Source organism: Perissodus microlepis, chromosome 9 (genome assembly GCF_051167445.1).
Source record: "Perissodus microlepis isolate ML-2025 ecotype Zambia chromosome 9, ASM5116744v1, whole genome shotgun sequence".
Lineage (NCBI taxonomy): Eukaryota > Metazoa > Chordata > Actinopteri > Cichliformes > Cichlidae > Perissodus > Perissodus microlepis.
In genome coordinates this window covers 27,376,745-27,520,923 of record NC_140469.1, presented here as the reverse complement: position 1 = coordinate 27,520,923, position 144,179 = coordinate 27,376,745, and the positions used below count along the sequence as shown (strand labels likewise).

At 39.5% G+C, this 144,179-nt stretch overlaps 5 protein-coding genes and 1 pseudogene across 7 annotated transcripts; 1 reads left to right on the top strand and 5 right to left on the bottom strand.

The window, feature by feature from the left end:
* Nucleotides 1-29,191: 29,191 nt before the first annotated feature.
* On the bottom strand, nt 29,192-30,504 carry LOC146380651 (uncharacterized). The gene is made up of 4 exons (XM_084940201.1): nt 30,391-30,504; nt 29,823-29,964; nt 29,604-29,676; nt 29,192-29,423 (listed from the first exon to the last, which is right to left on the bottom strand). The coding sequence occupies exons 1-4, from the start codon at nt 30,467-30,469 to the stop codon at nt 29,382-29,384; spliced, it is 336 nt and encodes a 111-aa protein (XP_084796327.1). The 5' UTR covers nt 30,470-30,504; the 3' UTR covers nt 29,192-29,381.
* Nucleotides 30,505-53,474: 22,970 nt separating this feature from the next.
* On the bottom strand, nt 53,475-64,112 carry LOC146380650 (uncharacterized; annotated as a pseudogene). Its single transcript, XR_014801356.1, has 5 exons — nt 63,718-64,112; nt 62,463-62,775; nt 57,026-62,332; nt 54,470-55,066; nt 53,475-54,144 (listed from the first exon to the last, which is right to left on the bottom strand). The product of XR_014801356.1 is annotated as an uncharacterized LOC146380650 (transcript).
* A 10-nt stretch (nt 64,113-64,122) lies between these two features.
* On the top strand, nt 64,123-73,733 carry LOC146380649 (uncharacterized). 2 transcript variants are annotated; one of them, XM_084940126.1, is made up of 4 exons: nt 64,123-64,412; nt 69,529-69,634; nt 71,675-72,271; nt 72,600-73,733. In XM_084940126.1, exons 2-4 carry the CDS (start codon nt 69,617-69,619, stop codon nt 73,287-73,289), a joined length of 1,305 nt encoding a protein of 434 aa, XP_084796252.1. In that variant the 5' UTR covers nt 64,123-64,412; nt 69,529-69,616; the 3' UTR covers nt 73,290-73,733. The 2 variants fall into 2 exon arrangements, with proteins under 2 accessions (XP_084796252.1, XP_084796251.1); XM_084940125.1 differs by having other exon boundaries at nt 64,124-64,412; nt 72,597-73,733.
* A 9,398-nt stretch (nt 73,734-83,131) lies between these two features.
* On the bottom strand, nt 83,132-86,059 carry LOC146380648 (uncharacterized). Its single transcript, XM_084939951.1, has 3 exons — nt 85,954-86,059; nt 84,594-85,246; nt 83,132-84,268 (listed from the first exon to the last, which is right to left on the bottom strand). The coding sequence occupies exons 1-3, from the start codon at nt 86,057-86,059 to the stop codon at nt 83,708-83,710; spliced, it is 1,320 nt and encodes a 439-aa protein (XP_084796077.1). The 3' UTR covers nt 83,132-83,707.
* A 14,439-nt stretch (nt 86,060-100,498) lies between these two features.
* LOC146380647 (uncharacterized) lies at nt 100,499-109,914 on the bottom strand. The gene is made up of 4 exons (XM_084940144.1): nt 109,746-109,914; nt 108,880-108,985; nt 101,501-102,097; nt 100,499-101,175 (listed from the first exon to the last, which is right to left on the bottom strand). Exons 2-4 carry the CDS (start codon nt 108,895-108,897, stop codon nt 100,597-100,599), a joined length of 1,194 nt encoding a protein of 397 aa, XP_084796270.1. The 5' UTR covers nt 108,898-108,985; nt 109,746-109,914; the 3' UTR covers nt 100,499-100,596.
* Nucleotides 109,915-110,540: 626 nt separating this feature from the next.
* LOC146380646 (uncharacterized) lies at nt 110,541-143,093 on the bottom strand. The gene is made up of 6 exons (XM_084940215.1): nt 142,991-143,093; nt 135,587-135,692; nt 131,201-132,145; nt 130,969-131,109; nt 115,812-116,324; nt 110,541-115,486 (listed from the first exon to the last, which is right to left on the bottom strand). Exons 2-6 carry the CDS (start codon nt 135,602-135,604, stop codon nt 114,794-114,796), a joined length of 2,310 nt encoding a protein of 769 aa, XP_084796341.1. The 5' UTR covers nt 135,605-135,692; nt 142,991-143,093; the 3' UTR covers nt 110,541-114,793.
* Between the last annotated feature and the right edge of the window lie 1,086 nt (nt 143,094-144,179).

Below are 144,179 nucleotides of genomic sequence, written 5' to 3'. Positions count from 1 at the left end.
ACACAGTGGCTCTCTGCAATTAGAAATTCTAAGTTACCAAGCTGGAAAGTTTTCCCGTTCAAAGCCATAAAACCAGCAAAGTTTGGCAGTAATATTTATTATTTATAAAATAAACCACTGTGCGTAGGGGGTGTCAGAGAAAACTGACATATAATAATCTAATCAGACCAATGTGCAACCAAATATAGCACATGCGGGTGTTGCACCAAGCCCATTAGTTGGTGGCAGTGGCTCAGAAGTTCGAGTAGGTTATCTGCTCCAAATGTTGGTGTTTCGATTTCTGCATGCCGGTGTCCTTGAGCAAGATACTGAAGCCTGAATTTCTCCAGGTGCTTTCATTAGAATGTGAATGTTAGCTATAAACCACTTAGACATAGAAAAATACTTGAATGAATGTGTGGGTGAATAAGACATGTCAGATAAAGAAATTTTAGAGTTGTTGAGTAGGTCCAGTCCAGTTTTCATTATGCATTTCCCATCTACATATTTACATTCTGTCTTCTTCTGGAGTATTTTAATTTAGTGCCATGTCGCAAACCTAGCATTAATATGATGTATAGCATTCACCTGTGCTTTTCCAACTGAATATTTCTATTCTTGAACAATAATCCTCTTTATTCTTTATCTTATACTGGACCTTTGTATACCCACTGTCTGAAACAAGCTTAAAATATAGAAAATGGAAAATAAAGCAGAAAATGAAAGGAAAGAATAATCGGTCTTCTTCACACTCCCGGACTCATTCATTGATAGGACCCTCCCTTCCAGCTGTATGACAAAATATCCTGCTATGGTCCATAAAATTCAAGGTATGAACTGCTGGAGTGATCTGAGACTGCGGTGCATGAACAGAGAGAGATACATTTACAGAGCTTGAGTTCTCCATCAGAGGCCTGAGAGTTTGAGGGTTGTGTACAATATCTTAGCTTCCTAGAACGGCAATCTTTTGGTCAGAGACCTCTGATGTTGTTTCTGGAATCTGCTGGAGCTGCTCTTCCAGTTTGGGAGTTACAGCTGCTAATCCTCCTATCCTCCACTTTTTACTTTCCACATCTAATACGTTCAATTTCGCAAAAGTCATATTTCACAACATCTTGGCTGGTTTGCCAGCAGCTGTCTATCTGGAACTCAAAGGACAATGCGATGTGTGCGTGTATGCGTTTTCTTGAGTAAACTAAAGAGTTTCCCACACGTAGTTTCACTTTTCAGTTTAATAACTTGAGATTAAAGAACATTTTAATTATCCCACCTTCACATAAACAGGACACATCTGCTTCACTTGTATCCTTTTTGCTGTACACTAACATACATCATTTCTTTGAACTTTTGCCACGTCTACATAACTTGCGGTTTACCACTTGTGTAAAGTTGATGCACGAAGGCCTGTGCAAACAGCTGAGAGGTGAGGACAGTGTTGTTGACACACACCTACTAAATCTTTGAAAAAGGGGGAAATCAATAGATTCTAAATGCACTGTGGAATAACTTAAAGTGGATCAGGTCATAAAGGAGGGAACTGCTCAAACTTAGTAAAGTAGAAAATTAAATCAGGCTGTATGTCTGCAAGACGTCCTGATCTTGTGAAATCTTCAGTTTTTTCATGTGAAAATGTGTCTCATTGTACATCAGTACTCCTGCTTACTGAAACCAAAGCTTTTTTAGGTTTAGAGGGGATGTGCTTTGTCCGGTTAGTGTGGCTTCTTTGTTTTTCCTATTTCTGCTTTTTGCTGATGTTCTTTTGGCTTTCTCGTGGCATTCACCTTACGCTTATTTAACACCTCCCCACGCCCTTCCAGTGTAAGACTGGTGAGGAATTGTTTTGGCCCTGCTTTGACGTTGAAACCAACAAACTGACATTCATACAGATACTGTGGAAAATGGGTGTGAAAATGCTGGTCGTACTCCAGTAAAGAAGGGACAACACTCTTTGGTACATTTCTCAGCACAGGCCGTGGGTGTTTGAAACACTCATTTGGTCTCGGTTTTTAAACCTCTAGTACTGATGTGGCAGCAGTGTGCACTTTTTTGGGCAACTGTGGTGTCTTGAAGTCAGCCTGAAACTAATCTCTCCCACTTCTCCCTTTCAGTGTGCTCATGAACTCGAGTAGTGACAGAAAGAAACAGGTGAATAAAAGTTTCTGCTTAGAAACATATTTAGGATTCTCTTTTATACCCATGAAAAGTTTCTTAATTTAGAGTTCCTGATGAATCCCATGTAAGTCTAAGGTGAAAAATATAATTTTATTTTCATGTCAAGCACAGTTTCCTTACTTTAATTGGAAAAGACCTGCAAACAGATTTGTCACAACATGCAGTAATGTGATTACACGTTTGCATTCAGTTATTATATACTGAGAGGAAACCAGAACATTCAATAGTAGGGCTGCTCAAGAATATATTTATAATTTTTTTTAATGCAATTATTAATCTTAGTTATTTAACACATTTACAGCTGTTAAACTTAAAACATTTTTTAGGGGATTTCTCTGAACTTGACACTTCACTTATATTGAGTTAGCACCCTAAAAATGTGTGTTTATAGCCATAAATTCCACCTAGCAAGGGTAGTGCCTATTCCTGGTGTTGTTGGTTATCTTTGGGTACATACGTGGGCAACAAGAGTCCCAAGCTGCACTCCGTGGCAGCCAGGGGGTGGGGGATGATGGGGGAATAAAGCCAACGATCAACCAACACTGGTTGTGTGCAAACACGAAAAAAGCACCTGCAGCCAACACATCCAATATTTTTAACTGAGATCCTCTGTAATAAGATGTTCATTTTGATACCCCAAGTAGGTTAACATTTAATACAAAAGGGGGAAACAGAAAACAGAAAGTTGTTAAACTGGACAATGTTAAGGGGATAAATAACAAGTGATACATTTTTGGATTCTTGGTTTTCAAAGAATTTCCACTGACAGTGGAAACTGTGACTTCATAGTTTCCACGTACCATGAAGGAAAGGATTTCATTTAAAGCTCTTGGTAACTTCCTGCCTTCTCTCTAATGTCTGCTATATAAAATGCAGGAAGGGGGAAGTAATTATGCCCAATAAGACAGATAACCGGAAGAACTGCTGGGTCATAAGCCACATGCTCAGACAAAGTCAGCTTTTTGTAATTCAAAGGGCTTTATTATTCACCAAGAAAGATCACACCTTTAGTCATGCTCACAAATAGCTACACAGGATATGATGAAATGATGGTCACTTTCTTGCAAACATGTTAAGGCAATCACCATGACAACCACCTGTTAAGAAACAGTCTGTGGCAGGCTGAGCTGTGAAAATAGCCACCGGATGACTCTATTAGAAGCGTCTGACACAGAGCAGGTGCACGCGCTCAATATGTTTCACACTATTGCTGGTTAATCTAATTATATTTAACAGGCCACTTCATTAGTGGTGATGAAAATGTTCCACCGATTTTGGTCTAAGTTGACACGTCAATCTCTTCTCCCATCACATCCCAAAAGTGCTCTATTGTATTGAGATCTTTTGACCGTAGAAGTCCTTTGACTAAAGTGAACTCATTGTCATGTTTAAGATACCAGTTAAGGAGAATTTGAGGTTTGTGACATGGCATATTATTCTGCAGGGAGCAGCCATCAGAAGATGGGTACACTGTGGTCATAAACTGAGGTATATGTGGTCACCAAAAATCAGACAGGTTGTGGCATTTTACTGATGTCACAAATGAGCCCAAAGTATGTCAAGAAAATATCCCCCATACACTTACACCAGCAGCAGCAATCTGAACTGTTAATATAAGGCAGGCTGGATCCATTCTTTCATTAAATTTACACCAAATTCTATGGTAAATGGACTGTTTCTTATATAGCACTTTTCTACTCTTCTGAGCACTTAAAACGCTTTATACAACTTGTGCATTCACCCATTCACACCAGCACATTGTTTTAAGTGCTTTCTAAGTAACATTCACACACATTCATAGTCCGATGGATGCATCGGAGAGCAATTTGGGGTTAATATCTTGCACGCAGACTAGGGGAAGCCAGGAATCGAACCAACAACCTTCCAATCAGTAGATGACGTGCTCTACCGCCTGAGCTACAGCCACCCCAACCCAAACGTTGCAGCAGAAATCAAGACTCATCAGACCAGGCATTTTTTTTATGTTACATTTTCCAATTTTGGTGAGTGAATTATACTCTCAGTTTCATGTCCTCATCTGACAGGAAAGGCAACCACGAGTGGTCTTTTGTTCCCATCTAAGCAGTTTCAAACAGTCTCCCCATTCTCTTCTGGTCCCTCGCATCAACAAGACATTTTTGCTAACTGTCGCTAACTGTATAGTTCCTCTTTTTCAGACCATCCTTTGTAAACCTCAAAGACAGTAGTGTGGGAAAACCCAGTAGATTAGCAGCTTTTGAAATTCTAAAACCAGCATGTCTGACAACAAGTCTATTACATCACTTTTCTTCCTCTTTCTGATGCTAACTTTAAACTTCAGCTGGTCAGCTTGAACATATCTACATGCCTAATTACATTATTTAATGACATGTGTTTGGCTGATTAGATATTTGTATGAACAATCAGTTGATCAGGTGTAGCTAATAAAATTCCTGGCGATTGTGTGGTTCTCCAAGGACGTACAAAATAATTGTAATAAAACAAAAAAACAATGTCAGGGACCATATACAGCTTTTCATATGACCTCCGAGATGTGGTTTCTATCTAGTTTATCACATTCATTATTTGTCACTGATTTGACTTGTGATCCAGCCCTGAGCTGTTTTTCAGATCAAATTTTAAATAACACAGGGGGATGGCATGAAGTTTTGATGTTCACATTTAGTGCTGCCATGTCTTTTTTACTCTAATGACAAATTAATGTTATCAATATTTGACATGAATTAAACCACTGAATCCACAGCAGGTGCCACCTAAAAAGTGATGCTGTTTTTATGATGTTACCTGCTGTTGACACAGCCTTGGAATCTGTGTACTGCTAGATTGGTTCATCTGGGCCGAGGTATGACTATATTTGGTCAAAGTGCTACGACTCATTAAAAACCAGAAAATGTCATGTAAGCCACCCAGTCTTAAATATCCACGCTAATTAAAATACAAGCATGATGGGCACCAGTTTAGCTCAGTGGGTGTGCAGGGAACCATATGCTGCCAGCATGGAGAGTAGGAGGCCTGGGTTTGAGTCTGACCTGCAGCCCTTTGTTGCCTGTCTCCCCTGCTTTCCTGTCTCTGGCCAAAAAAATATATATGGGAATGAAGTGTTTCCTTCAAGAAACAAACAACACAATCTGTTGTCCCTAAATTGCTAATGCTATGCAGTCATAAGCAAGGTATTAATGCATGTGACCTACCTGCAATGGGATGCAAACTTCAATACAAGAGCAGTAATGAGTAAAATCACAAATTAATCACCTGCTATCAGCAGTATTTACTCACTTTTCATATAAATGTATCTAAATATTTAACTCTACATACTTCTAAGTAATTTCATGCATCTGTGCTTATGGTGGATGTATTAACTGATTTGCCTTGTGAAGTGTTTTTGAGATCAAATTTTAAAGAACACAGTGGGATAACACGAAACTTTGATGTTCACATTTAGTGCTACTGTGTCTTTTTTTTTTTTTTATACTGTAAATACACATTAATGTTTCTAATATTTGATAGGAATCAGAATGAAACCACCAAAACCACACCAGGTGCCACCTCCATAGTGATGCTGTTCACATGTTGTTATCTGTTGTTTAGACAGTTTGAAATGACTCATCATTGGAAGTCATGTACTGCAGGCTAGGTTGGCTCATCAGGGCCGAAGTATGACTATATTTGACAGTTTTTCTATTTTTGTAGGAGTTGGGTGTTAGTGTGAAAAACTTTTTTGTCAGTTTGCTGAAAACTTAATAAGTTGATGCCTGGTTATATATATATATATATATATATATATATATATATAAGGAATTGCTTTATAATCAGGCATGTTGTTAGACAGGCTGCAAACTAAACTTTTTCGCATCCTTCTGCATGCACACAGAACGGTGGGGAAATCCCAGAGCAGATGCCATACTTTTGACTACAGAGATCCTGCCATCTGACAGAAACACAGTCTTATCTTTTCATTCATAAAGTCACTTAAAAAGGTGTCTTATATGGTTTAAATAAAAGTGCATCAAAGAAACTCATCTCCACACCTTGTAAAAATCTACAATTCTACAAAAGTGAAACAAAAGTATTGTACAGTGAAAATAAGGCTGATATTTTCAATAAAGATCTAACAAAAAATCCCTCACATTTTAGCATTGTGTATTCCTAATACTCCATGATAGCTTAAACTTTTCATTTAGTCAACATTACATAATATTATTGCTTTGGAGCCTATATTTAAAGTGCCCATATATAAAAACATTAGTTGAGATGAGGGAATTTCCAAACAGCAAGTTATTAAAAAAAACCTGCGTGCTGCTCTCGGTAGCTTTGTACAGAAAATAATGTAAAATCTCTGTGTTTTTAAAAACGAGGAAGGAAGTGGTCAGTTTATTTCCTGTGAAAGTTTCTAAGTGTTGTAAGGACAGCTAAGTGGACCTGTTATTAAATCCATTTGTACTTTTTGGGAAAGTCTCAAAGCTGTGCTGAAAGCAGTGATGTGTTCACTAGCACAGTATAGCTGATGAATTATGATGGTACCTGCAATTGGGAATAACTAAAGATAGGACGTGGATACAGAAGATTTACATCTATTAGTAACTTTCCCCCCTCTTTTCTAGTCTAGATGTGCTGAGGGATTTTATGACAGCCACATCATTTAGTATTTCAATATATGTAGCTTAAAGCTACATGAAAAAAGAAAAATAAAAAAAATTGGATATGTGCTTTGTGAACACTCATTTTCATTAAAACCCTGAATCCTCTATAACTTTTGACTGACTCTACAGATGGCAGAAATTATTTATACATGAAAGGTCCAAAGTTACAGCTAAGAGGTTAAACGAAAGAAAGAACGTTGTGTCATTTGTGGCAAAAGCACAAAATGATATAAAAATAGTCTCCACTTTAAAATCTGCCCCATGCAAGACATACGCGGTCAATTCAGAAATGATTAAAACATAACAATCAATTAGCATCATTACCAGAAACTCAATAAATTAAGAGGACCAATCTTAAATGAAGTCAGTTATTTATAAAATGCAGTGTTTCTACTGATGTACACCGTCCTCCAGGAGTGGATTTAAATGTAATATGGAAAACATGGAACCTGCTACCTTTACAGATTATACAGATTCATCTGTCTGGTAGCTAAAAATAACAAAGACATTCTGAGTTGTTAAAAAAAAAATAGATATTCATATGGTGGAGCAGGTTGTCTAAAAATCTCACTATTAGTGGTTAGAACCCCAAACCCTCCACATGATCTCTATTAGACCATTTTAGATTTCTTCAACTGAGATTATGAAAATAAACACGTGCTTCTCAACATGGTTTAAGTTTTCAAGGGCTTAAGGGACTGTTTTAAATATCTTCCAGCAGAAACGTACGGTGGCCCTGAGAGGCCAAACGGGCTGCGACTTAAGAAAAAACCAGCAATAAGAAAAATGCTACAAAAGCACACAAAACACAACGGAAATAGGGAAAAACAACAACAGAAATAGGAAAAAACAAAACAGAAATAGGAAAAAACAGATTTCCCAAAGCACAAGGGAAGTGTTTCTGGGGAGACAATAACCCGACGGACCAGTTGCAGGAACCCAAAACATGGTAGGTGTGTTTTATCATGATTCATATAATACTGATGACAGATTTTTATGCTATTATGCTAACACACTTACCTCTCATCTTTTCTTTCCTCACCAAACCGAGAGATCCTCCACTTCTTTTAAGTGCCTCCCAGCGCAGTTCTGAGCATATTTTGGTTCCTGCAACTGGTCCGTCGGGTTATTGTCTCCCCAGAAACACTTCCCTTGTGCTTTTGGAAATCTGTTTTTTATTTATTTCCGTTGTCGTTTTTCCTATTTCCATTGTGTTTTGTGCACTTTTGCAGCATTTTTCTTATTGCTGGTGTTTTCTTAAGTTGCAATCCATTTAGCCTCTCAGAGCTACCGTAGAACAATCTTAAGCAGTGATTGAAGTGGCAGTAAATCTGAAACTCTGCACTGAAACCATGAAGATGAAAATCTTTGAAAGTAAGACCACACAAAGACCGTCCACACAGTATACGGCATCAGTCTGAGGTAACAACACACTGCAGCAGTCATGGTAAGGTTAGTGTTCAGTGGTCAGTGTTTCTCACAGTTTTTCCGCCATCTAGTGGAGAAAAGAAAACCTTGAATCAACCAGTCGTCTTTACTGACTTTGCATACAGCACAACAATGTGGACAAAGTGGGAAACTGCACTTTTTTAATTATGAAGGATATTCTTAAACACAGGTTTAATAAATCAATAAATCAAGATCAGGTAATCTAAATTCAGAACAATGTTTGGTAAAATAATCTGCTTTGTGTTGTCTGCTGTGGACGCTGGATTTAATTTGGAGGATGGCTATAAATTGCACAAACTGGTTAGATCCTGCCATGCATGTATCTTCTGCTTCCCTGCACAACTACATGTGATATGGCAGTTTAATCCATGTCTTTTTTGTTTGTTTGTTTCTAAGATAGACAGACACAAAATATCGGACTATAGACTAATATAGATAATATATATAATCAAGGCCCTGGGACTAAATCCACCCCTTTTTAAATTTGTCCAATCTATCAGTTTTGGCTCTGAAAAACTGCAAAGTTAGGGATTTGAAGACGGATGACACAAATCAATATACCCACCTAGGGTGGCTGACATGATAAATGCCACTTTAGTTAATCAGCATGGCCCTCTGAACATGGAAAATTGAGTTCAGGCGATCATTAGACTAACAATAGTAACTTTGTAACAGAGCATTCCAAAATCTCCAAAAATTTATTCTGTTCATCTGGATGTAACGTTTTGTGGGAGAAATGTTTTGTCACTCCTCCAGGTGACTTCTTCAGTCTCAGCTGACTGCAGGTTTCCCCAATCTTATAAACAGTACATTTGCATAATGACTGAAACCAGCCCAGTGAAGGAACAAAGAGCTGGGAGGTCAGTTCCTTAATTTTAATTATGCAACATCGAGGATGTGGACAAGTGGGTGAAGAATTTGTCTGACAGACAGCTCACCCAAACAGAGAAAAACATCCTTGCTAAAGGGTTGAATTTTGCTGTCACACCGAGACAAATCCCGCTAGTGGAACTAATCACAGCCACAGACACAGCAATTCGAAACAACAATATTGCAGAAGTGGAAGCAGAGCAACTACGGAGGAAAGTTTCGGCCTGTCTCAGCAATGCAAAGCCCCCAGCATCCAACATCACCATGGAGGAGAGGAAGGCACTCACATCACTTAGTAATGACAACAACATATGATCCCTCCGGAGACAAGGGTTGGTGCACAGTTTTGTTAAACCAGAAAGACTATCATGAGAAAATTTTGTCACTGCTCAGTGATGAAAATACTTATGAGCCCCTGAAACGAGACCCAGGGAGAGGTTACAGGAAGAGGGTGATAGACTGTCTGAAGCAGTTGGAACAAGACAAGGCTATTGACCGGAACTCATACCACAGGCTATACCCAGGGGAATCTACACTAAGTCTGTATGGTTTATCGAAGATACATAAACAGGGTGCACCTGTAAGACCAATTGTCTGTATGATCAACTCGGTCACCTATAAAATTTCCAGGTTTCTGGCTTCGATCCTCAACCCGCTGGTAGGCAGCTCTGAACACCACATCCAGAGCACTTTGGATTTTGTTGAGAAGGTGAGAGATGTCATTATGGAGGCAGATGAAACCATGGTCTCGTATGACGTTACATCTCTCTTCACTTGCATCCCAGTCACGGAAGCGTTGGAGGTAGTTCGTAAGAGACTACAGGATGACCCCAACCTCAGCAACAGGACCACTCTCAGCATCGAATAAGTGTGTTTGCTTTTGGAACTGTGTCTTCATTCCACCTACTTCACATACAAGGGTCAGTTCTACAGGCAGAAACATGGGTGTGCCATGGGCTCCACAGTTTCACCCATCATAGCCAATTTATACATGGAAGAAGTGGAAAAGAGGGCTTTGCTATCCTACTCTGGAACACCACCAGATATGTGGATGACACCTGGGTGAAAATAAAATCTGAGGACGTACCACATTTCACGGATCACATTAACTCGGTGGACCGACACATCAAATTCACCAGGGAGGATATGAAAAGTGGAAGGTTAGCCTTCTTAGACCGTGAGTGGGACACCATCCCCACTGACACAGCGGCCAGGGAGGCAGAAGAACAGCACATCAAGAAGGCCCTGAGTAAATGTGGTTAACCCAGCTGGACTTTTGTCAAAGCTGGGAAAGGCACCTAAAGAAAGCTCCGGCCGATCCAGGCTGCCTAAGCGAAAACCTGTAGTGATCCCGTACGTGTCAGGAGTATCAGAGCAGTTGAGACGCATTTTTTCTAAACACCAGGTCTCTGTGGCTTTTAAACCCCAAAACACGCTGCACCAAAAATTGGTCTACCCCAAGGATCGGGTGCCTCGACACAAACAGAGTAACATAGTGTACGCTGTTAAGTGCCAGGAGGATTGCCAAGGTTTATACATCGGGGAAACCAAACAACCTCTGGCGAAGCGGATGGCACAACACAGAAGAGCTACCTCGTCAGGCCAGGACTTTGCAGTATTTACACCTACAGACAAGTGGACACTCTTTCAATGATGAGGATGTGCACATCTTGGACAGGGTTTGAGCGCAGAGTCAAGAAGGCCGTTTACGTGAAAAGGGAAAGACCATCTCTAAATCAAGGAGGGGGGCTAAGGGTACATCTTTTGCCATCTTACAATGCTGTGATTGCAGCCATTCCCCAACTCTCTGTGAATGGTACTCATGGCCAATGATCAGTGGTCTTTGATCAGTGGGTTTTGATCAGTGGTTGTTGATCAATGGTCATGAGAATTTGCATAATTAAGATTAAGGAACTGACCTCCCAGCCCTTTATTCCTTCACTGGGCTGGTTTCAGTCATTATGCAAATGTACTGTTTATAAGATTTGGGAAACCTGCAGTCAGCTGAGACTGAAGAAGTCACTTGGATGAGTGACAAAACGTTTCTCCCACAAAAACACTACGTCCAGATGAACAGAATCAACTTTTGGAGATTTACTTACCTGGTGGCGCTGTCACTTGGTGTTCGCTCGCTCTGCGGTAGAGTATCACTTCCTGTTCCTGCTCAAACACAGTGGTGTTTCTGAGTAGCTTATTTGCTTAGCAATTTAATTAACAACTTTTAAATACATTCTTCTTTCATAGTATAATCTTCACATGCTTCATCCGAAGCACACTTTCTGTGTACTCACTACCTAATTTATAGCCAAAGTATTCACTCACTGTCTCTGTACTGTTTCGCTAGCTTAGCTTAGCTCGTAGCCGACTCGTTAGCACCATGGCTACTTCACCTGTCCCTCCTGCACTTTCTTGCTCATTGTGTCAGATGTTTAGTTACTCCTCGGCCTCCTTTAGCAGTAATGATATCTGTAACAAATGTAGCATATTTGCAGCTCTGGAGGCCAGGATTACTGAATTGGAGACTCGGCTTCGCACCCTTCATTCACCCGTAGCTAGCCAGGGCCCTGTAGCTGGTGCAGCCGAAGATAGCGTAGGCCCCGCTAGCTGTTCCCCGGCAGACCCCAAGCAGCTGGGGAAAGAGGGCGGCTGGGTCACGGTGAGGAGGAAGCATAGTCCTAAACAGAAGCCCCAGGTACACCACCAACCCGTTCATGTGTCTAACCGTTTTTCCCCACTCGGTGACACACCCGCCGGGGGTCAAACTCTGGTAATTGGTGATTCTGTTCTCAGACATGTGAAGCTAGAGACACCGGCAACCATAGTCAATTGTCTTCCAGGGGCCAGAGCAGGCGACATTGAAGGAAATTTAAAACTGCTGGCTAAGGGTAAACGTAAATTCAGTAAAATCATAATTCACGTCGGCAGTAATGACACCCGGTTACGCCAATCGGAGGTCACTAAAATCAATATTGAATCGATGTGCAACTTTGCTAAAACAATGTCGGACTCTGTAGTTTTCTCTGGTCCCCTCCCCAATCAGACCAGGAGTGACATGTTTAGCCGCATGTTCTCCTTAAATTGCTGGCTGTCTGAGTGGTGTCCCAGAAACGATGTGGGCTTCATAGATAATTGGCAAACCTTCTGGAGGAAACCTGGTCTTGTTAGGAGAGACGGCATCCATCCCACTTTGGATGGAGCAGCTCTCATTTCTAGAAATATGGACAAATTTATTAAACCCCCCAAAATATGACTATCCAGAGTTGGGACCAGGAAGCAGAGTTGCAGTCTTACACGCCTCTCTGCAGCTTCTCTCCTCCTGCTACCCCCCCAAAAACCCATCTCCATAGAGACTGTGTCAGCTTCCAAAAAGACAAAAAACAAACTAAAAACCAGCAACAAACAACTTAAACATAAACAATCAAAAAGAAAGAACAATACAGTATCCACATCTGAACCAAAGAGTAAAACAGTGAAATGTGGATTATTAAATATTAGCTCTCTCTCCTCCAAGTCTCTGTTAGTACATGACTTAATAATTGATCAACAAATTGATTTACTCTGCCTTACAGAAACCTGGTTGCAGCAGGATGATTATGTTAGTTTAAATGAATCAACACCCCCGAGTCATTCTAACTACCAGAAACCTCGAAGCACAGGCCGAGGGGGCGGTGTGGCAGCAATTTTTCACACCAGCCTATTAATTAATGAAAGACCAAGACAGACTTTTAATTCATTTGAAAGCCTGATGCTTAACATTGTCCACCCCAGCTGTGAAACTCAGAAACCAGTCTTACTTGTTACCATCTATCGTCCACCTGGGCCTTACACAGAGTTTCTGTCTGATTTCTCAGACTTTATATCTAATTTAGTTCTGAGCTCAAATCAAATAATTATTGTGGGTGATTTTAACATCCATGTAGATGCTAAAAATGACAGCCTCAACATGGCATTTAGTCTGTTATTAGACTCAATTGGCTTCTCTCAAAATGTAAAAGAACCCACCCACCACTTTAATCACACTCTAGATCTTGTTTTAACATATGGCATAGAAACTGAACATTTAACAGTGTTTCCTGAAAACCCTCTCCTGTCTGATCATTTCCTGATAACATTTACATTTACAATAATTGATTACACAGCGGTGGAGAGTAGATTTTATCAAAGTAGATGTCTTTCTGAAAGCGCTGTAACTAAGTTTAAGAATATAATCGACCCACTGTTATCATCTTCAATGCCCTGTACCAACACAGAGCAGAGCAGCTATCTGAACGCTACCCCAACAGAGGTTGATTATCTTGTTAATAATTTCACCTCCTCACTACGTACGACTCTGGATACTGTAGCTCCAGTGAAAACTAAGGTCTCTAATCAGAAGTACCTGACTCCGTGGTATAATTCTCAAACACGTACCCTAAAGCAGATGACTCGTAATCTGGAGAGGAAATGGCGTGTCACAAATTTAGAGGATCATCATTTAGCCTGGAGAAATAGTTTGCTGCTTTATAAGAAAGCCCTCCGCAAAGCCAGAACATCTTACTATTCATCACTGATTGAAGAAAATAAGAACAACCCCAGGTTTCTCTTCAGCACTGTAGCCAGGCTGACAAAGAGTCAGAGCTCTGTTGAGCCAACCATCCCTTTAACATTAACTAGTAATGACTTCATGAACTTCTTCACAAATAAAATTTTTATCATTAGAGAAAAAATTACCAGTAATCATCCCACAGATGCAATATTATCTACAGCTACTCTTAGTACCATTGATGTTAAGTTAGACTCTTTTTCTCCAATTGATCTTTCTGAGTTAACTTCAATAATTACTTCCTCCAAACCATCAACGTGTCTTTTAGACCCCATTCCTACAAAACTGCTCAAAGAAGTCCTGCCATTGATTAATTCTTCGATCTTAAATATGATCAACCTATCTCTAATGGTCGGCTATGTACCACAGGCCTTCAAGCTGGCTGTGGTTAAACCTTTACTCAAAAAGCCATCTCTAGACCCAGCAGTCTTAGCTAATTATAGGCCAATCTCCAACCTTCCTTTCATATCAAAAATCCTTGAAAGAGTAGTTGTCAAACAGCTAACAGATCATCTGCAGAGGAATGGTTTATTTGAAGAGTTTCAGTCAGGTTTCAGAGCTCATCACAGCACAGAAACAGCTTTAGTGAAGGTTACAAATGATCTTCTTATGGCCTCTGACAGTGGACTCATCTCTGTGCTTGTCCTGCTAGATCTCAGTGCAGCGTTCGATACTGTTGACCATAATATCCTATTAGAGCGATTAGAACATGCTGTAGGTATTACAGGTACTGCACTGCAGTGGTTTGTATCATATCTATCTAATAGACTCCAATTTGTGCATGTAAATGGAGAGTCCTCTTCACACACTGAGGTTAATTATGGAGTTCCACAGGGTTCAGTGCTAGGACCAATTCTGTTTACATTATACATGCTTCCCTTAGGCAGCATCATTAGAAGACATAGCATACATTTTCACTGCTATGCAGATGACACCCAGCTCTATCTGTCCATGAAGCCAGATAACACACACCAATTAGTTAAACTATGTCTTAAAGACATAAAGACCTGGATGGCCGCTAACTTTCTGCTTCTTAATTCAGATAAAACTGAGGTTATTGTACTCGGCCCTGAAAATCTTAGAAATATGGTATCTAACCAGATTCTTACTCTGGATGGCATTACCTTGGCCTCCAGTAACGCTGTGAGGAACCTTGGAGTCATTTTTGACCAGGACATGTCCTTCAACGCACATATTAAACAAATATGTAAGACTGCTTTCTTCCATTTGCGCAACATCTCTAAAATTAGAAATATCCTGTCTCAGAGTGACGCTGAAAAACTAGTTCATGCATTTATTATTTCCAGGCTGGACTACTGTAATTCATTATTATTAGGATGTCCAAAAAACTCACTGAAAAGCCTTCAGCTAATCCAAAATGCTGCAGCAAGAGTACTGACAGGGACTAGAAGGAGAGAGCATATTTCTCCTGTTTTGGCTTCCCTTCATTGGCTTCCTGTTAAATCCAGAATTGAATTCAAAATCCTGCTCCTCACATACAAGGTCTTAAATAATCAGGCCCCATCTTATCTTAATGACCTTGTAGTACCATATCACCCTATTAGAGCACTTCGCTCTCGCTCTGCAGGCCTACTTGTTGTTCCTAGAGTATTTAAAAGTAGAATGGGAGGCAGAGCCTTCAGTTTTCAGGCCCCTCTTCTGTGGAACCAGCTTCCACTTTGGATTCGGGAGACAGACACTATCTCTACTTTTAAGATTAGGCTTCAAACTTTCCTTTTTGCTAAAGCATATAGTTAGGGCTGGACCAGGTGACCCTGAATCCTCCCTTAGTTATGCTGCAATAGACGTAGGCTGCCGGGGGATTCCCAAGATGCATTGAGTTTTTCCTTTCCAGTCACCTTTCTCACTCACTATGTATTAGTAGACCTCTCTGCATTGAATCATATCTGTTATTAACCTCTGTCTCTCTTCCACAGCATGTCTTTTATCCTGTCTTCCTTCTCTCACCCCAACCGGTCGCAGCAGATGGCCGCCCCTCCCTGAGCCTGGTTCTGCCGGAGGTTTCTTCCTGTTAAAAGGGAGTTTTTCCTTCCCACTGTCGCCAAAGTGCTTGCTCATAGGGGGTCATATGATTGTTGGGTTTTTCTCTGTATCTATGAAGCGCCTTGAGGCGACTTTTGTTGTGATTTGGCGCTATATAAATAAAATTGAATTGAATTGAATTGAATTGAATTGAATGATTGAGCATTCATCAAGGAGCATTCCAAAAGTTCTCTAAAAGCATCCAGTACCCCATTATGACAAATTGAAGAAAAAAAAAAGTGTACTTAAAATTATTGGAAATTTCAAGTAAACAAGGTGACAAAACAAGTGAAGAGCTTTGAATACCCTCTATGAAACCCTCTGAATGACCTCCAAGGCTGAGCCCACATTCTTCAGAGGAAGCTCCCTCCTGCTCCTTGTTTCACTCACAATCCACAATCTTACTCTTTGAGTAACTACACACAACTACTAAACCACTACTTTCCCAAAATAAATTCCATATAAGACATGAAAGACACCATGTGGGAGTGTTTGTCTGTGGTTGTGTTTCTTAGTACATCATTTCCTCAGAATAGCCTGTTTAATTTCCACATTTCCTCTTTTTGTGACAAACTACAGTATATAAGATCACACAAGCGTCAGCCTAACAAACTTGCTTAGAGCACTGATCCAGAGTCAGATTTGACACCTTTCAGCTCGTGAAGATGAGTCCCACTCTCTCCATCAGCCGCTGGATTTTTCTGTTCTGTCTGCCTGTTGTGATGCTCGTCCCTGTGGAGAAAGGTACAGCTCTTCTTTTAATGGTGTTTGCAGTGTTTAAAGTATCGAGAATGAAAAACTATCATTATTGTAGTACAGATGGTAATCCAACCAGAAAAATATTTAATATTTTATTTTATAGTGACTAAAAACATCCTCAACACAGCAATTCAATAAATAGCAATTAAATAAATCTTTTAAGATAAATAAGGAGTTGAAGGTTTTGAAACTTTGAAAAGGTTGAACTTCTCTGAGGAGAAGCCTTGCTCTTGTTTGCTCAGTTGTCTGTTTGTTTTTTTTCTTTTTGAAGATGGCTGATAGAAATTAGCGGACATATAAAGGATCTAGAGTTGATAGAGATTATTTTTCCCCATTATATTTTAGTTACAATATATATTTTTACAGACAAATTTACATTCAATTACCGCATAGGCCTAATTAGTTTGCTGTAAATTTATTCCAAGTTTTATTGTGCTGTTTAATCTCATACGTGTCCTTTTTTTTCTCTTTGTCCCAGACTATAAAGCCCATTTCTCACTTCGAAGTTTGGGTTTGCCGTGCTGCCGTACAGTGATCACCCAGGAAATAACGATAATCACAAGTTGTTTGGAACAACAACCACGTTATGGCTGCAGTCAACACGCATTCCTGTGAGCAAGATGTGATTCAAACAAAGTCAAATATTTTCCATATGTAATCATGATTAGCTCTCTTTAAAGGCTTTGTAGTGAATAGATGTACTCATAGATGATGTATTACCAGATAATCTGTAAAATAACAGATGATGCATGATTTTGATAAGAATGAGAGAGGAAAACTAAGACTTAGTGTCTCAAGGCATATATGTAAAAATGTTTAACTCTTTCACATTTCTGTTTTTAGGATAAAAGACAATAAAGATAAAACATGGTGCATTGATCCAAATTCTGAGTGGCTCAAAGACAAAATAGAGAAGGTGAGTAAAGCATGGCGTTACACAAAGTTGGTCTTCTTCAAACAAATGAAATGTATATTACTGGATCATGTTGTACTAATCTGACTAATCAGAAGTGCCATACTTTTGTACTTGCATTTGTTATTTAACATTTATTAATGGACAATACTTTCCCTCATAGTTGAGCTACTTGCTGTAGTGCCGAGTCTCCAGCTGCCTTAAATCTCAATGCAGTCATGAAAATTTCCAAAGACCCCCTCATTCTTCACTTTTAAATCATTTTATAACACGTTATAGATTGTTGAATTCTTACTGCCATCTTTACTCCTAGCTACCACTGGAACGATTAGTATTAAAAACCTTTTCAACCAAAATTCCTTCAGATAACAGACAGTCTGTTTCAGTGGAAAGACCGCCTATAATCGATCTATCTGAAAGAAACTGTACCAATAAAACATTACAAGCCCTCAAAACTTCTGTCTTGACTCTCTCTCTTTTTTCTTCTCTTGCAGGAAGAATTGAACTGTCCTCCGGTGATTAGTAAATAAAGTAACAATGAGACCAAAAAACATCAGCGTAAAGAAGCTGCAGACAACAATTATGTTTTTTTAAATAATTAATAAATTTTATATATATTTATACATATTTATTCATAATGTTTTTTCCACATTGGGCAATTGATGTTATTTTAAATTTATTGTGAATACAGTAATAAAAAGTTCTTTGTGACTATAAATAAAATCAATAGTATTGGACAATAAATAAATATGGAGCACGTTAAAATCTACTGGTTGTTGTAATTTCTTTGACATGAATGATGGGTGGCAGTGCAGCGGGGATTTTTGTTCTGATTCAGTGTCACATTTCTTTCAAATTGTAAGGATTTTAAAGCATTACAGGTAGAAATAAATAAATAAAGGAGTTAAAGTAAAAGCATTATTTATCAAAACACAGAATGCTGATAATGAAGGGAAACTTGCATGTAAGAAGAAACTAGGGATAGTTTTTTATATAGTTCATGTAACACGAGGCATAATTACATCTAATTCAGCCAATGATAATTAAAATTGCAGCACATTATGTATGAGCACATAGGAAGATGAGACCTGTATCTGATATGGGTTTATCTGATGTCCCAGTTTTTTGCCCATTGAGTCAAACTATTTTTAAATTCCAGGATAACGTATTTATACAGATCAGGGGATGTGCTATGAATGTTTGCTATAGTCCTTCTTACGCAAAAAAAACAGTGAGCAGTATCTAACCAGTTCAGGAGCTTGTTGACCCGGGATGTAGGTTAAAGATCAACTCGTGACACTTCATTCATCTTGCACCAATCCACACAGAACTGATGGACCCATCTTTCTTCACAACAAGAACTACACCATGTGCTGTGAAATTCTTCTCTCACCCTCCAGCACACCCGCCAATTCCTTTTGAGATATTTGGGTTTGTTTTTTCTTTTATGTAATGATAGAATAGAAGCAGGAACAAACCATCATGACAGGTAGTCAGGGCTAGACTGGGACAAAATAATCGAGCAGCTACTTAGAAAAAGATCCTGGTGTTATTTGTCTCACAGCAATGCAGCAGATTTATTATTTAACAACACAGGAGAGACAGTCAACTATTTACACTGATATCAACACTTATTGGCAATTTAGAATCACCAGAAACATGCACCATATATATGTCTTTGGGAGGAAGCTGGAGTACCAGGATCATGCAAACTCCACACAGAAAGACAGTCCTGGATTTGAGGCCAGGACCTTCTTGCTATAAAGCAACAGTACTAACCACCACGCCACTGCAAGACCCTTACTGACATCAAGCACTGTAGAGAAGTAGTTATTAAAAGCTGTGCACATGTCTGAAATGTTACCTCGCTTTCCAACATAGTGAAGTTCTTCTTTTACTGTTAAAAACAAGTTGTGATAGAATTAAAAATATTAAATTTCTTAGTCTGTAAGAAAAACAGACCAAGAAATAGTGCAGGCAGATAGATAACAGTGTTTGCTTGGAATAAATGAACCAAGTGCTTCAGTTTATCTAACTGCAAATTCTCCTCTCTCTCCACTTTTGCTTTCCTCTATCACTCTCTACATCACAGGGAGAACTACAGTGTCCTAAAGGCATCTCCTACAAACACAGATATGAATTCCTGGATGAAGATGAATAGCAAACTGTGACCATAGAGAAGCATCAATAAAATAAAAAATGCTGATTTTCTTCTCACAGCTTCCACAGGCTCATGTCAAAAGTTGTTACTGAGAATAAATGATCAATTTAGAAAGGTGACTCTGTTTTTCCTTTGTATTGATGATTCACTGTATTTCTATGCTTACTGTCTGCAGCAGTGACAGAAACACCGGAGTTATAAATAACTGATCAGCTAGTTCACTGACCTCAGAGACCATGTCAGCTCTGACATCAGAGGTGTGCGACTGACAGTGGTTTTACTAATACACATGTTATAAATAGAGTCATTGCAGATCTGAGCTTGTAAAGCTTTGCATGTTTCACCTCTGAAATATCTCATGACACAGCTTGAATACACACAAGACCAAATGTGTCTGAATTTCCACAAGAAATGACTTTGCACAGTCAACAATGAGCGCCATGGCAACGGTACTGGTGATGTAAAACATATGAACGAGTGGAGAAACAAATTTAATTTCTACTGCGAGTTATGGACATCACATGTTGGTGTATTTTGTCGGCAGCATAACACAGATTAAAACCATAACCTGACTGGTCAGCAAGAAAATGTAGCTTCTGTTGTGACGTCACTGTAAAATCACATATTTTCATTATTTGTTAGACTCGTTTTGGCAAGACAGGATGTTACCTCAGCTTTAGAGCCACAGACACCTCTGGTATCGTGACGCCTCCATCATTCAACATCAAACTGGATAAATCTGACAACAGGTTCAATCTGACCTCTTCAAAGTTTTTAGTTATTGACTTATTTACTTATTTTATATACAATTTAATGAAGGCATGTAAAATGAATACTTCATACGGTTTCATTTTGACTCCTGGATTTCTATGTTCAGCCTTCAGATTGTGATGAATAAACTAAATGTGGGACAAACACAGTGTTTGTGTGGGACAACAGCACATTACCAAAGCAGGGAGGCTGTCAAATATCTTATATTTTAATAATGTTTTAAATTCTCTTGCTAAGTCAATACAACAAGATGAAAAGGAAGCTAAACTTTGTTGTTATAATCTCACACAATAGGCTGTATTTTATTCAGCTGTTCTGCCTGGTAACAGTCTTTGGGTTTCAGTAATGATGTATCCATAGATCAACATGCCTTTTTTTACCCATTTCTGCCCATTTAAGCAATTTCTAGCCAAGTATGACTTACAAATAATGTCACATCACATCATATTTTCCCTCAGTTTCTCAGAGTATATTGCTGCATCATTTTCTTTGTGTTCATTTCCATCATATTTACCAAAATCTGCACACCATGTGACTTTCGTGACTTTCCCTGAGTCTCTGTGGGTATAGAATTAGACAGGCTAAACTTCATTTAAGTATAAGAAATGTTTCCATTCAGTTGCACTGACTAAAGCCAGACCTTATGAAAGTGCATGTCCTGCAGAGTCGGTCAAAATGTGGGACAGGGGGACATAAAACGTTGTGCAGCTGCGCTTAAAGAGGGACATCAGGTCACCCTATACAGATACAGGGTTCATGTTCCAGTGTCCTCATAAATGCACATAATGTACATGATCCAAAGCAACACTTTTCCTCAGTTTCCTCTTACGTAAAAGTTTTCTTTCATTATCAGCTTTTCGTTAATATTATTTGTAAGGATTAATAAAAATAATGGTTTTGCCTCAGCTCTGTTATTAACTGATTTCTACCTGTTATATTTTACATGTTAACAATTTGAAAGAAATGTGACACTGAGTCAGAACAGAAATTTCTCTGCACTGCCGCCCAGAACACGACATCATACATGTGAAAAAAATCACCAAACTGCATTAGATTTTACTTTAAACATGATCCATATTTATTTAGAGTCACAAAGAACATCTTTTATTACTGTCATCTACAACAAATTAGGAATGATGTTGATGGCTTAAAGGCTAAAATAATAACTTACATAATAAATAAATGAATACATCTGCAAAAAGAATTACAATTAAATAAGTAAAAAATGTTGTCAGCAGCTTCTTTGCTCTGATGTTTTGTGGTCTCATTGTTGCTTCATACACTTATCACCGGAGGACATTTCAGTTCTCCCTGTGGAGAAGAAAAGAGAGAAATATTTACAGTTAGAAATATTTTACAGAATATTTTATTATTACTGTCTGTTAGGCTGATCTATAGTTTTGTTTTTCTACGTTACTTCACAGTGGGAGTCTGACATTATCATCCATCAGTTTCACACCAGCAGAGGCTAATGAGTGGCTTCCCCCTCCTACATTTTTAGAGGTTTCCTTTCATCCCATGTCTCTTTATAAAACACTGACTTCCCTGGATGAGCCACAGCAGTTGTGGCCAAATCTAAAAATAGTTCATTTTTCTTAGAGAAAGAAACAGTGTGTTGGAAAGTGTGGGTGTGCAGATTTATTATGAAATGGCTGCAGCTAATGACACCCAATGATTGCTCAGCACAACAGTCACTACGTACTCTTTTACATAAGTGGAGTGCTTTTACTGACCCACAGTCAAGTGGGTAATAAAAGCTTTAAATTGAAAATATGTACTTTAATATAAAAAATCCTCTTATAAATTAACCAATAATGTTGTACACATTTTGTGACAAGACGTAACAGCAGTAATCAGCTGCCTTGTTAGTTAGTTCCTATTCCATAGTTGAACTCCACCTCCACCATCCTGAGATACAGTTGGTGACAGTCGCCAACCTCGTGTGCATAGTGACACCAGCTCTCCTGCAGGTCCTGGTTAGAGCGGCCCAAACCAGTAGCTCACAGTGGATTTCCAGAAAAGAAAGTCTGCTGTCACCAGGCACAGTTTGAGATGATGGAGCTGGAGTTCATTCAACCGCGAGATGAGAGATTTGAGGCAGCTGAAAGACGCAGTGACTAAACTAGACGGGAGGGGATTTTCCAGTGATAAATTCACTGTAGTCAACGTATCGTGCTGACTATGATGGAAGATGGACGTTTGGCAACTTAGATTAGTCAGGTGTTTCATTTAGTGGAACTCAATCCAGTAATCTTACTTGTTTGCAGAAGAGTCACTTTGAGCGATGTCACCTTTGACTCACCTTCTCTATTTTGTCTTTGAGCCACTCAGAATTTGGGTCAATGCACCATATGTTATTTTTATGCCGCTTGTTGATGATGCTAAAAGCAGAAACACAAACAAGTGAAACATGTTGTTACATCAGTGTCTCACAGCGACATGTATAATGTACTCGTTATTAACATGGAAAATTTCTGAGTTGTGTTTAAATCTAGGCTTGCTCACAGGAAGGCGTGTTGCCTGCAGCGATAGCGTGGTTTTTGTTCAAAGCAACTTTGGATTGTCTTTACTTCCTGGGTGATGACCTTGCGGCAGCACGGCAAACCCAAACTTTGAGCTGAGGAATGGGCTGCACGAAAAGAGAACAACAATAAGCTTAATCAGCATGACATGACATAAGTGTTATTGTAAGTATGAAATGAACTCATCAAATATTAGGAATACTGCTATTATTCATGATTATTAAATGTTACTGAAAGACATTGATATTTTTCTCTTAATTTTGACATTAAATGATTCCTTTCATTCAAGAGATTTTCTTAAAAGAAAGCAAACAGGCATCAGGTTTCTCTTAAGAGGATCAAAACGTGAGATTTAACCTCTAAAAGTACATTTACTGATTGAATTGCTGTATTGAGGTTGTTTGCACTCACAATAAAACTGTCAAAACAATATTAAACATCTCTCTGGTTGCATTAAAGTTTGAGATACAATAAAGATAGTGTTTTCTTCTATATAGTGAAAACACTGCAAACACCATTAAAAGAAGAGCTGTACCTTTCTGCACAGAGACGAGCATCATGACAGGCAGACAGAGCAGGAAAATCCAGCGGCTGGTGGAGAGAGTCGGACACATCTTTACGAGCTGAAAGGCGCCAAATCTGACTCTGGATCAGTGCTCTAAGCAAGTTTGTCAGGCTGACGCTTGTGTGATCTTATATACTGTAGTTTGTCACAAAAAGAGGAAATGTGGAAATTGAGCAGGCTATTCTGAGGAAATGATGTACAGCAACAAACACTCCCACTGTGTGTTCTTCATGTCTTTATATGTTCACGTTTGTTGTTTTCTTCTCCTTTCTTCAAACTGGCCACATGCTGCCATCATCACCTCTTACTAGATTGATAAATTGTGGCTGATGTGCAATCCATGCATGTACTCATTTTAGATCAACAACTAAGTGCTGGTCAAAGTGGTCCAGGCCTTAAACTTTGACCTATTTCTTCACCAAATAGGAGTTATCATCGAAGGGTTTTTCAGATCCATCGAAGGGTTTTTCAGATCCACATTTTTAGCTTTGAACAGCGTAATCCAAAGCTTGACTGTGTGGTTGTAGCAAAACCTCCAATGAAAGGGATTTTCTTACTGTCTATCCTTTTTTAGGTCTGTTCCTTTCAGTACACCACCCTACAGTTAAAGTTACACGTTCCATGGACATTTTTGTAACTTTTTGACTACAGACAGAGCTCATTTAAAAGTATACATTTACAGAGTAAATCAGGCCGTCAGTTTTCAGTTCGTGAGACAACACCAACTGCATAGAGCTCGCATGAAAACTTCTGTTTAAAATTAATTTAAACAATCTATAAAGCATGTAAGAGCACAGTGTGTCATGCCTTCTAGCCAATTAAAGCCTTAAAAACATAAAATCATTTACCAGAGTGCACACTACAAGAGAAAATGAGCAAGATAGGGAGAGAGGAAAGTGAAGTGTAGTTGGGATCCGATTGATCCAAAGGAGAGAGCGGAGTTCTATGTTCCTACCCTAACCTATGGCCACAAGTTGGGGCCATAGTATTGAGTATTGACTGAAGGAGTAAGATCAATGATTCATGGATTCAAGCAGCTGAAAAGGGTTTCTGGACTCAGACTCAGAGATCATTCAGGAGGAACTCACTCCATCTGCTCCACATCGAAATAAAATTAATCTTCTCTCTTGTCTAAAATTTGCTGAGGTCACAATATGACAACTGACAGAGAAACACAGGGCTTAAATACACATGGGAGTAACGCGGTAATCAGACCTACAAGACAAAGGAAGCAAAGCAGAATACAATAACAAAGGACAGACTGTCAAATTAAAACAGGAAGTATAACACAGAGATGCAGACTTGACACTGAGCCCGAGACACAACCAGTGTTGGGTAAGTTACTTTAAATTAGTAACTTAGTTACATTACTAGTTACTTCTATCAAAAGTAACTCAGTAACTTACTTAAAGTTACTCGTTACTTTCAAAGTAACTAGTTACTAGGGAAAGTAACTTTGGTTTTACTCAAAATTCTCTTGTTAATGTGTTGATTCCGTAACTGGAAACCCAGCAAGATTGCCAGTCTTCGAGCTTGCTTACTCGCCACAAGTGCACTGTGCCACCTACCAATTGGAAGGAAAAAATAATGTGCATAATTCCACGAGAGAAATCCCACGCCTGGACCGTCGTTGGCCGCCGCCATGATTCTAGCCTACATCACAGCGTATTGTGCGCTTTTTACATGCAACACGAAAACTGCAGTCGTGGTGCTTTCGATTGTACTCGGAAACTCGGAAATTCTGCCTTCTGAATAGGAAGATGTAGGTAACACCAGACTGCAGATGAGCTGCATACAGGGCTGGACTGGGACAAAAAATCGGCCTGGGCAATTTGACTAGAGACCGGCCCGCCATTATAGGAAAAATCATAAAGCCTTTGAATGAAAATAAACACTGTTGTGACAGTGATGTACACTGTTCTGATGGTATATATGTATCAATCTATCAATCATTTGTTGTAAGATTCAGATGATTTTTTTTTAAAAGCGAGACATTTTAAATGAGAATAAGAAAGAAAAGTATTTCTTTGTGCCCCCCTTTCCCTGTTAATGCCCTACCTGCCCCCCTGGCAACACTTTGCTAGATCCGCCCCTGCACAGTTACCAGCTGTCAGCTACTTAGAAAAGGATCCTGGTGTTATTTGTCTCTCAGAAACACTTCATAACTTCCCTTCAACTCATTCATGTCACCTAAAAGGTAAACCTGTTTCTCCATCACCTGTTCAACTCTGATGATCCAGTAAGGACATCTCCTGGTTTCATCTTCATGTTTCCCTCTCACCAGATAACCAAACCGATATCATGAGCAGCATCTTTTACAGCTGTGGCTCCAGCAAACATCAGCTGATACTAGAAATTAATATTAAATAAATTCTAACAACAGCTGATCAAGCTTAAACGTGCTGCTGTTGTTTAGTGCGACATCCACTGGTTTCGTCTTTCTGGTGCAAAGTGGGCGATAAACAAACAAGAGAGAAAAGCCGATCAGCTGATCATGGATCAGTTTCATGATTGAAGTAGAAACAGGAGAGGGAGGGGAGAGAATGAGAGAAGAAGAGGCAGCTGTGCAGCAAAGACACAGAATAACTCCAGCTTTGTGTCTTTTTTTCTATTCTAGCTGAATTACGGGACAAGACATTCACCTGGGACAAAATCAAGATTTGAAAAAATAAAGCTTTGTCTAACAGGTGTCTGGACTCATCCTCAGATCATTCAGGAGGTGTTCACAGCAAAACTGATAGTGCCCACATCTAACAGAAAGAACTGAGGTTGTTTGAGCAGCTGACTAAGACACCTCCTTGGTAAGGTGTTTCTGGCAACTTTGGAGATTATGGAATGCATTTGCATGAATAGGAAAACTCAGAATATAGCAAATCATAAACACAGAACACTACAGCAACATGAAATCACAGACCAAGAAAGGGTATTAGCAACAGTGCTCCATGTTGAAAGATGTCACAGTTCCTAACATACCTTTAATAGACTGAGAAAGTGGGAAAAGTGAGGCACTCTTGAAGTATAACTGATTTCATTCAGTGGGTATGATTCAGAAAAGGTCACTTTTAACTGGCATCACGTTAAGACAAGTTTCCAAAGTGAGGATGTCCCAGTCTGTTACATCTCCTCTGCTGCCAACTGTAGTGGGAGGGGCAAAGGTGCAAGGAGAGGAGCATAAGTTACCATGGTGATGTACGCTGATAAACAGTGAAGCACTTTGGTTGCACAGAGAACGCAGGGTTAACTAAATAAGCCTGAATCATCCTGCTTTGTACAGGCCTCTGATGTCTGTGTTTGGGTACCTCCAGGGGCGATTCTAGGATCAGAGCTTTGGGGGTGCTGAGCACCCAGAGAGCTGCTCGACCAGCTAAGATACACTTTACTCGTCACAATGAGACTTCTTCCCTGTCTCTTTCGGTCCCTGCATCCTCCCTGTCCTCATCGTCTGTTGTCTTCGTCTCCTTTATCAGTCATCTTTATTTTACCATCTCTGTGCAAGTCTGCAAATTTCTTTATTATATCATAAGATTCTTAAATTCATCAAGTCTCTCTGTGTCTGGGTCCTCGTTACAAAACATGACATCACTGTTTTGTACATTTTAACAACTTAATCCCCACATTTGTGAAAGAAAAGAAAAAACTCTTTTTTGAAAAGTCTGTAACAAAGCCATCAAATCTGATAAAGGTTATTTAAATGCTGCTAAAGAAGAATGTATTGGAATAGAAAAAATACATTTCCTAACCTTAATTACTGGGGGAGGATAATGAATGATGCTCATAGTGAGTAAAAAAGTAAACTGAGTGCATTTTTTGGACAGAGATTCACTTTTAATGCGTATGTATAATATAATACAGATACATAAAAAACACTCCCAAAACAGAATAAATTATTACAAATAAATTATTACAAAATATTAAAAAAAAAAAAAAAAAGAATATAAAAATGGAGGCAACTTTGCCTGTGGTAGAATGTATACAATGCATGAAAAAATCTTTATTGCAGATACTAATTTTGTGTTGTAAGATTTATGAGTTTCATGCTTTCATAGTGGTCCTTAGGAGAGCTTGACATTTTATCAGGTGGTCCACACTGTAAAAAGTTTGAGAAACACTGATAAGTGTATGTGTGCTTTTAGAAAACATTTAAAGCTGCAGTACAGAATCTTTGAAACAAGCTTAAAACATATTTAGAATATAAACAGAGCATCTGCTTCTCTTTACAGCTCCTCACTCCACCAGGGCTGTTTGGCTCTTTCTGATAGTGTGCAAATGTGATGTACGTACTCCAGCAGTCATACAGACAAGTGGACGGTCCAAAAGTTGGCCTACCTATTACTGGCTGAGGTTTTAGTAGAGTTGTGGCTGAAACACATAAAAATATATCATTAATTTTAATATCCCCGATCAATTATAATGTTACGTTGGAATGTTGTTAAAGAGGGTCAAAAATTTTTCAACCCAGTTTGTTTTGCAGATTCTGTATAGCAGCTTTAATATAGGGAGAACACAACTTTGATTGTGTGAGTAAAATTAGTTTTTTTTTCTTTGTCAGTTTAACAGTTTCTGTTTTGCCTGTCACTGTTCCGTCTGTTTTCTTACCTGGTTCTTCCTGACCTTGTACTTTCTCCTCACGTTCCCCTCTTTCCTCTCTCCCTCTTCGGACTGACAATCATACACAAATAGATTGTATTCAATTAGATGAAAAATTAAATTAATATAAAAAAATACTATTATGATCACTAACAAAAAGTCCTCTCTCAGTGTACTTTCAACCAAAAGGTAAATAACCAAACCACATGAACATCTAATAAAAGATGTAAACACTGAAACACTGATCCAACATTATTCTTGTTTGACGGATCATTTGATTTTACACTTTTACCTGAATGTGGCTCCTTTTTTTGAAAAAACTTCCTTATATCCATTATGAACCTGGCTGTCTCTCTGTACACACACACACACACACACACACACACACACACACACAACAGGAGTTATAAGGTTAATGGGCATCCAGTCAGTTAGCTAGTTAGTATCCATTTCAAACAGGACAGTGGTAACCAACAGCAGGCTGCGGACAATTATAAGTTTTAGATTTTAAATAGGCTGTATAAATTTCAATGGGAGCAACAGGACGGTCATATGTTGCTGATTTTACTACAGAGCAGGACGGATTGTAGGGTAGCAAACATTGTCGGAAAACACGTTTTCAACACTGCAGGTTACCTGGGTGTAATGTTTTTCAGCTAAAAAGAAACATGGTCTGACTCCTACCTAACTATATAAAGAGTAACTGAAGGTTAAATGCAGCCAACATGTTTTAAGCCAGGCACTTACACCTGCGCTCCGCTGCATCTCAGCCACCATCGCTCTGGCAGAAAGGGCGCTAGAGCCAGAGTAGGGGAGAGGTGAGCTGGAACAAACCACTTTGCGGGGGGGAGGGTTATCTATACTTTTGTTGTTAAAATGTTCCATCTCAACCAAGTACTGTATGTTTTTTATATTTTTAGTAGTGTGTCACACAAACAGCAAATATTGTCAAAAAAGTAAGAAATCTTTGGGGGTGCTTTGATTCATTTTAGCCCAAAAATGGGCTAAAATGGGCTAAAATCGCCCCTGGGTACCTCCCCACATTAACTATGACAGTTAGTGTTGTGTTGTCACTTTAAATCCTGATAGCAAATAATAAATAATCTCACACAGACTAATGAAACAAATCAGAATTTTAAATACTTTTATTAGAATTTAACATCAATCTCATCTTGAAGACAGAATAAGGTCATTTGAAACATTCATATTTACAAACATCTTAACTAAACAGTTCCATAAAATCTGATTTTTAAGCTCTACAAATAATTTACAGAAATAATAAAACATTTCTCAGCAGATGTTTCTGTAAAGGTTTGAACTGGAAAATGCTTCTGTGGCTGCTTTGCTTCAACTTTGTTTGTTCCCACATCAGCTTCTTTTAGAAATCACTGGAGGACACTGCAGAGTTTTCTGTGGTGTGGAAAGAGAGAAGGTGACATAAAAAGAAGAAACGAAGGAGCAACATTAGAAAAGTCCAGAGTCTTTGTATAACCTTTTAATTCATTTATAATCTGAATACTTCAGTTGGAAAGTTAATGTTGTTTTTTCTAGGCTTTGTGCCCACAGTTTGATTTATATTTTGTTTCTGACCTCGTTTATTTTCTTTTTCAGCCACTTCGTGTCTGGTTTGAGAAAAAATGTCTTTCCTCCTCTTGTTTTAACCCTGGAATAAGAAAAGAAAGGAATAAGTATAGACAGAGGAAGAGAGAAAGGCAAGTCAAAGGCTCACTCCTCGTATGTAGATGCAAAAATGCTAATAATTGGATACAGCCCTACATTTTATTTACATTCAAAGGAAGTTCTGCTTACAGGTAGCCAGGTGCGCAGCCCTGTTGGTCTTGTTTAAAGCAGCTGATGATGTTTTTTGTCCAGTTAGGTGCGACATGGCTGTTTTTCCTAGTTTTAGAGTACTCAGCAGCATGATAGCAGGAACTCTCCACGTGGCCAGCCCCTGCAACACACCATCATTATACTCATTATTATTCAGAGCTTTTCAGACTTTACACAGGATAAAATGAACTGTGTTCTCAGATGATTTATATAGCTTCATAATTTTTTTACTAATTATTATGTATAACAGGAAATTCAGTTGTGTAAAAACAAGTGGTTTTAATCAATCATGAAAATCTTCAAGTTGTGCTTTAAATTTGTCAAGAGTTTCTCCAAGTAGCTAAAACAAATTCCCTAATGTAGTCAGCTGCAATGTGTCAACAAACACCTGCTCTGTTACAATCTACAGTAGTTTCAGTTCCTAATGACAGTTGTTGAGTTGCATTAAGGTCAGATAGATTCATAACCACTTTGATGAACAGACTTTTAGCTGATGATACTGAACTGTCACAACAGAGCAAACTCCAGAAATACACAAAAACTCTACCTTCTGATACGATGATGAGCATCACCACACTCAGGGAGAGCAGAAGAATCGGGCGGCTGGTGGAGAGACTCGAGCACATGTTCAGACGCTGAAGGCACCAAATATGAGTCTGGATCTGAGGTTTGTTTGTTACCAGTTGATGAACTGGTCAGAGTGTGAGAGCGAGTCATCTTATATACTGAAGCTTGTCACTGAATTAGGGGCTGTTTGGTGATGTATTTACCCACAATGGAAACATGACAACCACACACTGGTGTGGTTGGTAGCTTTCTTCCTCCAGTGCTCAGGGTTGTTGTTTAGTTTGTTCCAAGCTAATATTTTCTGCAATGGGTTGAAGCCTGATAATATGCACCATAAACCGAAATATGAATAGTCATCCAACAAGCATTTACATTTTATAGCAGTAGCAGCAATATTAGCAGTTGTAGCCGAATTAAGCTGCTGTGAAGCAAGCTCTGATCTACATGATTCATGATTATTGCAATACTAAGCAGCACTAAAAGTAAGAATTAAAAGATTTATTTATTTACTGAAATTAGTGTAGAGGAAAGTTCTGCACCCTAAAGGGAATTTTACACCCTTTCGTCAACCGTATGTCAAATAAGTCCAAGTCCAGCTGCTGGATGATGTATTTAAATGTTTCGTAATATTTTTAAACACACATGATTCTTAAGTTGTCACCTCACATCTATGAAACGTTGCCTGTAGCTTACTTGTTTTCTCCTCTGTGCAGAAGTCCTGTTTTGTTTTCCCTGAGAGGCAGTAATCTGAAATAGGATCTGTGGAGGAGCTATCTGACCCACTCCTGTTAGCGTTTGAGCTCAGATCTTCACTAACTGATAAATTAAGATAAATAGTTCACTGTAAGTAAAATCACTTAAAGTGACCTTCCTGAGCCCTGTGTTTGAGTTCAGCCTGCACATTGATTATGAAAATTAGCATCTATGCAATAAATTTAATCAGCTGTTTTTCCAGCACAACACATTCATTTTTCATTCATATTTTTAATCCCTCATGTAAATATTGACACTTAACCATGTTATATGTTCAAGCATTTTAATTCACCTGGTTAATATAATATATATATATATATATATATATATATATATATATATATATATAGAGAGAGAGAGAGAGAGAGAGAGAGAGAGATGTTCCCTTGGTCTGTGGGAAGGGCTTTCCACAGACCGAGCACAGGGACTCTCTGTGACGTGATCAGTTCCGTTCATGTTAACCTGCGGGTGTTGATTTTATTAGTGGTTTGCACCTCCTACATGTAACTTTATGGGGGTTTCCTTTCAACAGCCATCTGTAATTAATGGGTGACCCAGTTTTGCGGTCAAATCTGAAAGTACTTTCCTCTATGACTTTTGTTTTTAACAGCTTTTAATGAGTGGTCACCACAAAAACCACCTCTGTTCTTTGTAATTTTCAACAAATATACACCGTAATTTACATGCTTAAGATTACTGTTTTTTTTTAGTAATCTTTAATACTCCACTGATCATGTACAAATTACATGATGATCCATTTCCAAACTTTATTAATAAGTCGTTTGAACTCAGGGGAAAATGTATGTTTAAAAAGCAGGTGGAAAGGTCATAAAGAGAGGAAGATAGAGGAAGCCATGACCATGATGTCATCCACTGGTTTTGACTTTCATTATCAAGTGTCATCATTACAGACATCACAGTGTTTCGATGTGTGAAGTTGTTAACCAGTAAGCATATCGTGGTGTCACAGTTCTGGTCATTTTGGTCAGGCATTTTCAGTTTCTTGTATTTTGGTGTTTTTTTCCGATTCTTTAGTTTTCCTGTTATTATATTCCTAAGTTTCAGTGTTATTCTGGTTACGAGTTTTGTTCTTAGGTTTACTTTAGTGTCTAGTCTGTGCCTGTCATATTTCCTGTTTTACTTTGAAGGTCCGTGTCTCGTGTTAGTGTGTCGAGTGTTACTCTCCCCCGTGTTGTCATTATGTTTCATTGGAGTCCAACTATGTCCTCACGTGTATTTAAGTCCTCAGTCTCGTGTTCAGCGTCGCTACGTCTGTGTTCATTACACGTTATGTGTCTTTCAGGATTTTGTGCTGGTCATGTTTGTAGTTCATGTACCAGCCCAAAGTTTAGTTCATAGTCGTCACAGTTATTTTCCCCATAGTCGGTTCTCATAGTCACTTCTATTATTTCCCAATTTAGGTTTTAGTTTAGCACTCGTCACCATTCTTGTAGTGTCTTTTATTTTTGCACTCTTGTAATCGCTCCAAATAAAGGCATGTCTTCAGCCTTTCACCCTGAACCATCTCCTCACCTGTGTCTGCTCCTGGGTCCACACACACCTTCGCTCGGTCTGCACTGCAGACCGTCACACGTGGATAATGGTCCTTTCTGACTCTGAGCATTTACACAGTTTACAAAAATGGATTTTTGTTCTATCAGTATAAATAGAATAAATCTAGAGTGTGCTGCCTCACTAATAAGTCTCAGATCCACTGTCCTGGACTACAGTTGGTGGCAGTCTGCAGCTGCATGAGCACAGTGGTTAGAGTGGTCCTAGGTCAAGATGATGGAGTTTGAGTCCGTTCAAGCAGGAGACGAGAGATTTGAGGCAGCTGAAGGACAACACTACAGCAAGATTAATTAGCAGGGAAGTAATTACAGTAATTACATTTTCTATTTCGTCTTTCAGTGATTCAAAATTCTGAATCACGCCTGTTTGCTATCCTAAAAGCAGAGACACAATACATTTTATCATATAAATACTAAAATATTAGGACATGGTATTTATCTTATCCTGAGATATTAAGTTTCCCCCCTTGTTGTTATCAAATAACAGCTAAGAGTCATTCACCACCTCTATGGTTTCAGATGATGTGGTAATAAATCATCTGTGAAGACATAATTCCACTGCAAAGGCCACAAAGACAGGGAGTCGCCATTACACATGGAAAATCTTTGACTTCCCTTTAAATCGTAGCTTGCTCACAGGGAGGCGTGCTGCCTGCACTCATAATGTGTTTTTTTTGTTGAATGTAGCGTCTGATTGTCTTTATTTCCTGGGTGATGACCTTATGACAGCAGGTCAAACCCAAACTATGAGTGAAGGAACAGGCTGCACAGCTGGTCACAAAGAGAGAAAAGAAGAGGTCAGCGATGAGATTACTCATCATGATTAGCTCCTCTGTTAGTCAGCAACATTATAAAAATGGAAGGAACTCAGAGAACATTAGTCAGACTTCCAATAACCATTACTAGTAAATATTTGAGATTTCTGGTGTTTTTCTATTATGTTGTTTTAATGCAGAAGTTTATTTCAAACCTGCCATAAATATGCTGTAGTTATAAAACTACATGTATAAACTACACAGAACACGACTCAAGATCATTTAAAATGGGATGTGAACAAAAATTATATTATCATGAATGTATTGAAGAAAATGTAAAGACGTACAAATATGCTTTAAGAAAATCTAAAACCTCAGTTCTGGTATCTGCATCCATCTGCGCCCTATTGGCAGTGACTCATGGCTAATAGGGAGGAGATGTGGGAGTCACACAGGTCAAAGGGACTTGTTGGTTATGCAAACAGCAGGAAACATCTGCCAAAGGAGGTGAAAGAGTAGAAACTTTGGAACAAAATGGGACAGTTAGGATGCTATTCTCAGTAGTAATCCTGGTGTGTGCCTCCATCTTTGACTATTTTCAAGTCTTTGTGAAAGCACTATGCTTTTTGAGTTTCTCTTTCTTTATAAAACATCCTTGAATATTAACTTTTTAAAAGTATATTTTCAAGAAAATCAGGCCTTCAGCTACAATTTGTGAGACGACAATAAACCGCACACAGTCGAAGGACTGCGATGATTCCTCAAAAGTAGCTGTATGTCAACTAAGAAATCTATAAGGCATGTAAGAGGACAGAATCACAGCTTCTAAAAACCAGTTTAAACCTCAAAATGCACATCACATTCCTTTGACATCACATTATTCTTTCTTACACTGACACCACTTTAAAACAAGGTTTCCATGATGTCTGTTAACGTCCTTGTAAGATGGACTTCCACACACACAATGTTTGTGCTCTTGGATATCAGTTTTTATAATTACACGCACATATAATGCCCCACAGTCTGTTCGGCACTGGTCTCAGCTCTCCATTCTCATGCCAGTCTCTCGCTTCACTATAAAGGTAAAAGAGATTGTCATCAGTTCAAACGCCACCAGCTGTGGCCCCACCAGCCTCTCCAGCACCGCCCCCTTGAGCTCACTGCACTACCTCTCCCTTGCAGCTGAGCCAGGGACCACACCTCCGAAATAGACCTGTTAAATCTTGTCTCATGCCTCGTCTTCACCTCTTCTGCTGTCATCTGTAGTGGGAGGGACTAAGATGTGAGGAATAGAGTTAATTATGTGCAATCTAACGAATGACAAAGACACATGTTTCTTAGCAGACTTGGGAACGCCTCAGTGTTTCCCTAAAGGAGCTGGAGGAGGTGGCTGAGGAGAGGGAGGTATGGGTGTCTGTGCTCAGTCTGCTGCTCCTGCAACATTAATGAAAGTATGAATAAAATATGTATTTGTGAATAACTTTTCAAGTGATTTCTGAATGTTCACTTTTACTTCTGCCATATCGGTTAAATGCTGCCTCCTGGTGTCCTGTGATCATGACGTCATCATGAAATAATCACAACAATAAGTATTTTGTTGTCAGTTATAACACTTACAGCAAATAATATTAATCACACAGACCATTAAACAATCTGATTTCAAAAGCTTTTATTGATTTATCTTTGTTCTCAGATTGAAGACAGAATAAGAAAACTTAAAATTTTCTTAATTAAATTTGTAACAATTATATACACAACTGTTTTTTAAAGCGCTATCAGTAATTAACGAGAAAAGTCAACATGTCTTAACAAATATTTCTGTAAAAGTGTGAAGTAATCAATCAGCAAAAAATACTAGGGTCTTATTTCCTACAGCTTTTGTTTCATCGTTTCCATCATCATCGTTTAGAAAACAAAGATGATAATGACATTTGTAGTATATTTGCTAATTCTCACCAATCACTAACTGCTGTATCTGCTCATTTCTCTAAATTATCATGAATTCTGCCAATCCCTACTTACAAATGCCTTTGTTTGTTTCTCTATTTTACATTCTTTAAATGACTTACTGTTCAGTGTAATAATTTTACTCTTTATTCCTTACTGTGACTGTGAAGCAATTTGGTGTACCCCCTGGTTTTAAACGTGTTAAAGTAAGTAAAATGATATTGTATTGTATATATATATGTGAACACAAGACTGTTAAAGCGCTATGAATAATTTGCAAAAAATAATTTACATTTCTTAACAAATATTTCTGTCAAAGTGTGAACTAATAAATGAGCAGAAATATTTCCAGCAGCTGCTTTACTTTAACTTTGTTTCATCGTTTTCATCATCTTTACTTAGATTAAATCTATGAAAATCACTGTGTGAATTAAGAAACCTACGAGACATGTAAGAGGACAGACAGTCACTGCTTCTAAACACTGTGGTGCAGCTGGAATATACAAACTATAGTGGGAGGACTCTTTAACCCTGGAGAACCAATGGAGTCAGATCCGACCCCATTGGTTTACTAGGGAAACCATGGGGTCAAATTGTTTCATGTTAATACAAAATAAAATCAACCATTTAGTACCTAAAACAATTAAAAGCGTTAAAGCGTCAGTACTTCCACGCTTTAAACGCTGCATGCTCATACTCTCTCCCGCACTCGATATATTATCCATTGTTGATCTGCACACAGCTGTTGTCACGAACGTCACTTGCTTACATCACTGTCATGAGACATTCTCGCAAAAAAATCACAGTTTTAGTAACGCAGTAACGCAGCGTTCCTACGGGAAAGTAACGGTAATCTAATTACCGTTTTTGCAATAGTAATTCCTTACTTTACTCGTTACTTGAAAAAAGTAATCGGATTACAAGTAACGCGTTACTGCCCATCTCTGCATGTGACACACGTTAAAAAGGAGGCAACTCACAATTAAACCCCAACTTGGCAAAAAACTTTAAAAAGGTAAATCTTCAGTGTCATCTCCCCTCAAGCTCAAAAGCGGCAATGTGTGTGGCATTGATTGGTTATTTGTGTTTTATGGTGTTTTAGTCTTAACTTTTTATTATATTTTGTTAGGTTTTAAAGGTTGCCTGTGTGTGTTTGTTCCTTTTTCTCTGTTTATCATTTACTGAGTTGTTTTGTGTTTTATGTTGCTTGATTTATAGGTTTCTTTTATTTTGCTTTAGTGAAGGCACGGCCGCTTGCTGTGGGGGCTAGGGACGTGTGGTGGAATTCCCTCTGATGCATATGAGTGTACACACTGGGAAACAAGTATAACACACAATTTAAGTTACAGAAAGACTGCACGGTAGAGTAATTGGTGGCACCCTTGGGCACTCCGATCTGTAGGTTGCCTCCCCAAGTGGCCGATCTCCACCATTTTGATTAACTATTTTATTGAGCTGCTATTTTTAACTAGGGCAGCACGTGGCAGCGAACCTTATTCTTTTAAGTAATGTTTGTGTCTTAATGAAATGTCTTAATCTAAGGTTTGGTATTGCTAATCCTGCTATTTAAGTTGTTTTCTTATCTGCGGCTCTATATTGGTGGTAGTTTCTCTAATAAGTTGTCTTCTATGAAATTGATTTGCCAAACCTCTGCTTGTTAATAACAAGCCTGTGTGCCTTTTGTTACTGTTACAACGTTTAGCCTGGCTGTTGTAATCTCTCCTGGGGTGTACTCCCTCCCCAGGTGGCACCCTTAACACTATTTAGTTACCTTTACCAGTTTTCATCCTTCACACCACTACACATACAAGAGCCCATCAAGAACTATACAAACAAAAACAACTGGGCTGACTGCAATTTCATATGAATACATTTCAGGGCTGTAGCCAAATATTTGACTACACTGATACACATTAAATTTTTTAAATTGATTTTGGTTTTTGCTTTCCTATTTTCTTTCAATCAATTTTTCAACAACGTTTTCATGTTTTTAAATTTAATTGAGGTGTATTTCCATTAACCATTTTTATGGTCACCAGAAACATGCACCGTATATATGTCTTTGGGAGGAAGCTGGAGTACCAGGATCATGCAAACTCCACACAGAAAGACAGTCCTGGATTTGAGGCCAAGACCTTCTTGCTATAAAGCAACAGTACTAACCACCACGCCACTGCAAGACCCTTACTGACATCAAGCACTGTAGAGAAGTAGTTATTAAAAGCTGTGCACATGTCTGAAATGTTACCTCGCTTTCCAACATAGTGAAGTTCTTCTTTTACTGTTAAAAACAAGTTGTGGTAGAATTAAAAATATTAAATTTCTTGGTCTGTAAGAAAAAGATAACAGGCAGATAACAGTGTTTGCTTGGAATAAATGAACCAAGTGCTTCAGTTTATCTAACTACAAATTCTCCTCTCTCTCCACTTTTGCTTTCCTCTATCACTCTCTACACCACAGGGAGAACTACAGTGTCCTAAAGGCATCTCCCACAAACACAGATATGAATTCCTGGATGAAGATGAATAGCAAACTGTGACCATAGAGAAGCATCAATAAAATAAAAAATGCTGATTTTCTTCTCACAGCTTCCACAGGCTCATGTCAAAAGTTGTTACTGAGAATAAATGATCAATTTAGAAAGGTGACTCTGTTTTTCCTTTGTATTGATGATTCACTGTATTTCTATGCTTACTGTCTGCAGCAGTGACAGAAACACCGGAGTTATAAATAACTGATCAGCTAGTTCACTGACCTCAGAGACCATGTCAGCTCTGACATCAGAGGTGTGCGACTGACAGTGGTTTTACTAATACACATGTTATAAATAGAGTCATTGCAGATCTGAGCTTGTAAAGCTTTGCATGTTTCACCTCTGAAACATCTCATGACACAGCTTGAATACACACAAGACCAAATGTGTCTGAATTTCCACAAGAAATGACTTTGCACAGTCAACAATGAGCGCCATGGCACCGGTACTGGTGATGTAAAACATATGAACGAGTGGAGAAACAAATTTAATTTCTACTGCGAGTTATGGACATCACATGTTGGTGTATTTTGTCGGCAGCATAACACAGATTAAAACCATAACCTGACTGGTCAGCAAGAAAATGTAGCTTCTGTTGTGACGTCACTGTAAAATCACATATTTTCATTATTTGTTAGACTCGTTTTGGCAAGACAGGATGTTACCTCAGCTTTAGAGCCACAGACACCTCTGGTATCGTGACGCCTCCATCATTCAACATCAAACTGGATAAATCTGACAACAGGTTCAATCTGACCTCTTCAAAGTTTTTAGTTATTGACTTATTTACTTATTTTATATACAATTTAATGAAGGCATGTAAAATGAATACTTCATACGGTTTCATTTTGACTCCTGGATTTCTATGTTCAGCCTTCAGATTATGATGAATAAACTAAATGTGGGACAAACACAGTGTTTGTGTGGGACAACAGCACATTACCAAAGCAGGGAGGCTGTCAAATATCTTATATTTTAATAATGTTTTAAATTCTCTTGCTAAGTCAATACAACAAGATGAAAAGGAAGCTAAACTTTGTTGTTATAATCTCACACAATAGGCTGTATTTTATTCAGCTGTTCTGCCTGGTAACAGTCTTTGGGTTTCAGTAATGATGTATCCATAGATCAACATGCCTTTTTTTACCCATTTCTGCCCATTTAAGCAATTTCTAGCCAAGTATGACTTACAAATAATGTCACATCACATCATATTTTCCCTCAGTTTCTCAGAGTATATTGCTGCATCATTTTCTTTGTGTTCATTTCCATCATATTTATCTGCCCAGCGTGTAACTTTCATGACTTTCCCTGAGTCTCTGTGGGTATAGAATTAGACAGGCTAAACTTCATTTAAGTATAAGAAATGTTTCCATTCAGTTGCACTGACTAAAGCCAGACCTTATGAAAGTGCATGTCCTGCAGAGTCGGTCAAAATGTGGGACAGGGGGACATAAAACGTTGTGCAGCTGCGCTTAAAGAGGGACATCAGGTCACCCTATACAGATACAGGGTTCATGTTCCAGTGTCCTCAGAAATGCACATAATGTACATGATCCAAAGCAACACTTTTCCTCAGTTTCCTCTTACGTGAAAGTTTTCTTTCATTATCAGCTTTTCGTTAATATTATTTGTAAGGATTAATAAAAATAATGGTTTTGCCTCAGCTCTGTTATTAACTGATTTCTACTTGTTATATTTTACATGTTAACAATTTGAAAGAAATGTGACACTGAGTCAGAACAGAAATTTCTCTGCACTGCCGCCCAGAACACGACATCATACATGTGAAAAAAATCACCAAACTGCATTAGATTTTACTTTAAACATGATCCATATTTATTTAGAGTCACAAAAAACATCTTTTATTACTGTCATCTACAACAAATTAGGAATGATGTTGATGGCTTAAAGGCTAAAATAATAACTTACATAATAAATAAATAAATACATCTGCAAAAAGAATTACAATTAAATAAGTAAAAAATGTTGTCAGCAGCTTCTTTGCTCTGATGTTTTGTGGTCTCATTGTTGCTTCATACACTTATCACCGGAGGACATTTCAGTTCTCCCTGTGGAGAAGAAAACAGAGAAATATTTACAGTTAGAAATATTTTACAGAATATTTTATTATTACTGTCTGTTAGGCTGATCTATAGTTTTGTTTTTCTACGTTACTTCACAGTGGGAGTCTGACATTATCATCCATCAGTTTCACACCAGCAGAGGCTAATGAGTGGCTTCCCCCTCCTACATTTTTAGAGGTTTCCTTTCATCCCATGTCTCTTTATAAAACACTGACTTCCCTGGATGAGCCACAGCAGTTGTGGCCAAATCTAAAAATAGTTCATTTTTCTTAGAGAAAGAAACAGTGTGTTGGAAAGTGTGGGTGTGCAGATTTATTATGAAATGGCTGCAGCTAATGACACCCAATGATTGCTCAGCACAACAGTCACTACGTACTCTTTTACATAAGTGGAGTGTTTTTACTGACCCACAGTCAAGTGGGTAATAAAAGCTTTAAATTGAAAATATGTACTTTAATATAAAAAATCCTCTTATAAATTAACCAATAATGTTGTACACATTTTGTGACAAGACGTAACAGCAGTAATCAGCTGCCTTGTTAGTTAGTTCCTATTCCATAGTTGAACTCCACCTCCACCATCCTGAGATACAGTTGGTGACAGTCGCCAACCTCGTGTGCATAGTGACACCAGCTCTCCTGCAGGTCCTGGTTAGAGCGGCCCAAACCAGTAGCTCACAGTGGATTTCCAGAAAAGAAAGTCTGCTGTCACCAGGCACAGTTTGAGATGATGGAGCTGGAGTTCATTCAACCGCGAGATGAGAGATTTGAGGCAGCTGAAAGACGCAGTGACTAAACTAGACGGGAGGGGATTTTCCAGTGATAAATTCACTGTAGTCAACGTATCGTGCTGACTATGATGGAAGATGGACGTTTGGCAACTTAGATTAGTCAGGTGTTTCATTTAGTGGAACTCAATCCAGTAATCTTACTTGTTTGCAGAAGAGTCACTTTGAGCGATGTCACCTTTGACTCACCTTCTCTATTTTGTCTTTGAGCCACTCAGAATTTGGGTCAATGCACCATATGTTATTTTTATGCCGCTTGTTGATGATGCTAAAAGCAGAAACACAAACAAGTGAAACATGTTGTTACATCAGTGTCTCACAGCGACATGTATAATGTACTCGTTATTAACATGGAAAATTTCTGAGTTGTGTTTAAATCTAGGCTTGCTCACAGGAAGGCGTGTTGCCTGCAGCGATAGCGTGGTTTTTGTTCAAAGCAACTTTGGATTGTCTTTACTTCCTGGGTGATGACCTTGCGGCAGCACGGCAAATCCAAACTCTGAGCTGAGGAATGGGCTGCACGAAAAGAGAACAACAATAAGCTTAATCAGCATGACATGACATAAGTGTTATTGTAAGTATGAAATGAACTCATCAAATATTAGGAATACTGCTATTATTCATGATTATTAAATGTTACTGAAAGACATTGATATTTTTCTCTTAATTTTGACATTAAATGATTCCTTTCATTCAAGAGATTTTCTTAAAAGAAAGCAAACAGGCATCAGGTTTCTCTTAAGAGGATCAAAACGTGAGATTTAACCTCTAAAAGTACATTTACTGATTGAATTGCTGTATTGAGGTTGTTTGCACTCACAATAAAACTGTCAAAACAATATTAAACATCTCTCTGGTTGCATTAAAGTTTGAGATACAATAAAGATAGTGTTTTCTTCTATATAGTGAAAACACTGCAAACACCATTAAAAGAAGAGCTGTACCTTTCTGCACAGAGACGAGCATCATGACAGGCAGACAGAGCAGGAAAATCCAGCGGCTGGTGGAGAGAGTCGGACACATCTTCACGAGCTGAAAGGCGCCAAATCTGACTCTGGATCAGTGCTCTAAGCAAGTTTGTTAGGCTGACGCTTGTGTGATCTTATATACTGTAGTTTGTCACAAAAAGAGGAAATGTGGAAATTGAGCAGGCTATTCTGAGGAAATGTTGTACAGCAACAAACACTCCCACTGTGTGTTCTTCATGTCTTTATATGTTCACGTTTGTTGTTTTCTTCTCCTTTCTTCGGACTGGCCACATGCTGCCATCATCACCTCTTACTCGTCATCACGCTCATAGCTAGATTGATAAATTGTGGCTGATGTGCAATCCATGCATGTACTCATTTTAGCTCAATGACTACGTGCTCTTCAAAGTAGGCCGGACCTTGAACTTTGACCTATTTCTTCACCAAATAGGAGTTATCATCGAAGGGTTTTTCAGATCCACATTTTTAGCTTTGAACAGCAGAATCCAAAGCTTGACTGTGTGGTTGTAGCAAAACCTCCAATGAAAGGGATTTTCTTATTGTCTATCCTTTTTTAGGTTGGTTCCTTTCAGTACACCACCCTACAGTTAAAGTTACATGTTCCATGGACATTTTTGTAACTTTTTGACTACAGACTACAGCTCATTTAAAAGTATACATTTACAGAGTAAATCAGGCCGTCAGTTTTCTGTCCGTAAGATAACACCAACTGCATAGAGCTGCCATGAAAACTGCTGTTGAAAATGAATTTTAAAAATCTATAAAGCATGTAAGAGCACAGCGTGTCATGCCTTCTAGCCAATTAAAGCCTTAAAAACATAAAATCATTTACCAGAGTGCACACTACAAGAGAAAATGAGCAAGATAGGGAGAGAGGAAAGTGAAGTGTAGTTGGGATCCGATTGATCCAAAGGAGAGAGCGGAGTTCTATGTTCCTACCCTAACCTATGGCCACAAGTTGGGGCCATAGTATTGAGTATTGACTGAAGGAGTAAGATCAATGACTCATGGATTTCATGGATCTGGGTTTTCCTGTATTCCGACAGAGGACCCATGTATCATCCCCGAACTGCTGTTTTGTGAGCGCTCGTTCTGTGCATTTGCCCGGTAAGCCCAATGGTGATTTACAAGCCGATGGTTTTGTTGTTGTTTTTGTAACGGCATAAACAATGAAAGGTAGTGGATTGGCCAGATGGTGGCCGATGTGTAAAAATTACCGAATTGTTTGGTGGTGTCTGTGGCGGAGCTTCCACAGAGGCCAGCGGGTGAATGAGGGAAAGGTGAGGCAGGAGGAGGAGAGACTCGAGGCAGGTGTCAGGTGAACTAAACTTTAGGTAAGAAGTTATGACCTGCAGTCGATCTGGGTCAGATATAAAACAAGTTTAGGTGTAGCACGAAAAAAAACTTTTCTTTCTGATTCTCATTTAAAATATCACGCTTTTATTAATTATCTGAATCGTATAAACAAAGTTTTTATCTGATGTAAAATGTATAGAAATCATATATTCCAACAAGACAGTGCACATCACTGTCACAACAGCATTTGTTTTCATTCAAAGGCTTTATGGCTTTTCCTATAATACCTGGTAGGCCGGTCTCTACTCAAAACGCCATGGTCAATTTTTTGTCCCAGTCCAACCCTCTTACAGACCCAGTACTGGTATTTTTTCTTATGCAGATGAAGCATTATTTCTGTACCATTGTTTAATTTCAGAGGTTTTTAAGTTATTTTTTCTTGCACGTGTTGACATGTAAAAGCCAATGTGACATATTTTATTTCACAATTCATTAACTGCACAGAGAAGGCATCGTTTAAATATGTTAAATACGTTTCTTTAAGCAAGTTCGTCAGAAAAGCTTTAACATGAAATACAATAAAGCTAAACTAGAAACACAAACATAAAAGTAAAAAATAAAACAAAACCAGGAAACCGAACCTGAATAATACCAGAAGGACAGCAGAAACACACAGTCCAGTGAGGGTTCAACACAACAACTGAGTTGAGAGTGACGCGGGAATGCGACACAGCAGGAGGGCAAAGCTGGGAGTGATCAGACCTACAAGACAAAGGAAGCAAAGCAGAATACTTTAACAAATGACAGACTGTCAAAGTAAAACAAGAAGTATAACACAGAGGTGCAGACGTGACACTGATATTGTTTACCAAAAACTTTGTAGCGTCCCCACAAACCACATCTGTGTCACTTCTGTAGGGAGAAACAGTGAGCACCCACTACCACCTCTGCTTTATACCCTCCCTAAAATCCCCTGGGTCCTAAAGCCTTTCCATTTACACTATGTTCAGGTTTGTTGCATCAAATTTAAACTCAGCCCTGTGTCACACGCTGCCAACATTACCTCTTACATGTCATCACATTCATAGCCAGATTGATAAACTGTGGGTTGACTTTTCAGTTTGATAACCACCAGCGTGTGACCGCTTACTCTGATTGCTTATATTAAAGTAAGAAAAACAAAATATGGAAAATAAATCCTCTAAAATATTCTTACCAAATTGGCTCTTTCTTCTGAAGACATTCACCTGGGACAAATCAAGATTTGAAAAAATAAAGATTAACTCACATCATCTGTTTGATCGGAACCACTAAGGTCTACATGGGTTATGTGTACAGCTAGCAGAGGTGGGTCTGAGAGCAGTCTTCCTGACTTCATGTGAGAGGACAGTGTGTCACAGCTTCTAAAAATCAATTTCAGCCTTAAAGTGTATAACATCACAAATCAGACTCTGCAAGAGAAGAGAGAGCAAGCAAGAAGGAAGTGCTGAGTTAGACTGTGTGTGCTACTCTGTTTGTGGGTAACAGAGCAGAGTCTGAAAGCAAAGCTATTAATTTACTGGCTGATTTATGTTCCTACCCTCACTTTTGGCCACATGTTGTGGGTAGTGATTGAGTGTGAGATCTGTTATTCGGGGGGTTTCCAAGAGATTCGGAACTGACAAACTAAAACGGTTAAATGTCAATAAGTCTTATTGTAACTAATGAAACTGAGAAAGTGAACCTAAAGGATTGTCCCTCAGGAGACAGATTCAGTGTTTCCTGATGCAAGGACTCACAGACAGATGGTTCATTTATTCAACTGCATACTTTTCCCAGTTCTCCAAGATAAGCTCATCCAAAGCTCCTTTATAAAGTCCAAATCCTCTTGGAATGTGTTGCAAATGTAAAACTCTCTAAAACTCAAATGTATTAAGAAGAAACATGCTAGGGCAAGCTATAGGTAAATGCAGGAAACACAAGGTAAAAAGCCAGAACAATACTACAGCAGTGCAGTACAACAATCCAACACAGAATACAGAGGAGAGCCAGGCTTAAATGCTGCAGGTGAGGATGATGAGGGTATGCCAGCTTAAATGTGAATGGACAGCACTTTTGAGAAGGCTAGCTGAGTTAATCACACACAGACACTTGATAGAGAGGGATGGTAGAGATCAACACCTGGAGGACAAGGAGGACTAGAAAGAGTAGGATCATAGTTTAAAGCAGAAGAAACCAGTTTTGTCTAATAGGTGTCTGGACTCATCCTCAGATCATTCCGGAGGTGTTCACAGCAAAACTGATAGTGCCCACATCTAACAGAAAGAACTGAGGTTGTTTGAGCAGCTGACTAAGACACTTCCTTGGTAAGGTGTTTCTGGCCATGAATAGGAAAACTCGGAATATAGCAAATCATAAACACAGAACACTACAGCAACATGAAATCACAGACCAAGAAAGGGTATTAGCAACAGTGCTCCATGTTGAAAGATGTCACAGTTCCTAACATACATTTAATAGACTGAGAAAGTGGGAAAAGTGAGGCACTCTTGAAGTATAACTGGTTTCATTCAGTGGGTATGATTCAGAAAAGGTCACTTTTAACTGGCATCACCTTAAGACAAGTTTCCAAAGTGAGGATGTCCCAGTCTGTTACATCTCCTCTCCCCTCTCATGACTCTTCAGCTGTGTCCCAAAACGTCGGCTGCATCCTCCGCAGACATCATGGTCATGGCTTCCTCTGTCATTTAATACTCTTTATGACCCTTCCACCTGCTTTTTAAACATACATTTTCCCCTGAGTTCAAATGATTTATTAATACAGTTTTGAAATGGATCATCATGTATTTTGTATGTGATCAGTGGCGTATTAAAGATTACTAAAAAAAAAAAAAACAGTAATCTTAAGCTAAATTATGGTGTATACTTACAAAGAACAGAGGTGGTTTTTGTGGTGACCACTCATTAAAAGCTGTTAAAAACAAAAGTCATAGAGGAAAGTACTTTCAGATTTGACCACAAAACTGGGTCACCCATTAATTGCAGATGGCTGTTGAAAGGAAACCCCCATAAAGTTACATGTAGGAGGTGCAAACCACTAATAAAATCAACACTCGCAGGTTAACATGAACAAAACTGATCACGTCACAGAGAGTCCCTGTGCTCGGTCTGTGGAAAGCCCTTCCACAGACCAAGGGAACATCTCTCTCTCTCTCTCTCTCTCTCTCTCTCTCTCCCTCTCTCTCTCTCTCTCTCTCTCTCCATATATATATATATATATATATGGAATAATTCTAGAGTGTGCTGCCTCACTAATAAGTCTCAGATCCACTGTCCTGGACTACAGTTGGTGGCAGTCTGCAGCTGCATGAGCACAGTGGTTAGAGTGGCCCTAGGTCAAGATGATGGAGTTTGAGTCCGTTCAAGCAGGAGACGAGAGATTTGAAACAACTGAAGGACGACACTAGCAAGATTAATTAGCAGGGAAGTAATTACAGTAATTACATTTTTATATTTTGTCTCTCAGTGATTCAAAATCACTGAATCATACCTGTTTGTTATCCTAAAAGCAGAGACACAATACATGGCCTAAAATATTAGGCTCTTTGGCTCTGCTAGATATACAAAAAATAATAGAAGGAGGACTCTTTAAAGATCAATAGCTTCAGTTATTTAAGCTGATCTCACTATTTCTGTTCCTGTGACTCAAACAAATAGGTTTGACATCACATTATTCTTTCTTACACTGACACCACTTTCACAAAAGTTTCAAAGATGACTGTTAAGATCCTGTTAAATCTATAGTTATACCTCCTCTGCTGTCATCTGTAGTGGGAGGGACTAAGATGTGAGGAGTGGAGATAATTATCTGCAATCTAAGGAAGGACAAAGACGTATGTTTCTTGGCTGACTTGGGAACGCCTCAGTGTTTCCCTAAAGGAGCTGGAGGAGGTGGCTGAGGAGAGGGAGGTATGAGTGTCTTAATCAGTATGAATAAAATATGTATTTGTGAATAACTTTTCAAGTTATTTCTGAATGTTCACTTTTACTTCTGCCATATCGGTTAAATGCTGCCTCCTGGTGTCCTGTGATCATGACGTCATCATGAAATAATCACAACAATAAGCATTTTGTTGTCAGTTATAACACCTACAGCAAATGGTAATTAATCACACAGACCATTAAAAAAATCTGATTTCAAAAACGTTTTTATTCATTTATCTTTGTTCTCAGTTTGAAGACAGAATAAGAAAACTTCAAACATTCATACTTAATAAAATTTGTAACAATTATAAACAAAACTGTTTTTTAAAGCGCCATCAGTACTTAATGAGAAAAGTCAACATCTCTTAATAAATATTTCTGTTAAAGTGTGAATTAACAAATGTGCAAAAAATACTAGGGTCTTGTTTCCTACAGCTTTTGCTTCATAGTTTCCATCATCTTCATTTAGAAATCACTGGAGGACACAGCAGAGTTCCCTGTGGTGGTGAAAGAGAGAAGGTGACATGAAAAGAAGAAGAAGAAGCACCATTAGACAGATATACACAGTGTCTTTTTATTACCTATATTATAATCTTCACACTTTTGCTAGAAATTCACTGCTGGTTTTTCTAAACTTTGTGTCCACATTTTTATAAATAATTTGTTTCTCACCTCATTTATTTTCCTTTTAAGCCACTCGGTGTTTGGTCTGAGGAAAAATGTTCTTCCTCTGCTTATTTTAACCCTGGAAGAAAAAAACAGAAGGATAAAGAAAGAAGTTTAGAGTGAAGAAGACAAATCAAAGGATTCGACATTTTCATTTTATTGTTAACTGAACATGTGCAGTGTCCATTTTGCATTATGCTGTGAGAGAACAGCTCAGGTTTCCTCCAAGCTCATAAGCACAAACTCACAGATTCCCCAACGTCACCAAATTAGAAACAATCACAGAGCAAACAGTAGTGCTGTATGTTAGAGAGGGGAACATTTATCTGCTACATCAAGGTTTCAGTGCAAATCTCATTTTCATTGTTGTGTTTGTGGATTTTTAATCAAAAATTAATTTCTACATTTTATTTGGTTTAAGTATATTTAGAAGAAGTTCTACTTACACGTAGCCAGGCAGGCAGCCATGTCTGTCGTCTTCAAAGCAGCTGATAATGTTTTTTGCCCATTTAGGTGTAGACGTGTTTATTACAAGTCTGTTAGAATATGTTTTATAGCAGGTTTTCCCCACATGGTCAGCCCCTGCAGCACATCATCACACACATTGTCATTATTCTTCAGAGCCTTTCAGATATCATGGAGACTGAAATAAGCTGAACTGTCAAATGTTGTATAAATAATTTACTGATCTGTTAGTTGTTGTTACTGAACTTTGACAACAAAACAAACTCCAGAAATAAAAACTGTACCTGATACAGAGATGAGCATCACCACACTCAGGGAGATCAGAAGAATCAGGTGGCTGGTGGAGAGACTCGAACACATGTTGAGACGCTGAAAGGCACCAAATCTGAGTCTGGATCTGAGCCGTGAACAGGTTTGTTACCAGCTGATGAACTTGTCAAAGTGTGACAGCGGCTCATCTTATATACTGTAGCTTGTGACTGAATTAGGGGCTGTTTGATGATGTATTTACACAAAAATAAACACTCATGGAAACACACCAACCATAAACTGCTGTGGCGTGCAGCTTCCTTCCTCATGTTTGTTTCAACAAACTTTGTTGAAATTTGTTGAACAGCTTAATGTGTCTGTAACGGGTTTAAACATGCTAATATGTATAGTAGTAGTATTAACATTACTAACAGCAGTAGTAGTGGTAGTAGAATCGTAGATCCTCAGACCACAGCCAGTACAAACAGATGATGTATTAAATACAATGTTGGACATGAAACACAAGTATATGAGTTTAACCTTAAACATAAGCTGCTGTAATATCAATCCATTTAACACTGAAGGGAAACATTTTACTAATTATTATTTTTATTTTTGATACTTTTTCACAGTTTTCCAATAACACAGTTTTGTGTATTATTGGAAGCGATATTTCCAGAGCTGACAGCTGAGGGCAGCAGTGTTCAAATGGATTGTTGAGTAGTCCTGCACATCTCTAATAAACACATGGAGAATTAAATGCATCTGTTTGAATGAATGTTTTTGTTTCACTCTTTTGTTGACTTGTTGGAAACTTGCATTACTTTGTTTAATAGTGACAGGAAAGGTAAAGTTAGTTAGTTTATTACATACAGAGAAGTATTTTAATATGTTTTATTGATAAATGTTCCCTTGGTGTGTGGAAAGGATTTCCATTGGCTGAGCACGGGGACTCTCTGTGACGTGATCTTCCACCAGTTTCGTTCCTGTTGACCTGTGGGTGTCGATTTTATTAGTGGTTTGCACCGCCCACATCTAAATTCTCAGAATAAAACAGTGACATTACTGGTGACCAGCTTCTGTGGCCACATTTAAGAGGACTTTCCCTGTGACTTTGTCTTTAATAGCATTTAATGAGTGGGCGTCAGAGAAACTGCTTCTACACTTAGTAATTGTCAACAGGTACAGACCTTAAATTACACACTTAAGATTACCATTTAGTAATCTTTACTACCACACTGATCATGTACAAAGTACGTGCTGATTTATTTCCAAACTTTATTAAGTGTTTGAACTTAAAAAGCAGGTGGAAGGGCCATAGACAGTATTAAAAGATAGAGGCCATGACTGTGATGTTATCTACTGGTTTCGAGACTCATTGTGAAGCATCATCACTTCAGCCATTGTGGTGTGTTGAAACAGGCTGTGATAAGTGAAGTCATTAGCCAGAAAGCTTCGATGGGGAATCGTCCTTTCTGACTCTGAGTGTTTACACAGTTTACAAAAATAGATTTTTTTGTTCTACTCAGTATTAAATTAGGAACGTCTATACAACAGGAAGACTTTTGTCAACCAGATGGTTTGCCCTCTGGTGGCCATTAGAAATATGGCAATTTCAAGGCTCTACATTAGCTCTACTCTTTACCTGGACATCTTTAATACTGGCTGTGGTTCCTCACTGTAGATTGGCTGATTTGAGCCCTGGTGATTTCTGGGTTGTTCCTTATCATCCTAATTAATTTCCTCTTAAAGCAAATGAATGAGACATTTAAAGAATTTAAAGAATTTGTCTTTAAGTGCAATTGTTTGAACCTTTGACGTCACACTTTCTTATAAACAGCTTCACAAGTCATTCTAGAATATTGTAAATATACAATGCATTCCGCTGATTTTCCTGTCGTTCTCACCCATATGGAAAAGATATATATAAATCTTATAAAGTTTGTATCTGTCTTGTGTGGAACTTGTATGAAAAGCATACAAGAGTGAAAACAGATTTAAGATCCCTTGAAAAATTATATAAATGAAACTTTGTATGTTTTGGATACTTACTAAAACAATATATGAAAGTAATGAGAAAGTGGCCACTTTCATGAGTAAATCATATAAGCCTGATATGATTCACTATATGAAGTCTTTTATAAATTTTTTCTATTTCTTTTCCATATGGGCAGTGAGATCAATCCAACGAGTACTATGAGGCCAAAAACTGGTATTAACAAACCTCGCACAGAAACAGAAATCAGCTGTGTTTTGCTGCCCATTTTATTTCGAATCTGGCGCGAACCGGCGAGCCAGTTTCTGAATCAGTCACGTGGTACGGACTGCCCGCGAGGCCTCGAACGTCATTGCATACGTAATCAAAGCAAGCCTCCCCCGAGATTACCCGACACACGCTTCGAAGCGTCGAGACACAAGATACATCACTACTGTTTTCTCCTGTTTATTTCAGTTAGGGAGTTAGGTGTAGCATTTGTCTTTTGTTTGGTTTTTGTTTCACATAGAGTTTTAGATGGCACCTCTTCTCCTGACTTAGCTTGTTTTGTTTGTTATTTTGGCCTTTGTTTACCCTGGAGCTTAGTTTTCAGTGTAGATAAATAAACCACCGTTCACTTAAGAAATTGTTTTTTCTGTGTATGGTTTTGGGGACCAGGGCGGGGTCACTTCCTTTTTTAACTCTTATGCTACGTTCCTGTACCCCTAGACTGGGGCGTAACAACGGGGCTTGCAAATTGATTATGAGCATAAGATTGGTTTATATGCAGATAATGTTTTAATATTTATTTCTGATCCAGAGACATCAATACCGGCTTTACTTAACATTATTGATACATTTAGTCAATTTTCTGGTAATAAAGTAAATTTGACTAAGTCGAAGGCTATGCCAATTGGCAGCCTTAATTCAGTGCCAACTGGACTGTTTTCTTTCCCCTTCAAGTGGTCGCCCACAGGTTTTGTATACTTAGGGATATTTATAATAAGAGATGGAATTCCCTACCCTTTTCCTGGCTAGGATGTATAGCTTTGGTTAAGATGAATATTTTGCCTCGACTGTTATGTCCTGTTCAAATGATTCCAGTTATATTTTCAAATATGGTGATGAAGGATCTGAACGGCTGGCTAAGGTCTTTTATATGGAGCAAACACAGACCAAACGTATGATGGCTACACTACAGCTCCCAGGTTCAGTAGGGGGTCTAGATTTACCAAATATTAGAACATATCAATTGAGTACTCACATGTGCTATATTCATGACTGGGTCACAAATAACTCACACTCTATCTGGTTGGGGATTGAAACTTCTCTTTTAAAGTATTGTCAGGGTTCCTGGGTGTTCACCCAGTCAGTGTTTTCAGTTGTTTCATGTTCAGTTTATTCACCTGTTCACATTTCCTGTTTTCATGTTTGCTTCCTGTGTGTTATTAGTTCTATTATGATCAGCTGTGTTCTCACTGGTTATCATTAGCCAGTGTATTTAAACCCTCAGTTTCCACCTGTTCCTTGTCGTGTCATTGTTGATGTTATGTTGTCGTTCCCGCCTGTGTTCAGTTCAGCCAGCCATTCAGTCTTTCAGTCAGTTGGTCCTTTCGTTCCTGCTCTGCCTATCCACTCATTCCAATAAATCATCATCACCCTGCACAGTGAGTCCTGCGTTTGGGTCGTCTCTTCCTCGCCTCCACACAACCGCTGACAAGTATCCATTAAGGGTCTTACTGTTCTTTAAGAACTTTGAAGATATTAGTTCAAGCTGTGAAAATCAAATCACACTTAATACACTTTAGGCCTGGTGGTCAGTATGTCGACGGGAAGGTTGAAGTTAACATCTATGTTCACCCCTATTGTGAATGACGTTGACTTTAAACCTGGGATGTTCGATGTAAGTTTTAAGCAATGAATGTTCAAACTGCGTCGTACTGGGACCACAGGTATTGTACTGTATTGTATACTTAATTAATTGATTGATTGCGTGGATCTGAGCTGGTGTTTTGTTTTGTGCTTAGTTCTCAGTCTGTTTGTTAGTTTTTGTTGTTGCTTTGTTTTTGGATTGTTTGGTGGGGGTTTTTTGGTTGTTTTTTATTGTTCTGAACTTTATTTATTAACACTTTATTATGTTATGTAATTGTGTAGTATTTGTGAAAATGAAAAAAAAATAATTAAAAGATATTGTTTAAAAAACTGATCAACGTCCACTGAATCTGCTAACCTAATTAAAACATTGTAAGTGCAGGTCTTCACTTTGCGTTTCTTTGTGAAAACAGCACAGCAAAGGAGACTGTGATGTTTTGGTATAAGGGATAAATCTTCTGACCAAACCTGCTGGGACTGTGTGAGGTCCTGAGGCTAAGAGTAAGGATTTATCCACAGGAGAGCTGCATTCTTACAAACCATCCCACTGTGTAAACCTGACATCTGTGGAACAGCTGAGCTGTATGATGTGTACAAGGACACAAAACATTATTTACCATCAGATCCCGAGCCCTCCATGTGTTAATCAAGAAACTGCTGCTGTGCTACATCCATAAATAATGAATAAATTAGGAGCTAAAGTTAAAAGGACAGTTTATTTGTACCATCTTCATGTGAACACATTCAAGAACATCACAGATGAAAGAAACATTAAAAACTTCCACACTACATGAAGCAAGAAAAATAGTTTTTCTTTCAGGTGGTTTCAGAAAAAACAGAAACATCAAACACCTCCAAGACTCTCTTTGAAAGAACTAAAAACCTTTATTCTCATGGTCCAATCATGAGTGAACTCCCCAAAAAAGCCTTGTGTGCTAAAACATGTCAGAGTTTTAAAGGTTAAACATGAGTTTCCAAAACGTTTTGCTGGAGAACAATGAACTATTTGACTGAGTTTCAATTATTTACAGACGGGCAAAACCAGGACAGAGAAAAAAGGACAAAACTGACTCAGTAAAACGACAGAAAATAAGATCCCATGTAAATCTGTATTATGTAGAAGTTCAGCCCAGCAACCAGTTCAGTTCAACACAAGTTTAAATGATTCTATCTGAACTCTGTGGAGCCTGATCTCAAGCTTTTGGAGTCTGACTCTGAAACCAGAGGATCTTTCTGTCTCTTCAGATTCACTGTGATGGGAGTGATTTCAGCCCTGAGTGATCACGCTGATGTTTGCACAGAGCAGACAATGAGGTGAATGTTTGGGCACATTGGTAACAGTGAAACAGTTTATTAGTAACGTGGGATCGTTTGTGTGTGGAGTATGAACTGAGATTCCTGAAGCTCTTGTCACACTGGTCACAGCTGTAGTTTCCTTCCATGTGTGTACGTTCATGCTTGTTACGATTACCTGAATCTGAGAAGCTTTTGTCACAGTGTCTGCACTTGTATGGTTTCTCTCCTGTGTGGACTCGTTTGTGTCTTTTAAGCTCCTTTCCAGTGGTGAAGCATGACCCACACTGTTCACAGAGATTCTTTTTAACCCCACTGTGAATCAGTTCATGTCGTTTTAAGTTTTGTGATGTGGTGAAGCTTCTCCCACATTCTTTGCAGTATTTCAGTTTGTCTCCAGTGTGTCTACGTTGATGTGTTTTTAAGCTCCTTTCATGGCTGAAAGTTTTTCCACAGAGGTCACAATGAAAGTCTTTCCCACCACCACAGCGAGGACAGGGTTGAGAACTGGATCCATCTGTGTCGCTCTGCTTCTAAACAAAGACACAAAGACAGCGTAAGTCAGTCCTTCAACATTTTTATCCTGATCGTCGCCTGAAATAAAGAGCATCTCTGCAGACGTCCAATTACATTTGACTGTTTCAGTTAACACACTCAGTTTACTGGGCTGCAATAACTACAATACTACCACCATAATACTACAGTAATACTAAAATCATAACTGACATGAAAATCTGAATAATCACTCAGAGCTGCTTTTCCATGCAGTAGAATTGCTAACATGCTAACAAAGTTTAATGAGCAGAGTTGTTCCAAACAGTCAGGCTAAAATGACAAGATAACAATATAAATACATACCTCACAGTAACTGCACTCGTAGAGTCTCTTTCTGGTGTGGATCTGTTGGTGTAGGCTCAGGTAATGTGGAGCTTTAAAAGTCTTCTCACACAGGTCACATTTATAAGGTCTCTCCTCAGTGTGGGTAAACATGTGTCGTTTTAACTGTGTGTCTGTAGCAAAGTATTTGCCACACTGTTCACAGCAGTACACATCATGTCTGGTGTGAATGCGTAGGTGTATATTTCGGTTCCCTCTCTGGCTGAAAGTTTTTCCACAGATGTCACAGCTGTATGCCTTAATTCCAGAGTGGGTAACTAGATGCTTCTGTAAGCTGCTACTTTGAGTAAAAGCTCTGCCACACTGATCACAGCTGTACGCTTTAACTCCACTGTGGATGAGTTCGTGTTTTTTTAGGTGACCCTTCAAGGAAAAAGTCTTTCCACACAAGTCACAGCTGAACGGTCTCTCTCCAGTGTGGATGACCTGATGCTGTTTTAGTGAACCCTTCAAAGTAAACTCCTTCCCACACTCGTCACAGGTGTATGTTTTCTCTCTCTTTCTTCTGTGAGGTTTGTCGGCCTCCTGAGAGCGCTGACTTCTCGCTCCATGTTGGTCCTGCAGTGACAGAGATACAAACAGAGGCAGTGAGTGAAATGCAGTCGTGGAACAAACTCAACCTTCAAACTCCCTCCATTAACACTAGTTTTAAACCTGAAGGTGGAGTGTGGCACCAAACACCTTAAAGGTCTCTTATCCCCACCTGCTGGTAGTTCTAACACATTACATCCAACCTGGTGTTAAAAATAATTCATGACTGTTCAAACACTAAAATCATGCCCATCCCTCCTGATTGTACACAGATATATAAAAATGTATACATATATAATATATAAATATTTACCAGGTCTATACTTTTTTATATTTCTTATTGCTGTTCCCTATTATATATTTCTATAATTTGCTAATTTATTCAATGATAATAAATCAAATGTAACAGTTACCAGCCTGGTTCAGTGAAGGAAAATGTCAGAGTCTGATTGTAGCCTCAGGATTTCTTTAAAACTTTTACTCCCTACACATATCTGTATTTTCTACTCCTTACATTTTCAAAACAGGCTTGTTACTTTTGGTTTAAGCCATTTGAGGAGAGTAATTTCATCGCTGCAGGCATCAAACATCAAACTGATTTGAACCTAAACAGTAACACATGAAAGGCAATCCTGATCGTGCACTAATCACCAGGGTATGAAACATAAAAAGAGATGAAAGAAGCAAAACTGTGTGCAAAACATAGTCAAGAGTTAAAGTGGACCAATGTTCTTTTTTGGCACAACACCTGAATCACTGCAGGTGCTCATAAGTTGCCGTCACGGTACTTCAGCATCCAGCTAGCAATACAGAAGATGAGCAAGAATAAATGGATTCATATTTTTTAAGTGGCAGGTAATTTCAAATGCAGCATTTCTATCAGCTCAAAAAACATCAGCAAACACACAAACTGACAATAAAAAAGTGTGTTGCTCGCTAAAGGTCCAGCTGCTGCACATCACAGGGAGAGAAAAGAAAGAGAGCTAACTTCACTCAGAGATGGAGAAAGATAAGACACACAGGACAGGAGAGGAAGAAGAGAGGTTAGATTTAAAGGGAAGGACTGCTCAGTGGGATTTGATCAACTGGAGATTAAAGCTTACATGTAAGTCCTCATGTGTGGAAATCAGATATTGGGTCTGTACATGTGACATTATGTTTTATCAGATTGTGAAAGATGCTGCAAAAAAATCTGAGGCAGATTAACTGTGTTATTTAAAGACTGCATGAAGGTCCTCTGCAGGTTAGTGCAGGATAAACAGGTTCGTTTGCTGAACTGTGATGGATTTAAAGTAAAGAACAGTGTGTGACTGGTGCACAGTGACTGTGGTGCTCATGTCAGAGTTAGATTACATCAAGTGTAGCAGAGATTCATTTAAACTGAAGCTCATGATGCTGACATTCATTCACTGAGTTCCACCTTCATACCAACAGTATAGTGTCTAATATAAAGACAGGGTACTGTCAGTGTAGAGGATGGAAATCAGCCAGGACAGCTCATGAAACATCTGCTGATATCTGGTTGAATTCAGTTGTGTACATCCACAGAGAGCAGCAGGTCAGCTGATCACAGCCTGTACTTTAAGATAATCTACTGGAGCTCTCAATAGAAATTATTGTGAGCTGTGATTCTTTTCCCCACGCTGAGCCACTACAGCTGATTTTAGGGTTCCCACCTGCTCAATCCCACTTTAACCTCTTCCCTGCTCATGTTCCTGTTTAGAGGCAAAGTCACCCTCTACAGTGTAGGCAACAGGAAATACACATATGTTTTATTTTCCTTCATTTTCTACTTAACTGATTCAAACTGAGTTCCTTTATTAGAAATAAATAGTTCTTATTTCATCTACTAATCTTAGTTTATTATTACATTAATATAGAACAAGGTTCAGTTAGCATTGGATAAAAACAGGTGGTAAAAATGTTCTTCAAGGAGCTACTTTTACTTTCTTATTCTGATTACTTCTTTACACTAGTATCTGTCACCGTCTGTGTTGAGCTCATTGTTTCCTCTGTAGTGACTCAGCTGAGTCCAGATGGCTGAAAATGTTCCTCTGCTGCTCCGTCAGACTCTTCTCCTCCTGCTGATCAGCTGGGACACAAAACAGATCTTTGTTAGGCTCCACACTGCACTGAAGAGTCAAAGTGTCTCATATGTTCATCTGACAACACAATGGACATATTTTAGCTTCCCTTTCACCTTCATGTTTCCCTCTCACCACATATCTAAACCAAATTCATGACCAGCAGCTTTTACAGCTGTGGCTCCAGCAAACATCAGCTGATACTATAAAGTAATATTAAATAAATTCTAACAGCTTATCAAGCGTAAGCGTGCTGATGTTGTTTAGCGCGACATCCGCTGTTTTCCTTTCTCTGGCGCAAAGTGGACGATAAACAAACAAGAGAGACGGGACTTGGACAGAAAAGCCGATCAGCTGATCATTGAACAGTTTCATGATTGAAGTAGCAACAGGAGAGAGAGGTGAGAGAATGAGAGGAGAGGCAGCTGTGCAGCAAAGACACAGAATAACTCCAGCTTTGTGTCTATTTTTTTCATTCTAGCTTCTAGAATTGCGTTCTTTTTCAGCTCAATACGGATGTATTGTAATTGGTCCAGCCCAGAGTTGATCATGACCAATTGGCTAATCCACCACCTTTCACTGTTTACACTGTTACAAAAACAAACAAACAAAAATGAAAAGTCACCATCGGCCCACCGGGCAAATCCCCGGTATGCCCAATGGCCAGTCCAGCTATGCGGTCAGTTGGTGGGTAACAGGATGTCCGAAAACGTCAGATCACTTTGCAAATAGGTGATGTCTTGATAAATGAAGCAGATATTTGAAGTTTACACAGCACCATTCTTACCTGAAAACATCTTAAACGTTTATTTTATCATCCAGAAAGAGTAATATTTCAAACTCCGCCACTCTTCATTCCTCTGCCACTGCCTCGCTTGTAGTGATGTGCAAATCATGAACGAATCGTTCAACACTCGAGAGTCTGTTTACTGCAGAGGTCTCAAACTCACATGAACCGCGGGCCACTTCTGGGACTGTCATCTAATTGGAGGGCCACTTTAGTGTCCAAGTAGTACAAAATAACAAACACGAAAACACCCACTAATATTTCCTAAATTTTAGTGTTTTGTTTGTTTTATTTAATTCCAAATATTGTGTAAGAAAGACAAAATGGCAAACATGAAGGGAATTTTTTTCTCACTCTTAACTAGCTGAAGCCTTTAAGTTTCATTTGTCATATGCAAGTTAGCACAGGATCAACATTGCAATGAAATATATTTGACGAGCAGAAGACAGTCACTCAGCAGTAGGGATGGGTACCGGTATCCGGTGCCATGATGGCATAAACGGTAGTAACCAGACCGAAAAGCAGCGCACATTTCGGTGCTTTATTTCGGTGCTTTATTTCGGTGCTTTATTTCGGTGCTTTATTTCGGTGCTTTTTTTTCCTGAGCTGTGATACACTTTAGATTCTAGCCAATCATTTTACGTTTCCAAGGATAGTAGGCGGGTCCAGGTACGTACGTTCTTTTAGAGCAGAGCTACAGATTAAAAATGCCCAAGGAGGACCGGTCAAAGTCTGGCTGTACTTCACAGCAAAAGATGCAAACTCAGCAGCCTGCAACAAGTGCTTTAAGCTGATACTGTGATACTGTCAAAGGATGTAACTCCTCAAATCCGATGAAACACCTGGCGACGCATAGCGTTTTTTTTAAAAGCCGAGAAATGCGCCGTATTTGATAGCTTGCTGCGAGACCTCACTCCGTGCACATCTACTGCGGGTGGGTTGCCAGTTATCGGACCCGGAGCAACATCCCCCAAAAACCCGAAGAATAGAGTGCTGGCCCCTAGCCCTGCCAGTGTAGCAGAAATGATGATGGATGATGATGGCAGCAGCAGCCGTTCTTCTCTGCGTGAGTAGCGTAATGTTGTTCGTGTGTAATTTACGTTGAGTAGGCTAACCACGTTATTACATTAATGCATGTAAGGTGAACTAGCAAACATCATCATAGCTACATGCGGCTGTCTTCTTGTTTGATGGCAGATACTCCCTTCACCCTGGCCAAAAAGGCTAAAATGACCAAAGAAAAAGTGGAAAACAGTTAAACATGTGAGGTTTTTGGATAAAGTTTGTGTTTTTTCCATTGTTTAAGCACTGCTTCCAGCCAAGAGTGATACCATATATGCCCCATAGCTGCAGAAAAGGCTAACATTGTTATCTTTTTACAAAAAAACAGCTGAACATGAGAGGTTTTTGGACAAAGTTGGTGTTCTCCATTCTTTAAGCACCGGTTTGAGTACCGTTTAAGCACCGGCACCATTTCAAAAGTACCGGTTTGGCACCGGTATCGGATAAAACCTAAACGATACCCATCCCTACTCAGCAGTATAGTACAATATAGTACAGTAGTTTCATTGAACTACCAAATAAACAGCTCTTTCTGGCCAGACACGTGGAAGCACCTTTGCCACAAATTTGTTTGTATTTAACAAAATAAAAATGCAGGCATAAGCGTACACTTTAGTTTTCGACTGCAAGTGAAAATTGTTTTCTTTCCAAATAAATCTGTCACTGAACTAACACAGCCAATCCCTCAACATGTTTGCACTCTCTTGTTACCTCGGCCAGGTCCGCGGCTCCAAACCGTGGTAAGGAGACCTCTGGCTAATACTTTGGGGGCTCGTAGTCGGGAACTAGCTTTACTGTCTGCATCAACTTTGCTAGCGAGAGACAGAAAGAGGCATTGAAAGGCTGCTCCAGCAGAACTTTATTGTTTCGGAGGAAAACACGAACACGGTGTACAGTCGAGTATTAACACTCGACTGTCCCTCCCTCATGCTCACACACACACAGCGGGAGGGGCGGTCCCACACGTTCTCCCTGCAGCAAGGACTACACCGCCCATGAGGCTACAGTCTTAAAGGGCCATGCCTGTAACACGCTGCCATTGTATTAAATCATTTTTCATATAATAATTTTTAAAAAAAAATTTCTTCACATCAATGTGCGGGCCGCAAGTAGAGGTGACGTGGGCCGCAAATGGCGGGTTTGAGAGCCCTGCTTTACTGACTTGAAAATCATGATTCACAAGCCCAAATGACTCATTGACTCATCCCTGTTGCTGTTAGCAAACTAATTTCATTAGTATAAATATATCTAGTTTAAAATTATGGAGAAAAACAACATTCAGTTTCTTAACATAAACATTTCTGCTGTGAACTGGAAGAAAAAACCCTGAGTAGAAAGCTCACATCAAGACAATTGACTATGTGCACGTTAGCATATGCTACTTCCGATGCGGAAACTCCTGTGGGGAGCTTTGTTTCCAGTGTCCTAGTCGCGCCCTGTTTATGGTCCAAAACAAGTTAAGCAAATGAATGAATCAAGCGGCGATTTACATTTCTATAGATGTCTTGGGCATTTACCCAATATATCTGTAAATGATGTTCATCGACTTGTTGATATTTTTTCCCCGCGGCTCAGAGCAAAAGAGAAAAGGGATTCAAATGTTATATTTCTCAGCTGTCCCTCGTTTATCGCGGGTGTTATGTTCTAAAAATAACCAGCGATAGGTGAAATCAAGTAGCCAATTTTATTTTTTGACGGTGCAAAACATTTCGTCGACATCGTGGACATACAGTACTGCACTTCAGAGTCACACTGTTAGCGATCGATGCAGCGATTTTGTACTGTACAGGAGAGACGTCACGGAGGAGATCGTCTGCAGCGATCAGGACGCAGGCCACAATGTGACGTAAAAAAAAAAATAAGCATGCAAACTTGCACTAAAAAAAAATCTGTGAAACAGCGAGGTGAAAGGTGAACCGCGTTATAGCGAGGGACCGCTGTAATTTTGAAGGTAAGTCACAACATACCCTTCGTACATACTAATGTATAGAAACCGTTACCAGCAATCATTCGTTTTTTGTGTGGCTTTTTTCACGGTTTGTTAACATGCTGTGTAGGTGTGTACTTGACTAGCTGATATCGACATAACGGGGAAACATCTGGTTTGACTATTCTTCACCTGTAGTTTGAATGCTGAACATTTGCCTGTTTAAATCATAAGACCAGTCACTATACAGAGATGTGCTTCTGAATGTGGACGATGTGTCTTCTGCATGCAGTAATGCAGTTCTGCTTGTGTTGAGTGATGTAAACAACTGATCGATCTAAACTCTTTAAACGTCAAAATTGATCATTAGATTTTTTATGACACAACAGCGGTGAGCGTTCCCACCTTCTGCTCTTTGTAACTTAACGCGATCTTTCCGTTTTCGAGTTTTGGACATGATTTTGGAGTATATCTTCGCAGTAGCGATTGACCGCAAAGTAAAGCTACCGGAAATGTACAACCCCACATCCGGTCTCAAACCAGGAAGTTAACATTTTCTCGTGCACAGGGTCAATAGCTCCTCGGTTCACAGTAGCACCGATTCACTTTGGTGAGTGACTCATTGAAACTCGATTCAGTAAAAAGAATCAAATTTACCATCGCTACTCGCTTGAGTTTTGGACGAAATGCATTCTGGGATTTTGCATTTCGTCATTTCGAGCTGATTGGAGACCAAAACAGCCAATCAGATTTTTTTGCATCGAAGTCTGTGATCGGCTGATTTTGTGGCACAAATATAACGGTGTACAGCAGGGGTGTCCAAACTTTTTTCACTGAGGGCCACATACATAAAAATATAGGAGGGGCTGGGCCACTTAATAGAAATTAGGTATATAACCTTAACTTTAGTGTATTAAAGTTAAAAAAAAAATCACTTAAAAGTGGTCAAATGTGTTATATTGTTGAATATAATTAAAGACAAAACTGCCTTCATCCCAGCTTTCCATAAATGGATCTTTATTGATTTATTCAGAAAAAGCTTTGGTAGCTCATTCTCAGAACAGCAGCCTCAGATTTCTTCTTAGACAGAAGATTTACAGTACAGAGAAAAAAAACAATAAAGGGGAAAATGGGAGGGGTACATTTCAAGTTTGTTATTTAAGTTATTAGGCTTAGCAACACACCTATTAACGTTCGTTTTGAAACGATTATCAACATTAACAGACTGAACCGGACTTAATAACAGGAGTGCATATAATTTTAGTAAACTATTCTGGTGAGTATCAGCTGCGCTGGGAATGTAAATCGGGCCATCCAGCTGCGGTGCTGAGCGCCACTCGTGGCAAAAATCCAGACAAATGTCACTTGATCAAGGAGCAAATCTGCATCAGATGAGATCAGCTGACTGCGTGAGTTTTACAGCGGTGTGTATTCTGTGTGTTAACAAGAAAAACGCATATACGAAAAACAGAATTGATGCGCATTATTGATATTTGAAGCATGTGTACCTGCACATGCATGCTTATTAACACACGGTTACTGTTGAATATATTTTTTACTCACCTAAAGCGCTCGTGCTCTCATCAAAAAATTAGCAGCTGTGCGGTGTCTGTGGCATCGATGCTCTCATCGCATGCGATGGAGTAAAAATCAAAAGCACAGCTTTATCAGACAGTTGCAGTTTAATGTTGGCTGATGAGTCATCAATGCGTCGCACAACTGGATTTCTGGACATGCTGACGTTGTTGAAGTCCTGCACTTTTTCCGGGCACATTATTTCGGTGAGGCCGTGTTTTATGAGGTCTCCATCTGAAAAAGGCTTGCCATGTCTTGCGATGAGTTGGGCGACCTCATAGCTGGCTATTGGAGCCTTTTCCTGGACAATTTGAGCACGAAAAAAAAATCATTGTTGCTGACCCTGCAGGGGAGCTACCCTTTGCTTTCATTTCTGCTCCATCTCAGCACCAGTGTAGGATGCATAGGCCTGATGTTTGGTTTCATAATGACGTAGTACATTATACTCTTTCATAACTGCCACAGTTTCAGTGCAGATCAAACAGATACACTTCCCTTTGAATTCTTTGAAGAAATATTCACTCTCCCACCATGTCTGAAATTTTCTGCACTCACTTTCTACCTTTCGCTTCTTTGGTTCTGCCAAGTTTAGTAACTTGGGGGTAAATTTCTTCTGTGACTGTCCTTTTTGGTGGCGCAACTGACTTGATCAACAGCAGCTCCCCCTGTTAAAACTAAGAAGTGCAATACACTCAAGCAAAAGTTTAAGTGCGGCCATATTCTATTGTATTTATAAAATTACTTGCGGGCCAATTAAAAATTGACCGGAGTTTGGACACCCCTTGTGTACAGAAAGAGTTGAACGGGCACGGGAAGAAATGTTGAGAGCGGAAGCAACACATTGCGAGCAAGCGCAAATGCAAAAACTGAGCGAGAGGGGCTGCTATTGTGTGTGTGTGTATGGATAATAGCAAACACTGAAATACATTTTTTTGCACGCAGCAATGAATTTTGTTCAATTTAGCTTTTCTTCGCTCAAAATAAATTTCTCCTCAAAATGCAACACTAGCACCTGCAATTTAAAAAAAAAAAAATGCGCTCAAAATTAATTTACGTGCGCTAAGAATAGTGGCACAAATATAACACCATACTTACACACACCCAGCTGTGGTTTCCTGTTTTGCTACACTCTGGAGAGCCTCGCCTTTAACGGTCTTCTCCCACCCCCTCTCACAGAGAGCAACAGAAAACTTCATGAACTCAAGATTGCCTGAACTCAGATCAATGTTACTTTGACACTTACCTCTAGATAGGCCAGAACAAAAAACTGAGAAGCAATGAGCAGGAACTCTGTAGCTGTGTCCCAAGTCTACAAGAGCACCTGGCTGCAGCCACTGTGGAGCTCCACAGTAACTTCCTTCTTCTTCTTCTTCTTCTTCTTCTTCAGTCAAGTTTAACGGCAGCTTGCATCCAAAACTGTTGCATTACTGCCATCTCTTGGCTGTTAACCGTCCGTCACTCCTGAATCCCCAGATCCTCTTGATGAGACCAGTACTTCTCAAAAAACGAAAAACCACCACTTTCCCTTCACCATGACTTAACTTATTAACCACTCACAGTAACTTCCACGGTATCCATGCGTGTTTATGGCTACTGTGGAGGTCACGTGTATTCGGTTACTGTGGAGGTCACGTGTATCCGGTTACTGTGGCGCTCCACAGTGGCTGCAGCCAGACCCTATCGGTGCTCATGACATTCCCACTATGAGCTGGCTGACGTCTGGCCAGCATGAGTACGAGCATTTTTTTTTTGCCGATGCCCATGATGCCGCCCCGGGCAACCGCCCGTGTCGCCCGTATCTAAAACCGCTACTGCCGCCGTACATAGTCCGCGAACTGCGGATACTACGAAGGGTGCGGTTGCTGGATTGGGACACAGCTACAGAGTTCCTGCTAATTGCTCTTTGTTTCTCAGTTTTTTGTTCTGGCCTATCTAGAGGTAAGTGTCAAAGTAACATTGATCTGAGTTCAGGCAATCTTGAGTTCATGAAGTTTTCTGTTGCTCTCTGTGAGAGGGGGTGGGAGAAGACCGTTAAAGGCGAGGCTCTCCAGAGTGTAGCAAAACAGGAAACCACAGCTGGGTGTGTGTATAAGTATGGCGTTATATTTGTACCACTATTCTGAACGCACGTAAAAAGAAATTGCAGGTGCAAGTGTTGCATTTTGAGGAGAAATTTATTTTGATCAAAGAAAAGCTAAATTTGAGGGAGCAAAATTCATTGCTGAGTGCAAGAAAAATGTATTTCAGTGTTTGCTATTATCCATACACACACACACAATAGCAGCCCCTCTCGCTCAGTTTTTGCATTTGCGCTTGCTCGCAATGTGTTGCTTCCGCTCTCAACATAGCTGGACTGGCCCGGTGGGCCGATGGAAATTTTTCGTTTTAAATGGGACGATTTTTTTTGTTCTTGTCTTTTTTTCCCTGTAAACAGTGAAAGGTGGGGGATTGGACAGATGCTGGCAGACGTGTAAAAATAACTCAATTGTTTGGTAGTGGCTATGGTGGAGCTTTCACAGATTCAGTAAAATTAGCAAGTGGTGGAGGCCAGCAGGTGGATGAGGGAAAGGGGAGGCGGAGGAGGAGAGACCCGAGGCGGCTGGGTGGGTGCTATGATGTTACTGGTGAACTTTATTATATTCATAAGGTTAGTTAGTAGATTTGCCTACCGTCCGTAAAAAACGGAATCCTCTGGTATTCAGAGTTAATATTAGGCGTTTGGTATTGAGCTGAAAATAAACGCGATTTGTCCCGTACTTCAGCTACAATAAACAAAGACAAAAAGTTGGAGTTATTCTGCGTCTTTACGCTGTCAGCTGCCTCTTCTTCTCTCATTGTCCCCCCTCCCTGTCCTGCTGCTACTTCAATCATGAAACTGATCAATGATCAGCTGATCGGCGTTTTTGCCGCAAGTCCCGTCTCTCTTGCTTATTTATCTCCCACTTTGCGCCAGAAAGAGGAAACTAGCGGAGGTCGCGTTAAACAGCAGAAGCGCCTTTAAACTTGATAAGCTGTTGTTAGAATTTATTTAATATTAATATCTAGTATCAGCTGATGTTTGCTGGAGCCACTGCTGCTGGTCATGATATCGGTTTGGATATCTAGTGAGAGGAAAACATGAAGATGAAACCAGGAGATGTCCTTACTGAATGATCAGAGCTGAACAGGTGATGGAGAAACAGGTTTACCTTTTAGGTGACAAGAATGGGTTGAAGAAAAGCTATGAACTGTTTCTGAGAGACAAATAACACCAGGATCCTTTTCTATGTAGCTGACAGCTGGTAACTGTGCAGGGGCGGGTCTAGCAGTTTTGCCAGGGGGGCAGGTAGGGCATTAACAAGAAAAGGAGGGCGCAGAAAATACTTTTCTTTCTTATTCTCGTTTAAAAGTTCTAGCTTTTAACAAATAGTTATCCGAATCTTACAACCAAAGTTTTCATCTGATGTCAAATGTATAGAAATCCATTATTGTACATAGTGATTTTTTTCAGGGTCCCAACATAATTTCTTCAGAAGATAGTACTGTACATGATGCCAGTATTTTCCCACATTTTATAGATACTGTACCAGTACTGTGTGTAAAATGGCATCAAAAAGTCAGTCAGCTTTCTCACCTGTCTTTCTGTCTCCTTTCACTTTTTAAAGGTTGCCATGTTAGAAAAAATATTTTGCCCTGTCATGCTGTTTATTGATGTGGTAAATTAATAGTTTATGAAAATATATCTAAATCTGTCATTTATTATTTTTAATATTTAGTAATAGTCAATGGACAATAGAAATTAAACTCTTTAAATAATAAATACATTTTTTTAAAGACAGAGACTCTACAGTACGCAGCGGTAGCATCGCTTCCACAATGTAGCCTGCAATCATTTTTTAAGCTCACCTTCAGACGCTTTCTGTGCTGCTGAAGTAAAATCAAGTTTTGCCTGCTTAGCAGGAGTTGCCGCGGTGTTATCCATGGATGGTGAACAAGGATCACTCAGAAGTGTTCGTCTATGCTCTCGTGTCAGGCGCTTCGGTAGATTACTCACGCTATTAACAGCAGCCGATAGTTTTTTCTCCTCAGGACATAGCTTACATATTACCGTAATGTTCTTGTCTGCTTGTTTCAGAAAAGTGAAGAGACAGGAATATGTCCATTTCATAAAACAGCCACTCGCTTCAGCCGAGTCCGACATCTTCCGCTTTAGAATACGACTATGCAGCAAACTGTCGCGAAATGACGTGCACCTGCACTACAGCGATGTTAAAGCGGCAGAGTGTACTTCTACGTTTAGAAGATAAATTATTGAAATTAAATAATGATATTCAGCGAGTTTAATTATTTTACAATGTAACGCAAGTACATTGTAAGTAACTGTAATTAAAATACCTAAAAATGAACAGTAACCAGTTACTCTACTTTTTCAGTGGAAAAGTCATTTAATTACAGTAACGCGTTACTTAGTAACGCATTACACCCAACACTGATACCATGTCATAACTGCTTTAAGTCATACAGAATAGATATCAGAGCCTTAAACGGGCTGACTTCTGCTAAATGGGTCAAACTGGGCAGAAAGTATCCAAACACATGACATCCTTATAGAATATGATGTAACACTATAGATCAACTTACCTCAGAATATATAAAGCATATAAACAATTACAGCAATATGATGCAACAAACACAGCAGTGCTACTAATCCAAAATACTCAAAGCTTCATAGAACTGAAACAAACATTTATTTTAGGTCCATTCTGCTGCTGATACATACTTTAGGTTTCTGAATATTAAACTTGTTGCTGCCTTTCATAGTGTTTAACCTGAAGGCCCTGCGTTCTTTCTCCCACACTGAAAACACTGGAATGATAAAATTATTTGAACATTACCTAATAAGACTGATTCAGGACAGACAATTAGTGATTTTAAACTTTTCTAGCCGTCCTTCACAAACAGGGAACAGTCTGTCTATTCTCTCCATCTGTCAGCTGCTGCTGGCTCTTCCTCCTCCTCTTCCTCACACACTGCTCCACATCCACTGCCGCGCTATGAATTGTGGGATATATGGGACCACAAAGTGTACACCGGACCACACTTCAAATCTGGGGAAATCGACGGCGCATTTGGAGTACACTGCGGATTGGGACAGCTGTCGTCGCGTCGCTGTGATGTAATAGGTCTCAAAATGCGTACTCCAGAGCGTGCGGTCGCCGGATTGGGACACATCCTATATCATCCGAATTGTCTACATTAGAAGTAATTACTTCCTCTTCTGCCTTTCATAGTCATGTGCGAAATACGGCTGTATAAATGGCGGGCGCACTCACAACAATGGCTGAGTGTAAATGGAATCATGTGCGGACGTATTTTACCTCCACAAACAGCCGAGACATGGTTTGCGATACATGTGGCAAGACAGTGAGGTGTTGTGGCAACACCATTAACCTCGTCAAACACCTCAGAGTGAATCATATCACATAATTTGATGAGCGTCCAGGCAAACTGAAGAGGAGGAGAGGACAGGGACAGAAGGTCTCACAGAGTCCTTTAGTGCAGGCAGGCAACGTGTTCAAATAGCACACAACTTAAATTTTTTATTTCTATATGATAATTGTTCATTATTAAGCGATAAGAACAAGTAATCTGATGTCCTGTAATCAAGATGATGCTATAATTTGAGATACAATAAATAAAATAAGTTTTTAGATAAAGTATTGAATCAGTATCGTCGATACCACCCTGAATTTTACTTGGTATTGGATCGGAAAGGAAATGAGTGGTATCGCACATCTCTAATTTCTGCCCGTGCGCATTCAACTCTTTCTGTATAACGTTATATTTGTGCCACAAAACCAGCCAATCATGGACTTGGATGCAAAAAATCTGATTGGCTGTTTTGGTCTCCAATCATCTCAAAATGACGAAATTAAAACATCCCAGAATGCATTTCGCCCAAAACTCAAACGAGTCAGTGGGAGAGGAACGCAGAGTGGCGGAGTTTGAAATATTACTCTTTCTGGATGACAAAATAAACGTTTAAGATATTTTCAGGTGAGAATGGTGCTGTGTAAACTTCAAATATCTGCTCCATTTATCAAGACATCATAAATTTGCAAAAGTGCTCTAATGTTTTTGGAGATCCTGTTACCCACCAGCTGACCACATAGCTGGACTGGCCTTTGGGCATACCGGGGATTTGCCCGGTGGGCCGATGGTGACTTTTCTTTTTTTTTTGTTTGTTTGTTTGTTTTTGTAACAGTGTAAACAGTGAAAGATGGTGGATTAGCCAATTGGTCATGATCAACTCTGGACCAATTACAGTACATCCGTATTGAGCTGAAAAAGGACGCAATTTGTCCCGTACTTCAACTAGAATGAAAAAAACAGACACAAAGCTGGAGTTATTCTGTCTTTGCTGCACAGCTGCCTCTCCTCTCATTCTCTCACCTCTCTCTCCTGTTGCTACTTCAGTCATGAAACTGTTCAATGATCAGCTGATCGGCTTTTCTGTCCAAGTCCCGTCTCTCTTGTTTGTTTATCGTCCACTTTGCACCAGAGAAAGGAAAACAGCAGATGTCGTGCTAAACAACATCAGCACGCTTACGCTTGATAAGCTGTTAGAATTTATTTAATATTACTTTGTAGTATCAGCTGATGTTTGCTGGAGCCACAGCTGTAAAAGCTGCTGGTCATGAATTTGGTTTAGATATGTGGTGAGAGGGAAACATGAAGGTGAAAGGGAAGCTAAAATATGTCCATTGTGTTGTCAGATGAACACAAATGAAATACATTTATTTATATTAAAACACAGCTGCCTTAATCTTATTGGCGCAAAGTTGTGTCTGCCCACTGGGCATCTGATTCTAATAACAGGCCTCAGTCTCACCTGGTACTGCTGTGCCATACTGCTAAATTTGGTATCGGTGCTCAAACCTTTTGTGTTTGTTTCAAACAAGTTGCCCACTTGGGGAAGCTAAAATTTGTTCTTTGTGCTGTCAGATGAACATATGAGACACTTTGACTCTTCAGTGCAGTGTGGAGCCTAACAAAGATCTGTTTTGTGTCCCAGCTGATCAGCAGGAGGAGAAGAGTCTGACGGAGCAGCAGAGTAACATTTTCAGCCATCTGGACTCAACTGAGTCACTACAGAGGAAACAATGAGCTCAACACAGAAGGTGACAGATACTAGTGTAAAGAAGTACTCCATCAAATATGCCATCAAAAGCTGAAGTACTGATTTAACTTGTTTACTCAAGTGGAAAAGTACGGGCTCTGAAATGTACTCAGAATAAGAAAGTAAAAGTAGCTCCTTGAAGAACATTTTTACCACCTGTTTTTATCCAAAGTTAACTGAACCTTGTGCTATATTAATGTAATAATAAATTAAGATTAGTAGATGAAATACAAACTATTTATTTCTAATAAAGGTACTCTTGTTTGAATCAGTTAAGTAGAAAATGAATGAAAATAAAACATATGTGTATTTCCTGTTGCCTACACTGTAGAGGGTGACTTTGCCTCTAAACAGGAACATGAGCAGGGAAGAGGTTAAAGTGGGATTGAGCAGGTGGGAACCCTAAAATCAGCTGTAGTGGCTCAGCGTGGGGAAAAGAATCACAGCTCACAATAATTTCTATTGAGAGCTCCAGTAGATTTTCTTAAAGTACAGGCTGTGATCAGCTGACCTGCTGCTCTCTGTGGATGTACACAACTGAATTCAACCAGATGTCAGCAGATGTTTCATGAGCTGTCCTGGCTGATTTCCATCCTCTACACTGACAGTACCCTGTCTTTATATTAGACACTATACTGTTGGTATGAAGGTGGAACTCAGTGAATGAATGTCAGCATCATGAGCTTCAGTTTAAATGAATCTCTGCTACACTTGATGTAATCTAACTCTGACATGAGCACCACAGTCACTGTGCACCAGTCACACACTGTTCTTTACTTTAAATCCATCACAGTTCAGCAAACTAACCTGTTTATCCTGCACTAACCTGCAGAGGACCTTCATGCAGTCTTTAAATAACACAGTTAATCTGCCTCAGATTGTTTTGCAGCATCTTTTAGTATATGAAAAAACATAATGTCACATGTACAGACCCAATATCTGATTTCCACACATGAGGACTTACATGTAAGCTTTAATCTCCAGTTGATCAAATCCCACTGAGCAGTCCTTCCCTTTAAATCTAACCTCTCTTCTTCCTCTCCTGTCCTGTGTGTCTTATCTTTCTCCATCTCTGAGTGAAGTTAGCTCTCTTTCTTTTCTCTCCCTGTGATGTGCAGCAGCTGGACCTTTAGCGAGCAACACACTTTTTTATTGTCAGTTTGTGTGTTTGCTGATGTTTTTTGAGCTGATAGAAATGCTGCATTTGAAATTACCTGCCACTTAAAAAATATGAATCCATTTATTCTTGCTCATCTTCTGTATTGCTAGCTGGATGCTGAAGTACCGTGACGGCAACTTATGAGCACCTGCAGTGATTCAGGTGTTGTGCCAAAAAAGAACATTGGTCCACTTTAACTCTTGACTATGTTTTGCACACAGTTTTGCTTCTTTCATCTCTTTTTATGTTTCATACCCTGGTGATTAGTGCACGATCAGGATTGCCTTTCATGTGTTACTGTTTAGGTTCAAATCAGTTTGATGTTTGATGCCTGCAGCGATGAAATTACTCTCCTCAAATGGCTTAAACCAAAAGTAACAAGCCTGTTTTGAAAATGTAAGGAGTAGAAAATACAGATATGTGTAGGGAGTAAAAGTTTTAAAGAAATCCTGAGGCTACAATCAGACTCTGACATTTTCCTTCACTGAACCAGGCTGGTAACTGTTACATTTGATTTATTATCATTGAATAAATTAGAAAATTATAGAAATATATAATAGGGAACAACAATAGGAAATATAAAAAAGTATAGACCTGGTAAACATTTATATATTATATATGTATACATTTTTATATATCTGTGTACAATCAGGAGGGATGGGCATGATTTTAGTGTTGAACAGTCATGAATTATTTTTAACACCAGGTTGGATGTAATGTGTTAGAACTACCAGCAGGTGGTGATAAGAGACCTTTAAGGTGTTTGGTGCCACACTCCACCTTCAGGTTTAAAACTAGTGTTAATGGAGGGAGTTTGAAGGTTGAGTTTGTTCCACGACTGCATTTCACTCACTGCCTCTGTTTGTATCTCTGTCACTGCAGGACCAACATGGAGCGAGAAGTCAGCGCTCTCAGGAGGCCGACAAACCTCACAGAAGAAAGGGAGAGAAAAAACACACCTGTGACGAGTGTGGGAAAGAATTTACTGAGAAGGCTGAACTAAAACGTCATCAGGTCATCCACACTGGAGAGAGACCGTTCAGCTGTGACTTGTGTGGAAAGTCTTTTTCCTGGATGAGTTCCCTAAAACAACACGAACTCATCCACAGTGGAGTTAAAGCGTACAGCTGTGATCAGTGTGGCAGAGCTTTTACTCACAGTAGCAGCTTACAGAGGCATCTAGTTACCCACTCTGGAATTAAGGCATACAGCTGTGACATCTGTGGAAAAACTTTCAGCCAGAGAGGGTACCGAAATACACACCTACGCATTCACGCCAGACATGATGTGTACTGCTGTGAACAGTGTGGCAAATACTTTGCTACAGACGCAAACTTAAAACAACACATGTTTACCCACACTGAGGGACGACCTTATAAATGTGACCTGTGTGAGAAGACTTTTAAATCTCCACATCACCTGAGACAACACCAACAGATCCACACCAGAAAGAGACTCTACAAGTGCAGTTACTGTGAGGTATGTATTTATATTGTTATCTTGTCATTTTAGCCTGACTGTTTGGAACAACTCTGCTCATTAAACTGTGTTAGCATGTTAGCAATTCTACTGCCTGGAAAAGCAGCTCTGAGTGATTATTCAGATTTTCATGTCAGTTATGATTTTAGTATTACTGTAGTATTATGGTGGTAGTGTTGTAGTTATTGCAGCCCAGTAAACTGAGTGTGTTAACTGAAACAGTAAAATGTAATTGGACGTCTGCAGAGATGCTCTTTATTTCAGGCGACGTTCAGGATAAAAATGTTGAAGGACTGACTTACACTGTCTTTGTGTCTTTGTTTAGAAGCAGAGCGACACAGATGGATCCAGTTCTCAACCCTGTCATCACTGTGGTGGTGGGAAAGACTTTCGTTGTGACCTTTGTGGAAAAACTTTCAGCCATGAAAGGAGCTTAAAAACACATCAACGTAGACACACTGGAGACAAACTGAAATACTGCAAAGAATGTGGGAGAAGCTTCACCACATCACATCACTTAAAACGACATGAACTGATTCACAGTGGGGTTAAAAAGTATGTCTGGGATCAGTGTGGGTCATCCTTCACCACTGCAAGGGAGCTTAAATCACACAAACGAGTCCACACAGGAGAGAAACCATACAAGTGCAGACACTGTGACAAAAGCTTCTCACATTCAAGTAATCGTAGCAGGCATGAACGTACACACATGGAAGGAAACTACAGCTGTGACGAGTGTGACAAGAGCTTCAAGAATCTCAGTTCATACTCCAAACACAAACGATCCCACGTTACTAATAAACTGTTTCACTGTTACCAATGTGCCCAAACATTCACCTCATTGTCTGCTCTGTGCAAACATCAGCGTGATCACTCAGGGCTGAAATCACTCCCATCACTGGATCACAGTGAATCTGAAGAGACAGAAAGATCCTCTGGTTTCAGTGTCAGACTCAAAAAGCTTGAGATCAGGCTCCACAGAGTTCAGATAGAATCATTTAAACTTGTGTTGAACTGAACTGGTTGCTGGGCTGAACTTCTACATAATACAGATTTACATGGGATCTTATTTTCTGTCGTTTTACTGAGTCAGTTTTGTCCTTTTTTCTCTGTCCTGGTTTTGCTCGTCTGTAAATAATTGAAACTCAGTCAAATAGTTCATTGTTCTCCAGCAAAACGTTTTGGAAACTCATGTTGAACCTTTAAAACTCTGACATGTTTTAGCACACAAGTCTTCATCGGGGAGTTCACTCATGATTGGACCATGAGAATAAAGGTTTTTAGTTCTTTCAAAGAGAGTCTTGGAGGTGTTTGATGTTTCTGTTTTTTCTGAAACCACCTGAAAGAAAAACTATTTTTCTTGCTTCATGTAGTGTAGAAGTTTTTAATGTTTCTTTCATCTGTGATGTTCTTGAATGTGTTCACATGAAGATGGTACAAATAAACTGTCCTTTTAGCGTTAGCTCCTAATTTATTCATTATTTATGGATGTAGCACAGCAGCAGTTTCTTGATTAACATATGGAGGACTCGGGATCTGATGGTAAATAATGTTTTGTGTCCTTGTACACATCATACAGCTCAGCTGTTCCACAGATGTCAGGTTTACACAGTGGGATGGTTTGTAAGAACGCAGCTCTCCTGTGGATAAATCCTTACTCTTAGCCTCAGGACCTCACACAGTCCCAGCAGGTTTGGTTAGAAGATTTATCCCTTATACCAAAACGTCACAGAGTCTCCTTTGCTGTGCTGTTTTCACAAAGAAACGTAAACTGAAGACCTGAACTTACAATGTTTTAATTAGTTTAGCAGATTCAGTGTCTCCATGATTGAATCTGCTGTTTTTGTGCTGCTGTTGGTAGAAAGCCGGTTCATACTGAAATGAACTGGCTGCGTGCATCTCTGAATGTAAATTGGTGCACTATTAATAGATCAGTCTGGAACGGTGTTATCACCCTAATTTGCCCACTTAGTAAATCTCACTCATGGCCAAGAAATTGAAATAAATCTTGTTTCCCTGCTGGATAGTGATCCACTGTAACTCTGCTCCTCCTTCCTGTTTAGGATTTCTGTGGCTGAAGTAAAATTCCCTCCATCCATCACTTATCCCAGCTAACCCAAAGTAAAATAAAGTTTTGCTCATCTTAAAAAAGCATTACAATAATGGGCATTACCAATGCAAAATAATACAGAAGATGAAAGAATAGACTTTGATCAGTTAATAAAGCTCATGATCTTGATTCATTGTGGCTGCTACACAGATACTTCTGGGTCACTTCTCTCAGTTAGGAACTTTCCTACTACTTTTCACACCTACGGTCAATTTCAAATCATCAGTTAACCTAACCCTATGCATGTTTTTGGACTGTGAGAAGCCACCAGAGTACCAGAGAGAACATAAGCAGACATGGGAAGACTCCAGACAGAAAGGCCCTAGACCAGATTCAAATCCTTGATCTGATGAGAATTTCCTGTTCTTCCACATCTCAAAGGTTCGTGTTGTGCAGCCTCAGCAGAAGAAGAAGGGTGAGATAAGAGAAGTGAGGAAATGCTGCGGTTACATTAATAAGAAAGATGAATCGGTCTTTCTCACTTCTCTAATTGTATTGTCTCAATTTTGACAACTGCAATGCCTGAAACATGTTTTTGCATAATATCCTTTGTAGCGTGAGTTGTACAGCCATAATTTATGGCTCAGTGTGGAGAGCACGTTTGCAGTCTGCTGGCAGTCTGGGGATGGCCCGTCTACCTGCCCAGAGCTCTGGTGTTGATGAAGGCAGCGTACAGCGTACGTGGTCCAGCTGGTCTGTGGGCCTCTCTTGCATGTGCTCTTGTTGGTCTGTCAGCCGCACAGAAGAGTAAAGTTATAACAAACACAGAGCTGAAGTGAAACTAAGTGTTAAAAACAATGAATTGTGTCCTCTGCAGCCACCGTTTGTGCTTTTCATGCTGTCCATCCATCCATTCGCTTCCGCTTCTCCTTTTCAGGGTTGTGGTGGGCGCATGAGCCTATATAATAACACAGAAAAGTATAGTACTGGTCAGCATTTATTACTAATCTTGTGTTGTTGTAATTTTTTTACAACTACTCCTGGTTGGATGTCAAGCGCTTCTATCTCCAATCGATGGTAGAGATAGACTCAGTACAATAACAGAAGATATTATGTAAATCTTTATTATTATGTTTGTTATTATTGGAATGATTAAAAACTAGCTGAGGGTGGATCTGGACTCTGCTGTTGTCTGGGTGACTGATCTCACAGCTCCATCAGTAAACCGTGTCTGATCTGTTTCTTCATATTTGATCTCAGTTATAATAATTAATCACATCAGTTGTGCTGCTGTTTTCTCTGTGTGTTGAAATTCCAACCAGGCAGAGTTGTTATGAGTTTTCTGTCTTTGGGGATATTTATTTTTGTGCTTGCAGCGCTGTGAGCCAGAACAGTGAGAGAAAAATCTGCAAACGCAACGAGCCAAATGCTTAAGTGAATCCCAGCAGCTGCACATGTGCTACGCTGATTTAGAGGATATCTTTACTCAGGAATTATATTTATACTTTTTCATTTCTATATGATTTTTCTTGCATCTAAACAAAGATGATTCATTTTGATAAATTTTGAAGGCTCTTCATGCTCGGGTGTCTCATGTATACTAATAAAAGTTATACATGAGTAACAGCATTATTAATAATAATTAATAATAATAATAATTCTAATACCAACATGATGACTGTTCATAGCTCCTGCTTTTAAATACTGAACTTTAAAATTGACCTCATGAAAGATAATAATTCACAGTGGCCCACTGTCAGAATAATTCTGAATATAAAATCACTGTGTTAATCTGAACCTTTCTCAAATGTGCTGTGAATAAATGCTGCTGCAAGCCACTGTGGGAAAGCTGTGTTACAATACAATACAATACAGTTTTATTTACATAGCACATTTAAAAACCCGAAGGCACACCAAAGTGCTTCACAGTAATATGGAGAATCAACATAAGTCAATAACAGGGTACAGATCGGGCACTAGCACAGACAGGATAGAGGCACTAACAGACCAGAAGAGTTAGATAAATACAAAATACACTAAAAACAGCAGTAAAATTAATAATAATAATACATTTAATAAAATTTAACAAAAAATGTAAAAGATTTAAAAGTTTAAAACTTTTTTTTTTTTTTTGCCTGTCCCGTTTGGTTCTTTTGCCATCAGAATTATTGTCTAAAGGCGAAGAAAGATGCCCAACGGATTTACTTTACCAAATTGACTATCCCAGCCTTGCCATAATGGTCTATTTGATTCATCTTTTATTGTTTATTTTATTTATTTATTTTTATTTTCACTTGCTAGATACGGGACAGACTTGAATGAGGAAAAGAAAAGGGAGAAAGGAAGAGGGGGGAAAAACAGTGGAGAAGAGGGATGGGGATAAAGGGCAAAAAAACAAAAAAAAAAACCAACTAAATAAGCAGACAAAAAAACAAAAAAAAATACATATATCAATCACCTGGATCACCTGTTGAGAAAGAAAAAAGAAAACAAGCAGAAGAAAACGAGAGCAATACAATAAACAACATCACGATGATATATGGGAATATAACAGTAAATAGTAAATATTAAACATTATTGTGCAGCACGTAAGATCGACAGCGCACAGTGTTCTTTGAGGTAGGAGCCAAAAAGGGTGTCGTTTGTGTGTGTGAGCACCCGTGTGTACACCTGTGAGCATGGACGCGTTTGTTTTTAAAAGGTACCTTCATGTAATGATCTGCTAGAGGGAGTGGGGGGCCACAGCCCCGTCCTCCAGGGCATGAAGCAGGTATGAAGGAGATCAAGACTCCAGACATCCACAGGCCCCCAGAACACAAGAGACCAAGGAAGACCAACAGAGGGGCAGCTGCGCCACTATCCCAGAAGGAGCTGAGGAGAGTCCCAGATGAGGGGTCACTCAGCAGCCACGGAGCAAAAGCCAGGGGGGGTTGCAGTGACGTGCCCGTGAGCTCCGCCGGCAGCCAGCTGCGCCAGAGTGACCGAGGCCCAGGCCGAGAGGCCGAGGGCACCCCACCCCCGAAGTGGCCCGAGCGAGCCCCAGGCTCCAGGCCCTGATAAGCAGCCACCAAGGAGTGAGCCGGTGTGTACCCGGGCGCCCACCCCCGGACACAAAGAACCATCAATGCACCGATGTCTGAGGGCGTCTGCCACCGGCAGGGGAAGTGGTGGGGGGAGATAGGCCTCCATACCTTAGAGGGCCTGTGATGTCCCTTGTCTGAGAATTATCTGACAGCCAATCTTTAACCTCTCTCAGGCAATCGTACAGGGAGTTCAGTGATGCTGACAAATCATCAGTCAGTTGTCAATAGATTTGAATGTCATCAGCGTAAAAGTGATAAGAAATATTGTATTTTTCAAATATGGAGCCCAAGGGTAGCATATACAAAGAGAATAATAAAGGGCCCAATACAGACCCCTGGGGCACACCACAACAGAGAGGGGCAACAGAGAAAGAGTATCCTCCCATCACAACAGAGAAGGATCTATCTGTGAGGTAAGAATTAAACCAGTTAAGGGCAGAACCCTTGGTGCCTACAACATGCTCAAGCCTCCTCAAGAGAATATTATGATCAACCATGTCAAAGGCTGAAGACAGATTCAATAAAACTAAAACGGCAGAGCGACCAGAGTCAGCAAATACAAGAAGATCATTATAGACTCTTAGCAGGGCTGTTTCAGTGCTATGGTGTGGCTTAAAGCCAGACTGGTATTTGTATGTAATATTATTTGCAACTAAGTAAGCATGTATTTGGAGAAAGACGGCTTTCTCTAGAATTTTTGATAAAAACGGAAGTTTCGAGATTGGCATATAATTGGCAGCGTCTTTCTGATCGAAATTACTTTTTTTAAGAACAGGGAGCACTACCGCATGTTTAAAAGCAGTCGGGACACAGCCCACTAGCAATGATAAATTCATTAAAAATAAGATGCAAGGCCCAATTTCCTCAAAACTTTCCTTGATAATTCAGGATGAAAGGATATCATGCACAGAATTTGAGTTTCTCAATTGTTCAATTATTCCCTTAAGAGTGGGGAGTGATAACAGCTCAAAGTGAGAAAAGGTGGACATGCATCCTAAAACCGGAACAGGATTCAGCACAAGAGAGTGAGAGTGTGAAGCCTTCAGTAATAAAACTTTTCCACTAAAATGATTAAGAAATTGCTCACAGAGAGCCTGAGAGGCTGAGCTCGAAGAGTCCGGACAGGGATTTATCACTGAATTAAAAATTTTGAATAACATTCGGGGCTGTTGGCTATTAGTCTCAATAATATCTGATAGGAAAGCTGCTTTAGCTGCCTTTATGGAGTTCTGGTATAGAAAGCGGCTCCTACAAAGAATGCCATAGGATATCTGAAGCCTGTCTTTTTTCCACCTCCTTTCAGATTGACGGCAGACATGACGTAAAGCTCGTATAGTGTCATTTAGCCATGGTTGATGAGAAGTTCTGGGACGTTTCATCTTTATAGGGGCCACAGTATCTAAGATGGAACAACAGGTGGATAACATAGCGTTGGCAAAATCATCAACCAAGGGAGGTGTGTAACAGTTAGTATCAGTGAAATCTGGATCAAAAAAGGCAAAGTTCAAAAAGGCCGTAATGAAGTTAGCCACAGTCTCAGAGTTAATGATACGTACAGGGCGATGACAGCCTTTAGAATTTAAATCAATTGCACATACCTCAACATCAAACATGAGCAAAAAATGGTCAGAAATACCAGCATTATCAATGTCCATAGTACAAATATCCAAAGAATATGAGAGGACCAAATCCAAGGTATGGCCTTTAAGATGAGTTGGTTCCCTGACCCACTGTGTAAGGTTAAAAGACTCAATTAGGGCAAGAAAATCTTTGGCTAGGGGGTCATCAGCACAACAAATATGTATATTAAAATATCCAGTAATAAGAGCTTGGTCATAACTTAATAAAAATGAACCTAAGAAGTCAGCAAATTCACAAAATAAAAGACCTATTATATTTAGGTGGTCGATAAATCACTGCACATAGAATAGTTGGGGATCCAGCAAGCTCCAATAGTTGAACCTCAAAAGTACAATAGGTAGGAGAGGGCAGTTGCCGAACTTTAAGTTTGTTTTTAAAAACAGAGGCAACGCCTCCACCTCTTCCCGAGGGTCTCGGTGAACTGAAGAATACACAGTCCGGGGGAAGTAGCTCTGAAAAGGAAAAGGACTCACCAGGACGAATCCAAGTTTCAGTCAATAACAGAGCATCAAGCCGAGAGGTGAGGAAGAGGCCATTTAAGATGAAGGTTTTATTCACCAGCGATCTTGCGTTTAATAGAGCCATCCGAGAGATAGGCATCTTATCTCTACTGGAAGCACGTCTTAGTTGGATTAAATACCTGTGCCGAACACCATCACTGGGGGAACCAATCCAAACACGAACAGGCAGAGAGACTACCGGAGAAACCGGACAAGCTTGTTTACCGACCGGACAGATCCAGCGATGGTTGAGCAGCCCAAAGGACAATGGATCCCGAGCGGATGGAAGTCGTATAATCCCCGCGGTGGTGAGGGAATTAGCTGCAGCTGATGTTTTAAGGTAAGCCTTAAAGCAAACCCGAAACCAGAGAGGGGCAGAGAGGGGAACCGTATGAACCAGTGGAAGAGATGATACGTGGAAAGGTAGCATCTCCCAAATTCCAGCCTTGATCCAACCCAGCATATGGGGGGAAAACAAAGATTTAACAGAGTATCCCGGTCATAGGTGATTAATGCATAACCATCTGGGGGGCATAGTGCCAGAAAGATAGCAAATAATAAACAAATATCAAGGAAAAGAGCTCGACAACAGAGACGAGGACGGCCTGCCGTACAATGGCGCTATCTTACTCTATTATTATAATGATATTATAATGAAAACATCTGTGATACATTCACAGAGGACGAGGACACAAAGGGACGACACGCAGAGGCTGTATTAAAGTCAAACATCCAAATTTTTAGTCGTAAACAGGCAGTGGTTACAAACAGGAAGACAAGCAGTCCATTAAACAGTCTACAGGGTCAAACATACAGAGAATTCAAACAGCAATAAAAAACATAACTGGACACTGAAAAACTTCACAAAGTGATGTGTGAGGCACCAAAGGGAAGCAGCTGAGTATATTCAATGAATTATCTTCAAATACAAAAGACAGAAACTCCTAAAGGCAGCATGCAAACTGAGCAGGATACACAAAGATCAGAGATTACAAAATAAATCAGAAAATGACTTCAAACTTACTGAGAGCAAGGCCTCTGTTACAAATCTGTCTAATAGAAAAACATGCTGTACAGATACAATAAGGTAAGTGTTCATGGTCATTTAGTGATATCCTGCCCATCAGAGGAACAATTTTAAAACACATATGTAATACTTTATCTGTATTATGGTCAAAGTTTATGTTAATTTTTGTCCTTTAAAAGTGTTCCTGTACTATAAAGTGTAAGGTTTATATTGTTGGATTGTCATTTATGCTGACAAATATTTACTCGTATATGTTTATAGTTTTGTAATCTATTCCATAATAATAGAGGTTTGATCCTTAGTAGTTTGCAAAGACTCTGTGTGCCTCCCAGAGTGCTCTGGCATACACACTCACATCATGGGGTCATGAGAGAGGTCGTTACCTACGTTGAAACCAAGCACACCATTGTTTTTCTTGTGACATTACCAATAAGTTTGCATTGGGAAGTTGACACCCTCTTGTGCTGCTAGGCAAAGGTCTCGAAAAGCATCTCGTCTCTCGCTGACTGTGAGGACACCCGAAGATGGTACTACCTCCCACTTTTCTTGGTCTCTGGTCTTGGATCTCATGAACTTTTAGGCAACCCTCCAGACCCAGGCCACGGTCCCAATCAGCCTTCTCAGGTTGCTGAATCGCCTTTCGTCGATTAGCTGTTGGGTTGCTACTCCTGCCAGTGGTCTTCTCGACTCTATGTGTGCTGAGTCCTGAGCTGATTTGATGTGGATTCTGGTAAGGACCGCAACAAAAGTCTTTTTCTGTAGCTTTGTGACCTTTTCTCGAGCTTGGGCAGCGACTTCTCCGGTGGATTTCTTCAGCCACTCATCTTAAGGAAGTTGGAGAAACTTTGGACCCGACTGCCACTCGGAGTCCTCGGTTAGGGCATTTGGATTGGCCCCTCTGGTGAGAATATCTGCAATGTTTGCTGACCCAGGAATCCACTGATGTCCAATCTTGGACATCAGTGGATGTCCAAATGTCTGGATTTCACCAACGCGGTTTGCGAAGGTCTGGAAACCGTAGCTCTCACGCTGGATTGCACCTAAGACGGTCTGGCTGTTGACGAGGTGGTACCATTTTTTGACCTGGATTCTGCAGTGTCTCTGGAAGTAGGTCTTCAGACGGGCAGCAAAGATGGCGCCACACATCTCTGCTTTAACAGGATCGCCTTTGTGGTTGAGAGGCGTCAGTTTGGCTTTGGACTCTACTAGTCTCACGATGACACTATGGCTGCAGCTCCAGCAAAGGTACATCACTGCGCCATATGCATGTTCACTGCCATCAGAGAACATGATGGCACTGGGCTCTGCACAGGGATCTGGTGGTCTGGAGCTTGTGAAGGACTTCTTAGTCATGCAACCCATACAATTTATGGTAAACTGAGCTTCCTTGTATGAACATATGTTGAAGATGTCTCGTTCTAATGTTTTCTCTGAAAACGTTTTGAAAATACTAAAATTTGTATATTTATCCATTTTTGTTTGTCTGATAGCATTTATTTATAAAATAAATCGGACATTTCAAACAGTTACTCACTGCTTGAGTAGTCTTTTCACCAAGTACTTTTTTTACTCTTACTTGAGTAACTTTTTTGACAACTACCTTTCACTTTTACTTGAGTAATAATATTTTAAAGTAATGCTACTCTTACTTGAGTACAATTTTTTGGATACTCGACCCAACTCTGCATCCTGATCAATGCATGACAGGGGAGGTCCTGAGGTAGGCGGGGCTCTCTGCCTTTCATGGTGACATCACCAGAGGACCTGTCACGGCCAGGAGGATCAGCAGGGTGCTGTTAAGCTGTTTCTGCGTTTCTCTCGCTCTCGTGTGCTCTCTCTCATTCCGTCTCTCTCTCGCCGGGGTGGAACTCATTGCAGGTTCACGCCCTTGGCCCACGCCACTCAGAGGAACAAACGTCTGAGACTCATTAGTGTGCCAGCATTTAAGCCAGGGAGTGACTGCTGTTCTTTGCTGGATCGTTATGTATGATTCGTGTTAGTGCCGTCAAGTTACCTGCAAGTTTTCCCTCGTGTTCCTGAGCTTTGAACTAACAAATGTTTCCCTGTGGTGAGTGTCAGAGAGAGAGAGCCTGACCTTGTGCATGGATTGTTTGATGAGGAGCGAGTGTCTTTTCCCTGGATTTCCCTGGAGCCCTGTACCCCCACTTTTGTACATAGCACTATCTCTGCACCTTTTTATATACACCCGGTGAACTTTGTAAATATATTCCTTGTGAGCTTCCTTAAACACTTCAACCTGTAAGCTAATAATAGTTAAATAAGAGCAGATGCATGCTGGTGCAATATACTATACGTTTTATGTCCAATGGATGCATGATCTGATTAGTCGATTAATTGCAAAAATAATCAGTGACTAATCGACTATCAAAATAATCCTTTGTGGCAGTCTTTCTTACAAACCATCCCACTGTGTAAACCTGACATCTGTATGTGTACAAGGACACAAAACATTATTTACCATCAGAGCCCGAGCCCTCCATGTGTTAATCAAGAAACTGCTGCTGTGCTACATCCATAAATAATGAATAAATTAGGAGCTAAAGTTAAAAGGACAGTTTATTTGTACCATCTTCATGTGAACACATTCAAGAACCTCACAGATGAAAGAAACATTAAAAACTTCCACACTACATAAAGCGAGAAAAATAGTTTTTCTTTCAGGTGGTTTCAGAAAAACAAAAACATCAAAAACCTCCAAGACTTTCTTTGAAAGAACTAAAATCCTTTATTCTCATGGTCCAATCATGAGTGAACTCCCCGATGAAGCCTTGTGTGCTAAAACATGTCAGAGTTTTAAAGGTTCAACATGAGTTTCCAAAACGTTTTGCTGGAGAACAATGAACTATTTGACTGAGTTTCAATTATTTACAGACGAGCAAAACCAGGACAGAGAAAAAAAGGACAAAACTGACTCAGTAAAACAACAGAAAATAAGATCCCATGTAAATCTGTATTATGTAGAAGTTCAGCCCAGCAACCAGTTCAGTTCAACGCAAGTTTAAATGATTCTATCTGAACTCTGTGGAGCCTGATCTCAAGCTTTTTGAGTCTGACACTGAAACCAGAGGATCTTTCTGTCTCTTCAGATTCACTGTGATCCAGTGATGGGAGTGATTACAGTCCTGAGTGATCACGCTGATGTTTGCACAGAGCAGACAATGAGGTGAATGTTTGGGCACATTGGTAACAGTGAAACAGTTTATTAGTAACGTGGGATCGTTTGTGTTCAGAGTATGAACTGAGATTCCTGAAGCTCTTGTCACACTGGTCACAGCTGTAGTTTCCTTTCATGTGTGTACCTTGATGCTTGTTACGATTACCTGAATGTGAGAAGCTTTTGTCACAGTGTCTGCACTTGTACGGTTTCTCTCCTGTGTGGACTCGTTTGTGTGATTTAAGCTTACTTGCAGAGGTGAAGGATGACTCACACTGATCACAGACATACTTTTTAACCCCACTGTGAATCAGTTCATGTCGTTTTAACTCAGTTGATGTGGTGAAGCTTCTCCCACATTCTTTGCAGTATTTCAGTTTGTCTTCAGTGTGTCTACGTTGATGTCTTTTTAGGGTCTTTTGCTGACTGAAAGTTTTTCCACAGAGGTCACAATGAAAGTTTTTTCCACCACCACGGTGATGACAGGGTTGAGAACTGGATCCATCTGTGTCGCTCTGCTTCTAAACAAAGACACAAAGACAGTGTAAGTCAGTCCTTCAACATTTTTATCCTGAACGTCGCCTGAAATAAAGAGCATCTCTGCAGACGTCCAATTACATTTGACTGTTTCAGGTAACACACTCAGTTTACTGGGCTGCAATAACTACAATACTACCACCATAATACTACAGTAATACTAAAATCATAACTGACATGAAAATCTGAATAATCACTCAGAGCTGCTTTTCCATGCAGTAGAATTGCTAACATGCTAACACAGTTTAATGAGCAGAGTTGTTCCAAACAGTCAGGCTAAAATGACAAGATAAAAATATAAATACATACCTCACAGTAACTGCACTTGTTGAGTCTCTTTCTGGTGTGGATCTGTTGGTGTCGTCTCAGGTAATGTGGAGCTTTAAAAGTCTTCTCACTCAGGTCACATTTATATGGTCTCTCCTCAGTGTGGGTAAACATGTGTTGTTTTAACTGTGTGTCTGTAGCAAAGTATTTGCCACACTGGTGACAGCTGTACACATTATGTCTGGTGTGAATGCGTAGGTGTTTATTTCTGTGCTCTTGCCGGCTGAAAGCTTTTCCACAAATGTCACAGCTGTATGCCTTAATTCCAAAGTGGGTAACTAGATGATTCTGTAAGTGACCACTTTGAGTAAAAGCTCTGCCACACTGATCACAGCTGTACGCTTTAACTCCACTGTGGATGAGTTGGTGTTGTTTTAGGGAACCCTTTGTGGAAAAAGACTTTCCACACAAGTCACAGCTGAACGGTCTCTCTCCAGTGTGGATGACCTGATGATGTTTTAGATTACCCTTCAAAGTAAAATCCTTCCCACACTCGTCACAGGTGTATGTTTTCTCTCTCTTTCTTCTGTGAGGTTTGTCGGCCTCCTGAGAGCGCTGACTTCTCGCTCCATGTTGGTCCTGCAGTGAAAGAGATGCAAACAGAGGCAGTGAGTGAAATGCAGTCGTGGAACAAACTCAACCTTCAAACTCCCTCCATTAACACTAGTTTTAAACCTGAAGGTGGAGTGTGGCACGAAACACCTTAAAGGTCTCTTATCACCACCTACTGGGTGATCGTGGCTCAAGAGTTGGGAGTTCGCCTTGTAATCGGAAGGTTGTCGGTTCGAGCCCCGGCTCGGACAGTCTCGGTCGTTGTGTCCTTGGGCAAGACACTTCACCTACCGCCCTTCTGTTGGCCAGAAGGGCCGATGGCGCGATATGGCAGCCTCGCTTCTGTCAGTCTGCCCCAGGGCAGCTGTGGCTACAACTGTAGCTTGCCTCCACCTGTGTGTGGATGACTGGGTGTGTAAAGCGCTTTGGGGTCCCTAGAGCATGGCTATTCAACTAAGAAGTTAGTTGGGCCAGATTTTCAAACAGAGGAGTTTATCTGGGCCAGATATTTTTTTGCAGCCAGTAAGCAGCAGAACCCACACAACTGTATTGAAAAACAAGTAATTTTTTTTTTTATTCCTTTTCCCCCTGTAAATCTGGTGACCTCTCAAAAATGCACACCGAAAGGTTCATTTATTTAAAAAAAAAAAAAAAAAGGGAGGTATAACTAGCTATTTTTTTTTGCACATTTGTAATAATAATAATAATAATAATAATAATAATAATAATAACAACAACAATAAAACATTTTGATATTTCCCTTTCAAATTAAAATAAATATTTTGCTGACCACTCACTTTTCCTGCCATGAATGGAGCCCCATCTGTCACAAGTATACAGACACGCTTCATATCCAGACCATTTTCCTCAAAAAGAGCTGAAATCTTCTCAAACATTATTTTGCCAGCTGTGTGTCCCTCTAACGGTAGTAAGCCGAGCAATTTTCCATCCAAAAAACGGACATATATGCACAACTGTGCATTATCAGTTCTGTCTGTGAACCCATCTCCTGCTATAGACATTAAATCAGTTTTCTTCAGGTCATCTAACAGCATTTCAAACTCGTCTGACGCCAGAACTTCAACTCGATGAATATTTGAACTGTCTGACAGGGGTACGTTTTTAATAGCAGATGTCACACTTACTTTAATTTTTTTGTCACTTATTACCGCATCCACCACGGCCAGCATGCAGTATTTCACTGTTTCAGAATCTTCGGCAAGAAGCAAACACGAAGGGAAGCTGCTGCAGCTCTCTCTTGGGCTGTACAGGACCCTCACCGTGGTAGTACAATTCCAGTTGTAAGATTATTAAACTCGCAATTAAACTGTACTTGCTGTTGTCACATCATACATTACAATGATAGTTTAATATATTTACATTACGGTGCATTATGGGTTAAATATTGCTAGGCTACTAGGAGTGTTGCATTCACAGTCTACACTACGCTGTAGGAACTTAAAATTTTTTAAAATTAATTAATTTTTTGCGTTTTTTGTGTTTCTGCCAGGACCACAGGCAGGGCCACTCGCAGGTTGCTTCTGGGCCGCATGTGGCCCGCGGGCCGCCATTTGAATAGGCTTGCCCTAGAGGGACTAGTAAAAGCGCTATACAAATACAGGCCATTTACCATTTTTACCATTTACTGGTAGTTCTAACACATTACATCCAACCCAGTGTTTAAAATAATTTTATGACTGTTCAAACACTAAAATCATGCCCATCCCTCCTGATTGTACACAGATATATAAAAATGTATACATATATAATATATAAATATTTACCAGGTCTATACTTTTTTATATTTCCTATTGTTGTTCCCTGATATATATATTTCTATAATTTTCTAATTTATTCAATGATAATAAATCAAAAGTAACAGTTACCAGCCTGGTTCAGTAAAGGAAAACGTCAGAGTCTGATTGTAGCCTCAGGGTTTCTTTTAAACTTTTACTTCCTACACCAGGGGTCAGCAACTTTTAACACCCAAAGAGCCATTTGGACCCGGTTTCCACGCAAAAGAAAACACTGGGAGCCGCAAATACTTTTTGACATCTAAAATGAAGATAGCACTGTGTATGTTATTTTTTTTTTTACCTTTATGCTTTGTGTGAACAACTAAAGTAAGTAAGTAAAGTTTATATATTAAGCCTTTTTCACAGACAGGCAATCACAAAATAAATGTAAATAATTTAAATAATATCAAATACGTAGATCAACAAAAGGCTTGTTTGAACAGAAAAGTTTTTAACTGCTTTTTAAAAGAATCCACAGAGCAACTAAAGTGTGTTGCTTATGAAATCCATGAAGTGCTACAGAGAAAATTAAATTGTATTTATGTAATTAACACATTTTGAACTTTTAAAGACATATAACAAAAGGAAAGACACCCAGCTTAAGTAAACCATGTGAGCCATCCATCCATTCGCTTCTGCTTATCCTTTTGTGGGGTTGCAGGGCCAACACACAGGGACAGACAACCATTTGCACTCACATTCCCTCGCATATTCACTATGGGCAATTTGGATTAACCTATCCCCACAAGCTGCATGGGGGAAGCTGGAGTACCTGGAGGAACCCCCCCACGTGGAGAACATGCAAACTCCACACAGAAAGACCCCGGCCTGATGGTGGAATTGAACTCAGGACCTTCTTGCAGTGCGGCAACAGTGGTAAATGGTAAATGGACTGTTTTTTATATAGCGCTTTTCTACTCTCCTGGGAGTACTCAAAGCACTGTACACAACATGCCTCATTCACCCATTCGCACCCACTCATACAAGCACTTCTAAACACAAGTGCAAACTAAACTACATTCACACCCATTCGGAGGGCAACTTGGGGTTAGTATCTTGCCCAAGGATGTTTGGCATACAGACTGGAGGAAGCCACGAATCGAACCACCAACCTTCTGATCAGTAGCTGATCTGCTCTCCCACCTGAGCCACAGCCACCCCAACAGTGCTAACCACCGTGCCACTGTGCTGCCAATACGGTTGTGAGCCGCCACCCTTATATCGCCTTTGGGCTTTTGGAGCCTTTACCTGACTTTTAAAAAGTAATTGGGAAAAAAAGCACTATGCTGCTAAAAAAAAATGAAAAATAGATATTTGCAAAATTCTGTCTATATATGTATTTTACCTGGTTAATGTGTGTGGCGGGGCGTGGTCTGCAGTGACGCTGCATGGGAGTTGGACGCACCTGAGCGGCACCTGCAATCACGCCTCGCCGCCTTAACGTCTGTGCTCTCTCTGCTGTTGTGTTGGTATGTGTCGGGCTGTGAGCTGAACAGCTACAGCCGGCTGTATGTGTACAGCAACCGTGTGTGAAAAGTGGTCAGTAAAGAGATGCCGAAGAGCATGTTCATGCAAACATCGTCGGGTCTGCCGTGGTATGTTTACAATGGGACTTCTGCTCCTGAACCTCTGCACACAGCACCTGCAAATTGGGGCTGCATGAAGTCACTTCATCTTTACGCAGGACTGTAACTTGTCATCTGTCAGGCGTGAGCGGTGTTTGTTTTTAACATAGTTCACGGTGGAGAATAGCTGCCGACATAATGTGGATCCGAAGATCCATAACTGGCCTTCCTGGGGTTGAAAAAGAACTAAACACAAATAAAATATACTTCAGCTAAATACTTCTAATTTATTCTCCCAAACCACCCAGAGCCGCGGTATAAGGACAAAAGAGCCGCATGCAGCTCCGGAGCCACAGGTTGCCGACCCCTGATCTAACCAAACACAACGCTGAAATAGCCAAAAGAGCGAGACACCTTAAGAAGCTGGGAAAAATTCAAAGCACTTGGACGACGAACTGAAAAATATTCATTAAACTAAACGGATCACCAGACGAAGCCAAAGTTCTGACCATTAAAAACATGGCAGATGTCGAAAAATATCAGTCAGCAACACGATCTGGTCTGCGTGTGCCTCTCCTGAGTTGAAAATGTATTCATTACATATATAAAATTAAATTTTCTCTTTAGCACTTCATGGATTTCATAAGCAACACACTATAGTTGTTTATACAAAGCATAAAGGTTAAAAAAAACAATATACACGGTGTTAGATTCATTTTAGATGTTAAAAAGTATTTACGGCTCCCAGTGTTTTCTTTTCCTTAGAAACTGGGTCCAAATGGCTCTTTGGGTGTTAAAGGTTGTTGACGCTTGTGCTAGATGACAAATCTTCAGTATGTTACGCTTTCCACCACCCAACACGTCCCTATACCGTTTGGAATGAATCTACACATGTACATTTACTGTAATCGTTTTGGAAAACACTATCTAACATGATTAAGGTGGTGGTTTGTGTTAGGGATCAGGTTATGGTCAGAGCTGGAACGTGTATTACCGCCGGCAGCGCCAATCTATTGCTTTCCATCCACAACCCGGTGCGTATCATAGGAACGCAGAAGGTTAACTTTCGCATGCCTGAGGAATTTGTCAGGATCTGACAAATCGCCAGTATGTTACGCTGTCGAATGAGAACAAGGTCGACACACAGGACAGGAGAGGAAGAGGAGAGGTCAGATTTAAAGGGAAGGACTGCTCAGTGGGATTTGATTAATATACATGTCTGTACATGTGACATTATGTTTTTTCATATACTGAAAGATGCTGCAAAACAATCTGAGGCAGATTAACTGTGTTATTTAAAGACTGCATGAAGATCCTCTGCAGGTTAGTGCAGGATAAACAGGTTAGTTTGCTGAACTGTGATGGATTTAAAGTAAAGAACAGTGTGTGACTGGTGCACAGTGACTGTGGTGCTCATGTCACAGTTAGATTACATCAAGTGTAGCAGAGATTCATTTAAACTGAAGCTCATGATGCTGACATTCATTCACTGAGTTCCACCTTCATACCAACAGTATAGTGTCTAATATAAAGACAGTGTACTGTCAGTGTAGAGGATGGAAATCAGCCAGGACAGCTCATGAAACATCTGCTGACATCTGGTTGAATTCAGTTGTGTACATCCACAGAGAGCAGCAGGTCAGCTGATCACAGCCTGTACTTTAAGATAATCTACTGGAGCTCTCAATAGAAATTATTGTGAGCTGTGATTCTTTTCCCCACGCTGAGCCACTACAGCTGATTTTAGAGTTCCCACCTGCTCAATCCCACTTTAACCTCTTCCCTGCTCATGTTCCTGTTTAGAGGCAAAGTCACCCTCTACAATGTAGGCATTGTATTATTACATTATTATAACATTACATTACATTAATATAGCACATGGATCAATAAGTTTTGCATAAAATATATATCAGTACTTCAGCTTTTAATGGAGTATTAGTTATCACTAGTATCTGTCACCTTCTGTGTTGAGCTCATTGTTTCCTCTGTAGTGACTCAGCTGAGTCCAAGTAGCTGAAAATGTTCCTCTGCTGCTCCGTCAGACTCTTCTCCTCCTGCTGATCAGCTGGGACACAAAACAGATCTTTGTTAGGCTCCACACTGCACTGAAGAGTCAAAGTGTCTCATATGTTCATCTGACAGCACAAAGAACAAGTTTTAGCTTCCCCAAGTGGGCAACTTGTTTGAAACAAACACAAAAGGTTTGAGCACCGATACCAAATTTAGCAGAATGGCACAGCAGTACCAGGTGAGACTGAGGCCTGTTATTAGAATCAGATGCCCAGTGGGCAGACACAACTTTGCGCCAATAAGATTAAGGCAGCTGTGTTTTAATATAAATAAATGGATTTCATTATAGCACTTTTCCGCCAACATACGGTGTTTTCCTCTTTCTGGGGCAAAGTGGGCGATAAACAAAGAAATGCTCGGTATGTCCGATGGCCAGTCCAGCTGAATTGTACAACACTGGTACTTGAGAGTGCGCGTGTGATGCAAGCACGTGTAGAGTGTGTGTTGAGCGCGTGATCAGTAGCGACAAAAACAATTCACAAAACGTGACCATACTAAAGTCGTGGCTCACTTCCACTTCTAATCTATTGTTTTGCACACTTATACACATACCCAGCTGTTTTGCTACACTCTAGAGAGCCTCGCCTTTAACGGTCTTCTCCCGCCCGCTCTCACAGAGAGGAACAGAAAACCTCATTCAAAAAAAAACTTCATTAGACTCAAGATTGACTGAACTAAGATCAAACTTACCTTGGCACGTACTTTTAGATGGGAGAGGGAAAAACTGAGAAACAAACAGCAATGAAACGGGAACTCTGTGGCTTCTTCTTCGTCGTTGTCGTGTTCGTCGTCTTCTTCTTCTTTTTGGATTTTTTGGCGGTTAACGCTTTAAGGTACATTATCACCACCTGCTGGATTGGATGGTCATCCATTGTCCACAGACCCTTGGAAGTTTCTGTAAAGATTAAAAATGTAATTCAAGGATCTCGTGACTTGGGTTTGTGGCTTTCACTGTTTACTCTTTAATTTTCTGCCAAGTGTAGCAAACCCCACAGCTCAAATCAATAAAGAATTTTGTATTTTTAAGATGTTCTTTGCAGCATTGCTGCAAACAACATACATAGCTGCAACCAGCAGCTATGTAGGCCTAAAATTTGGTCCAAACATGTGAAACTGGTTTACCACCAGAAGAAACAGACTGTAAATAAAAGACTGCGAAACTGAAAAAAATCTTACTCTGACTTTGGATTGCAACCACATTCCCATTTGTCTCTTTAGTCTTTTATTTATGGCTCCAATTATTTGTAACAATGTAACAGTCCTGAACTCTGTAATTAACAAATGTGGCATTTTATCTTGAACGACTAAAATGGCTCCTTCAACTTGTAGCTTGAGATTTTTCACAAGCCTCCTTCTGATCAGAAAGTTTGTGTGGTCAGTTGTTTTTGTGTGTGGATCATACTGTAGGCATTTGTCACTCTTTTGAGACAGATTTCTCTCCACATAAGTTCCCTGAATGCCTCACATACAGCTGCAGGACATTTAGCTAGCATCGGCTTTCAAGATATTCTTTCATACATTCTTCTGTCGTGTTTCATGTATTTGCTCCAACATTCAACATTGCTAAAACTGCATTGTTTCTGTGGCTTGTTGGTCTGGGTAATGATTGGGAGTGCAAGCTCCCGGGTTCAGCTCCTGGACAAGCCCATGTGGTGTTATATGAACCCTATAAAAACATTTGGTAGAGATATGATAACAACTTTCCAAAAATCTCAGCCAATTAATTCTCTCTATGAATATAATTAACAAATAAATTCTGCTGATGTGTTAATCCACAGCAGCTGAATAATAAAGTTTACTGTGTGAGCCATCTCACTTCATCTTTATTCCACCTTACAGGAAGCGTCTGCAACTGTTTTTTTAATGCACCTATTTATTTTATTTTATTATGAAAATTAAAACTCATCAGATTAAAAAAACCTCAAGCAAAACAATCAATAAATCTGCATAAACTGGTAACATATACACAAACAAACAAATATATACATTAAGTACATTAAATACAGGCCATAAAAATTAGAAACTGAAACGACCAAAACTTCAGAATCTATAAAGAATAAAAACTTGAACATGATGAAAAGTGATGAAAAGTGTCTAATGACAGAAAAAAACATAATAATATTCAGGTCAAAGATTTGCAGGCTGAAGTAGCTGCATCCAAGTCAGTCAAGTTGAAAATCTCCTTAAATCTATTAAGTGAGATCAGCTCATTCAGTTTTTGTTGATTTCAGCTGATTTCAAGAGGAAGGAGCTGCAAATCTGAACACTCTTTTTTCCCAACATAACTCTTTCGACACTGAGTTGGTAGTGGGGTATGTTCCTACACCTTTCATGACAACTATCCTCAGCCACATATTCCTGGATATATATAATGACACCATCAATTTCCCATTTCACCATCATTGGCTTCTTTGATGTGACTTAGTGCCTCTGTGTACCTGTGAAACTCCATGATATTGGGTAAGAGGGCTTTATCATGTTATATGTGAGAGAATTTGGAGTAACAGTAGTCGAACATGCCAAATCACTCCACAACTTACTGCCATTCCCCGGCTGTAACCTGCATATGCATCACATTAAACCTAAATCCTGTACCATAACCACATGATGGGCATGAAGATGAGGTTCAAAGGGCTGTGTCATGTTGCCAGATAGCTTCATCGCCACAAACATAAACATTCTTCAAAAAACAAAGGTTGTAAATATTTGCTGTATTTACAAGCATGTGCAAACAAACAAGACAATAATAAAAGAAAAAAATGTCAACATTTTACAAATGATACACTGAATATAAAAACCAAATATGAGAACAACTCCACATGTACAATTGTCACTGCATATAAACATGACAGATGACATATTATAAGAAGTAGAAACATATAATATACAATATGATCTGAAGCTGGTATTGGTGTATTTAAATTCCTTTTCTTTAGGCTCACATACACATTACTGCTTACCCTAATCATCTCATACGAGATGCTACTTACTTTACGTGCAGTATTTACCTTAACGTGCATTATGGTATAATAGCCCACTCACTTCTATAGTGGTGGTGATGTAGACAATAATGTCAGTTGATATGTAAAACTATGAGAAGTAGACCACAAATGGGAGATATCGAGTGCTGGGAACACATTCTGTCAGATATTTTTAATCTATCAGATTCTTGAATGTTTTATGTACTTAAGCCACAGTTAGAGAGTGAAACAGAGACTGACACTGGCTGAAATGTGTAGCAAATATTTTATCTTGAACTTTTATGATGAAATACAAACTGTGAACTTTGAACTCTGGACTGGTTTACTGTGTGTAAAATTGCAAAGCACACTTTGCATTTGTCAGGAAAACAAAACAACAACAACAACAATCACACACGCACACACACAAACTCACAAACGTATAAAAACGGTGTGGAGATACAGAAATTATTTTATTGCTGCCATATAATCTGCATCATTATAATTGCATTAATAACATTCTTTACAGCATTATTCCATTTAATAATATTTCTTACAGTATTGATATTGCATTAAAGCATTAAAGAAGATGTCCATTTGAGGACCCTTCCATTATGTTAACTTTTATTACAGGTACAGTTAGAAGTATTTTATACACATTGCATATCTGTGCTTATTTTGAGTTGATGTTCGGTTCATTAAGGGTTTTAAGCTTCACTGGCGTGACTGTCCAGGTGATACATGCTGAGGGAAACTAGAACATAGAAGGATAACTGCAATGCATGCTTACAACACATATAATACATATAATCTAGGAATGTGTCAGGCCTGAGGCCTTAACTCATTTGGTGTCTTACTATATTTTACTCTACTTGGCAACAGATGACCAGAGTCAATAATTAGCCCCAGAGACCCTGAGGGCTTGAAGTTTATTACCTTGTATGGAAGGTGTTATAGAAAAGAGAAGTTCTATGTCTGCTTATAGCTATTAAAGATGTACAAGATGTACGATTAACTGTGACTAATGTCTGGAACCTATTTTAATCTGTCATTGACGCCATGGGGGGGCGTGTACCCCACTGCTTTATAAGTATCCACAACATGTATTTTGGTCAGAAGACATATGTTGATGTTTTCTCCGGGCTGTTAATGAACTCAACGTTTGATTGCACTTTTCTGGGGCCTCCGTGGTTTGTGACATTGCTCTACATTGATCGATTTCGCGACAGCTTGGTGGAGGATGCGGGCACTTTGTAGAGCGCTAGAGATGTTACTTTCCGCGGTGGTCGAGCCGCATTAGTGGTCAGACGGGCAGACGTCTCGGGTGATTTCTTGACTACTCTGGGCCCACATAAAAAGGTGAGCACAAACCTCTTAAACTGAAATTGTGCTGTATTGGATTATAATTCTAAAAATGTAGTCAAGAAGTTACTCGTTGATCTCTGTTGAGTTTTGCCTGAGTAAAGGTGAAAGTATTAAGTAGTGTTGCATTCAAGGTCGACTCGTAAGAAACAGTACTGAGCTAAAAGTAACTCGAGATGTTGTTTTAAGGAAATAAGAGAGAAAAGAGACCAATGTGTGATTAAAGAATAAGAGAATATAAGAGTTATTGGTCATTTTACCTACTGGAGACGTCCAGTAGGTGGTCCGGCGTGGCCGTACTGGAGATTGACCATCTACCAAGACTTGGGACCTTGGTTTTAAAATAGGTTATGATCAGAGGATCATTTTGAGAGACACTTATTTGTGAGTAAAAAGAGTAATTTCGGATGAGGGAGTCCGACAGAAAACACCTGGTGCTGTCAGGATGTTTAAGTGACACAGAAGTTCAGAAAATCGAGTCAGAAATGGTTTTGTGGCTCTTGGTAAACTGATTTTGAAGGAAAATCAGTGTTTATTGTGCTGAAGTAACAGACCCGGCGCGGTCTGATGGGAAGAATCAGCTGTATAATTCTGAGTGTGCAGCTTTGTTGATATTAACAGATCCGGCGTGGTCTGAGGAAAAGAAATAAATCGGTGAATGGTTGATATACTTACATGAATTTTGGTGGATCCGCTGAGGTCCAGAAAAATAATCAATGCGGACTGTGTTGGTTTGGATGTTGATAAATGATCCAGGAAGAATTGCCCTGGGTCTGTGTCTGTGTGTTGTTCAGTAACAACATGCGCAGTTAAAATTGGGCGCTGTTCCTTACTCTTTTTAGTTTCAAAACACGAAGGGTGTTTGTTTCACTTTAAGGTTGGATTAAGAATTACTGTGTGAGGAACGGTTTCACTTTTGACTAGGGAAATAATATGCTTACTTTTGGGTCTATGAGAATTGAATTCCAGTGAGAAGGGGATCTTCTGAATGCGCAGGTTGTTTGCTACTGTGAGACAGTGGAGAGAACTTACGAAGTTACCTTCTTTCACCAAGTAAGAGTGGAAGATCTCGTAACATTCTGGTGGAGATGCCGGGGAAAAAAGAGTGATATGATATGATATGAGATATGATTCAATGCAGAGAGGTCTATTAATACATAGTGAGTGAGAAAGGTGACTGGAAAGGAAAAACTCAATGCATCATGGGAATCCCCCGGCAGCCTACGTCTATTGCAGCATAACTAAGGGAGGATTCAGGGTCACCTGGTCCAGCCCTAACTATATGCTTTAGCAAAAAGGAAAGTTTTAAGCCTAATCTTAAAAGTAGAGATCAGAAGTGAGATAGTTTGAATCCACAGCTCAGTGAAAAGATGCATGAATTAAACCTGATTATAATATAAGATGCAATGAAGAAAGCAGCTTACACTCCTTTAATTTCCAGAGCCAGTGTGTCCCCTCCCCTCATAGCACCCCTGCCCACTTGGCCCCCGTATCAGGCGAGTATGGAAGGCTGGATAGCCCATGACGGGTAAGATCCCACCTCGAAACCCTGGGACAACCTAAGGCAGGCACAGTCACGATTACTCGGCCTCAGTCCCTGTGAGCTCAGACTCACTGGTGAGATAAAGTGAAGAAGACGTGACTTCAAAGGTAAAGCCGCTGGGCTGAGGCGGAGGGGAAAATGTCATTAACAATGACCAGTGATGAGCCAAAGAGAGAAAACACTCCCTCTCTTTCTGGTTGAATTATTCACAGCGCCATGTCTCCATAAACCTGACAAGTGGGCCCTAACTTCTGGCTGAGGACAAGGAAGGCTGTTATTTAAGAAGGGAAGTCAAAATTTGGGTTAGCAAATTTGGGAAAGAGAAAACTGACTGTTTAAAGGGAAAATTGTGAAGGAGTCTGAAACACTGCAAAGCAACACATGCAAAATCACACACACACAAACAGAAAATGCATTAACCTTACAAAGACAAGACAAGCTCATGATGATTAATGCATAGACATTGATTAAACCTGGCTTAGAACACAAACATACGCAATGAAGATCAGCTTGCTACTAGTATGAGTGATAGAATAGTGTGAATGTTTAATAAAATACACTTGAGTTTGAAGTTGAGGAATAACTCAAAAGAAGCTATATGACAAGGGAGTGAGTTATGGAAAAAAGAAAAAGTGATTAAAGTAGTTTTAAAAGAGTGACTTAGGAGTGCTCTCGTACTGAGTGATCAAAACCAGTGATCACTGTAGAAAGAAATAAAATAATTTAACAAGGTGGTAATGTTTGAACATGTATTTCTCTTGTCACGGCAACTTCTTGAGAGATGACTCAGTATGCAAAGTAGTTGAATGACTTGGGACAGGAAAAGAAAAAGAGGAACTTGGGTTTCCTGTCTGACTGTGTGAGTGAAGCTTGCACTGGAGGAGACACTTTGACTGTGTGGCGTTTAACAAGACTTTCTGTGTATTGAGAAGGTGAAATTATGTCAGTTGACTTCGGAGTGTCAGGACCTTGAAGAACTTGTGGCAAAATGTTCTGTGTTTAAGATTTTTGAGGTTGTTGTAGTGATGGATTGATTCGGTCAGTTTGCTTTGGATGTTCTTGTTATTTTAATAGAGGGAGTTTGATTAACCATGGACATGTCTGAGAGGGGCCCATTATTTTTGTAACAGTGCACTTAGAGAAAACCTGTCAGGTGATTTTGTTTTGTGCTTTGATGAGCTAATAATCAGCTCTCTTTTTTCTCATTTTTGTTCTAAGCAGGCCTGCAACAGTGAATAACAGCGCTGAAAATTCTCGGGAAGAACAAACACAAGGTGGGCTTTCCAGATTTCAACTGGCTGAGGAGAAGGCTACCTGTGGGGACCTGATCAGGTCTAAGTCCCTGTCTAAAAGGATTGTAGCGATTCAATCCAGTCAAAAGCATAAAGAACTATTTTCCTAAAAAAAAAATAAATAAAACAAATGAATGAGCTCATGTTGCTGAGAGTGGAGCATCTGATTATTTGCGCAGGAGTCTCCACCATTAGCAATACCTGGTGTGAATGCGTGTGAACAGATGTGTGTAAATGGACGGTGACTGGACGGACGAGGTGAACTAAGGTTGGACCGACTGGACTCTGAGATAAAGACTGGACTAAGGTTAAACACATGACTGATGACTGTTCTGTTTTAAGTTTTCTTTCTTATAACACAGATTGGATCATAAGTGAGGAAAACTCAGTATGAAATGTGAAGTTCGGGTTAACACACAGGTTTTGTTTACCTGAGAGGAGGATTGCTGAGGTGTGATATGATATGACTAACCTTTTTCTTTTAATTTTCTAAGCTCGGGTGAAGCATTTTGAGTTTGTGACACATGAGATGTGTCACAAAAGGGGGGACAATTTTGGTTTGTTTTGGAGCAGTCTGGGGGGATGGTAACCTTTGAATGACCTATAAAATAATGTTTAATAGCTCAAAAACCGTAGCAGCACAAATGCTCATTTTACCTGCACAAATCTGCACAAACGTAGCACTAACTGCTCCGCCTATTTGCCCTTACGTTTCAAGTGGGTGGGGGGTCAGCTTCACTCTGCTCTTGTGAGCTTCCTTAAACACTTAACTAATGATAGTTAAATAAGAACAGATGCATGCTGGTGCAATAAACTGTACGTTTACGTCCAATGGATGCATGATCTGATTATTTTTGCAATTAATCGACTAATCAGTGACTAATCGACTATCAAAATAATCGTTTGTGGCTGTCCTAGTTCTTACAAACCATCCCACTGTGTAAACCTGACATCTGTGGAACAGCTGAGCTGTATGACGTGTACAAGGACACAAAACATTATTTACCATCAGATTCCGAGCCCTCCATGTGTTAATCAAGAAACTGCTGCTGTGCTACATCCATAAATAATGAATAAATTAGGAGCTAAAGTTAAAAGGACAGTTTATTTGTACCATCTTCATGTGAACACATTCAAGAACATCACAGATGAAAGAAACATTAAAAACTTCCACACTACATGAAGCAAGAAAAATAGTTTTTCTTTCAGGTGGTTTCAGAAAAAACAGAAACATCAAACACCTCCAAGACTCTCTTTGAAAGAACTAAAAACCTTTATTCTCATGGTCCAATCATGAGTGAACTCCCCAATGAAGCCCTGTGTGCTAAAACATGTCAGAGTTTTAAAGGTTAAACATGAGTTTCCAAAACGTTTTGCTGGAGAACAATGAACTATTTGACTGAGTTTCAATTATTTACAGACGAGCAAAACCAGGACAGAGAAAAAAGGACAAAACAGACTCAGTAAAACAACAGAAAATGAGATCCCATGTAAATCTGTATTATGTAGAAGTTCAGCCCAGCAACCAGTTCAGTTCAACACAAGTTTAAATTAGGGCCGGGTATCGTCACTGATTTCTAGAATCGATTCGATCCACGATTCGATTCAATTCTATTTGAATCTAGGAAATTTTGCCCCAGACAGTCAGAAATATTATAATTCAGATCAGTACATTTACATATTTTTGTATCTATAAAAAGGAAGCTGACACTTTCCAGACTTTATCAAAGGTGTAAGCATCATTGCAGATGCCTTTGTGTCAAAGTAGCTGAAGATAAAACACAGAAAAACATGAAGGTGATTTTCCTGGCCTGGGATTTTATAAAAATATTCTGCAGTACATCAAAAATGAAAGAAAACCATTAATCTACTTATGAACATTACCGCTGAAGTTACAGCAGTTTTATTAGAGACACGGCTAAGCATTTTGCATTTTGTATAATTTTAAAAAGTTTAAATTTGTTCAGTATTGAACGGCAGAAATTAGGTTTTCTTTTCGGAAGTAAATGGTAAATGGCCTGTATTTGTCTAGCGCTTTACTTACTAGTCCCTAGTAAGTCCCTAGTAAGTCCCTTTTACTTACTAGTCCCTAGTAAGTAAAAGGGAAAAAAAACATCAGCCGACAGCGCTGTAAATAATGGTAGTCTTGTGCGTAACAATCAAGCGAATAATGCAGAAAACAGATTTCGGGGATAGACGGGAAACTGTTCTTGAAGTACAGAGAGAAAGAGAGAGAGAGAGAGAGAGAGAGCTGTGCATGAAGCGTGGCGGAAGCAAAACAGCAAAAGTCAGAGGGAGCCCATGACGATGTTTATGTGAAGCTTAGTTTGGATCTTCTTTTGCTGCTGGTTCGGTCAATATTGTTTGGAGAGAGATACAACTAACAGTTTTAGAATCAGCGCAAAAACGGCGTGAACACAAACCACGGACCCGCTGAAACATCAGAATCAGCGAGCTGTCGGCTTTCAGCCCTGACCGTGACCGTCGGGTGAGAAAGGCGACATCTCACTGATTCTGATCCGCGGGTCCACGCTTTGTGTTTACGTCTTTGTGCAGAAGCCGTGAACCTGCTCTCATTTACTGTTTTAAATGTTTGGTGGTTGTCAAAATTTAGTGACGTTTCACCTGAGATTCTGGAATTTTGGACATTTATATAAAAAAAAAATCGATTCAGGATTTTAATGAATCGATATCACGTTATCCAAGCCAAAATCGATTTTTATCGATGAATCGATTATTAAAACCCACCCCTAGATTAAATGATTGTATCTGAACTCTGTGGAGCCTGATCTCAAGCTTTTTAAGTCCAACACTGAAACCAGAGGATCTTTCTGTGTCTTCAGATTCACTGCGATGGGAGTGATTTCAGCCCTGAGTGATCACGCTGATGTTTGCACAGAGCAGACAATGAGGTGAATGTTTGGGCACATTGGTAACAGTGAAACAGTTTATTAGTAACGTGGGATCGTTTGTGTTCAGAGTATGAGCTGAGATTCCTGAAACTCTTGTCACACTGGTCACAGCTGTAGTTTCCTTCCATGTGTGTATGTTCATGCTTGTTACGATTACCTGAATGTGAGAAGCTTCTGTCACAGTGTCTGCACTTGTATGGTTTCTCTCCTGTGTGGACTCGTTTGTGTGATTTAAGCTTACTTGCAGAGGTGAAGGATGACCCACACTGATCACAAAGGTGCTTTTTAACCCCACTGTGAATCAGTTCATGTTGTTTTAACTCAGTTGATGTGGTGAAGCTTCTCCCACATTCTTTGCAGTATTTCAGTTCTTCTCCAGTGTGTTTACGTTGATGTCTTTTTAGGGTCTTTTGCTGACTTAAAGTTTTTCCACAAAGGTCACAACGAAAGTCTTTCCCACCACCACAGTGATGACAGGGTTGAGAACTGGATCCATCTGTGTCGCTCTGCTTCTAAACAAAGACACAAAGACAGTGTAAGTCAGTCCTTCAACATTTTTATCCTGAACGTCGCCTGAAATAAAGAGCATCTCTGCAGACGTCCAATTACATTTTACTGTTTCAGTTAACACACTCAGTTTACTGGGCTGCAATAACTACAACACTACCACCATAATACTACAGTAATACTAAAATCATAACTGACATGAAAATCTGAATAATCACTCAGAGCTGCTTTTCCAGGCAGTAGAATTGCTAACATGCTAACACAGTTTAATGAGCAGAGTTGTTCCAAACAGTCAGGCTAAAATGACAAGATAACAATATAAATACATACCTCACAGTAACTGCACTTGTTGAGTCTCTTTCTGGTGTGGATCTGTTGGTGTTCTCTCAGGTTACGTGGAGATTTAAAGGTCTTCTCACACAGGTCACATTTATAAGGTCTCTCCTCAGTGTGGGTAAACATGTGTTGTTGTAAATGTGCAACTGTAGCATAGTATTTGCCACACTGTTCACAGCAGTACACATCATGTCTGGTGTGAATGTGTAGGTGTGTATTTCTGTGCTCTTGCCGGCTGAAAGTTTTTCCACTAATGTCACAGCTGTATGCCTTAATTCCAAAGTGGGTAACTAGATGATTCTGTAAGTAGCTACTGTGAGTAAAAGCTCTGCCACACTGATCACAGCTGTACGCTTTAACTCCACTGTGGATGAGTTGGTGTTGTTTTAGGTAACCCTTCGTGGAAAAAGACTTTCCACACAAGTCACAGCTGAATGGTCTCTCTCCAGTGTGGATGACCTGATGCTGTTTTAGTGAACCCTTTAAAGTAAAATCCTTCCCACATTCGTCAGAGGTGTACGTTTTCTCTCTCTTTCTTCTGTGAGGTTTGTCGGCCTCCTGAGAGCGCTGACTTCTCGCTCCATGTTGGTCCTGCAGTGACAGAGATACAAACAGAGGCAGTGAGTGAAATGCAGTCGTGGAACAAACTCAACCTTCAAACTCCCTCCATTAACACTAGTTTTAAACCTGAAGGTGGAGTGTGGCACCAAACACCTTAAAGGTCTCTTATCCCCACCTGCTGGTAGTTCTAACACATTACATCCAACCTGGTGTTAAAAATAATTTATGACTGTTCAAACACTAAAATCATGCCCATATGTATATATAGACACATATATATATATATACATATATATACATACACACATACACATATACATATATACACACACATACATATATACACATACATATATGTATATATATACATATACATATATATATATATATGTATATATGTATATATATATATATATATGTATATATATACATATACATATATATATATATATATATATATACGTATATATATATATATATACACGTATATATATATACGTATATATATATATATATATATACGTATATATATATACGTATATATATAGATATATATATATATATATATATATATATATATATATATATATATATATATATATATATATATATATATATACGTATATATATATACGTATATATATATATATATATATATATATATATACACGTATATATATATATACGTATATATATATATATATATATATATATATATATATATATATATATATATATATATATATATATATATATATATATATATACACATATATACATATATATACATATATATACACATATACAGGGAGTGCAGAATTATTAGGCAAGTTGTATTTTTGAGGAATAATTTTATTATTGAACAACAACCATGTTCTCAATGAACCCAAAAAACTCATTAATATCAAAGCTGAATGTTTTTGGAAGTAGTTTTTAGTTTTAGCTATTTTAGGGGAAATCTGTGTGTGCAGGTGACTATTACTGTGCATAATTATTAGGCAACTTAACAAAAAACAAATATATACCCATTTCAATTATTTAGTTTTACCAGTGAAACCAATATAACATCTCCACATTCACAAATATACATTTCTGACATTCAAAAACAAAACAAAAACAAATCAGCGACCAATATAGCCACCTTTCTTTGCAAGGACACTCAAAAGCCTGCCATCCATGGATTCTGTCAGTGTTTTGATCTGTTCACCATCAACATTGCGTGCAGCAGCAACCACAGCCTCCCAGACACTGTTCAGAGAGGTGTACTGTTTTCCCTCCTTGTAAATCTCACATTTGATGATGGACCACAGGTTCTCAATGGGGTTCAGATCAGGTGAACAAGGAGGCCATGTCATTAGTTTTTCTTCTTTTATACCCTTTCTTGCCAGCCACGCTGTGGAGTACTTGGACGCGTGTGATGGAGCATTGTCCTGCATGAAAATCATGTTTTTCTTGAAGGATGCAGACTTCTTCCTGTACCACTGCTTGAAGAAGGTGTCTTCCAGAAACTGGCAGTAGGACTGGGAGTTGAGCTTGACTCCATCCTCAACCCCAAAAGGCCCCACAAGCTCATCTTTGATGATACCAGCCCAAACCAGTACTCCACCTCCACCTTGCTGGCGTCTGAGTCGGACTGGAGCTCTCTGCCCTTTACCAATCCAGCCACGGGCCCATCTATCTGGCCCATCAAGACTCACTCTCATTTCATCAGTCCATAAAACCTTAGAAAAATCAGTCTTGAGATATTTCTTGGCCCAGTCTTGACGTTTCAGCTTGTGTGTCTTGTTCAGTGGTGGTCGTCTTTCAGCCTTTCTTACCTTGGCCATGTCTCTGAGTATTGCACACCTTGTGCTTTTGGGCACTCCAGTGATGTTGCAGCTCTGAAATATGGCCAAACTGGTGGCAAGTGGCATCTTGGCAGCTGCACGCTTGACTTTTCTCAGTTCATGGGCAGTTATTTTGCGCCTTGGTTTTTCCACACGCTTCTTGCGACCCTGTTGACTATTTTGAATGAAACGCTTGATTGTTCGATGATCACGCTTCAGAAGCTTTGCAATTTTGAGACTGCTGCATCCCTCTGCAAGATATCTCACCATTTTTGATTTTTCTGAGCCTGTCAAGTCCTTCTTTTGACCCATTTTGCAAAGGAAAGGAAGTTGCCTAATAATTATGCACACCTGATATAGGGTGTTGATGTCATTAGACCACACCCCTTCTCATTACAGAGATGCACATCACCTAATATGCTTAATTGGTAGTAGGCTTTCAAGCCTATACAGCTTGGAGTAAGACAACATGCATGAAGAGGATGATGTGGACAAAATACTCATTTGCCTAATAATTCTGCACTCCCTGTATATATCTATATCTATCTCTATATATATATATATATATATATATATATATATATATATACATACACACACATACACACAAATCTGGCAACAAACACAATTTCACAAACTACAGGCCTGTCTCTTTACTACCTCAATTATCAAAAATTCTTGAAAAACTGTTTAAAAACTGACTGTATTCTATTAGATTAATAGAATACATCACAAATTCCATAGACAAAAAGCAATATGTGGCTGTGTCATTCATAGACTTGACAAAGGCATTTGACACAATAGATCATGATATATTAATAAGAAAACTGGAACCTTATGGTGTCAGAGGGGTAGTTTTAGATTGGGTCCGGAGTTATTTAAGTGACAGGAAGCAGTTTGTGAAATTAAATGATGGTTGCTCCTTATGTATGGACATTGCTTGTGGTGTACCCCAAGGGTCAGTTTTGGGTCCAAAATTCTTCACCTTGTACATCAACGACATCTGTGAAGTGTCCAAAGTATTAAAAACGGTTCTCTTTGCTGACGATACAAACATTTTTTGCTCTGGTGATGATCTGCAGAATTTATTGGAGGATATTTCTGGCTTGATAAAAACAAATTATCATTAAATTTGAATAAATCTAAACTTATGTTAGTTGGAAATAGTAGTTTAAATACAAATGCAAAGATTCAAATAAATGGTGTTGATATTGAAAGAGTCAGAGAAAATAAATTTCTGGGGGTAATAATAGATGAAAATCTTAACTGGAGAGCTCATGTAAGATATATTCATTCTAAAGTATCACTAAGCATTGCAATACTAAACAAGCCAAAGCAGGTATTCGACAGAACATCACTTCATATTCTATACTGTTCACTGGTTTCACCATACTTAAGCTATTGTGCAGAGGTCTGGGGCAACAACTATAAAACGACACTACATTCACTTTTTACTCTTCAAAAAAAAAAAAAAAAAAAAAAAAAAAAAAAAAGCAATTTGAATCACCCACAATGCAGGTTATAGGGAACATACAAACTCACTATTTTTGCAGACTGAAATATTGAAAATTGACGATCTAGTGAAATTCCAAACAGCACAAATTCTATTCAAAGCAAAAAATAAAGGTAATATTCAGAGTATGTTTTTTTTTTTTGTAAGAAGGAAGCTATAATTTAAGGGGTTTTGTAACTTCAAAACAGGGACGGTACGTACTACAAGAGAAAGCTTTTGTGTTTCTGTTCATGGAGTGAAACTGTGGAACAGTCTGAATATGGAATTAAAGAAATGTCCAAAACAGTTCAAAAACAGTTATAAAAATATGATCTTCTCAAACTATAAAGAAAAGGAAAATATTGAAATTAAGTGAATGTCTCCATTTACAAAAACAAAAAATCATGATGTGATATTATAGTAAATAGTATATCAGAAATTGCTATTTTTATTACAAATTATATCACTAAGGAAGCAGACTAAATATTAACTGATAATTTATGGCAAAGGGGTGGGATTAAATAAGTGTTTACTTCTTCCCACTCGCTTTCAACATGTAAATTAATCAGAACGGTAGCTATATTGAAATGTATTGATTTTTTGTATAGCCATTTGAGGGGAGTTATTTCGCTGCAGGCATCAAACATCAAACCAACCTGAGCCTAAACAGTAACACATGAAAGGCAATTATGATCGTGTATTAATCACCAGGGTATGACACATTAAAATGAGATAAAAAAGGAAAAACTGTGTGTCATAGTCAGGGACTGTTAAAGTGGGCCATTGTTGTGTTTTTGTCAACAATGGCCGCGGTGCTTCAGCATCTAGCTAGCAATACAGAAGACAAGCGAGCATAAATGGAGCAATAATTTTTTAAGTGGCAGGTAATTTCAAATGCAGCGTTTCCATCAGCTCAACAAACATCAGCAAACACACAAACTGTTTTTGTGCAGTTTGTCTCACAGTGTGTTGCTAGCTAAAAGTCCAGCTGCTGTATATCACAGGAAGAGAAAAGATCTTTCTCTGTCTCTGACTGAAGTTAGCTAAGACACACCAGCACATTCCCAAAGTGTAACATTTTATGCTAGGTCAGAGGTCGGCAACCTGTGGCTCTTTGGTCTTTATACTGTGGCTCTGCGTGGTTTGGAGAAATAAATTATAAGTATTTAACTGAAGTGTATTTGTGTTAGTTCTAAAAAACAACTAACACAAGAAGACTAGAAGATTATTGTGATCTTGAAATATAAAAATAAAGTCATATTTTATTATTTTTCATTGCTCAAAATAAGAGTCACACTCGTTGAAGCCGGTATACCCACTGAAACAACGTGCATTTATTGAGACTTTCAGCCCTAGGTAGGCCAAGTATGGAGAAATGTAAGAAAAGAAAAATATCTGAAGACAATACAACATTTAATGATGCCTGGGCAGATTCATTTGCATTTACCTCTGATGAGAGTGGCCTATCAGGACGCCTGATTTGTGGAATGTCAGTCTTCGGATCCACATCCGTAAGTGAGCAGCTATTCTCCACCATGAACTATGTTAAAAACGAACACCACTCACGCCTCACAGACGACAGCTTACCGCAGAAGTCCCATTGTAAACATATCACGGCAGAGCCGACGATGTTTGCATTAGCTTGCTCTTCAGCATCTCTTTATTGACCACTTTTCTCACACACACAGCCGGCTGTAGCTTTCCCGCTCACAGCCCGACACATACAAACAACAGACTTAAGTCGGCGAGGCGTGATTCCGGATGCCGCTCAGGTGCGTGTGCCTCTCCTGCAGCGGCACTGTGGGCCACACCCTGCGACACACATTAACCAGGTAAAATAAATATTATCATTATTATATAAATATTATATTATTATAATAAAAAAATATTTTGCAAATATTTATTTTTAATTTTTTAGGAGCATAGTGCTGTTTTCCAATTATTTTCTAAATTCAGGTCAAGGCTCCCCTATACTCCGAAAGCCCAAAGGCGATATAAGGATGACAACTCACAACAGTTTTTGTTTGCTACATGATTAATTAAAGTTTAGCTTTTTAATTCATTTAAAAGAGACCTTCAACTGGTTGTCTTTCTTTTTTGTTATTATTTTTTAAGAGTTGAAAATGTATTCATTACATAAATAAAATTACATTTTCTCTTTAGCCCTTCATGGATTTCATAAGCAACACACTATAGTTGTTTATACAAAGCATAAAGGTTAAAAAAAGCAATATACACAGTGTTAGCTTCATTTTAGATGTTAAGAGTATTTACGGCTCCCAGTGTTTTCTTTTCCTTAGAAACTGGGTCCAAATGGCTCTTTGGGTGTTAAAGGTTGTTGACGCTTGTGCTAGATGACAAATCTTCAGTATGTTATGCTTTCCGCCACCCAACACGTCCCTATACCGTTTGGAATGAATCTACACATGTACATTTACTGTAATCGTTTTGGAAAACACTATCTAACATGATTAAGGTGGTGGTTTGTGTTAGGGATCAGGTTATGGTCAGAGCTGGAACGTGTATTACCGCCGGCAGCGCCAATCTATTGCTTTCCATCCACAACCCGGTGCGTATCATAGGAACGCAGAAGGTTAACTTTCGCGTGCCTGAGGAACGCCTCAGGATGTGACAAATCGCCGGTATGTTACACTGTCGAATGAGAACAAGGTTGACACACAGGACAGGAGAGGAAGAGGAGAGGTCAGGTTTAAAGGGAAGGACTGCTCAGTGGGATTTGATCAATATACATGTCTGTAAATGTGACATTATGTTTTTTCATAAACTGAAAGATGCTGCAAAACAATCTGAGGCAGATTAACTGTGTTATTTAAAAACTGCATGTAGATCCTCTGCAGGTTAGTGCAGGATAAACAGGTTAGTTTGCTGAACTGTGATGGATTTAAAGTAAAGAACAGTGTGTGACTGGTGCACAGTGACTGTGGTGCTCATGTCAGAGTTAAATTACATCAAGTGTAGCAGAGATTCATTTAAACTGAAGCTCATGATGCTGACATTCATTCACTGAGTTCCACCTTCATACCAACAGTATAGTGTCTAATATAAAGACAGTGTACTGTCAGTGTAGAGGATGGAAATCAGCCAGGACAGCTCATGAAACATCTGCTGACATCTGGTTGAATTCAGTTGTGTACATCCACAGAGAGCAGCAGGTCAGCTGATCACAGCCTGTACTTTAAGAAAATCTACTGGAGCTCTCAATAGAAATTATTGTGAGCTGTGATTCTTTTCCCCACGCTGAGCCACTACAGCTGATTTTAGAGTTCCCACCTGCTCAATCCCACTTTAACCTCTTCCCTGCTCATGTTCCTGTTTAGAGGCAAAGTCACCCTCTACAATGTAGGCACTGTATTATTACATTATTATAACATTACATTACCTTAATATAGCACAAGGATCAATAAGTTTTGCGTAAAATATATATCAGTACTTCAGCTTTTAATGCAGTATTAGTTATCACTAGTATCTGTCACCTTCTGTGTTGAGCTCATTGTTTCCTCTGTAGTGACTCAGCTGAGTCCAGATGGCTGAAAATGTTCCTCTGCTGCTCCGTCAGACTCTTCTCCTCCTGCTGATCAGCTGGGACACAAAACAGATCTTTGTTAGGCTCCACACTGCACTGAAGAGTCAAAGTGTCTCATATGTTCATCTGACAGCACAAAGAACAAGTTTTAGCTTCCCCAAGAGGGCAACTTGTTTGAAACAAACACAAAAGGTTTAAGCACCAATACCAAATTTAGCAGTATGGCACAGCAGTACCAGGAGAGACTGAGGCCTGTTATTAGAATCAAATGCCCACAGGGTTCGTACGCCTTTTTCAGGGTCAAATTCAAGCACTTTTTAAGCACTTTCAAGGTCCCTTTTCAAGCTTTTCCAGCGAACCCTGTGCCCAGTGGGCAGACACAACTTTGCGCCAATAAGATAAAGGCAGCTGTGTTTTAATATAAATAAATGGATTTCATTATAGCACTTTTCCGCCAACATACACTGTTTTCCTCTTTCTGGGGCAAAGTGGGCGATAAACAAAGAAATGCTCGGTATGTCCGATGGCCAGTCCAGCTGAATTGTACAACACTTGAGAGTGCGCGTGTGTGACGCAAACACGTGTAGAGTGTGTGTTGAGCGCGTGATCAGTAGTGACAAAAACAATTCACAAAGCGTGACCATACTATAGTCGTGGCTCACTTCTAATCTATTGTTTTGCACACTTATACACATACCCAGCTGTTTTGCTACACTCTAGAGCCTCGCCTTTAACGGTCTTCTCCCGCCCGCTCTCACAGAGAGGAACAGAAAACTTCATAAAGCTCAAGATTGACTGAACTAAGATCAAACTTACCTTGGCACTTACTTTTAGATGGGAGAGGGAAAAAACTGAGAAACAAACAGCAATGAAACGGGAACTCTGTGGCTTCTTCTTCGTTGTCGTCGTCGTGTTCCTCGTCTTCTTCTTCTTTTTGGATTTTTTGGCGGTTAACGCTTTAAGGTACATTATCACCACCTGCTGCACTGGATGGTCATCCATTGTCCACAGACACTTGGAAGTTTCTGTTTAGATTAAAAATGGAATTCAAGGATCTCGTGACTTGGGTTTGTGGCTTTCACTGTTTACTCTTTAATTTTCTGCCAACTGTAGCAAACCCCACAGCTCAAATCAATGAAGAATTTTGTATTTTTAAGATGTTATTTGCAGCGTTGCTGCAAACAAATTGGCTTCTTTGATGTGACTTAGTGCCTCTGTGTACCTGTGAAACTCCATGACATTGGGTAAAATGTCAACATTGCTAAAACTGCATTGTTTCTGTGGCTTGTTGGTCTGGGTAATGATTGGGAGTGCAAGCTCCCGGGTTCAGCTCCTGGACAAGCCCATGTGGTGTTATATGAACCCTATAAAAACATTTGGTAGAGATATGATAACAACTTTCCAAAAATCTCAGCCAATTAATTCTCTCTATGAATATAATTAACAAATAAATTCTGCTGATGTGTTAATCCACAGCAGCTGAATAATAAAGTTTACTGTGTGAGCCATCTCACTTCATCTTTATTCCACCTTACAGGAAGCGTCTGCAACTGTTTTTTTAATGCACCTATTTATTTTATTTTATTATGAAAATTAAAACTCATCAGATTAAAAAAACCTCAAGCAAAACAATCAATAAATCTGCATAAACTGGTAACATATACACAAACAAACAAATATATACATTAAGTACATTAAATACAGGCCATAAAAATTAGAAACTGAAACGACCAAAACTTCAGAATCTATAAAGAATAAAAACTTGAACATGATGAAAAGTGATGAAAAGTGTCTAATGACAGAAAAAAACATAATAATATTCAGGTCAAAGATTTGCAGGCTGAAGTAGCTGCATCCAAGTCAGTCAAGTTGAAAATCTCCTTAAATCTATTAAGTGAGATCAGCTCATTCAGTTTTTGTTGATTTCAGCTGATTTCAAGAGGAAGGAGCTGCAAATCTGAACACTCTTTTTTCCCAACATAACTCTTTCGACACTGAGTTGGTAGTGGGGTATGTTCCTACACCTTTCATGACAACTATCCTCAGCCACATATTCCTGGATATATATAATGACACCATCAATTTCCCATTTCACCATCATTGGCTTCTTTGATGTGACTTAGTGCCTCTGTGTACCTGTGAAACTCCATGATATTGGGTAAGAGGGCTTTATCATGTTATATGTGAGAGAATTTGGAGTAACAGTAGTCGAACATGCCAAATCACTCCACAACTTACTGCCATTCCCCGGCTGTAACCTGCATATGCATCACATTAAACCTAAATCCTGTACCATAACCACATGATGGGCATGAAGATGAGGTTCAAAGGGCTGTGTCATGTTGCCAGATAGCTTCATCGCCACAAACATAAACATTCTTCAAAAAACAAAGGTTGTAAATATTTGCTGTATTTACAAGCATGTGCAAACAAACAAGACAATAATAAAAGAAACAAATATCAACATTTTACAAATGATACACTGAATGTACAAACCAAATATGAGCACAACTCCACATGTACAATTGTCACTGCATATAAACATGACAGATGACATATTATAAGAAGTATAAACATATAATATACAATATGATCTGAAGCTGGTATTGGTGTATTTAAATTCCTTTTCTTTAGGCTCACATACACATTACTGCTTACCCTAATCATCTCATACAAGATGCTACTTACTTTTTGTGCAGTATTTACCTTAACATGCACTATGGTATAATAGCCCACTCACTTCTATAGTGGTGGTGATGTAGACAATAATGTCAGTTGATATGTAAAACTATGAGAAGTAGACCACAAAGGGGAGATATCGAGTGCTGGGAACACATTCTGTCAGATATTTTTAATCTATCAGATTCTTGAATGTTTTATGTACTTAAGCCACAGTTAGAGAGTGAAACAGAGACTGACACTGGCTGAAATGTGTAGCAAATATTTTATCTTGAACTTTTATGAAGAAATACAAACTGTGAACTTTGAACTCTGGGCTGGTTTACTGTGTGTAATATTGCAAAGCACACTTTGCCTTTGTCAAGCAAACAAAACAACAACAACAATCACACACGCACACACAAACTCACAAACGTATAAAAACGGTCACACAAAGAGGGACACAGAGGATGGAGACACAAGAGGAACCTAATGGACAAGGACCCAGAAAGGGAAAATCTACCACCATTCGCAAACGTCGGTGTCGATTATTATACAGCAATAAAAAAGTTAATCCAGATACACACTTCAAATGTGAATTTGCGTTTCATCTCATGTTTTCCATCGTTTGTTTTTTTTAAAAAAAAAAACACTAGTGCTGTAATATCAATTCAAATTAGAATAAAAAAAAAATAAAGAGACGTACGAAACACTGTGGATGTGCTTTAATGTACTAGAAATACTACTCACCATCAGTTACAAATGAAAGAAATGAAGAAAGCTTGTTTTTGTCACGGGCCGGTATTTTGAGTTTTATGCCCGTTTGTATTATGTTCTAGTTTGTATAGTAGAGACTTTAACCTTCAGTTAGTTCTATGGTTGTGTTCTCTGTTTCCCTGTTTAGTTTTATCTGTTTAGGTTACTCTCATGTCTGTGTCTCCCCACTATGTTTGTAGCATCGTGTCTTCAGCGTGTGTTTGTTGTGTCCTCTGGGTTTAAGTCTCCCTCGCCTTTGTGTGTCCCTGTTATGTCTTTGTGTCTCGTCTGCCTGTTCCGTCCTTATGTTATCCTCCCTGTGTTTCATTCCATGTCTGTCATGTGTATCCATGTATATTTCCCCAGCTAATCTTGTCTCTCCCTCTCTCTCTCGTGTCCCCTCGACCCCTGTGTCAAACTCGTGTTGTCACAGTCCATGTCTCACTATGTCTCCTGATTACATTTTTAAAAATATATTTTACAAATATAAATACACAATGTATCGACAACCACTGCACATGTAAGAAAAATCCACAGATACATAAATCAGCAGTCATATTGCAGTGTGTGTTAGAGAGAGAGAGAGAGAGAGAGACCGAGACCCCAGGAGCCAGAGGCATCCAGAGATGGATGCAGAAGAACCGGCCTGTCCAGCACCTCTAAGAGTAACAAAGACCTGAGGCCATAAATCTCAGTGACATCCGTGCGTCCATCCCAGCAGGAGAAGGAGGACGCTCCAGATTGGGATCCCACAGCTGAAGGGTGAGAATCCTGGAGAACCAGAGGTCAGGGGCAGCTGACTCCACTAGTGGCTGAAAACCCTTTTGTACAGGCCTGCCCACGGCACCCAAGAACACCTGCCTCCAGGCCCAGCCATGCACACACACAGGCTATTCACTCTCACACACGCCTGGCCACTAGTGACGCACAGACACACACAAACCAACACACACTGGGACGTAGCTAGAGCGCCCCACAAAGGTGTAGGAAGATGAGGCAGCTATGATTTCTGGACTTGCAGTAAATACTCCTAGAGCAGTGAGTCAGTGTAACCGTTATGAAGTCAGGCAAAACAACACATTGTTATTCACAAATTGAGTCAATACAATTAGACAAGTCAGAAAGACCGATTCATCTTTCTTATTAATGTAACCGCAGCATTTCCTCACTTCTCTTATCTCACCCTTCTTCTTCTGCTGAGGCTGCACAACACGAACCTTTGAGATGTGGAAGAAAAGGAAATTCTCATCATAGAAGATCAAGGGTTTGAATCTGGTCTAGGGCCTTTCTGTCTGGAGTCTTCCCATGTCTGCTTATGTTCTCACTGGTACTCTGGTGGCTTCTCACAGTCCAAAAACATGCATAGGGTTAGGTTAACTGATGATTTGAAATTGACCAAAGGGGTGAAAGGGAGCTAATTAGTAAGAGTATTGTTACTCTCCCCAGGAGAAGTCCAGCAGTAGAAATCAGTCCAATAACACAATGAGTGAGATTTACTAAGTGGGCAAATTATAGTGACGATACCGTTCCAGAGTGATCTATTAATAGTGCACCAATTTACATTCAAAGATGCATGCAGCCAGTTCATTTCAGTATTAACCGGCTTTCTACCAACAGCAGGACAAAAACAGCAGATTCAATCATGGAGACACTGAATCTGCTAAACTAATTAAAACATTGTAAGTTCAGGTCTTCAGTTTACGTTTCTTTGTGAAAACAGCACAGCAAAGGAGTCTCAGTGACGTTTTGAGATAAGGGATAAATCTTCTGACCGAACCTGCTGGGACTGTGTGAGGTCCTGAGGCTAAGAGTAAGGATTTATCCACAGGAGAGCTGCGTTCTTACAAACCATCCCACTGTGTAAACCTGACATCTGTGGAACAGCTGAGCTGTATGACGTGTACAAGGACACAAAACATTATTTACCATCAGATCCCGAGCCCTCCATGTATTAATCAAGAAACTGCTGCTGTGCTACATCCATAAATAATGAATAATTTAGGAGCTAAAGCTAAAAGGACAGTTTATTTGTACCATCTTCATGTGAACACATTCAAGAACATCACAGATGAAAGAAACATTAAAAACTTCCACACTACATAAAGCAAGGAAAATAGTTTTTCCTTCAGGTGGTTTCAGAAAAAACAGAAACATCAAACACCTCCAAGACTTTCTTTGAAAGAACTAAAAACCTTTATTCTCATGGTCCAATCATGAGTGAACTCCCCGATGAAGCCTTGTGTGCTAAAACATGTCAGAGTTTTAAAGGTTCAACATGAGTTTCCAAAACGTTTTGCTGGAGAACAATGAACTATTTGACTGAGTTTCAATTATTTACAGACGAGCAAAACCAGGACAGAGAAAAAAGGACAAAACTGACTCAGTAAAACGACAGAAAATAAGATCCCATGTAAATCTGTATTATGTAGAAGTTCAGCCCAGCAACCAGTTCAGTTCAACACAAGTTTAAATGATTCTATCTGAACTCTGTGGAGTCTGATCTCAAGCTTTTTGAGTCTGACACTGAAACCAGAGGATCTTTCTGTCTCTTCAGATTCACTGTGATCCAGTGATGGGAGTGATTTCAGCCCTGAGTGATCACGCTGATGTTTGCACAGAGCAGACAATGAGGTGAATGTTTGGGCACATTGGTAACAGTGAAACAGTTTATTAGTAACGTGGGATCGTTTGTGTTTGGAGTATGAACTGAGATTCCTGAAGCTCTTGTCACACTGGTCACAGCTGTAGTTTCCTTTCATGTGTGTACGTTCATGATTGTTACGATGACCTGATTGTGAGAAGCTTTTGTCACAGTGTCTGCACTTGTACGGTTTCTCTCCTGTGTGGACTCGTTTGTGCTTTTTAAGCTCACCTGCAGAGGTGAAGGATGACCCACACTGATCACAGAGGTGCTTTTTAACCCCACTGTGAATCAGTTCATGTCGTTTTAACTCACTTGGTGTGGTGAAGCCTCTCCCACATTCTTTGCAGTATTTCAGTTTGTCTCCAGTGTGTTTACGTTGATGTGTTTTTAGGGTCTTTTGCTGACTTAAAGTTTTTCCACAGAGGTCACAACGAAAGTCTTTCCCACCACCACAGTGATGACAGGGTTGAGAACTGGATCCATCTGTGTCGCTCTGCTTCTAAACAAAGACACAAAGACAGTGTAAGTCAGTCCTTCAACATTTTTATCCTGAACGTCGCCTGAAATAAAGAGCATCTCTGCAGACGTCCAATTACATTTTACTGTTTCAGTTAACACACTCAGTTTACTGGGCTGCAAAAACTACAATACTACCACCATAATACTACAGTAATACTAAAATCATAACTGACATGAAAATCTGAATAATCACTCAGAGCTGCTTTTCCGTGCAGTAGAATTGCTAACATGCTAACACAATTTAATGAGCAGAGTTGTTCCAAACAGTCAGGCTAAAACGACAAGATAACAATATAAATACATACCTCACAGTAACTGCACTTGTTGAGTCTCTTTCTGGTGTGGATCTGTTGGTGTCGTCTCAGGGTATGTGGAGATTTAAAAGTCTTCTCACACAGGTCACATTTATAAGGTCTCTCCTCAGTGTGGGTAAACATGTGTTGTTGTAACTGTGCGTCTGTAGCAAAGTATTTGCCACACTGTTCACAGCAGTACACATCATGTCTGGTGTGAATGCGTAGGTGTATATTTCGACTCCCTCCCTGGCTGAAAGTTTTTCCACAAATGTCACAGCTGTATGCCTTAATTCCAGAGTGGGTAACTAGATGCTTCTGTAAGTAGCTACTGCGAGTAAAAGCTCTGCCACACTGATCACAGCTGTACGCTTTAACTCCACTGTGGATGAGTTGGTGTCGTTTTAGGTGACCCTTACAGGAAAAAGACTTTCCACACAAGTCACAGCTGAACGGTCTCTCTCCAGTGTGGATGACCTGATGCTGTTTTAGATGACCCTTCTGAGTAAACTCTTTCCCACACTCGTCACAGGTGTATGTTTTCTCTCTCTTTCTTCTGTGAGGTTTGTCGGCCTCCTGAGAGCGCTGACTTCTCGCTCCATGTTGGTCCTGCAGTGACAGAGATACAAACAGAGGCAGTGAGTGAACAAACTCAACCTTCAAACTCCCTCCATTAACACTAGTTTTAAACCTGAAGGTGGAGCGTGGCACGAAACACCTTAAAGGTCTCTTATCCCCACCTGCTGGTAGTTCTGACACATTACATCCAACCTGGTGTTAAAAATAATTCATGACTATTTAAAAAAACGAAAATCATGCCCATCCCTCCTGATTGTACAAACACACACACACACACACACTCATTTTATTTCTTTGTAATTTAAATTATTATTTTTATAATTTATATTATATTGTTGTTTCCTATTACATCAGATTTTTTTTAATTTTTATAGATTTATACATAATTATTCAGTGATAATAAATCCTATGTTTGTTTATTCAAAAGGAACCCCATTAGCTTCCACAACAGATGTTGCTCGTCTTCCGTCAAATACAATCACATAAATTATTATACAATAAAGTGGATTCAAGATATCCACATAATTTGGCTCTTACATCCACAGTGAGGTTTCACAATTGTTAAAAATATAAGCAATCAATAATAATAATAATAATAATAATATCAATAACATCGAGGCACATTGCACAAATTTCAAAAACAAATAATCTCTTACAATATTTACAACAACTAAAAGTTCTGTAAATCGACTTTTAAGTGTTCATTGAAGTTTTGAATAGTTGCTAATTCTCTAATTTTATAAGGCAATTTATTCCACTTGAAAGTTGCTCTAAATATAACAGTTTTACAAAAAGTTACTTTTAACTCGAGCATTTACTAAATTGCAGTTTGTTGAAAACTGTAATATGATTATGTATTTCATCTGGATACTGCAGCTGAGCAGTTTCTTAATAACAGAGTCGATGTGCTGAGACCATGAAAGGTGGTGATTTATGGTAACTACTTATGACCACCTGCAATCTTTCTGGTGCTGTGACATGAAAACAAACGCTGACCCCTGACTCTGGCACACAGTTTTGCCTCTTTTGCTCATTTTAATGTGTGATTAGTGCACAATCAGGTTGCCTTTCATGTAGGGCTGGGCTATATGATACCATTCACGGTTATACCGGTATAATGTTGGGCAACGATAAGAAAGTGAAATATCACGATAGAATATGGGTAAAACGCGCATGCGCAGTGCTTTTGTTTTCATACGCACATGGAGGAAAAAGCATGGCGGCGACAGAGAATGAGAAGGGTGAAAGCGGATCGTTGAATGAAACAGATGAACCAGAATTGGTTTGTAAAAATGCTGCAACTTCAGTGGTGTGGAACTGGTTTAGCTTTCGTCCGTCAGATACACCACAAAGCACTATTTGTGGTAGAGCATGCTAGCAGGCCGTTGTTATTAACGTGTTTTTTGTGGAGTTGTAAAGTATTTTGTCTAGTGTCAATTATATCGTCAGTTATATTGTTATCACAAATTTTCAAATGTATATTGTGATAAATATTTTCGGTCATATCGCCCTGCTCTGTCTGTCACCTTCTGTGTTGAGCTCATTGTTTTCTCTGTAGTGGCTGAGCTGAGTCCAAGTAGCTGAAAATGTTCCTCTGCTGCTCCGTCAGACTCTTCTCCTCCTGCTGATCAGCTGGGACACACAACAGATCTTTGTTAGGCTCCACACTGCACTGAAGAGTCAAAGTGTCTCATATGTTCATCTGACAAGTAAAAGAACACATTTTTGTTTCCCGAGGTGGGCAACTTATTGGAAACAAACACAAAAGGTTTGAGCACTGATACCTGGCATTGCTGGCATTGAAAGATGCAATGCCAGCAATGTGGATTGTCAAGACTAAAACCAATCATTAAGCAAAGACAACAGGGATCATTTGTTTCTGTTTATTTAGCATTCACAACATTTGTAGTTGCCTTCTGTACAGGGGAAGTCCACGCACACTGTGTGGTACCGCCACCCGCAGAAGGTGCATTCAATCTCTGTAAGAAAAACTAGATTGTCTGAGACTGAAATGATATTAACAAAAGGAGTGGTGATTTGTAAAACTTCAAGTGTATGATAAGGTGAAAACAAATACACAATTGCATGTCATGTAGTTGAAGGTTTTTTTTCTTCTTTTGGAAGACCGGAAAACACTGAAAGTTACAAATGTATTGTGCTTGAAACAAATTCAAAATAGGTGATAAAGCCAGCTGCACATGTGTGTCACAGGTAAATCTGGCTGTATAATAAACAGAAACAAGTGATCCCTGCTGTCTTTGCTTACTGATTGGTTTGAGTCTTGACAATCCACATTGCTGGCATTGCATCTTTCAATATGTTTGTGGGTAGATTTGAATGCACCAGTGTAAGTGCAGCCACTCAGACTCTACTCAATGTGGTCATAGAAACAGGTGCAGATGTGTCACGAGTTAATCTAGTAGTAGGCTATGGCACTTGGCCACAGGTGGCAGTAGTGGACTGACCTCCATTTGAGACTGCTCCAGCTGCTCTGTGACAGTCAGTAGATCTGCTACAAATTGCAGATCATATGCAAGTTTTGGAAATTACATTATAAATATTCCTAACTTAGCCATGGCAGACATGTTGATGTATTACCTATATTGGCTGAAAATGTTCATTTCCAGAGAAAAGACACAGGCAGGCTATGCTTACAGGATGTGATGTTAAATGTTATTATGTGATGTTATTGAAATCATCATGAATAACGGGAGTGGTGATTTCTATAACTTCGTGTATATAATTTGGCATTTCTTACTGATGTAGGCCAAAAATAAATGCATAATAAAATTTAATTTATTTTAAAGGTTTATTTGCAAGACACAAAAACAGACAAAATAGAAAGTTCCACATGTATTGTGGAACTTTACACAACCGCCCGTGTCGCCAGTATTAAAAACCGCTACTGCCTATACTACTTTGCTTTGATGTCGCTCGTAAGGGTGAAACTCATTGTGAAACATTTGAGAACCACTGCTACAGAACAATGGAGATTTCCGTTATATGGTAACACCTGCAACTCACGTGACGCCCAGAATTGTACAATACTGATGCTTGAGAGCGCGCGTGTGATGCAAGTATGTGTAGAGTGTTGAGCGCGTGATCAGTGGCGAGAAAAACAACTCACGAAACTTGACCATTCTATACTCGTGGCTCACTTCCACTTCTAATCTATTCGTTTGCACACTTACACACACCCAGCTGTGGTTTCCTGTTTTGCTGCACTCTGGAGAGCCTCGCCTTTAACGGTCTTCTCTCACAAAGAGCAACAGAAAACTTAATTCAGAAAACTTCGAAAAACTCAAGATTGACTGAACTCAGTTCAAAGTTACCTTGGCACTAACCTTTAGATGTGAGAGGTAGTGATGGTCCGCTTGAAGCTGACGCTCCGGTGCGTGTGTCAAAAAGATCAAAACGCTGCTTCAGAAGCACTGTGTCGAGGCTTGATTCGTTTGGCCAGAGTCACATGATTAGTGACGTCTGAAGCTTCATTTAGAACGTACTTTTTAAAATGGACTTTATTGAAACACAATGAGTATAAAACATACAAACAGATGAAGTTTACAAAAGAACAGAACATGAACATACAAAACCAGGGGTAAAAAAACAAAATATTATATGAGTACGCGAAAAAATTCACACATATATATATATATATATATATATATATATATATATATATATATATAGATATATTGTTCTGAGAGCCTTTTTGTTGGTTGAGTCTGATATTGATTGTATGTACAATTCCATATCCTTCTAAAAAAGGCAGAAATATGGTGTTTTATTAATAAACTTACATTTATGGATAGAAAATTTAGCTAAAAGTATTAACTAGTGATGTGACGTTCTGTATCGAGGCTTCAAAGCTTGTGTCGAGTAATGGAGGGGGGCGTTTCCGCGATGCGCGTATCGAGGCTTGCTTCATTTATGGGAGGAGCTGAAAATGATGACGTCCGAAGCCTCGCTGCCCGGCTGTACCACGTGACTGGTTCATGAAGCGGTTCGAACTTTGCCGCGAGCTATGACAGCGATATAAACCCCTCAGACTTCATTCAGAATGTGGGTGTTTGATGGAGAGTTGCGGTTAGTGAGAGTTTGGAGGTTTAGGAGAGTGAGGAGAGGAAGTCAGGAGAGAATGGAGCCAGCTAAGAAGAGGAGGATGTCCTCTGTGTTCCCTGTGTGGGAACATTGTGATTTTATTCCTCCCAACAAGGTATGTAAATTTCTACAGAAGATGTATTTTCATAATACTGATGATGCAATACAATTTATGTTAAGCGGCTTTACTTTTGTACAAGGTGAAGTGTTTGCTATGTGCCAGGGAGCTGGGATATAACAACAACACCTCATCCATGCTTAGGCACTACAGAGCTTTGCATGAGAATAAGGGGAACAGCGATTGTGGAGCAAGACCAGGCGAGCCATCAAATGCCATGATAATATAGCATGCAGTGATGTTACTAAATGATATAACAATATTATACAACTGTAATAAGTTACGTGTGTGATATTTATATTTGTGCTTTGTTTTTGTTGTCTTTCCTCAGGAGAACAATCTCAAATAGATGAAGACCTGGTTAGCATGGTGTTTGAGGACTCCCAGCCATTTAGCATTGTGGAGGACAAAGGATTCAAAAGATTTGTTAAATCATTAAATGTTTTAAATGTTCTCCCCACTAAAAAGGTCATAAAAGCAGTGAAAATTTAGTTTTTACAGAATAAAATGTGAACAGGCAGGACTGAGGCTCAAAGCCTCAGTGTGTAGCTGTCCATACCTCAACGTTACAAAAGCACAACCACTGTCCACACCCCAACCACACCTCACCTCACAGTAAATGATCATTTCGATTTTAAGCATTTCCAAATGATCATTTTCCATACTGCCAGTATAAATATACACAGTATACTGCCATCACTACAATATAGATGTTTTACACACTCCTTTTGTTGTTGACATTTACAGGCTGTGTGCAAAAGGCCACACTCTTCAAATTCATGCCAACTAATATTTTTACGTCCAGTAGGTGTCCTACTAGAGCAAATTAAGCTTGAAGAAGCTTTGCGCTGGAGTGAACCAATTGGATGAAAAGCTTCAGTGCTTCATGAAGCTTCATCTGCCCATCACTAGTATTAACATATTTATTATAAAAAACATTTATCAGTCTTCCTGGAGAACTTAAAGAAACAGAATAAAACATTTTCCCATCATTAAGAAAACTCCCTTAAAATATGGACAATAACAAAACTGCTAAATTCCTTCCAGAATCTCTGTGCAGAGGAACAGTACCAACAAAGATGTGCCAGAGTTTCTGGATGATCCCCACAGAAAGTTCAATTAGTATTTATGTGTCTTTTAAATTTTACATGTAGTGACTGGCTGGTTTAACATTTATGAAGAATTTTATATGAGATTTCCTTCACCTTGTTTACAATTAGATATTTATGGGATCATCCAGTCTGTCTTCCAGGTGATATCTGGAACATGTCGGTTCCAGTAAGATATTATATATATGGGAGAGACACGTTATCTTCTTGGAATAAACTACGTATTCTCTTATTGCTGTTACCAAGTTCCTGTGAAAAGCAGATTTTTCCCACTGCTGACTCAGCTGGATCAGAGAGAGTGACTGAGGTAGATATTGAACTGTCAGTGTTTTTATATAACATTAAAGTACCTGAGGGTATGGCACCAAGCACCTTTGAGAATTCCCAAACACTGATGGGAAAATTATATAGTGTAAGGAATTCATTGTAAGTAAATAGTACTCCCTCTTTATTAACCAGCTGAGCCAAGGTCAAGGTAACTTTATTTATACCCATAGGCAAGGTAAATTTGCTTTACAGAAAAAAAGACAGCATTTGGCATCCCTTTAAAAACACACATACCTAGTAAAGATATAAACCTCACTGTGGCACATATATAGTAATTTTAATATTTCGAATCAAAAACAGTTCTTATTTAATTCAGTGACAGCAACGGGGACAAAGCTATTTTTATAACGCTTTGTCCTGCATCTCAGAAATAGAAACCTCCGTCCTGAGGGAAAAAGCTGAAATTCACCCCTTAGAGGATGGGAACCATTTTTAAGGATTGATAAAGCCATCCTCTGTACCTGCTTAGAGTACAGGGAGGCTAAACAAGACTGTGGCTCACCTATCAGACGACTGGACCATCTCACTATCTGATTTAGAGAGTTTTTCTCTGTGACAGAGGTCTGACCAAACCATGCCACCAAACAAAAGGATAAAACAGACTCAATAAAAGAATGATAAAACAAAGTTAAAATTTTTTGGTCAATGTGGAAATGAGCAAGTTTCCTAAGACAATAAAGGTGCTGATGACCCTTTTTACAAACTGATTTGCAATTTTGATCAAAGTTCAGTTTTTCATTGATTATGGTCCCAAGATATTTATATGATTGTACTTGCTCTATTTTCTGACCTTTAATTAAAGTGACTGCGTGCCCATTTTGTTGTTTCCTAAAATCAATCACCATATCTTTTGTTTTAGATATGTTCAGCTGGATATAAGACTCCTCACACCACTGAACAAAGTCATCAATGACTGGACCGTGGTTAGCCTCACCCTCTTTCAGTAAGCTGACAATAACAGAGTCATCTGCATATTTAATGATGGCCCTGTTTTCATATCTGCTCTGACACATGTTTGTATAGAGAATGAATAATAAGGGAGATAAGACGCACCCTTGAGGAGAACCTGTGGAGGAGAACACTGGGTCAGACAGAATCCCATTTATTCTCACTCTTTGTGACCTGTTAGTTAAAAAAATCTAACCAGGTTTTTCCTGATTTCAAACTGTTCTAAAAGTCTTTTAATTAAAATATGGGGCTGTATTGTATTAAAAGCCGAAGAAAAATCAATGAAAAGAAGTCTTGCAAAAGTCCCTTTACTCTCTACATTTTTAAGAATCAGATTTAACAAAGTCAAAAGTGTGTCCTCCACTCCTCTATTGGGCCTATATGCAAACTGCATTGGATCCAGCTGATGTTCAGTCTCTTTCATAATCACATTTCTGATGATTTTTTTCAAAGACTTTCATTACAACTGAAGTGAGGGCAACAGGCCTGAAGTCATTTAGAATTTTTGGACGACTAGATTTAGGGACAGGAACCACGACTGCTTCTTTCCAAAGAGAGGGCACATGTTGTGTTTGCAAGGACTGATTAAAAATAACCTGAAATATAGGACTGAGTTCGTCAGCACAAGATTTAATTAGGCGGCCACTAATATTATCAGGACCCTGGCTCTTGTTCACATTGACTGTATGAAAGGCCTTTTTGACATCACTGAGTTCAATGATAAAGTGCTGAGTATCTCTCAGTTTCTGTTTCAGTTCCAAAATATCCTCGCTAAAATCAGAAGAACTAAAACGAGCATAAAACATATTTAAAGCATTTGCAAAATCTCTGTCTGAATTAAAACCATCTAAAATGATCTGACTGCTGCTCTGGGGATTTTGAAACCCTGCTATGGTTTTCATACAAGTCCAGGCAGACCCAAAATTTTTTGCAGCAAATTTGCTTTCAAGAAGGTTTTTGTAGCTCTGTTTTGCCTTCAAGATCTCGATTTTCAGTTCCTTGGTGGCTGTCTGAAAATCAGTAACAGCCCCCTCTTTAAAGGCCTGTCTCTTTTTCCTTAAACAGGATTTGACGCTTTTAGTGACCCATGGCTTATTGTTAGCGTAGACTTTAACGCGCTTACGGGGTATAATCATATCTTTACAAAATACTGCATAAGAGCTAGTAACATCCACCAAAGCGTCAAGATCATCTCCACAAGACTGAATAAAAACTTCCCAATCTGTACACTTAAAACATTCCTGCAAGGTAAGCACAGATTCTTCTGACCATATGTCAACATCCTTAGTCTTTGTCTTCTCTCGTTTTAAGACAGTTTTATAGATGGGCAGAAGATGCACACAGTTATGGTCAGAAGATCCCAGAGGAGGAAGCGGGAGGGATTTATAAGCATTCTTCACCGATCCGTAACAAAGGTCCAACATTTTATCCCGTCTGGTAGGACAGGATACATATTGATACAGATTGCCCAAAGTTGATTTAAGAGAGACATGGTTAAAATCCCCCATTATAAAGTTTGGTGCGTCAGGAGAGAGCACCTGCAGCTTCTGCACTACATCTGAGATGATGCTGCAAGTGGAGGCGGGGTGTGCCCTCGGGTGAATGTAAACTATGGTAATAAAAAGTTGTGGAAACTCACGAGGGAGATAAAAAGGGCGCAGTGACACGGATAAAAGTTCAACATCTGGTGTACAAATACACTCTCTAACACTCACAGCGCTACAGTAACGTTTGTTCACATACAAGCATACTCCCCCTCCTTGAGATTTCCCTGTTACCCGTGCATCCCGATCCCGGCGAAAGGGAGCTCCAAAACCGTCAATTGAAAAATCGGCGTCCTGATCCAGCTCTGTCAGCCATGTCTTGGAAAAAGCCATTACACAGCTGTCCCTGAAGTCTTTCTGGAACCTGACGTTTCCCTGGAGTTCATCCAGAGACTGAACATTTCCAAGGATAAAAGACGGCAGGGGAAACCGACTGACCTGTTGTCTCCTCAGACGCAATTTAACACCTCCACGTCTCCCTCTTTTCCTCTTCCTCTTCTCACTCGTTCTGTTAGAGTCTTTATGTATAAAATCTGGCATACATGAGGTGAGGTCCTTACCATCATACGGTAAGTTAAGTTGTAATAGTTCGTCGCGGGAGTAAACAATCCTCAGCTGACTCACGGCCTCGCCCACATCATTGGAAGCAAGCCAGCACAGTAGAAATCCAACCACAATGAAGAAAAAAGAATCTATGACGTTCTCACTGTTGTGGAGTGTCACTTTGTAAGAAAACTGTCACTTCCTGCAACCAAAACACATGCCAGCGATAGAAACGAAAAGAAACGATAAGAACTTAAAAACTTAGGATGCCAAGCTCTCACTCACTGCCAGTCGCTGCGTGCGCATGCCACCAATAGGATCCCATTTTGGACCCAAGTTTACAGGAAAAGTGATTTATTTTTAAATAAAATATCTCTCTTGTTCCAGATGAGGTGGACGTCACAACAATGTGATTGGTCACTGGCAATGTTGAACCTGGAACAACATTTATTATGATGATGTGGGAACAACACCGACACAAGGAGATCATTCCAGGATGAATGTCAAAGGGAAAGTCCCTGGGACGCTTCCGGTTATGTTTGCATCCGGCGTAGTCATCTGACCGGTCCGTGCTATATCGTCCCTCCTGACCCGGAGTGGTATAACGTTTTGTAGAAAAGTTTGATCGATTCGCTTGCTCTCTCTCTCTCTCTCTTACAAAAATAATAAATTCTCTGGGTTTTTTTTCTCAAAAGTTTATGGTACCCGACGGAGGAAGCATTGACCGGGACGGTCGTCTGACTCCTTCTTGATGCAACCCAGTGTTTCCGGTCCCCTCACCAACATCGCTTTTTGAGATATTTTTTATGAACCACCAAAAGAGCCATCGTACCCCCCCAGTACAGAAGACTGGATCTGAGGGCAGCAGCGGGGACAAATGATTGTAATGAAGCGACGGACATTTCATGGCTGGTCTTAGATAATCGTGAGTTATTATGTCTTATGGTGAAAAGTACATAGTTTTGCAAGAGGCATAAAAGCACTGTAGGAAAAGTAATCGTAAAACTGTTTTTGTGAACACTCGTACTCCTACGTTATGCTTTAAAAAAATGTGATACACGTAATGTGATCATCAAACTTTTATTCTTATGCTTTTAAAACTGTCAGATTATCATAAAACACTTATTTGTATGTTATAATGTTTTTCTTACACCATGTGTAATTTTTATAGACACCTTGTTCATTGTACCAATGTGTAATTATGTATCTTTGATAAATAAATAAAATATTTAATCTTGTATTTGTGTACTTTCTGGTGATTCAATAAAAAATTAGTCACATATCGCTCTGATAAACACAGATGTCTGAAAGAAATGTTTGATGGAACAAAGGAAACAAGTGTCTTGCTGCTAAACTTTTAAGTCACCATGGTTTAAATGAGAAAATGCCACTAGGAAACTAGCAGCCCTGAGTCTTTATGTAAAACATGAAAAACTCCATATCAGTGCTATCTACAAAGGTGTACTCATTTCTTTGTTATGGTACTTTACTGTTCCAATGAAACAATAGAAAATCTCATTGTAAAGTACATTTTCGGCCACCCTGACCTATTTTCAGGGGCAAGAATGTTGATGTTAGACTGTGTTTTAAATCAGGTTTTGATCTTAAACTAACTATCACAGCACTGATTTTACTGATTACAGTTGTAATCTCAATTAGAATCCCAAACTGTTTACCTGACAAGTTTACCTGAAACCAACACATTAGACTTAAATCTGTGAAATTCCTGAACAATATGCTTTGTGCAGTAGCAGTAGTACTAGAACTAGAAGTCCTACAATTGTGCATCAACCAGGCTTCAAGAGTGATCACTCTTCTGGCTTGCAAATGGTGATAACATGTCACAGTCTTAGCTGCAAATCAGAAATGTTGGTAAATTTAAAAAAGGAGTTTAAACTTCAGGTTTGGCATAGACACAGACTTTATTAATGCCACACTCGGGAGATTCACATGTTACACGAGCACAACGGTCAGTAAGAAAAAGTGAATCAGAGATACATTACAAAATACAAAAATTAAAAATAAATAGTGGACAAATTTAAAACAAGCAAAACACCTATGCAACACTAACTACTAATGATTTACAAAACTTGTCATAGAGCCAATACACTCAGAGAATTTTAGCATATCAGGATAAAGCTCTCTGTAATTCCTGGACAGTTCATGAAATAATTGAAAATTAAATCTGCACTTCAGTTAACTTTTTTTTTTTTAATAACAGGTTTATGTCTTAGATCTACGGATACAGCTAAAACACTCTGCTTGTATAATGCTGTATTCTCTCCCAGCTTATCCTTTTCTCACAACAAGGTGATTCCCAAAGTACGAGTCAACAAAACAATGACTCTAAAACCAGAACAGAAAGATAAAGTTGCAAGATCAAAGATTAAGGATTGTGTTTTTATAGCACGTAGTAAACTATCCCCTTTTCCTACTTGGCCTTGTGTACCTCACAAGTGAAATTATACATTGTGATGGAGCAGTCACAATACACACTCACGAGACACAGTTTGATTTGTCTAACACAAAGTTTGTATGAAGTTCACCTTATCAGCTGAAAATATTAAAGCCAGAACAGCTGAGCTGTATGATGTGTACAAAGACACAAAACATTATTTACCATCAGATCCCGAGCCCTCCATGTGTTAATCAAGAAAATGCTGCTGTGCTACATCCATAAATAATGAATAAAATAAGAGCTAAAGCTAAAAGGACAGTTTATTTGTACCATCTTCATGTGAACACATTCAAGAACATCACAGATGAAAGAAACATTAAAAACTTCCACACTACATAAAGCAAGAAAAATAGTTTTTCTTTCAGGTGGTTTAAAAACAAACAAACAAAAAAAAAAACATCAAACACCTCCAAGACTCTCTTTGAAAGAACTAAAAACCTTTATTCTCATGGTCCAATCATGAGTGAACTCCCCGATGAAGCCTTGTGTGCTAAAACATGTCAGAGTTTTAAAGGTTAAACGTGAGTTTCCAAAACGTTTTGCTGGAGAACAATGAACTATTTGACTTTGTTTCAATTATTTACAGACAAGCAAAACCAGGAGAGAGAAAAAAGGACAAAACAGACTCAGTAAAACAACAGAAAATAAGATCCCATGTAAATCTGTATTATGTAGAAGTTCAGCCCAGCAACCAGTTCAGTTCAACACAAGTTTAAATGATTCTATCTGAACTCCGTGGAGCCTGATCTCAATAATTACTTCCTCCAAACCATCAACGTGTCTTTTATACCCCATTCCTACAAAACTGCTCAAAGACGTCCTGCCATTAATTAATTCTTCAGTCTTAAATATGATCAACCTATCTCTAATAATCGGCTATGTACCACAGGCCTTCAAGCTGGCTGTAGTTAAACCTTTACTCAAAAAGCCATCTCTAGACCCAGCAGTCTTAGCTAATTATAGGCCAATCTCCAACCTTCCTTTCATATCAAAAATCCTTGAAAGAGTAGTTGTCAAACAGCTAACAGATCATCTGCAGAGGAATGGCTTATTTGAAGAGTTTCAGTCAGGTTTCAGAGCTCATCACAGCACAGAAACAGCTTTAGTGAAGGTTACAAATGATCTTCTTATGGCCTCTGACAGTGGACTCATCTCTGTGCTTGTCCTGCTAGACCTTAGTGCAGCGTTCGATACTGTTGACCATAATATCCTATTAGAGCGATTAAAACATGCTGTAGGTATTACAGGTACTGCACTGCAGTGGTTTGTATTATATCTATCTAATAGACTCCAATTTGTGCATCTAAATGGAGAGTTCTCTTCAAACACTGAGGTTAATTATGGAGTTCCACAGGGTTCAGTGCTAGGACCAATTCTGTTTACATTATACATGCTTCCCTTAGGCAGTATCATTAGAAGACATAGCATACATTTTCACTGCTATGCAGATGACACGCAGCTCTATCTGTCCGTGAAGCCAGGTAACACACACCAATGAGTTAAACTGCAGGAATGTCTTAAAGACATAAAGACCTGGATGGCTGCTAACTTTCTGCTTCTTAATTCAGATAAAACTGAGGTTATTGTACTCGGCCCTGAAAATCTTAGAAATATGGTATCTAACCAGATTCTTACTCTGGATGGCATTACCTTGGCCTCCAGTAACACTGTGAGGAACCTTGGAGTCATTTTTGACCAGGATATGTCCTTTAACGCACATAGTAAACAAAAATTTAAGACTGCCTTCTTCCATTTGCGCAACATCTCTAAAATTAGAAATATCCTGTCTCAGAGTGATGCTGAAAAACTAGCTCATGCATTCATTACTTCCAGGCTGGACGACTGTAATTCATTATTATCAGGATGTCCAAAAAAACTCACTGAAAAGCCTTCAGCTAATCCAAAATGCTGCAGCAAGAGTGCTGACAGGGACTAGAAAGAGAGAGCATATTTCTCCTGTTTTGGCTTCCCTTCATTGGCTTCCTGTTAAATCCAGAATTGAATTCAAAATCCTGCTCCTCACATACAAGGTCTTAAATAATCAGGCCCCATCTTATCTTAATGACCTTGTAGTACCATATCACCCTATTAGAGCACTTCGCTCTCGCTCTGCAGGCCTACTTGTTGTTCCTAGAGTATTTAAAAGTAGAATGGGAGGCAGAGCCTTCAGTTTTCAGGCCCCTCTTCTGTGGAACCAGCTTCCAGTTTGGATTCGGGAGACAGACACTATCTCTACTTTCAAGATTAGGCTTAAAACTTTCCTTTTAGCTAAAGCATATAGTTAGGGTTGGATCAGGTGACCCTGAATCCTCCCTTAGTTATGCTGCAATAGACGTAGGCTGCCGGGGATTCCCATGATGCATTGAGTTTTTCCTTTCCAGTCACCTTTCTCACTCACTATGTATTAATAGACCTCTCTGCATTGAATCATATCTGTTATTAACCTCTGTCTCTCTTCCACAGCATGTCTTTGTCCTGTTTTTCTTGTCTCGCCCCAACCGGTCGCAGCAGATGGCCCCTCCCCTCCCTGAGCCTGGTTCTGCCGGAGGTTTCTTCCTGTTAAAAGGGAGTTTTTCCTTCCCACTGTCGCCAAAGTGCTTTCTCATAGGGGATCATATGATTGTTGGGTTTTTCTCTGTATCTATGAAGCGCCTTGAGGCGACTTTTGTTGTGATTTGGCGCTATATAAATAAAATTTAATTGAATTGAATTGATCTCAAGCTTTTTGAGTCTGACACTGAAACCAGAGGATCTTTCTGTCTCTTCAGAGTCACTGTGATGGGAGTGATTTCAGCCCTGAGTGATCACGCTGATGTTTGCACAGAGCAGACAATGAGGTGAATGTTTTGGCACATTGGTAAAAGTGAAACAGTTTATTAGTAACGTGGGATTGTTTGTGTTCGAAGTATGAATTGAGATTCCTGAAGCTCTTGTCACACTGGTCACAGCTGTAGTTTCCTTCCATGTGTGTACGTTCATGATACTTACAATGAGGTGATTGTGAAAAGTTTTTGTCACAGTGTCTGCACTTGTATGGTTTCTCTCCTGTGTGGACTCATTTGTGTGATTTAAGGTCCCATGCAGTGGTGAAGGATGATCCACACTGATCACAGATATACTTTTTAACCCCACTGTGAATCAGTTCATGTCATTTTAAGTCACCTGATGTGGTGAAGCTTCTCCCGCATTCTTTGCAATATTTCAGTTTGTCTCCAGTGTGTCTACATTGATGTCTTTTTAGGTCAGCTTTCCAACTAACAGTTTTTCCACAGAGGTCACATTGATAAGGTCTCTCCTCAGTGTGGGTAAACATGTGTTGTTGTAACTTTGCGTCTGTTGTAGACTCTTTGCCACACTGTTCACAGCAGTACACATCATGTCTGGTGTGAATGCGTAGGTGTATATTTCGGTGCCCTCTTCGGCTGAAAGTTTTTCCACAGATGTCACAGCTGTATGCCTTAATTCCAGAGTGGGTAACTAGATGACTCTGTAAGCTGCTACTTTGAGTAAAAGCTCTGCCACACCGATCACAGCTGTACGCTTTAACTCCACTGTGGATGAGTTGGTGTTGTTTTAGGGATTCCTTCCAGGAAAAAAGACTTTCCACACAAGTCACAGCTGAACAGTCTCTCTCCAGTGTGGATGATCTGATGCTCTTTTAGTGAAGTCCTCACAGTAAAATCCTTCCCACACTCGTCACAGCTGTACGCTTTAACTCCACTGTGGATGAGTTGGTGTTTTCTTAGGGAACTTTTAAAGGAAAAAGACTTTCCACAAAAGTCACAGCTGAACGGTCTCTCTCCAGTGTGGATGACCTGATGCTTTTTTAGTGAAGCCTTCTCAGTAAAATCCTTCCCACACTCGTCACAGCTGTACGCTTTAACTTCACTGTGGATGAGTTGGTGACTTCTTAGGGAACACATCCTGGAAAAAGACTTTCCACAAAAGTCACAGCTGAACGGTCTCTCTCCAGTGTGGATGACCTGATGCTGTTTTAGTGAAGCCTTCCTAGTAAAATCCTTCCCACACTCGTCACAGCTGTACGCTTGAACTCCACTGTGGATGAGTTGGTGTTTTCTTAGGGAACTTTCAAAGGAAAAAGACTTTCCACAAAAGTCACAGCTGAACGGTCTCTCTACAGTGTGGATGACCTGATGCTGTTTTAGGGAACCCTTCAAGGAAAAAGACTTTCCACACAAGTCACAGCTGAACGGTCTCTCTCCAGTGTGGATGACCTGATGCTGTTTTAGTGAACCCTTCTCAGTAAAATCCTTCCCACACAAGTCACAGCTGTACGCTTTAACTCCACTGTGGATGAGTTGGTGTTTTCTTAGGGAACTTTCAAAGGAAAAAGACTTTCCACAAAAGTCACAGCTGAACGGTCTCTCTCCAGTGTGGATGACCTGATGCTGTTTTAGATTACCCTTCTGAATAAACTCTTTCCCACACTCGTCACAGCTGTACGCTTTAACTCCACTGTGGATCAGTTGGTGTTTTTTAAAATCTCCATTGTGCCTAGAGCCTTTCCCACACTTGTCACAGGTGTATGCTTTCTCTCTCTTTCTTCTGTGAGGTTTGTCGGCCTCCTGAGAGCGCTGACTTCTCGCTCCATGTTGGTCCTGCAGTGACAGAGATACAAACAGAGGCAGTGAGTGAAATGCAGTCGTGGAACAAACTCAACCTTCAAACTCCCTCCATTAACACTAGTTTTAAACCTGAAGGTGGAGTGTGGCACCAAACACCTTAAAGGTCTCTTATCACCACCTGCTGGTAGTTCTAACACATTACATCCAACCTGGTGTTAAAAATAAATAATAAATAAATAAACACTAAAATCATGCCCATCCTTCCTGATTGCACACACACACACACACACACACTTTTATATTATTTTATAATTTATATTATAGTGTTGCTTCCTATTACATATTTCTTTAATTTTTATAGATTTATACATAACTATTCAGTGATAATAAATCCTAGGTTTGTTTATTCAAAAGGAACCCCATTAGCTTCCACAACAGATGTTGCTCGTCTTCCGTCAAATACAATCACATAAAATATTATACAATAAAGTGGATTCAAAATATCCACATAATTTGGCTCTTACATTCACAGTGAGTGGTTTCACAATTGTTAAAATATAAGCAATCAATAATAATAATAATAATAATAATAATATCAATAACATTGAGGCACATTACACAAATTTCAAAAACAAATAATCTCTTACAATATTTACAACAGCTAAAAGCTCTGTGAATCGGCTTTTAAGTGTTCATTGAAGTTTTGAATAGTTACTAATTCTCTAATTTTATAAGGCAATTTATTCCACTTAAAGGTTGCTCTAAATATAACAGTTTTACAAAAAGTTACTTTTAACTTGAGGATTTACTAAATTGCAGTTTGTTGAAAATTGTTTAATATGATGCATTTCATCTGGATACTGCAGCTGAGCAGGAAAAAAAAGTGGTGTGTTTAACAGAATTGCTTTCTTTATAACTACAAGTAAGCCATAGAATATTTTAGCCTGTACAGGAAGCCAAGAAAGTTGATTATGCATTTTATCCATATTAGTATAGTATGAACATCTTAACACTAATCTGGACGCCTTATTCTGGACTAACTGAAGTCTGTTAAGATCTGTCTTATTAGCTGCTGACCAAATGATTGAACAATACTCCAGATGAGACATCACTAGTGCATTAATGACACCTTTCATAATTGAAGAAGTGATACACAAAGAGCATTTCATAGCCATAGCTATGCCTTGTCCCATTTTCTTAATAACAGAGTCGATGTGCTGAGACTAGAGCTGGGCGATAGAACGATAACGATATGTATTGCGAAATAACTTTTTCTCGATAGAAAAATTAAACTATTGCGATAGGCCTCTCCGCCCTTCTCCTCTTAAAAAAAAAAAAAAAAAAGAACAGCCAATCCAAATTAAGTAGCGCAGAGCCGAACCAATCACAGCCGCAGCGTCACGTCACGTGGCTTGTTACGTACAGCACAAGTGCCAAGCCGCACATGTGTATTTGTTTGGGAAGCAGCCAGAGCCAGCCGCCGTGTGGCACAGGTAATGGAGGAAATGAGTGTGCCGACTAGAGAAAAATCAACCGAGAGCGTGACCGAAGGTTACCGAAGAGAAAACAGATGATGGTTCCAATGCCGGAGAGATTGTCGAACGGAAGAGCCATAGAAGTTCCGTAGTGTGAAGGTATTTCGGCTATTTCAAGTCTGACAAAAAACAGAGTAGCACGCACTGTAAATTGTGCCAAAAGCAAGTCTGGAAATACAATAAACCGGTGCATGCTCAATCTCTGACTGAAAGCGCTAATTCGTCATTCGGCTTTTGTCAGACTAAAGTAACTGTTAAAACTGTTTGAAAAGCTAAGCTATACAACAAGGAGAGATTGAGAATTTCCTTTTTGTTCTCAGTTTATTTGATATTGACAAAAGTTAGTCAATTTTGTCTGATCTTCTGTAAAACAAACTAAGATTTATTTTTAGAATTAATATTTTGTTTCTAAGTGGAATTGACAATTTAGTAGTCTGTTTTGTTTGTTCTATTTTGAAACTTAAACGCTTTAGCGGCTGCCTTTTGTGTAGTTTGCAATATTTGCCTTTATTTATCTGAAAAAGTCTCATGTTCCTTAAGTACATCTACCCTGTTGAACTTATTATGGGAAATAAATATTTAAATCAAAACAAGCTGCTGATTATTTCACATTTTACTTGTGAGCAACGGCACATTTAAATCTTAGAAATATAGTTATTTGGCTTATATCGTGATATGTATCGTTATCGCCTGAAATGAAAAAAACATATCGTGATATGAAAAAAATCTTATATCGCCCAGCTCTAGCTGAGACCATGAAAGGTGGTGATTTATGGTAATGCCGAGTAGTTTAATCTGGGTGACGTGTTCTAACACTGGCTATGGAAAGACTCAGTTGTGGGCTGTTGACTAATCTGCTTCTAATTAACATAGATTTGGATTTAGATACATTTAAAATCATGTTGTTTTTACTTATCCAGTCAAACACATTCAGCAAATTTTGTTGTGACACGCTGATCAATTCAGAGTTGTCACTGGCTGAATAAAACATGGTGGAATCATTGGCATACCCAAGATTAAGCCAAGACATATTGCAGATCGTTAGTGAAAACTGAATAGAGAAGTGGAGCGAGGCAGCTGCCTTGGGGTAGACCACAGTTCATAACTGAGAAATAACCATTACAATAAACCTGCTATCTTCTGTCCAAATAACTTTTCATCCAGCACAGAGCAGCTGGTGAAAATCCATAACATTTTAGTTTATCAATCAAAAGATCATCATTTATCAAATCAAATGCAGCACTAAAGTCCAAGAATACCACTTTCCCATCATCTAGATGTTTATACCATATATTATCTGTCATATGAATTAGAGCTGAGCTGGTAAAATGACCAGCTTGGTTCAGTGAAGAAAAATGTCTGATTGTAACCTAAGGGTTTTTTTACATTAAGGAAAAGGCACCAAACATCAAACACATTTAAGCCTAAACAGTAACACATGAAAGTAGAGCAGGGCGATATGACCAAAAATATTTATCACGATATACATTTGAAAATTTGTGATAACGATATAACTGACGATATAATTGAGGCGAGACAAAATACTTTACAACTCCACAACTTTATTAAAGAACCCATCAATGTATTTTCACTTAAACAGGCTGTTTTTATGTGCATTAAAGTTATATAAAAAAGTTATATAACAGTGCAAATGCAAATTGCTTGCTGACAGTTTAACCAAAAGGATTTTCCAGAGGAAATTGGCTGACATTTGCTCCGAGGAATTTGCATTTGCACTGTTAAATTTTTATATAACTTTAATACACATAAAAAACAGCTGCTTGTTTAAGTGAAAATACATTGATGGGTTTTTTTTGCACTAATAAAGTTGCGGAGTTGTAAAGTATTTTGTCTAGTGTCACTTATATTGTTATCGCAAATTTTCAAATGTATATCGTGATAAATATTTTTGGTCATATCGCCCTGCTCTGTCTGTCACCTTCTGTGTTGAGCTCATTGTTTTCTCTGTAGTGACTGAGCTGAGTCCAAGTAGCTGAAAATGTTCCTCTGCTGCTCCGTCAGACTCTTCTCCTCCTGCTGATCAGCTGGGACACAAAACAGATCTTTGTTAGGCTCCACACTGCACTGAAGAGTCAAAGTGTCTCATATGTTCATCTGACAACAAAAAACAAATTTTTGCTTCCCGAGGTGGGCAAAAAGACACAAAAGGTTTGAGCACGGATACCAAATTTAGCAGTATGGCAGACCAGTAGCAGGAGAGACTGAGGCCTGTTATTAGAATCAAATGCCCAGTGGGCCGTTATAAGGAGAATCATGTGCTAACGCCTGTCTAAATGACTCGGGTAAAGTTTATAGCATGCGTGCTTGTTGTTTTTGTCTGCTTCCACTTGTCTTTGCACTAGGATGATGTCAGCGTAAATGTGCAGTCATATTCGTTGTGTTCCCACTAGTGCTGTGAGCGTTAATCTCGTTAACGCCATAACGCCGCAAATCTCCGTTAACGAGTTACCGTGGATCGACCCGTGCGTGGGGCTGGACGGCATCAACACGTTAACAAGCTAACTGCGCTAACGCACTAGTTCCCACCAATTGAGCATTGCGTGGCACATCCGACATACTGTTTTACTTTTGTCCATGACGCGCTTACCATCAGGGTCATACTTCACATGAACATCAAGATAGTTTCAAACGCCAGATCTGAATGAAGGTGGGGGAGGTTCAATTTCGGGTAGCGTTGAGGCAGTTGCCATGTTGCAACGAGCTTGGCTTCTGTCTTGCTAGCTTGCGCTGCGCTCAGTGGATCTGCACTCGACAGTGCAGCCTAGGCGGGGTAGTCGAAAGCAGATCCACTGAGCGCTCAACACAGACAGCATCGTCGGAAGAAAAGTTGATAAAACAAATAAAAGATTTTGTATTGTTCGATACATATGCATACCGAACCGAAAGCACTGTATCGAACGTATTTGTTTGTTTTGTTTTTTTTAAAAACACACACTCCCTTCACCTCTTCTACATTCTCATGTTTCTCCCAGAGAAGATCTGAGGGGCAGCCCCTCAGTCATACACATATACTTTTAATCTCACCCTTAAGGGGTGGTCCCCAGGAGTTTCACAGCATGGTTTAGAACAGTGGTTCTCAAACTGTGGTACACATACCACTAGTAGTACTTAGTCTCTCTCTGGTGGTACACGGAAAATCTAAATTTTTTTTAAAGACTAAACAATATGTAATTGTGGAGGTATGCAAAGACGACACAAGCGTTCCCGGGGCTCTTCTGGGAGAGAGAGTGGACCAGAAAACGTCTCCCCGAGCATGAGCCCTCTATAAAGAGCAGCTTATTGCCAGTGGTCGCGGCCACTTCTGCAAGTGAGTAGTAATCCTTTGCAGCCAGCAACAGTGAATTGGCGAAGCCAGCTGTCGGAGGAAGACTTGAGTGAAGAGGAATCTGCCGTCAAACGTCCCTAGCAAGGACAGTGTGCTCTACATGAGCTCAAGAGCAATACCGTCACCCAGGCCCGAGAGAGAGGAGTTTCTCGGTCCGAGGGAGTAGCGCCGTAGACGTGGACAAAATTGTTGGTACCCTTCAGTCAATGAAAGAAGAACTCACAATGGTCACAGAAAAAACTTTAATCTGACAAAAGTAATAATAAATAAAATTCTATGAATCTTAACCAATGAAAATCAGACATTGCTTTTCAACCCTGCTTCAACTGAATTATTTAAATAATAAATGGATGAAACAGGGCTGGACTAAAATGATGGTACCCCTAGAAAAGAATGAAAATAATGTGACCAAAGCGACATGTTAATCCAAGGTGTGTCCACTAATCAGCATCACAGGTGTCTACAATCTTGTAATAAGTCAGTGGGCCTATATATAGGACTCCAGGTGTTGTTTGGTGACAGGGTGAGTACCACACTCAACATGGACCAGAGGAAGCAAAGGAAGGAGTTGTCTCAGGAGATCAGAAAGAAAATCATAGACAAGCATGTTAAAGTTAAAGGCTATAAGACCATCTCCAAGCAGCTAGACGTTCCTGTGACTACAGTTGCACATGTTATTCAGAAATTTAAGATCCATGGAACTGTAGCCAACCTCCCTGGATGTGGCCGTAGGAGGAAAATTGATGACAGATCAAAGAGACGGATAATCCGAATGGTAACAAAAGAGCCCAGAAAGACTTCTAAAGAGATCCAAGCTGAAGTTCGTGCTCAAGGAACATCAGTGTCAGATCGCACGAGCCGTCATTGTTTCACCCAAAGTGGTCTACATGGGAGACGACCAAGGAGGACACCACTGTTAAAAACATATCACAAAAAAATCCAGACTGGAATATGCCAAACTACGTGTTGACAAGCCACAAAGCTTCTGGGAAACTGTTGTGTGGACAGATGAGACAAAAATTGAACTTTTTGCCAAGGCACATCAGCTCCATGTTCACAGATGGAAAAATGAAGCATATCAAGAAAAGAATATTGTCCCAACTGTGAAACATGGGGGAGGCTCGGTTATGTTCTGGGGCTGCTTTGCTGCATCTGGCACAGGGTGTCTTGAATCTGTGCAGGGTACAATGAAATCTCAAGACTATCAACAGATTCTAGAGAGAAATGTGCCGGCCAGTGTCAGAAAGACAGGTCTCAGTCACAGGTCATGGGTCTTACAACAGAACAATGACCCAAAATACATAGCTAAAACCCAAGAATGGCTAAGACGAAAACATTGGACTATGCCAGGGGTTGGCAACTCCAGGCCTCAAGTGCTGGAGGAGTCCTGGAGGTTTTAGATGTGTCCATGATCCATCACAGCTGATTTAAAGGGCTAAATGACTCCTCAGCATTTCTTGAAGTTCTCCAGAAGTCGGTAATGAACTAATCATTTGATTCAGGTGTGTTAACCCAGGGTGCGATCTAAAACCTGCAGGACACCGGCACTCGAGGCCTGGAGTTGCCTACCCCTGGACTATGCCAACCCTCCCAATTTTTCTGGGAGAATCCAGAATTTCATTGCCCCTCCTGAAAATCTCCTGGAACCACCATTCTCCCAAATTTCTCCCGATTTTCCACCCAGACAACAAAATTGAAAAATCATATCAAAGAAAGAGTAATAATATTACTCTTACTGAGTTGCAAAATAAACTTTTAAAATATTTTCAGGTGAGAATGTAGCTGTGTAAACTTCAAATATCTGAGCCGGCAAGAACAGCAAACTCCTGGCTTCATCGTTTTCAAACCCCCTGTGGTCTTTTGCTAATCAGGTTAAACATGATATACAAGTCACTTAAAAATATTGTTTGGCTTTTTTCAGTGTTTTATTTGTTCCTGAGTAAATCGGTTTGGCTGAGATTATTATTCTCTCGGGAGGGTTCCTCCGGGGTTTTCACACAGCTGAAAACCCGCCAAACAGAAAACTGATTAAAAAAAAAAAAAAAAAAAAAAAAAAAAAAGTGTGAGATGGTCCAGAATTTACGCCAGCATCCGGTTATATTTTAGATAGCAAGGAGCAGACGGCAGAGTTTCACTCCACTGAGAGAGGTCGTGATGTAATTCTGAAGGCTAGACCGTCCAACTTCACAATCACTCACTTCCAGCCTACCAGACTTTCGAGGGACCTGGGCACCACACACACACACACACACACACACACACACACACACACCTTTTGAATGTTGGCAAATATGCGTATGTGGTGTCTGTGAAGGTTCTCAGTCATCGTAGTCTAAGGAGCTTGGAAAGAAAAGCGTCTGGACTTCTTTAAGTAGCTTGAAATACATTTAAATCTGGGACTCTCCACCATTTGACCCTTAGAACGGAAGAGGCTTCTCGGATAAGAGGTGAAACGTCTTCATGTGTACGTGGTGTTAAATAGGCCTATACTACTGCGCTTTGATGTCGCTCGTAAGGGTGAAACTCATTGTGAAACGTTTGAGAACCACTGCTACAGAACAATGGCGATTTCCCTTATATGGTAACACCTGCAACTCACGTGACGCCCAGAATAGAGATTGACAGACCACGTGACTTTCGCGCATTGCATGCCGGGTACTAGTGGCAAAACAATCAAAGCAATGCATCAAACACAAGCATTTGCAGCACCGCAAAACGTTCATTCTCCGGTTCCAATACCTTCTTGCTTTTTCTTTGCCCCCCAAAAAAGGTATGTACAAAACAAAGGAGAACAATGCCGGTCCGTACAAAGACAGACTTTTTTTTTTTGCCTGTCTCATTTGGTTCTTTAGCCATCAGAATTGTTGTCTGAAGACCAACAAGGATACCCAATGGATTTATTTTGCCAAATGGATCATCATGGCATTGCCGTATTGGTCCATTTGATCGACCTTTGTTTTTAATATTTATTTTATTTTATTTTCAATTGTTACAGACGGGACAGACATGAGTGACGGATAGGAAAGGGAGAAAGAAAGAGGAAGGAAAAGAAAAACAGAAGGGGAGAGGGACAGTGAGAAAGGGAAAAAAAAAAAAAGAATAAAAAATCTCCTGGATCACCTGTTGAGAGAAAAAGAATAGAAAACAAGCAACAACAAAAAAACAAAGCAACATACTAAACACAACACCATCGCATTAATCTAGCTAAGTGTAAACAGCAGTAAATACTAAATATTGAATATTGTTGTGCAGCACGCAGGAAAGACAGCGCACAATGTGCTTTGAAGTAGCAGCCAAGAAAGGTGTGATTTAAGTCTACGAACAGTGAACATCCATGTGCACACCTGTGTGGATCAGCGCGCTTGTATTCAAATGGTTTCCCCATGTAATGGTCTGCTAGAGGATGTAGAGAGCCATAGCCCTGTCCCCCAGGGCATGAAGCAGGCATGGAGGAGATCCAGGCCCAAGACATCCAGAAGCCCCAGAGTGCGAGAGCCCAAGGAGGACCACCGGAGGGGCATCCGTGCCACCCTCATGGGAAGGGCTGAGGATCCCCAGACGAGGGGTCACCCAGTAGCCACCGAGCAGAAGCTAGAGGGGCCTGCACCGGCGCGCCCGCCGGCTCTGCTGGCAGCCAGCTGTGCCAGAGTGGACCGAGCCGCAGACCCAGAGGCCGGAGGCCCAAGGGCCCCCCGCGTCCCGGAAGACGCCTGACCGAGCAACAGGCGCCAGGCCCCGCCAAGTAGCCACCGGGAGTGAGCTGGTACATACCTGAGCGCCCAGCCCCGGACACCAAGAACCACCAATGCACCGACCCCTGAGGGCATCAGTCACCGGCAGAGTGACAAAGACAGACTTGATGAAAAGTCAAAGAAAAGATACGAGGAAAAAAAAAAATCAAAGGAATGAAAGGGTTAGACCCTGACGAGCACACAGAGTGGACAAAAAACGTTAGCGTGCTGCCCAACTTTCACCACGCTCATATTTATAATTATATGGTTCTTGGAGTGAGTGCATACACTCATGACGTTTTTAGTAACTTCAGGTCACTGCAACAAGCCCAGGTACAGTTTACCGACGGATGGGTACAGGACCTTGAAATGCACAGTGTAGAACGAAAGACCATCGTACGAACAAAGGTAAGTTTACCAGTCTCACAAATCGTCTTCATGAATACACATTCGTTAACCGTTTATTAATAGGACCTTTGAGCTCAACGGTAATTAATTAGTAGTGGAAATAATTTCTGGTATGCATTACAGAAATGTAGCAGTGACAATAATATTGTATGCTGTAATCGTACTGGGCAATTAGTGATACAAAAAAAACTGTTTTATCCTGTAAATAAAAGTATATGTTTTTGTCAATGTACCATGGTAATAACAGAAGCGAAACGCAATATTCTGTCAGGACAATTCACTATTTATGCACAATAAACAAAGGAGCATAGCGCAACAATTTCTGTTCAGTGCCAGACTTGCTTGTAACTTATATCACCAATTATGTTGTGAAAAATTACGTATTAACTACTACAAAACACTTACCTTTGTGGAAATGCTTGGAGCAGACTAACATGTGAGCTGGAGTGTTCTGGGACGTTACATTTAGTCTTCGAATGGCTGCAATCCAGGCCATCCGTGGCTTTTTCTTACTTCGGAAACATGGCTTGAACAATTTCTCTTCAACGACGTAATCCGATAACAACTGATCTCTTTACCCGTCGGCTTCCCGTAGCGGTCATGTGACCGGCTATTGCAGTTAATAATACAACAGCTTCTTGCCATTTTTGTTTCTTTTTATCGCTGTGTAACTGATTTCAATCCGGTCGTTAAGTGATGATGTGATGAATCCTACTTCCGGGCCTAAAGTAGTCTGCGTTTAACATGGCTTTTGTGTTGTTAACATGTTTAATGTTTTGTATTTTCTTCTATTTAATCTCAAAAAGCTCCTAAAACAGTCAGTGATCACTGTTGACCTCCCTTGGCTTTTATTACCGCTAATCATTTATTTAAGCTCAGTTTTTAAAACCTTGGGATGTAACTACAGCCCAGCCCATGCAGCAGTATATGAATAAGATAAGATAAAACTTTATTAATCCCTCGGGTGGGTTCCTCTGGGAAATTCGGTAATGACTAACCTCGTATTGTGGAGGGATTATCTCAGTTGTTCTCCTGGCTGAAGTTTGGTCCTTTTACAGCATCCTGCCATGCGATTACATTTGTTCCTGACCACCGAGAACACTCACGTTAACTTTTATCGAGTGGAAAAAAAGTTAGCTTGTTTATATTATGCTAACATAGCTGTGTCGCTAGCGGTCACGTAGCACATCATTTTAAACCAGCTAGCCAAACTTCAGTAACCCTACAAACGTCACTTTAGTTTTCTGTCTTCATTTATGTTGGAAGTGATAACAGAGCTGTACGTTTTAATTTGTTTCCAAAACCCTGCAGTCAGGACATGCTATATTGTATTTAGATAGAAGCTAGCGAGCTAACTCCCTGCTAACTTCTAACTCCGTTAAATGTCATAAATTCCGTTTTCATGGATGCCTGGATGTTAAACTCAATTGTTACACCTGGTAGAGCAGAACGCTGATCATTTTATTAAAGATGAAAGACTTTAGACAGTTTTTCAACTCTCAGTAATGCCATAGTGATCGTTTGATATATGGACCTGCAGCAGAGTTTAGGCCCAGACACGGCAAGTGACGTCAGACTTAACGACCGGATAGTACAATACTGATGCTATGTGTAGAGTGTTGAGCAGGTGATCAGTGGTGAGAAAAACAAATCACGAAACTTGACCATTCTATACTCGTGGCTCACTTACACTTCTAATCTATTCGTTTGCACACTTACACACACCTAGTTATGGTTTCCTGTTTTGCTACACTCTGGAGAGCCTCGCCTTTAACGGTCTTCTCTCACAGAGAGCAACAGAAAACTTCGAAAAACTCAAGATTGACTGAACTCAGTTCAAAGTTACCTTGACACTTACCTTCAGATGTGAGAGGTAGCGATGGTCCGCTTGAAGCTGACGCTCCGGTGCGTGTGTCAAAAAGATCAACAAGCTGCTTCAGAAGCACCGTGTCGAGGCTTGATTCGTTTGGCCAGAGTCACGTGATTAGTGACGTCTGAAGCTTCATTTAGAACGTACTTTTTTTTTTTTTACTGAACTTTATTGAACACACAATAAGTATACAACATACAAACAGATGAAGTTTACGAAAGAACAGAACATGAACATACAAAAACAGGGGTAAAAAAATAATAATAATTATATGAGTACGCGAAAAAAATCAACATATATAAATATTGTTCCTTTTTGTTGGTTGAGTCTGATATTGATTATATGTACAATTCCATATCCTTATAAAAAGGCAAAAATATGGTGTTTTATTAATAAACTTACATTTATGGATAGAACATTTAGCTAAACGTATTAAGAAATGTATAATAAAAAAACATTTATCATTCTTCCTGAGGAACTTAAAGAAACAGAATAAAACATTTTCCCATCATTAAGAAAACTCCCTTAAAATATGGACAATAACAACACTGCTAAATTCCTTCCAGAATCTCTGTGTAGAGGAACAGTACCAAAAAAGATGTGCCACAGTTTCTGGATGATCCCCACAGAAAGTTCAATTAGTATTTATGTGTCTTTTAAATGTTACCATATAGTGATTTATGAAGAATTTTATATGAGATTTCCTTCACCTTGTTTACAATTAGATATTTATGGGATCATCCAGACTGTCTTCCAGGTGATATCTGGAACATGTTGGTTCCAGTAAGACATTATATATATGGGAGAGACATGATATCTTCTTGGAATAAACTACGTATTCTCTTATTGCTGTTACCAAGTTCCTGTGAAAAGCAGATTTTTCCCACTGCTGACTCAGCTGGATCAGGGAGAGTGACTGAGGTAGATATTGAACTGTCAGTGTTTTTATATAATATTAAAGTACCTGAGGGTATGGCACCAAGCACCATTGAGAATTCCCAAACACTGACTGGAAAATTATATAGTGTAAGGAATTCATTGTAAGTAAGTCGTACTCCCTCTTTATTAACCAGCTGAGCCACCAATAGGATCCCATTTTGGACCCAAGTTTCCAGGAAAAGTGATAATAAAAGAAATAAAATATCTCTGTTGTTCCAGATGAGGTATTTGTGTAGTG

Excerpts from the sequence above, each read along its gene's own strand:
- LOC146380647 (XM_084940144.1), bottom strand. Across the intron at positions 101,176-101,500 it reads ACAAGTGCAGTTACTGTGAG|AAGCAGAGCGACACAGATGG; the intron begins GTATGTATTTAT and ends GTCTTTGTTTAG.
- LOC146380651 (XM_084940201.1), bottom strand. The coding sequence starts at position 30,469 with ATGTGCTCGAGTCTCTCCACCAGCCGCCCGATTCTTCTGCTCTCCCTG. Across the intron at positions 29,965-30,390 it reads GCTCATCATCGTATCAGAAG|GGGCTGGCCACGTGGAGAGT; the intron begins GTAGAGTTTTTG and ends GGTGTGTTGCAG. Across the intron at positions 29,424-29,603 it reads TGAAAAAGAAAATAAACGAG|AAAACTCTGCAGTGTCCTCC; the intron begins GTCAGAAACAAA and ends TCCACACCACAG.
- LOC146380648 (XM_084939951.1), bottom strand. The coding sequence starts at position 86,059 with ATGTTTGAGAAGATTTCAGCTCTTTTTGAGGAAAATGGTCTGGATATG. Across the intron at positions 85,247-85,953 it reads CATGGCAGGAAAAGTGAGTG|TTTGTTCCACGACTGCATTT; the intron begins GTCAGCAAAATA and ends TTGAAGGTTGAG. Across the intron at positions 84,269-84,593 it reads ACAAGTGCAGTTACTGTGAG|AAGCAGAGCGACACAGATGG; the intron begins GTATGTATTTAT and ends GTCTTTGTTTAG.
- LOC146380646 (XM_084940215.1), bottom strand. Across the intron at positions 131,110-131,200 it reads AGTGTGGGAAGGATTTTACT|GAATCCCTAAAACAACACCA; the intron begins GTGAGGACTTCA and ends TTTTCCTGGAAG. Across the intron at positions 116,325-130,968 it reads TTAAGGCATACAGCTGTGAC|GAGTGTGGGAAAGAGTTTAC; the intron begins ATCTGTGGAAAA and ends TACACCTGTGAC.
- LOC146380649 (XM_084940125.1), top strand. Across the intron at positions 72,272-72,596 it reads ACAAGTGCAGTTACTGTGAG|AAGCAGAGCGACACAGATGG; the intron begins GTATGTATTTAT and ends GTCTTTGTTTAG.